General features: G+C 45.0%; 2 protein-coding genes and 1 long non-coding RNA gene across 6 annotated transcripts; 2 read left to right on the forward strand and 1 right to left on the reverse strand.

Moving 5' to 3' along the window:
- The first annotated feature begins 2,563 nt into the window (after nucleotides 1-2,563).
- On the forward strand, nucleotides 2,564-50,750 carry LOC129700394 (C-type lectin domain family 18 member A-like). The gene is made up of 12 exons (XM_055640843.1): nucleotides 2,564-2,872; nucleotides 3,299-3,390; nucleotides 32,283-32,522; nucleotides 33,816-33,913; nucleotides 35,267-35,388; nucleotides 37,352-37,459; nucleotides 39,860-39,952; nucleotides 43,147-43,253; nucleotides 43,395-43,524; nucleotides 44,777-44,873; nucleotides 47,186-47,277; nucleotides 50,089-50,750. The coding sequence occupies exons 1-12, from the start codon at nucleotides 2,779-2,781 to the stop codon at nucleotides 50,115-50,117; spliced, it is 1,302 nt and encodes a 433-aa protein (XP_055496818.1). The 5' UTR covers nucleotides 2,564-2,778; the 3' UTR covers nucleotides 50,118-50,750.
- A 3,310-nt stretch (nucleotides 50,751-54,060) lies between these two features.
- Nucleotides 54,061-100,762, reverse strand: ppp1r14d (protein phosphatase 1 regulatory inhibitor subunit 14D). The gene is made up of 4 exons (XM_055640845.1): nucleotides 100,388-100,762; nucleotides 58,561-58,641; nucleotides 57,349-57,381; nucleotides 54,061-54,406 (listed from the first exon to the last, which is right to left on the reverse strand). Exons 1-4 carry the CDS (start codon nucleotides 100,565-100,567, stop codon nucleotides 54,338-54,340), a joined length of 363 nt encoding a protein of 120 aa, XP_055496820.1. The 5' UTR covers nucleotides 100,568-100,762; the 3' UTR covers nucleotides 54,061-54,337.
- Nucleotides 100,763-126,560: 25,798 nt separating this feature from the next.
- Nucleotides 126,561-132,993, forward strand: LOC129700396 (uncharacterized). 4 transcript variants are annotated; one of them, XR_008724054.1, is made up of 8 exons: nucleotides 126,561-126,798; nucleotides 127,591-128,197; nucleotides 128,746-128,807; nucleotides 128,970-129,893; nucleotides 131,005-131,424; nucleotides 131,738-131,906; nucleotides 132,062-132,578; nucleotides 132,954-132,993. It is a non-coding gene; the product is annotated as an uncharacterized LOC129700396 (long non-coding RNA). The 4 variants fall into 4 exon arrangements; XR_008724055.1 differs by having other exon boundaries at nucleotides 132,062-132,563; nucleotides 132,954-132,991; XR_008724056.1 differs by lacking the exon at nucleotides 132,954-132,993 and having other exon boundaries at nucleotides 132,062-132,182; nucleotides 132,502-132,947.
- The last annotated feature ends 11,186 nt before the right edge of the window (nucleotides 132,994-144,179 follow it).

Consider the following 144,179-nt stretch of genomic DNA (forward strand, 5'->3'; position numbering starts at 1 on the left):
CTGCATTCCAAATGTGGTCTCACTGCCGTCCTAGATAACACAAGCATAATCTCCCTCCTTTTGTATTCTTCCTTTAATAAAACAATAACATTCCATTATCTTTCTTGATCATTTCTAGTATCTGCAATACTAACCTTTTGTAAATCATGTTAGGAAGAATATAATTTTGTTTATTGGCGCTACAATGTCTCACCGCAAAAATTGTATTGTATTGTATTGTATATTGTATATCTTTATTGTCATTTCCTGAGTATTCGCATACCCAGAGGAAACAAAAAAACGTTTCTCAACCAGTGTCCATTCAGTGTGCATGAAAAATAAATAGAAATAAAAAATACATGTATCTGATTATTTTTCCTGCCAAATTCGACACTTGAACATTTTTCCCCATTGTACTCCCTATTTGCCAGATCTTTGGCCACTCGCTTAACTTGTCCCCTTTGTAACTTCCTATTTCCTGATCATAACAAACTTATCTTTATGTCATGAGAATAGTTAGCAGCCATCTCTTTGATGCTGGCATCCAGTTCTAAAGAAATTGAGGTTTCTACACTGACCATTATTGGCCCACCACTCATTACATTCTGCCAGTGAAAAGAAGACCCATTTAGACCCACCATTGGATCCCTGTCAACCCCCTTGTTTTTCAACCACATTAATACATTATCTCCTGCTCCACGAGGTATTAACTTCCCCAATAACCTTTTATATGGCACTTTACCAGATGCTTTCTGGATATCCCAGGATAGTACATCTACTGGATCCCCTTTATCCACAGCAAATTATGTAACATTGAGGCTTCATGAGGCACTGGTCAGACCGCATTTGGAGTATTGCAGGTAGATTTGGCTCCATATCTGAAGAGGGGTGTGCTGGCGATGGAGAGGGTCCAGAGGAGGTTTACGAGAATGATCCTGGGTATGATTGTTAATGTATGAACCTTTGACGGCACTGGGCCTATACTCGCTGGAGTGTAGAAGGGGGACCTCAATGAAACTTACCGAATAGTGAAAGGCTTGGATAGAGTGGAAAGTAGACACAAAATGCTGGAGTAACTCAGTGGAACAGGCAGCATCTCTGGAGAGAAGGAATGGTTGACGTTTCGGGTCGAGACCCTTCGTCAGAGTGGATGTGGACAGAATGTTTTAACTAGTGGGAGAGTCTAAAACCAGAGGTCATCATATCTGAATTAAAGGACGTTCCTTTAGGAAGGAAATTAGGAATTTCTTTAGTCAGAAAGTAGTGAATCTGTTGAATTCGTTGCCACAGATACCTGTGGAGGCCATTGATGGATATTTTTACGGCAGAGATTAACATATTCTTGATTAATAAGGATGTCAGGGGTTATGGAGAGAAGGTATTAGAATGGGGTTGAGAGGGAAGGATAGATCAGCCATGATTTGTTGGCAGAGTAGACTTGATGGGCCAAATGACCTAATTCTCCTTCTATGACATGAATTAATTGTGACAGATGTTGGTGGAGGCCAAGTCATTGGAGATTGAAGCCGAGATTGTCAGGTTCTTGATCAGAAAGGGTGTCAAAGGTTATGGGGAGAAGGCAGGAGAATGGGGTTGAGAGGGAATGATAGATCTGCCATGATCAAAAGGTGGAGTAGACTCAATGAACCAAATGGTCTTATGACGTTTGAATTGAAATGACATATCTTAAGCAAACTCTTACAAATTATCTGTTGCAACTTATCTCAGATCAATTTTCTGCATTTTCTCCTACGACAGACGCTAAGCGTCTGACTTTTAGTTTACTGCTTACTGCGTTTTTGAATAAAAAAGTTATATTTGCAATCCAATGGAGCCTTCCCCAAATCCAGTGAACAGTAGAAAATTAAAACCAACAGTTACAACAGCGTGTAATGTGCACAGTAAAACCAGATGCCACATTACCTGGCGTGATGTGTGAATACTACCTGTTTACAAGAGTCAAGAGTGTTATATTATCATATGTCCTGAAACAGATCAATGATATTCACACGCACAGCAGCACAAGGCATGCATGATACAATATCTAAATTATCAACTGTTACAATGAATGCATGGCATCATCGTGTCGATATGCTCCACGGATACCGCTGTTCCATGGTGTAGATCGTTTACCATTATTACACGGTATAATGTTTAAACACGTAATTGTTAGTATAATCTGTATTTCCTACCCGCACTCATTATATGATGCACAGATATGGTCCCACCACACCTAGTTTGCAATTATTACACGGCGTGTCTTAACAACCCGCTTACAATTAATGCCGCGATATCTGCCTATACCCTAGATGCGATTATTACATGGTGCACTGTTTTAACAATTCCGGTTGCAATTATTGCACGATGCATTCTAATCACCGATTTGCAAATGCTTGATGGTTTAGTGCCTTAATTCTACCTGTCTGCAATTAATAACGTGCTGTAATTTATCCATGGATTACACAGTGTTATATTTTAACTAGTCCTTGTTTGCAGTTATTCTCCTTCGCAATGTTTGATGACTCCCTGTGCCTGGATAGTCACGTTGTGCCTGGTGCATCTTTCAGTGGAGAACACAGTGTGCGCCCCTGTCGTCGGGTCAATGCCTTGAGAGTAGTTGTGTGTGGTTGGCGGTGCGTGTAGTAACCAGGGGTTGGTTGTAGTGACTGGGTTCTGCTTGTCCCGTCCCCCCCCTCTCTCTCTCACTCTCTTTGGTTCACCGCTCCCTTGCTTTGCCTCACCAGTCGAGAGAGACAGCTGTGTCAAACGGTAGCGCTCTGCAAATTCCACCCGGACCAGATGAAACTTCTTGCGGTGTTGCCGGTGCTTCTCGCCGGCCTGGCGGTGACCACAGCGGCGGCGGGACGAGGGAGCTTCAGCTGGGATCAGAAAGGTAAGGTCAGCCGCTCTGTCCCGCAGTCCCATCCCGCGGATCATGCACAGGGGTTGAGTTGCAGTTCTGCGCCGCTTCGTAGTGACCTATTCTTATTTCTGGCGAGCAGTTCTGCTTTATTTTGCTCGTGCAAAACTTTGCAAGTTGCAAACGCTTCCATCTATTATGCTGCTGAATAGTATCTTATTGAAAAATATGCAAAACAAAAAGGGGGTTCGAAGCATAAATTGTCTGAATATCACCTTGATGCCCCCGTGGTTTATTTGAAGCGCTTAAAACAAGTGAACGGAGTGTTGCGGTTAATCAGTGTCTGGTACAAATCCCTGGCGCAGAATTAGACCCTTTGAGACACATTCCGTAACCATGGAGATGTCAGAGCACGGCTCACATTTGCATTTTTATACTTTTGTCACTTTCTCGTTTCAGAGTTGGCGCCCAAAGAGCGCTTTACCATCCTGGCCCATCACAACCGCCTGAGGAGCAAAGTGCAGCCTCCTGCAGCCAACATGCAGAAAATGGTCAGTAGCTTCCCCCTGCCCAGTATCGCCAAAGGTATCAATGTCATTCTGCACACTAAACTCCCAGGCAATTTGTAAAAGCCGTAGTCCAGAGTGGTAGAGCCATACACATTACTTGGCACTGAGGTACAATGGGACACAGGGTGGAATGGAGGGGTCGTGGATGGGTTGCACACCTGGTGCAGCAATGTTACAACATTTTGAGATTTTAAAAAATCAAGTCTGAAATTTATCCCATCAGATAAAGCATAAAAAGAAGTTTAATTTGACGCCTAATTCACTTTCATGTCTTCAGCATTTAAAAAGTTATGGCCATTTTCATAGTCGGAAATTAGCATCTTGTTCCCTATTGCTTTTCCATTAACACAAAAGCTGTGATCGAAGACAGTCAAATGCCCATAACTTTCTTAAAAATTAAAAGAACTGAAAGAAATGTTCAGTTATTATAGATTGAAGCATTCTGAAACAAATATGAAACAATCTTACTTGGATGACCTGAAATTAAAGCAGATAATTAGTTACCCAATTGTAGCTAATTACAAAATTCAATTACTAGATCTAAACGTCTGTCAATTTCTTAAGAAAAGATTTACATTTTGTCAAATTAAAAGTTTTATGCTTTATCTGATGGGATAAATTGCAGACTTGATTTTTAAAATCTTAAAATTTTGTAACATTGCTACCTGGTGTCATGGAAGGCAGTGTGGGTGAGATGTACGGAGGGAGTGTAATGGAGGGCAGTAGGTGGGACATAGAGGCCAGTGGGTAGGATGTACGGGTGTAACAGAAGGCATAAATGAGACGTAGAGGGCAGTGGGTAGGACGTAAGGGTATAATGGAGGGCAAGGGGGTCTGGGCACTGCAGGGTGTTGGATTGTTGGATCAATAGGAGGTTGTCTTAAGAGGGGAGGATGCTCCTTAAACTGCGGAGCATCTTGGCCAATACAGCTCACTCCCACCATGACACACTGGTCAACCTGAGGAGCACTTTCAGCAACCGACTGGTTCCACCAAGATGCCCCAGGAGCTCCTTTTTCCCTGTGACTATCAAACTGCACAACTCCCCTTCCTCCTTTTGTCATGGGGTAGACTGACTCCCCTTTTAGTTAGCAGTGAGTATGTATGAAGGAACTACAGATGCTGGTTTACACTGAAGATAGACACAAAATGCTGGAGTAACTCAGTGGGTCAGGCAGCATCTCTGGAGAAAAGAAGTGGGTGATGTTTCGGTACGGAACTCTTCTTCAGACTGAAAGCCCCACCTCTACTTTCTGTCTGACCTAAAATGTCACCCTACTCATCTTCTTCAGAGATGCTGCCTGACCCGCTGGGCTACTCCAGCATTTTGTGTCAATTTAACATGGCAGAGTATGGGATCTGCTGTATATCGAGTCATTAGATTCAAATTGTCTGTGAAATGGCTTTTCTAGGCAAAAATAAACGTGCAGGCTGATTTTGTAAATTGGATTAGTAAGTATGCAGATGATACTAAGATAGGTGGGGTTGTGGATAATGAAGTAGATTTTCAAAGTCTACAGAGAGATTTATGCCAATTGGAAGAGTGGGCTGAAAGATGGCAGATGGAGTTTAATGCTGATAAGTGTGAGGTGCTACATCTTGGCAGGACAAATCAAAATAAGACGTACATGGTAAATGGTAGGGAATTGAAGAATGCAGGTGAACAGAGGGATCTGGGAATAACTGTGCACAGTTCCCTGAAAGTAGAATCTCATGTAGATAGGGTGGTAAAGAAAGCTTTTGGTGTGCTTGCCTTTATAAGTCAGAGCATTGAGTATAGAAGTTGGGATGTAATGTTAAAATTGTACAAGGCATTGATGAGGCCAATTCTGGAGTATGGTGTACAATTTTGGTCGCCTAATTATAGGAAGGATGTCAACAAAATAGAGAGAGTACAGAGGAGATTTACTAGAATGTTGCCTGGGTTTCGGCAACTAAGTTACAGAGAAAGGTTGAACAAGGTAGGGCTTTATTCTTTGGAGCGCAGCAGGTTAAGGGGGGACGATAGAGGTCTTTAAAATGATGAGAGGGATAGACAGAGTTGACGTGGATAAGCTTTTCCCACTGAGAGTAGGGAAGATTCAAACAAGGGGACATGACTTGAGAATTAAGGGACTGACGTTTAGGGGTAACATGAGGGGGAACTTCTTTACTCGGAGAGTGGTGGCTGTGTGGAATGAGCTTCCAGTGAAGGTGGTGGAGGCAGGTTCGTTTTTATCATTTAAAAATAAATTGGATAGTTATATAGACGGGAAAGGAATGGAGGGTTATGGTCTGAGCGCAGGTATATGGGACCAGGGGAGAATACGTGTTCGGCATGGGCTAGAAGGGTCGAGATGGCCTGTTTCCGTGCTGTAATTGTTATATGGTTATTTCTGAGTGAATTTACATTATGAACTTACGTAAGTCTGGATTTCTTTGTGTGGGAAATTAGTGTGCACTTGCTCTACCTAGAGTCCAGCTTGTTCACCTCGATGAAACCAAGACCTGTGTCATGCCCGAAGTTAGTCTTGATTGGGATGTCCCGCCATGTTGGCCTGGATCGTGACTGACATACAAAAAAATAACAATTTGTAACTGGGGGTCATGATGGTGCAGCGGTAGAGTTGCTGCCTTATAGTGCTTGCAGCGCCGGAGTCTCTGGTTCGACCCCGACTACGGGCATTGTCTGTACGGAGTTTGTACGTTCTCCCCGTGATCGCGTGGGCTTTCTCAGATTTCTTCGGTTTCCTCCCACATTCCAAAGACGTACAGGTTTGTACTGTAATTGGCTTGATATACATGTAAAATGTCTCTGGTGTGTGTGGGTAAGATTGTGTTAATGTGCGAGGATCACTGGTCAGTGGGGACTCAGTGGGCCAAAGAGTCAGTTTCCATGCTTTAGCTAAACGACTAACAATGGTGAAGGTACAAACTAAATGTTATCTAAAAGGTCGGGTACATCTCTCCTTCAGGCAAAGGCAGAGTTCTGCCCTTCGCTGCCAAACCACAAATGGGTTGGGAAATACCACACCTCAAAGTGCTTTTGGCAGCTACCAAGCAAAGCATCACTTGTGGCAAATCCTAGCTGAGAAACTGAGAGAGTCCTGATGCTGTCATAGAAACATAGAAACATAGAAATTAGGTGCAGGAGTAGGCCATTCGGCCCTTCGAGCCTGCACCGCCATTCAATATGATCATGGCTGATCATCCAACTTAGTATCCCGTACCTGTCTTGGTGAGGCTGCTCCTGATCCCTGCTGTGATAGTATTGCAGGCATTTCTGCTTGGTTGTTGACTGGAGCTTTCTCTAGCTGCCTCTGGCCCTCTATTTATCGAAGGTCTAAAGTGGGGGCCCATCTAAAACTCATCAGTTTTGGTAAATCTGACAGGCACTCCCACCATCCTATCAACAACTAGAGCATGGTCCTGAGCTATCATTTACCTCATTGAAGATCTTCAGACTATCTTTATTTGGACTTCACTGGAATTTATCTTGCACTAAACGTTAGTCCCATTATCCTGTATCTGTACACTGTGGATGACTCGATTGTAATCGTGTATAGTCTTTCCGTTGACTGGTTAGCAGGCGACAAAAGCTTTTCACTGTACCTCTGTACACGTGACAAAAAACTAAACTAAACTGAAGCAAGGCTGCAAAAACATTGGCATTCAGCGAGGGAGGGCACTCCCCCCCCCCCCCCCCCCGCCCCACTCGGCTCCCTCTGGTGCTCTCTCTGGCGCGCCCAAGAAGGCACTGACCCCGTTGGAAGAGTTGCCTCTCTTTGCCTCTTGCCCATCCTTGTAGAATGTGCCCCATCCTTGCCCATGGTCCGAGGTCATGTGATAGGAGTAGAATTAGGCCATTTGGCCCATTGTCTACTCTGCCTTTCAATCATAGCTGATCTATCTCTATCTCTTAATCCCATTCTCCTGCCTTCTCCCCATAACCCCTGACACCCATACTAATCAAGAATCTATCTATACCTTAAAAATATCCATTGACTTTGCCTCCGCAGCCTTCTGTGGCAAAGAATTCCACCGATTCACCGCCCTCTGACTATAGAAATTTCTCCTCATCTCCTTTCTAAAATCTTTAAATCTGAGCTATGACCACTGGTCCTAGATTCTCCCACTGGTGGAAACATCATCTCCACATGCACTCTACCCAAGCCTTCCTGTGGTGTGATCCTTTATTTCCCCATTCTAGAGCTGTGAGGAAAGGTGCTACAGAGGCAGGAGGCCTGATCCTTGATGCTTGCTGTAATAAGGCAACGTCTCTCGAGGGAGCCACAGGCACGATATTAGATTACGCAACTGAAAAGCTAAACATAGATGCTGGAAACCTGAAATTAAAACGGCAACATGCTAGAAACGCTCACCAGGTCGGGCAGCTTCTGTGGAAAGATGAGCAGAGTTAATGTTGCACGTCACGGACCCTTCATCGGAACAGGGGAAAGAGGAAATGCAACCTTGCAGAGAGGGTGGGTGGGCAGGCAAAGGGAATGCCCCTGACAGGATGATGTCAGGGTTGCTCTGGATATAAGATGTAGACAAGGACCTTTAGAAATGACCATGACAGATTTTACAAATTTTATTTGAAAGTAGTGTCAGAATGGTGATTTAAAGCTGTGAAGGCCTCTGCTGTGAAACATAATTGCAGGGGCGAGAGAGGGTCAGGATTGAAGATGTGGCAAATGTGACTGCAACATTGCAAAGGTTTACTTGTGTCTGTGAGCTGACAGTTTAGTTTTGAGATACAGCACGGAAACAGGCCCTTCAGCCCACCGCATCCGCACCGACCAGTGATCCCTGCTCATTGACACTACCCTACAAACACTGGGGACGAATTACACTTACACCAAGCCAATTAACCTACAAACCTGTACGTCTTTGGAGTGTGGGAGGAAAACCCACGCGGTCACGGGGAGGCCGCGCAGCCAGCACCCGTAGTCGGAATCTACTAACCCGTGATCTCCGGAGCTGTGAGGAAGCAACTCTACCGCTGCACCACCGTGCTGCTCTGTGATCAGCTGAGAGGTCCAGTTGTGGGAATTTGGGCTCGGGTCATGGCTGGAATGATTTCCTACCATTGCTAATATATCACCATTCTGAATCAATGTACCTGGTGCGTGAGAGAGAAAGCACTGGCCGTTCATACAGGTGACTGACTGTAGGTGGGTGGTGGAGGAGCAGATGTTGGCAAAGTCCAGAGAACACCAATTTACATTATATCCTGGAACAATGGGTTTCTGTGTAATGTATCTCTGAAGCTTATTGTTGGACTGAAATGTGATATCATGTGGCATTATTGGCCAGCACTCTGCTGTGTTTGGTCTACAGTGGATTGCTTGCGTGAGACTGGGGTTCCTACATTGCCATTATCACTGCACCTGCCTGAAAGGATGCAATGCCAGAATGTGCTGCCAAAGTAATTTACTCCAAGGGCGACCGGGTTTGTGGGTTAATTGGCTTAGTATAAATGTAACTTGTCCCTCATGCGCATGGAGGATAGTGTGTGGGATCGTTTGTCGGTACAGACTAGGTGGGCCGATAGGCCTGTTTCCGTGCTGTATTTCGAAAACTTAACTAACGGCAAGGCACCGCAGTTTTCATTGCTGTATGGAGATTGCATTCTACACGGCAAGAGTTTTTTTCACAGTATGTAGAAACAAAGAACTGCAGATGCTGGTTTATACCAAAGATAAAAGAAGGGACCCATCCTCTCTCTCCAGAGATGCTGCCTGACCTGCTGAGTTACTCCAGCATTTTGTGTCTATCTTTGTTTTTCACAGTAAGCGTTAGAGATATAGGGTTGCGCCGTTAGGCTTATTACTAATACAGCACAACGATCCTGTGCCCTGTACAGTGGATGCATACAATACATCTCCCCCAACCCCCCCCCTCCCCCGCCATCCCAGACCTGCCTCGTAGGTCATACCACATCACCCAAAATGGCAGATAGATGTACATCCCCGTCCATAGCTCCCATTTCCTTTGCCCCAAATCTTAGTCTGAAGAAGGGTTTCAATCCGAAACGTCACCCATTCCTTCTCTCCAGAGATGCTGCCTGTCCCGTTGACTTACTCCAGCATTTTGTGTCTATCTTCGGTTTAAACCAGCATCTGCAGTTCCTTCCTCCCCTAAATGGCAGATTATTTTTGCAAGGGCTTACTTTGCTTTACAACAGAGGTGAACTGGGTGTGGTCATGTTGGACTGATGCCATTCCGTCACTGGTTATAATAAATTCTGGACCATTGCCTGTGATTTTTTTTTTTTTAATTTCTCTGTCTGCCGGAATTAAATGAAATGAGATACTGCTCCAACTTCAGCATATTATAAAGAGTGACAGATCCTGGCTGATGCTATCAGAGGTGCATGGGTGTATCAATATCCCGGGATTTCACCAGGTCAGAACTTGCTGTGATCATCCGATCTGTGGTGACCCTGGCTGGCAACGTCAGACCTGGATCAATTTAGCCAATTACATCCTTGAGAGTATCAGCAATATTTCATCTTATCGACCCTCTGTAATCCTAACCAGTTACACTCATCTAATCGCTGGAGAAAAAGAACTTGCTGGTGCATGATTTGCTGCGTGTATCACTGGGATTTGAGGCAAGTAGTGATTTGTTCAGAAATGGCGATGAAATCAGTCTGGGTGCTTTCTACTTTTGTTGATGAAATGGCAACAAGAAATGTATGTCTGAGTTGTTTTCTTTTGCTCGTATCATTAAAACAAAGGCAAATTCTTGAAGACATTGGAGTGTTCATCACCTTGGGTCTTTGTGGTTCCCCAATTACTCAGGCAGTTCGACACAATACTGGAGTAACTCAGTGGGTTAGGCAGTATCTCTGGAGAAAAAGAATAGGTGACGTTTCGGGTCGAGACCCTTCAGACGTTCTTCAGACGTCTCGAGCCGAAAAGTCACCTATTCTTTTTCTCCGAGGATGTTGCCTGACCCACTGAGTTATCCTGCATTTTGGGTCTATCTTCAGTGTTAACCAGTATCTGCAGTTCCTTTCTACACATACTCAGAACATTCTTTGTTCTGTTACAAGTCTATTTAAAATCCTGTGATTTCCTGTGACTAACCTGCTGCTGCACAAGGGTCCCACATTTAGTGAGATTGTGTATGGGGTAAAGCCCCTGTTCCACTGTATGAGGTAATTCAGTCGTTCTCTGGAGTTTTTGCCTGATTCGAACAAGGAGAATGTCCATAGGAGTTTGTGGATGTCTCGTAGCGGCTCATAATGCTAACGGTAGCCACTCGGGACATCCGGTAACTCGTGATGTTTTTTCATCCCTGTAAAAAATGTCCACGAGTAAAACAAAAAATACTCGTGATGAAAAAAATTGTTACTTTTTATACCTACCAATAGCATTACGAGCCGCTACGAGACATCCACAAACTCCTACGGACCTGCTACGGACATTCGCCGAGTTCGAATCGGGGGAAAACTGGGGAGAACTCTTGAATTACCTCATACAGTGGGACAGGGGCTTAAGGCTTCCCCTATCTGACCTAGCATCGGGGCTTCGAGCTGTGGGCAGACCATGCATTGCCATGTTTATTTCAACCTGGTATTCATTGCTCAGTCATCCCCATATGAACATCGAAAAGGGTCTCAGTTTAACCTCTCCTCTTTACAGATTTCATCACTCCAGATATAGCATTGATCAGGTTCATTTCAGCTACATGGCACTATTTGTCCTTTGCGTCCCAGAGTTGGCGTGCATAATATAGGGTGAGATGCTCAGCACTATATCTGGGAGTGATGATCTCTTAACGATGAGACGTTTCTCTATTGCCTCGGCTGGATGTAAAAAAAAAAATTCTGAATGAATGAATGAATACGTTTATTGTCATTGCACAATACTGTGCAACGAAATTCCATTACATCTCCTCCGGTTTAAAAAAATACAAACACGACAACCATTGACGCATATGGACGAAGGAAGGAAGAGCAGGAGAATTCTAATTGGTGTTCTGGCTAATATTGATCCTTCACTTGAAGAAAGTAATTGGTCATTTTCCCAATGCCAAATTTTTTTTTTTTCCCTTCTATTTTTTTTTAAATCTTCTAATTATTACAACAATGAATGAAGTGTCGAAAATCATGTAGGGCCCAATCAGAGTAAAGAAGGTGTCATAGGGTCATGCAACATGGAAACCGGTCATTTGGCCCACCACCATCAAGCTGACCATTGGGCATCTGTATTCATCCCATTTTCCTGCGTTTGGTTTCTAGCCGGTTATGGTTGGGTGATTTAGATGCTTGTCTAAGGATGTCTTAAATGCTGTCAAGGACTTTATTTCAATATTCTCTCTGGCAGTATATTCCAGGTTTCTTCCAGAAGGTCAAGGGTATTAAATTCTCATATGCACCAGGAACGGAACAAATGAAATTCATACTTGCTGCAGCTTAACAGGTCCATAAATGCAATAACACAACAAGCCAGAGGTCGTGGATGGATACCATTTTGGGAAAGAATGAATGAGAGTATTCTTCTTCCAGTGGATGGAAGGAGTCTGACCTCACTGTCTGGCACAAAGTCTTGTATTTAAACAGCACTTGCATGTGGACTTGAAGAGTCCTGACATGCAGGTTTGAAGGGGAAGGTGGGATTAGGTTTAGTTTAGTTTTGAGATGTAGCGCGGAAACAGACACTTCAGCTCACCGGGTTTGCACCGACCAGCAATCCCGGCGCATTAACACTACCCTACACACACTAGGGAAATTTACCTACCAGCCTACACGTCTTTGGAGTGCGCAAGGAAACCGAAGATCTCGGAGAAAACCCACGCGGTCACGGAGGAACATACAAACTCCTTACAGGCAGACCCATAGTCGGGATCGAATCCGGTCCTCTGGCGCTGTAAGGCAGCAACTCTACCATTACGCCACCGTGTCACCCTATTTTTCTAGCCTGTTTCTACTTTTTTTTATTAGCACAGACACAATGGGTAGAGAGGAGACTTGATAGAAGTACAGCTGAGTGGCATAAATAGAGTCGACAACCAGAACTTTTTTTTTCGGTGTGGAAATGTCCAACGTTAGAGGACATAGGAATAAGGTGAGAGGGGAAAAGTTTAATGGAGATATGCAGGGCAACGTTTTATACACAGAGTAGTTGGGGCCTGAAACGCATTGCAAGGGGTGGTGGTGGAGGCACATACAATAGTACCACTAAAAAAAAAGTTAGATAGGCACATGGAAGTGCAGAGATGGTGGCATATGGATCATGTACAAGCAGATGAGATGAGTGCAACTTAGCATAATGTTTGGCACAATCACTGGGTGAAGGGCCCATTCCTGTGCTGTCCTGTATCATGAATATTGAGAGGGGATCTTAGAGATCATATTACAAAATATTAGGCCAATTAATTAACCGGTACTCTGCTCTCATACAGAACCTGAATATTAGGAGATTGAGAGGGGATTTTATAGAAACTTACAAAATTCTTAAGGGGTTGGACAGGCTAGATGCAGGAAGATTGTTCCCGATGTTAGGGAAGTCCAGGACAAGGGGTCACAGCTTAAGGATAAGGGGTAAATCCTTTAAAACCGAGATGAGAAGAACTTTTTTCACACAGAGTGGTGAATCTCTGGAACTCTCTGCCACAGAGGTAGTTGAGGCCAGTTCATTGGCTATATTTAAGAGGGAGTTAGATGTGGCCCTTGTGGCTAAGGGGATCAGGGGGTATGGAGAGAAGGCAGGTACGGGATACTGAGTTGGATGATCAGCCATGATCATATTGAATGGCGGTGCAGACTCGAAGGGCCGAATGGCCTACTCCTGCACCTAATTTCTATGTTTCTATGAATGGTCTTCCTGTAAATATTATCTGTGACCTCTTTTGGAAAGTGCTTTATTGAGTGCAGAGCCCAACAGGGATAGTTCATTTTATTGTCACGTGGACCGAGATAGAGTGGAAAGCTTTTGTTGCGTGATAACCAGTCAGCAGATGTGGGGATATCCAAAGATCATAAATAGCTTCATCTAAATGCAGACCTTTATTCTCGGTGTTATTTTTACATTAATTCTTCCAGTTCAAAAACTGAGTACTCCCTTCGTTTAGTTTAGAGATACAACGCGGAAACAGGCCCTTCGGCCCACTAAAGTCCGCACCGACCAGCGATCCCTGCTCTATTCTACACACATTAGGGACAATTTACTTTTTTTTTACGAAGCCAATTAACCTCCAATATTGTACGAGTGTGGGAGTAACTGGAGATCTCGGAGTAAACCGACGCAGGTCACTGGGACGAACGTTCAAATTCCTAAGGGCAGCATCTATAGTCGGGATCGAACCCAGGTCTCTGGCGCTGTAAGGCAGCAACTCTACCACTGCGCCACCATCTCGCCTGTCCTCGTACTATAAAAAAAAACATAAGTATGTAAGAAAATAGTAGCAGAAGTAGACCTCTCATTTCTGCTATACTATTCGATACGATCACGGCTGATCTGCCCCAGGCCTCATCTCCTCTTCTGCGCCAGTTCCTCATCGCCCTCAGTTCGTCCATCATTCAAAGGGCTAATTTCAAGAGGAAACATTACTTTATGACTAGGCAATTTAAAACCTAAATAACAAGGAAATAGATTTGGCCAAGGACTGATTTATTGTGAGAGAGACTGGAAAGGAGGAGGGGGAATTCAGTTTCCATTCCTGTAAGGAGATTAGGATATTTTTTAAGTGTGATAGCCTTTCCGCAGCCCTGTTTTAGAGAGAGAACACAATTGCCATGGTTACCAGTGTCCTAACGCAACCTGACAACTGTGGAATAAACTCCCAGCTATGACCTAACTGTGTTTGAGGGAGGTTCTGTATGAGAGCAGAGTACCGGTTAATTAATTGGCCTAATATTTTGTAATATGATCTCTAAGAATACCTGTCAATAGCCCTCGAATAGCTAAGTACATTTACTTCAGATCCTTTGTTGCTCACTATTTCGAAGACACAGCCTTTCTCCTGCCCTTCCACAACTCCACAACCACCCCTCCCAAAAAAAAAGAAAGTTATTTACCTAAGAATGATCAAAGAGAGACTTTGTGTGGTGAAGGAAGCCTGCTGACTGTGGGCGAGGGGGTTCAGGAGTGTTGGAGCATTGATACCCAGTCAAAGAGAACTAATCCCTCAGATGTGTCACTCCCTGCCGACGTAAGGAGATTTCAACCTAGTTCCCACAAAGATATATTTTCAGTGGCTCGCTTGGTGAAACGGAGTCAACAATAAATCGTAATAAAGGCAAGGAAGTTGCAGGTTGGCACCAGGTCTTCGGTAATGTATCTTCAGTAAAGATCTAGGATGAAGGGTTGTTGCAGGGATAGCTTGACTGTACCTAGAATCTTAATGCAGCAAAATATTCCTGAAGGTAATTCATAGAACACGGAGCAGTAAAGCATAAGAACAGGCCCTTCGGCCCAAACTTGCCCGGATTCATAAGTTCCAGGAGCAGAATTGGACCATTCGGCCCTTCAAGTCAACTCTGCCATTCTATCATAGTTGATCTATCTTTCCCTCTCGACCCCATTCTCCTGCCTGCTCCCCATAACCCCTGACACCCTTGCTAATCAAGACTCTGCCAAACTCTGCCTTAAAAATATCCATTGACTTGGCCTCTACAGCCTTCAGTGGCAATGAATCTCACAGATTCACAGCCCTCTGATTGAAGATATTCGTCCTCGACTGATGGAAGGCTGGACTAGCCATCCACGGCAGTATTGAGGAGAGATGCTCTATCAGCAGTGCTGCCTTGAGCAGAGGTGGTAAACTGAGCTCTTCCGATGGGTGTGCGAGATTCCACACGTTGAACAAGGGAGCTCTCCCCAGTGGCATTGCCGATGTTTCACCCTCAACCAACAGCACTCAAACGGATTATCTGATTGTCTAACATATTGCTGCTCTTGGGAAATCAAATGAATGGAAAATCAAAGCACAGTATTCCCATGAACCTTCTTGATTCAGTCATTTAATTCCTGTGTTTACTCACAGCAATGTGAGCAAGTTGGAACTTTAATTCTGGAAGCAGTTGGGGCTTGTGTGACCTTGCCTGCAACTGAGAGCGTTGCAAGAGCTGGTTGTAGCCCGTAGCAGCCCTTTAGCTTGGGGCATTGTTCCAGTCCTGTAACGTTCCTGTTTGAAGAGCCTCGCCCTGTCTGAGTTTGCAAGGGCATCTGACCTTGAATCTTGTTTCATATTTACATTGTTTTACATTATCACTGCTAGGCTGAACACTGCCGTCTGGGCGATAGGGAGGGGAGGGCAGCACGGTGGCGGAGCGGTAAAGTTGCTGCCTTGCAGCACCAGAGACCCGGGTTCGATCTTGACTATGGGTGCTGTCTCCATGTAACTGCATGTGTTTTCTCCGGGTGATCCGGTTTCCTTCCACATTCTGAAGCCATACAAGTTTGTAGGTTAGTTGGCTTCTGTGAACTGTCCCTTAGTGAGTGGACTAGTGTATGGGGATCGCTGGTCGGCACGGATGCGGAAGGCATTGAGGCTCCGATCACATCTGTTTTTAAAAGCCATTTGGAGATGAACGCGGAGAGAAAAGGTTAAAGGGCCAAATGCAGTCAGGTAGACATTTTGATCAGCATGGATGCATTTGGCTGAAGGGCCTGTTTCCATGTTACGCCTCCATGTTTTGGACATCCCAGAGAATGTTTTGTTTTTATTTATTTAAGGGAAATGATGGAAACTGGTAAACCTGGCGATGGAGTATAGGGCAGACTTTCCACAGCCTCAAGATGTGCATTTTGTAAGAATGTTCATGCTGTTCAGGGTTTGGTATAACAAACAGTTAGGTTATTTGAGAGAGAGAGAGAGAGAGGAGCATAGCAATTAGAGAATTGTATGCGATCACTAGAAACATAGTCAGCGGGACCTCATGAAGGGAAGAGGGTTGAAGAACGATTAAGGGTGATGGCTCTCAGTTTTATGTTTTTCTTTTCCTTTGTTCTCTGTAAAGACAAGAAGGGATTTAAGGGCCTGTCCCACGCCGATTTTTTTTCGGCGACTAACGGCATCATTGACTGACATATCAGGTCACTGAAAAAGTTGCGGCATGATGACGTATTGATGTGCGGTGTTTCAAGTGTCGCAACATTTTTTTTTGTCGCCGCTGGTTTTTGAATTGTTCAAAATCTTTCAGCGACCCTGATATGTCAGTCAATGACGCCGGCATTCGCCAAAAAAATCGGCAAGTGGGACAGGCCCTTTATGTTTGCTCGAGTGGTTTAACAATGAGGAAATGTGGAAACAATGAACTTCAGATGCTGATTTACAAAGGAGAGACACAAAATGTTGGAGTAACTCAGCGGGTCTGGCAGCATCTCTGGAGAACAGGGATAGGGTGATGTTGTAAGGAAAGGTTGATAAAAACTGGGCTGTGATTTTACCTTTTGTTTCAGTTGGCAGTTTCAGTTTAGTTTATTGTCACGTGTACCGAGGTACAGTGAAAAGCTTTTCGTAGTGTGCTAACCAGGCAGCAGAAAGACAATACAAGATTAGAATCAATCAATTTATAGTGTGCAGATACATGATAAAGGAATAACATTTAGTGCAAGGTAAAGCCAGCAAAGTCCGGTCAAGGATAGAACGAGGGACATCAGAGGTAGATAGTTGTTCAGCACTGCTGTCTAGTTGAGGTAGGATGATTCTGTTGCCTGATAACAGCTGGGAAGGAACTGTGACTGAATCTGGTGGGGTGCGTTTTCACACTTCTACATCTTGGAGGAGACTTGTATACTTTTGGAGGAGAGGAGGCTGAGGTAAGATTAAACTGAAGTGCGAGTGACCTGGACAGAGTGCATAGAAGCCATGCATTTCCCAGAGCGATGGAATTGAGCACCACCTTCTCTATTGCCAGGGCAGGATTGCAGGTTAACGGAGCAGAACCCTGAGGTTTGATAGTCTGTTAATATCGCAGTCAGCTGGAGTTTCTCCACTCGGCTCATTTACTGCACCCCACTGCACACATCGTTCAGCCCATTCAGCATTAAACCAGGTGTGTCTTTTGTTTCAATGTGATCCAGTATTTGTGTCAGACAAAGGATGATAACCAGGAGGTACTGATTTACAGTAATTGGTGACAGTGACGGACTGGGTCTAAAGATATTGGTTGCCAGGAGACAAAGGGGGCCCACCCACAACTACAATGCTATCATTTAACAGGGGCCCACTTGCCATCACTTGCTATCACTTCACCAGGGGCCCACTTGCCATCACTTGCTATCACTTCATCAGGGGCCCACTTGCCATTGGGCAAGCTGACACCCTGGCCAGTCCGCCATTGATTGGTGACGAATCGGAGGGAAGCTGAGGAAAAATGTCCACAGGGGTTTAGAGCTCAGGGCCTGAAAGGCTGCTGAAGGCAGAAACTATCGGCAAATTTAACGTTATCAGTATGGTAAAGTACTGAATATCAGTACAGTAAACTCTTGTTATAATGGACCATGGCAGGGTGGAGGAGGGGAGTGGTGTCCACTAATACCGATTGTCCACTAAGGGATTATCATTGTATGTAGTAGAAACAGACAACTGCAGATGCTGGTTATTACACCAAAGGAGGCAAAGTGCTGGTGTAACTCAGCAGGTCAGGCAGCATCTCTGGAAAACACGGATGGGTGATGTTTTTGGCTTCTTCAGGCTCTCAGTCTGGAACTGGGCCTGGTATCCAGGTGAGTTGACAGCCCCGGCCTGCTGGTAGCTGGGGGAGAGGCGAGGATTGGCGGAGTCAATGGTTGCGGCCTGCGAGCGGCTGGAGTGCGGGTGAAGGCTGGCGGTGTCTGTGGTGGCCGCGGCAGGCGTGGATTGGAAGACGGGGTGTGGGCCAGGGTGGTGTCGGCAGCCCAGTCTGGTGGTGAAGGTTGGTGGGTCCATCTCCTATAACCAAAATGCATCATAAAGAAGTTCGTAAAAATGAGTGTTTACTGTATCGGCACTGTGTGCCGTAAATTTAGACTTTAGTTTAGAGATACAGCATGGAAACGGGTCGTTCGGCCCACCAAGTCCACTCCATCCAGTGATCACCCTGTACGCTAACACTAGCCTACACACAAGGGACAATTTTTATACAAACTTACCAAAGCCAAATAACCTACAAACCTGCACGTCTTTGGAGTTCGGGAGGATACCAGAGCACCCAGAGAAAACCCAAGCAGACTCAGGGCGAGCGTACAAACTCCGTACATACAGCACCCGTGGTCAGGATGGAACCCGGGTCTCTGGTGATGAAAGGCAGCAATGCCACCCCAGAGTTATAAGATTGAAGACTGGGAGCTGGAACTTGGGGCTAATCTCAACAGCCTGGCATGAGCAGTAAGGGCTGAATGGCCTCCCTCAGTGCCATGACCATCCTCGAGTGTGTGAGCACCAGGGATCAAATTGCATCCTGAGTTGCGAAGTGTTTGCGCGCTAATGTCAGCTGCTACAGTAACGTTGTGCTTATAATATCCCACCGTGCTATCGTGCCAGCGGTTCCGACAGTCAAAGTGAAAGACATTCCCTGGGAATACTGTTGAATCCTTCGGAGTCCGCAGTCCTTGCTCCGGATCCATTTCCCGCTGATTGATTGATGGGCATTTACGAGGAGGATTTGCGGAGGCTTTATTTCAGCGAATGGTTTAACCGGTGAGCAATGTGTGGAGTTTCCTTCCTGTTTGTCACTCAGCGGGCCTGATTGATCGGCTCAATGCGGCTATTGCTCTCATCCATGTATTTATAACTTGCAAGCATTGCCTCACCATCAGTCCTCCCTCCAGCTGTTGCCTCTCTTCATATCTTATAGAAACATATAACATTCTTAAGGCATTGGACAGGCTAGATGCAGGAAAAATGTTCCTGATGTTGGGGGAGTTCAGAACCAGTGGTCACAGTTTAAGAATAAGGGCTAGGTCATTTAGGACTGAGATGAGGAAAAACCTTTTCACCCAGAGAGTGGTAAATCTGTGGAATTGTCTGCCACAGAAGGCATTGGGGGTCAATTCACTGGATGTTTTCAAGAGAGTTAGATTTAGCTCTTGGGGCTAACTGAATCAAGGGATATGGGGGAAAAAGCAGGAACGGGGTGATGATCAGCTATGATCATATTTAGTGATGGTGCTGGCTTGATGGGTCGATTAGCCTACCCCTGCATCTATTTTCTATGTTTCTATGTCAAAAGGACATCCGCAGGGGATATTAAGAATTAAGGGTTGCCAAGATATTGAAGCTGGGGCTGCTTGTTGTTCTCAAAGCATTACGAGGCCAGAACCACGTTGTGTTACTCAGTACCTCCTTAAAGCAGGTGGTCCCTTGGCACAGATATGCAGCTTGTAAGTTCAGTGATACCATGGTAAACAACCAGCATCTGTCTTCAAGCAGCTGTCATCTCGTGCAACAGCCGTGGGAACCACTGCTCTTTTCACCGGCCAACTCTTTGGCAGACTCCTTCAGACAACCCACTCCACCGTGACTCTAAAGAATCGCCCTTGTTGTCAGGGTTGGCCTTCAGTTGGGACCCTGCCTGTGACTCAAGTGTGTGTTTCTACTCCCCTTCATAGAGTGTAGAACAGTACAACACAGGAACAGGCCCTTTGACCCGCAGTGTTTGCCAACGATTAAATAATTCAGGAGACACTTCAAATGCTGGAACCTGCTTCTAGTCTGAAGAAAGATCTCGACCCGAAATGTCACCCATTCCTTCTCTCCAGAGATGCTGCCTGTCCCACTGAGTTACTCCGGCATTTTGTATCTACAGTTTAAACCAGCATCTGCAGTTCCTTCCTACACAGGTGATAGGTGGATACTGGTGAGGGAGGTTTGGTTGGTGGAGTAAATGACAGTTTGGAGCTGAAAAAGAGACTAAAGGGATGTCAGATAAGGACAGACGAAGTGAAACCTAAATAAACTAATTCCATCTGCTTGCACATGGTCTATATCCCCCATTACCTGCTGTTAATGTGCCTGTCTAGATCATACCTGTTTCCGCCACCTCCCCAAGCAACTACCAATCCCTGCTTTAAAAATAATGACTTTCATCGTAATACCCTTTAAACATTTCCCCTCTCACTTGAAACCTGTGCCATGTGGTGTTTGACATTTTTACCCTGGAAAAAGACTGACTGTCTCTTATCTTTGCATCTATTCATTTAATATACTACGAGACCAAGTGGGACCCGTTGGGGCCCTGTCACACGGGAGACCTGAACCCCCCCAACGCAACCCATTCCCCCAACGCAATATTGTACCACTCACCCATAGCCCCCACGGGAGGCCTGGTCCCCCTCCAAAGCCTCCACATCCTACCTAGTATGTAGTGACCAGAAATGCACACCCTACTCCAGAGCAAGCAGTCTGAAGTGACACACTCGGTGCTGCTCTGAGGGAGTGCTGCGCTGCAGTGACTTGTGTTTTGAGTCCCTTCCTAAACTGAGGTTGAACTAGAAAATGTTGGAAGCACTTTGCAGGTCAGAGCATCTTAGTTGACATTTCAAATTTACCCAGGGAAAGAGAAACAGAATGAAGGTTTCCGATTTTGGAAGACCTGCTCGGTTAACTCCGTTTCTCTTCCGATAACTGCTGTGTGATCTGCTGTGTGTACTCGGCACTTTTACTTTTATTCCACATTTGCAGGATTTGCTGCTGGCTGAGGTTTGATTTCTTAAGCTGAGGCTGTGGTTGACCTTTCAGCTGGATGTTAATGATTCTGTGGCAGTACTTTAAAGACGAGCAGAGGAAGACCCACTTGGTGCCCTGGCCAATAATAATTGCTCCGCCAAGCTCAATTAACCTTAACATTTATTTGGGAATAGTGAGAGATTAATCAAGTTTTTAACTGCAGAGCAGGGATAGTGCAGGAGAGAGCAAAATAGAGGGTCTGTCATTAAAAAATAAAAATAGCCGGCAGGGCTGATTAAATAACAAAATAAGAAAATGCTGGATAAGCTCGACAGATTGAGCAGCATCTGCAGAAAGAGTCAACGTTTCGGGTCTTCAGAACTGAAAAAGTATCACAAACCTGAAACAATGACTGGCACTTTCCACAGATGCCAGCCGATTTGGAAAATTTGTCCAACATTTTTTGTTCTTGTTCCAGATTTCCAGCAGCTGCAAATCAAGCCAAGTTGACTTTTTCAGAGATTGAATAACGATAAGAGTGATTACACCAGATGAGAGAGGGTGATAAAAATAGTAGCATATTACAAAAGGTCCGTCTAAAGGAGAGGCAGAATAATTAGTCGAGAATTGCCAGAAGAGAAAAGATGGTGCTGGAACGTGTGGCTTCAATGTAGATGCTATTGAGTTGCGTCCGGCTACTTCCTCCAATTTAATCATTTATCTACTCTTTCAACATTGTCTTCTGCTACCCACCAGGTAATAAATTTCAACAAGCTCATAAGTTCATGTGATTGGAGCACAAGTCTATCTATCTCTGCCTTAAAAATATCCATTGACTTGGCCTCCACAGCCTGCTGTGGCAATGAATTCCACAGATTCACCACCCTCCAACTAAAGATATTCCTCCATCCCCTTCCAAAATGAGCATCCTTTAATTCTGAGGCTATGACCTCCAGAGGCCCAATGCCGTCACACGCTCATCATATGTTAACCCACTGGGGTTATTCTCGTAAACCTCCTCTGGCCCCTCTCCAGCGGCAGCACTTCCTTCCTCAGATGTGGGACCCAAAATTGCTCACAATACTCCAAATGCGGTCTGACCAGTGCCTTGCAGAGCCTCAGACGCCTGTCCCACTTGGACGTCATTTGCCCGTCATTTACGCGACATCATTTACGCGTCATGACGCACGACGCGCACGTGGTGGCGTTGGCAGTGATGCACGGTCGCGCGTGGCGCCTCAGGAATTTGGGATTCACAAAATCTTTGCGCGCCACCTGCCTGATGCGCAAATGACACCCAAGTGGGACAGACCCTTCAGTATTACATCAATGCTGACCTCTTATCAATCTCTTACCTAGAGCCTTTTGGAAGATGGCATAAACCTCATCCATTATATTCCACTGTTTAATACTTAATTGCTCAAAAGTTGAGTTAATTTACTGTTTTGCGTGTGAAGTGTGAAAGCTCGCTCATAAGAGAAAGTGAAAAGGTTGCTTCCTATTTACTACAAACTGTGACAATGTTGAAAACTACATGCTGAACTCCATCTCTCCTCGTTGCTTTATATATTATATTTGAGTTGACTTGTACTTATGTCACTGAGCTGATTGGATAGCATGCAAAACAAAGCTTAATGTACCTCACGTGACAATAATAAACTTACCTTAACTGGAAAACCTTTAAAGGAAAAGACTGTTGTGGAGGCCACGTCATTGGGTATTTAGTTCAGTCTGAAGAAGGGTCTCGACCTGAAACGTCACCGATTCCTTCTCTCCAGAGATGCTGCCTGTCCTGCTGAGTTACTCCAGCATTTTGTGTCTATCTTTGGGTATTTTAAAGGTGCAGATTGACAGATTCTTGATTGTACTTTCGCCCTGTGACCACGTGAATTTTTTACGTGTGCTCCAGTTTCCTCCCACACTCCAAGGACGTACAGGTTTGTAGGTTAATTGGGTTCGGTAAAATTGTAAAAGTGTCCCTAGTGTATGGGGAACGTGGTCGGTGCAGACTCGGTGAGCCGAAGGGCCTGTTTCCACACAGAATCTCTGAATTAAACTAAACTAAACTAAATAGGCGAAATGTTCTACAGTTTTCCTTGCAACCAGTGGAGCAATTTAGAGGTTGGAATTAGTGCATAAAATGACACATTTGGGTTTGGAGTTATTGGAGTTAGGACAACTTGCAATTACAAGTTGGCTGTCGCTTATTCCACACTTTCGGAACCCCCGGCACACACATGAAGCAAAACTGTCCTTGTAAATCCATTCACTACACTGTTTTGTTACTGGCAAGCAAATCGGCGGCCAAATGCGAACACAAGCTCCCAGTCACCGCATGTGGTGTTGATGCCAGATTCATTGTACCCATTAGATCTGAGGAATGTGAGTGAGCCCTTTGAGCCAAGTGCTTCCTTCCTTGACACTGAAAGATTTAATTGGAAGACAATCTTCAGAGCTGATGCTTGCAACACAACATGGCGGTAACCTAGTAACAGCCCCTTCCCCATTGATTTTCTGTTCGGGGATGAGGAGTGGGTTGGGGAGGGGAGCTGTCAGTCCGTAAGGTACGAAGAAAAGAAGATAAATATTTGAGGTGAAAAGGCCATTGGGATAGTTGGCTTCCTGGAATACAAGTGAACGAACTGTGGACAATTTCTGGAGTACAATTATATCCTTCCCAGAGAGAGATCTGTGAACTAAAGTTAATAATTCCTTGGGAAAGGGAGGGGAAGGGGGAGGATCTTTGACCAACTGGCTTGTGCAGTGCGCCAGAAGCCTTATTGCAACTGGAGGTTCAGCGACAGGGAGGGAAAGTCCCACACACAAGGTGTTTCACATTGATCAGTTATTAGGTTGGTGTCTCTTGCCACCTTACTGGGGTTGAGACCCACTCAGGACCACAAATGCAAAGTGTAATTGAAAGTCCAGGTCTTCACGGACATGAGCGACTTGCTCCGAGGGGTGTACCTATCCGCAGTGTAGTGGTGGATACATGCAGAGCCCTACAAAGGCTTAATACTGAACACAATAGCAATACAATTGTAGGGAGATACTGCAGATGCTGGTTTAAACCAAAGATAGACACAAAATGCTGGAGTAAATCAGCGGGACAGGCAGCATCTCTGGATAGAAGGAATGGGTAACGTTTCCGGTCAAGACCGTTCTTCAGACGATAAGCTGTCTGAAGAAGGGTCTATACCCGAAATGTCACCCATTCCTTCTCTCTGGAGATGCTGCCTGTCCCGCTGAGTTACTCCAGCATTTTGTGTCTAATAATAGTAACACACACTGGGATTAGACAACTGTAGGCTGTGTGATTGTGACCCAAAATTAGTAATTAACAACAAAACATAAAAAACAAACCACGTGGTGATCCTTTGGGATATATGAACATGTCTTTCTTTGCCTCGAGACCATCATAAAAGCAGGCCTTGATCATAATCGTAAGGAATTATTTCAGTGCTATTGCTAATTGAATAAAGATCAGTGCTCACCTGATCGATCTGTTACCATCACGTGATCATCTGATTATACTATAGGAATGAATGAATACTTTATTGTCACATGTGGCAAGTTACAGTGATATTCTTTGTTTTGCATACCCACGGTAAGCAAAGAATCGCCACATAAAGACAAAGTTATAAAGTATCCGCACTAGCGTGGAATCGGGGCCCCTTCAGCCCAACTTGCCCACACCGACCAACGTGTCCCCTCTACACTAGTCCCACCTGCCTGCGTTTGGCCCATATTCTTCTAAACCTGTCCTATCCATTTACTTGTGTAAATGTTGTGGTGGAGATTTTGAGTCGCTGCTTTCATTCTCCGTCAGTCCGAGTATAAAACCCCAGGTGTGTCACAGGGCAGTGGCAAGGTCACAATTGCACACTTGCCACGTAGCATATTTTGTATCCAAATGTGTTAATTCATTGGTTTTGCTGTCATGTATACCGAATCACAGTAAAAAATAAAAAAATAAAAATTGTTTTGCATACCCCCGGGTTAACAAAAACATGAGTACAATCGCAACCATACACATCTAATGCATTTAATGCAAAGAGAAAGGAAACAGAGTGCTGAATGCAGTGTTTCACTTACAGCGAAAATGCAGGTTTAAAAGATGCGCATCGGCCGCAACTAGGTAGATTGGAACATCGTGAATGCATCCTCGGTATACTAAATGCATGCATCCTCAGAATCTGAATCTGAATCTGAAGAGATCCATTCAAGGATTTGTTCACTGTGGGGAAGAAACTGTCCTTAAATCTGGTGGTACGGGCTTTCAATCCTTTGTGCCTTCAGCCCGACATGGTAGGGGAGAAGAGGGAATGACTGGGATTGAGTGGTCCTTGAAGGGTTACTCTGAGAGAAATCTATTGGGATCATGTTTGATTAATTAGTCACTTGTTCTTATATGCGTTTGACCATGCTCTGGTCCAGAACAGGTAGTGTTGTTAAGCCCCTTTTAGGATCCAACAAAGGGGCAGAGAAGGAGAGCAGAAAATGCACATGGCCATTGTGAAGGAGTTGGTGAATGCCGTCCAAGTACCAGTCAATGACAAAGAGGCCGTTCTTTGAAGGGGATAAAATAGGCAGTGTCAGATATGGAGCCGGGTATTGTATAATTTCATAAGTAAAACAATGGCACTGATTAAATATTATGATTAAAATCTATGAAAGAATCTGCTCGCATTCCAAAGTGGAAATTTGAATGTAGCCAAATTCCTTCATGTCCTTGTGGCAAAAGGTGAAACATGATGGGCAGAGGCAGCAGGGTCAGCGCGAGAGTACTGGGCGGCCACAGAATATGAAGGTCACACATTTCACGTCAGGATCGGAAGGTCAATGGTTTAAATCTCCCACGTGAGTGTAATGTCCAGCCTGCCAGAGTACAAAGCAGAGGGAGCCACCATTCAGACATGGACAGTGTTTAACAAGATGTCCTCTCCCCTCTCTGATAGCCGTTAGTGTTCGCTTGGAGCAGTTTCAAAGTGGCCATTTCTCTCTTGTGTATTGCCTGACATTAGAGTTTGAGAAACCTGCCGCACAGTAACTACATTTTTGTTACTTTATCCATTGGGGTGTGACGACCTTCCCACCCATTTTAAGTGTTGGTGCAAGGTTTCCATCAGACTTCAGGGCATTCCAACGTTGTAAAAGGTGCCTAGTAAACATTAAGCCTTTAGTTTAGAGATACAGCATGAAAATAGGCCCTTTGGCCCACCAAGTCCAGGCCGACCAGCAATCCCTGTGCACTAGCACAATCCTACACACTAGGGAGAATTTATCATCTTTACCAAAACCAATTAACCTACAATCCTGCATGTCTTTGGCGTGTGGGAGGAAACCGGAGCACCCAGGGAAAACCCACGCAGGTCACGGGGAGAACGTCCAAACTCTGTACAGACAGCACCCATAATCGGGATCGAACCCAGGTCTCTGGCACTGTAAGGCAGCAACTCTACCACTGCGCCACCGTGCCGTCCCTAACAGAAATAAAGGACTGGTTTTCCAATACTTATAAAACATAATACAAGGCCATTCAGCCCATCGGGTCCAGGCATTGCAGTGCCATTTCCCAGCTCTCCTCCTTATTTGCATGTCGGTTTAAGAGTTTAGTTTAAGTAGGCATCATATTCGGCAGAGACCCTCTGACCTTGATGTGATATGTGTGATCCTCATATTCAGCACAGGCTTTGTGGGCCGGAGGGTCTTTTCCTATGTTGTACTGTTCTATGTTCCCTGAACAACTGCGATTGATTTTCTCTCCCGTCCCATCAACTTTCCTCTGATACTTCTGTCACACATGTACACTAAGGGGCAATTTTCAACACCTATTTAACCTACCTGTATGTTTTGAACGATAGATCAGCCATGATTGAATGGCAGAGTAGACTTGATGGGCCGAATGGCCTACTGCTGCTCCATGAACTTATGACCATGAGTTGAAGTGTTTTTGCAGAGGTTCAAGTGAGTTATTCAAAATCATAGGATGGGATATGTAATGATGCGTAGACTGGAGTGAGGTGGATATGGGATGACAAAAGTGAAATTAATCAAATAATAAATGATTTCCGGACAAGAAATCCTGTATAGGTGACGCAGTCTGGAACATATAATGAAGACAATGATGCACAGACAGGCAATATATGCACTGAAAGGTTGTCTACAGATAACAACCATATGAACAGATACTGCACAAAACACAAATCAAAGTATAGCAATGTGAAGGAGCAATTGGCAGCTTTAAATGAAGTGACGAGAGTTCTGATACGATACGATAGAACTTTTATTTATCTCAGGAGGGAAATTGATCTGCCAACAGTCATAAAACACAACAAGGTACATGAAACATGAAATTAAAGTGACGAGTGGAAAGGTTTGGGGGTGTGCAATGATTTTGGGGGGGGGGGGGGGGGGGGGGGGGGTTGTGAGTCTATCCCATGACAGAAGGGGGAGGAGTTGTAAAGTTTGATAGCCACAGGGAAGAAGGATCACCCGTGGCATTCTGTACTGCATCTTGATGGAACCAGTCTGTTGCTGAAGGTACTCCTCAGGTTGACCAGTGTGTCGTGGAGGGAGTGAGTAACCCTTAGCTTCTTTAAATGGAGTCCGTGAATAAAATGAGTAACAGTTGCCATAAACTCTGTACCGTTGCATCAGGAGTGACTGCTGACTTCAAAAATTTACTGTGGAGTTGAACTGGGAGATCTTTGTCCCCAATAAACCGTGACTGTAGTAACACAGTAGGTAACTGTGCATTTCAATTATCAGCCATTGCAGTTACAAAGTGAGGAACTCTTGCCCTCGGTGACCAGTGACAGTAACTACATAGGTTAACCCTTGTCAAAGAAGGCAAAGAAAGCATAAGCTCTCCGCACATCTTCACCCTCGTTGTCATACTGGTTTGCATCCTTGTACCCCTTCGGTATCACCTCTTCCCCAGCCAACAATGGGCCATTATGGGCTCTACCCTTCCTTGGTCATCAGTTGCCGACCCTGCTTATGTCCAAATCCTTCCCGTTTACTTTCAGTCCGAAGACTGAAGAAAGGTCCCGACCCGAAACGTCACCCATCCTTTTTCTCCGGAGATGCTGCCTAACTTACTAAGTTACTCCAGCACTTTGTGTCTATCTTAAGCATATTGTATGCTTGCCTTCCTTGCTAGGGGCATTGAATATAAGAGTCAGGGTGTCATGATGCAGCTCTACAGAGCTTTGGTTCGGCCGTATCTGGTGTACTGCATGCAGTTCAGGTCATCCCATTGCAGGAAAGATGTGCAAGCTTGGGATAGGGTGCCGTGGAGGAGGTTTACCAGAATGTTGCCTGCATTAGAGGGTTTCAGCTACAAGGCAAAGGTTGGGTAGTTTTTGGATTGTTTTCGCTGGAGTGTTGGAGGTTGAGGGGAGACTTGATAGAAGTATATACAATTATGAGAGGTATAGATAAGATAGAGAGTCGGAACCTTTTTCCCAGCGTGGAAATGTCCAACTCGAGAGGGCATAGTTATAAGATGAGAGGGGGAAAGTTGAATGGAGATGAGTTTCTTACACAGAAGATGGTGCAGGGGTGAGAGTAGAATACATTACCAGGGGTGGTGGTGGTGGTGGAGGCAGATACGATAGTGACGTTTAAGAAGCACATGGAAGTGCAGGGAATAGAGGGTTATGCCCCTGTCCCACTTTGGAAACGTGAACGGAAACCTCTGGAGACTTTGCGCCCCACCCAAGGTTTCCGTGCGGTTCCCGGAGGTTTTTGTCAGTCTCCCTACCTGCTTCCACTACCTGCAACCTCCAGGAACCGCACGGAAACCTTGGGTGGGGCGCAAAGTCTCCAGAGGTTTCCGTTCAGATTTCCTAAGTGGGACAGGGGCATAATGGATCACGTGCAGGAAGATGAGATCAGTTCAACTAGGCACCACGTTTGGCACAAATATTGTGGGCCAAAGGGCCTGTTCTTGTGCTGTACTGTTCTATGTTCTATAAACAGTGATTGTACTGATATATGCACTTAATGAATGGCGACAGCATTACTTAACACTTAACACGATCAATAAACAGTGACTGTGGTTACACAAGTGAGTAACCTTTACCCTCAATAAACAGTGAAAGTAAAGTTACATAATGGGCCTTAACACTCAATAAACAATGACTGTAGTTTCACCACAAGTCAACGTAGCTGTCAGTAGATAGTGACTGTAGAGTTACACAGTAATGCTTACCCTTAATAAAACCATATAACCATATAACAATTACAGCACGGAAACAGGCCATCTCGGCCCTACAAGTCCGTTCCGAACAACTTTTTTTTCCCCTTAGTCCCACCTGCCTGCACTCATACCATAACCCTCCATTCCCTTCTCATCCATATGCCTATCCAATTTATTTTTAAATGATACCAATGAACCTGCCTCCACCACTTCCACTGGAAGCTCATTCCACACCGCTACCACTCTCTGAGTAAAGAAGTTCCCCTCATATTACCCCTAAACTTCTGTCCCTTAATTCTGAAGTCATGTCCTCGTGTTTGAATCTTCCCTATTCTCAAAGGGAAAAGCTTGTCCACATCATCTCTGTCTATCCCTTTCATCATTTTAAAGACCTCTATCAAGTCCCCCCTTAACCTTCTGCGCTCCAGAGAATAATGACCTAACTTATTCCACCTATCTCTGTAACTTAGTTGTTGAACAGTGAGCATAGTTATAAGGTAGCGCAAGCTGAGGAGGTTTCCTCTGTCACATGCTCTGGTTCCCTCCCAGATACATGTTAAGGTGTAGGAAGGAACTGCAGATGCTGGTTTGCATTGACGATAGACGCAAAATATTGGAGTAACTCAGCGGGACAGGCAGTATCTCTGGATAGAAGGAATGGGTGATGTTTCGGGTCGAGACCCTTCTTCTATTTGATGTCCCCCATGGTAGGGTGATCCAAAAGATTAAGATGCATGTTAAAAATTTGGTCGTATGGATTCAGAACTGGCTTACTAATAGAAAACGGGGTTGTGGTGGAAGGACAATATTCGGGCTGGATGCCTGTGAGCAGTGGAGTTCCCCAGGGATCTGTTCTGGGACCTCTGTTGTTTGTGACGTATAAATGAATTGAACGTCAATGTAGACAGATTGGTTCGTAAGTTTGCAGATGACACCATTTCTGGGGTTGCAGACTATGAGGAAGTCTTCAGAGATTTTAGAGATAAAGCACAGAAACAGCACAGAAACCAGCAATCACCCCGTACACAGCACTATCCCATACACTAGGGACAAGTTAATATTTTAGCGAAGCCAATTAACCCTAAAAATCTGCCGTCTTTGGAGTGCAGGAGGAAACTGGAGTCCCTGGAGTAAACCCACGCGGTCACGGGTTTGAAGTAATAATGTACAAGCTCCGTACAGACAGCACCCGTAGTCAGGATCAAACGCAGATCTCTGGCACTGTAAGGCAGCAACTCTACCGCTGTGCCACTGTGTCGCCCAAAGTCTGTCAAAGTATGCAGCGGGATATCGATCAGCTGTCGAAACGGGGGAGAAAAGCAGATGGAGTTTAATCCAAGCAAGTGTGAGGCGTTGCACTTTGAGGGTTGAATGTCAGGGGAAAATATACAGTTAGTGGCCAGACCCTTAACAGCATTGATGTACTGAGGGATCTTGGAGACCAAGTTCATAACTCACTATAGGTGGCAGCACAGGTAGAAAGGGTGTTAAAGAGGTGTATGGTATACTTGCCTTCATTGCTAGGGGTATTGAAGGGTCAAGACCCTTCTTCAGACTGAGAGTCAGGGGAAAGGGAAATGAGAGATGTAGATGGTATACAGAGATTATATGGAAGAAAGGAATGAAAGATATGCAAAAAAGCATGGTCGTACAGCAGGAGGAATTACAGAAGGGGTGCAGTGAGTGAGGGTGTTGGAGAGGGGAAGAGAACTTCTTCAAAGCAGGCTTACCTTGAGGAGATTTCACAGTTGAGTAGACAGAATGTATAGTGCCTAATCTTTACCTCAATCAACAGTGAAAGTAACTCTTAAGGGTCTGTCCCACTTGGGCGTCATTTGCACTTTGTTTAGGTGACAGGCCGGTAGAGACTGACGTGCTTCGGTCACACGAAAATCGTCTAGCAGTTGCGCGCCAAGTGTTCTTGAGGGGCTTGCTTCATTTGGGAGCCATTTGCGATGTATGTACTTTGTCCGATCTCCGTGGCAAGGATTTTCCCAGTGAAAAAATTTCAAAACTACGCGCGTTTTATACCCGGGTGGTCACGTGGTGCAGCACTCGAATGACGCGCAAATGGTGCGCCGACAGCATACGGACAGAGCATGGTAGCGGACGTTGATGCATAATAAATTAGCATAGGCAATGTTCATGCGTCACCACGCGCTACACGGAACGTCAGCGTGCGCAAGGGATATGTCACGCAGGTGGAGTGCGAGGATTTTGAGCATTCCAAAATCCTGGAGCGCTGCGCGTTACCCTGCGTCACTGCATACGCCACCACGCGCCATGCGCGTCTCACGATGCTCCAAGCAATTTTTAGGATGTTGCATGAATGACGCCCAAGTGGGACAAGCCCTTAACTCTTGATATCAGTGACTGTAGTTATGCTTGCCTTCAATAGTTACATAGATTAAACCTTGATCTCATTAAACTTACTGTGGAGTTATATAATCAGTAACCATTATCTGTAAACAAAGACTGGAATTCCACAAAGAGTAATCATCACCCTGTGTAAACTGTGACTGCGGAGCTACACTGTAGGTAATACTGATCTTCAATAACAGTGAGTGTTTTACGATGAATGGCCCTTGCAGTGACTGTGCTTACATGACGAGTAACCCTTGCATTCAAATAGCAATCTGACCGTAAGATAGATAGTTCGTTTCACTGATATCATTTGATTGGTAACTATAAACCTGGCTATCTCAGGTAATCGAAGATGGACACAAAAAGCTGGAGTAACTCAGCGGGTCAGACAGCATATCTGGAGAATAGGAATAGGTGACATTTTGGGTCAAGTCTGAAGAAGGGTCTCAACACAAAACATCACCTATTCCTTTTCTCCAGAGTTGCTGTCTGACCTGCTGAGTTACTCCACTTTTGTGTGTCAATCTTTGGTTGAAACCAGCATCTGCAGTTCCTACCTGCACATTCTATCTTATGGATCCATTGCTTATCAAAAGAGCAGCACGGGATCATCTGGAAGGGCAAACAGGTCGGAGTTTAACAGCTAATCCAAAAGACACCGGCCATTAACAATGGGGCATGAACCCACATTCCAACCTTTGCCTGGGTCTTCCTGCAGGATTGGAGTGAGAAGCTTGCCTGGCTGGCACAGATACGAGCGAACAGTTGCCAGAGAAGTCCCCAGGACCTGTGGCGTCCAGTGGCAGAGGAGGAGGAGATTGGCTGGAATTACCACACCGCTGTGGACGGGAGAGTGTCTGTCTCGGATGTCATCGACCTGTGGTTCAGGGAGGCTCAGAATTACCACTACCACACCGGCCAGTGCAAATACAACACCTCTTGCCAGCACTATACACAGGTGGGTGCCCAGGAACTGACTCTGTTTATAGAGGAGCACATAGGCCTACAGGCTGGAGGGCAGTGTTAAAATAAAATGACTTGTTTGTCCAAAAATATAATTTATTGATAATATATAGAGTACAGCACTCTCCAACTTGCATAATAAGCTGCTTGTGTAAACCCGCACTTAGGTAGGCAATACTTGAAGCCCACTGTCGCACCCGTGGTCTCCACGCCAGAGCTCCGCTGTGGTCCCCCGTTTCAGAGCTCCCCCGTGGTCTCCATACCAGATATTGCATTGTGGTTCCCCGTGGTCCCCGCCTCGCAGCTCCACCATAGTCCCCCCGTCGAATAGTAAATTTACGTGTACGCAGTAGCACCTCCTCCTCCGACTTGCGTAATATCTGTAATAGTCATAGAGTGTCAGGGGTTGTGGGGAGAAGGCAGGAGAATGGGGTTGAGAGGGAAAGATAGATCAGCCATGTTTGAATGGCGGAGTAGCTCCTCGAACCTATGAACTTATCTGGCTTACACAAGGCTCCACGGGAAGTAATCCTTGTGTAAATTGGGGAGCGTCTGTGTAGGCTATCAGTGCATGTCTTTCCCTATGATCATTGTATCTGTAATTCAACATATTCTCTTACAATTCGTCAACACCGCCCATATCCTCTCCTTTAACAATGCAATTGTGAATCATTTGAGAGGTTGTTACAAAGGGTGAACAATGGTGGCAGGACACTAGACTGTTCTCATTCCCCATTAAGTCTTTGCAGTGGCGACACTGAGCTCCAGCGCATACTTCAGCGCGTACCCTCTACCCTGACCCGAAACATTACCTAGCCATCTTCTGCAGGGATGCTGCCTTACCCGCTGAGTTACTCCAACACTTTGTGTCCCTGGGAATATGTCATTCTTTAATCTAAACTAGTCCCCCACCCAAGTCGCAGTATTCACCCTACAAACAACTAACAATGGATTGTTTCCTTTATCATCGTTACTTTTTCACGTATCTTTCATTCATTGTTCTTTATCTCTCCACATCAAGGTCTATATATCTCATTTTCATTATCCCTAACCAGTCTGAAGAAGGGTCTCGACCCGAAACGTCACCCTTTCCTTCTTTCCACAAATGCTGCCTGTCCCGCTGAATTACTCCAGCTTTTTGTGTCTAACAATAGTAACACACACTGGGATTAGACAACTGTATGCTCTGTGTCGTGACCCGGAATTAGTAATTAACTGAACAAAGGTTTAAACGAGCATCTGCAGTTCCTTCCTACATATGTCTAACTTTCTGGTGTTTATTTCACAGCTGGTCTGGGCCACCTCGAGCAAAGTGGGATGTGGGAAACACACTTGCCTTCACAATGACAAATGGATGATGGTTGTAGTCTGTGCCTATTCTCCAGGGTAAGAGCCTTTTTACAATAGACTTACTCATTCCAGAGGGACCCAGGAGTCTTTATCATAAGGTCATAAGTGATGGGAGCAGAATTAGGCCATTCGGCCTATCAAGTCTATTCTGCCATTCAATCATGGTTGATCTATCTCTCCCGCCCAACCCCATTCTCCTGCCTTCTCCCCATAACCACTGACATCTGTACTAATCAAGAATCGATCTCTACCTTAAAAATATCCTTTGACTTGGCCTCCACATCCTTCTGTGACAATGAATTCCACAGATTCACCACCCTCTGACTTATGTGACATTTTGCCTCTAATAGCCTTCAACATCCCACCATTAGTCACAATACTGCTATTCTCTTAAACCCAATGGAAACAGATACATTCTTCAGGAGCTAATTGATTGATTCTGGGTTGTGAATCAAACAGCTCAATAATCTGCTCCAATATATTGTTTAGATATTGCATGTTTATATTGCATGTTTTTATACCAAACAATTCATTTCTTATGCTATTACATGAATTAGTTTTCTCCTAGACCTTGTATGTACCTGTACCTGGCAAGTTTACCTTTAATTTCTGACCAGTGCCTGCAAATGTATTTTTAATTTCTATACCTATTGTGTTTGGAGGTCTTAATCAAGGATGAAGCTTACTGCTTTCTACTTTGCATTTCACATGCTATGTCTTCACTCACTCACTTAACCTGTCAAATACCATTTGTAACATTTCTGCTTCCGCTCATCTTTGAAAATGGGGATGGATTTTGAAACCCAGCCTAATGAAGTAAAGGTCTTCTTCTCTCGCTGTTCTCCACACGCTGTGCGTGGAGGCAACACAAACCTTGCTTTCTAGCGAGAGGGTTGTCTGACACAGAAACAGGTCCTTTGGCCCAAGATGTCCATGCTGACCATCAAGTACCTATTCACACTAATTCAATTTACCAGCATTTGGTCCATGGCCTTCTTTACCTTGGTGAATCAAGTGCATGTCCAAACATGGCACAGGAATTAGTCTGGTGCAGCTCATATTAACACTATGGACAAAGAAGCTACGCAGTCAATGTTCCCTTAAGTAACTATGGTAAATTTGCATGGATAATTTCATTTTTGAAGACTCGACAATGAAAGCACCTTTTAAGTAGGATTAGTGGTATACAAGTACAGACTATTTCCCCATTACAAAGTGTTACATTGTATCTCATTACATATGACAATAATGAACCAATACCAGTACCAATATATCACCTGCATCCCGGTTTACACAGTGTCCAGGTTGCTAGCTTACATTGTCAGATTAGAATGGCTAGGATTGAAGTAATGGTTTAGACTCCATCTTACCTCCTTCTTCTTGATTCAGAGGAAACTGGGAAATCAATGGGAGAACAATCATTCCCTACAAGGAAGGACCTTCATGCTCCTTCTGCACTTCCCGCATGTCAGGCTGTTTTAAATCCTGGGACCACCATGGAGGCCTGTGTGGTGAGTACGTGTTACCTGTTGTACCGTCGACTATCTAATTAACTACGGACTTCATTTTAACAACTCCTGTTGGTACATCCTGTAATTGGCAGTGTGCCCAAGGTATTAGATGCTGTGAACCCTTCTCAAACGGGTCTTATTCGTTAAAGGGGACTGGAAGGATAAATATACATTGTGGACACAAAACTGTTCATTTCAGGTCAATCCTGAACAGTGTTAACCAAACATTTGAGTTTTCGAAATACCTTTTGCAGGGTGACTAAAACTAATCATAATACTTCAAGTCATAGTGTCACCAAGTCATACAGCGTGGAAACAGGCCCTTCGGCCCAACTTGCACATGCCGACCAACATGCCACATCTACACTAGTCCCTACTGCCTGTGCTTGCCCCGTAACCCTCTAAACCTAAGATAGACATAAAGCTGGAGTAACTCAGCGGGACAGGCAGCATCTCTGAAGAGAAGGAATGGGTGACGTTTCGGGTCAAGACCCTTCTTCAGACTGGTTAGGGATAAGGAAAATGAGAGATATAGATGGTGATGTGGAGAGATAAAAATGAATGAATGAAAGATATGCAAAAAAGTAATGATGATAAAGGAAACAGGCCATTGTAAGCTGTTTGTAGGATGCAAATGAGAAACTAGTGTGACTTGAGTGAGTGAGGGAGGGATAGAGAGAGAGGGAATGCCGGGGCTACCTGAAGTGAGAGAAATCAATATTCATACCACTGAGCTGTGAGCTGCCCAAGCGAAATATGAGATACTATCTATCTTCGGTTTAAACCAGCATCTGCAGTTCCTTCTTACACACCAAACCTATCATATCCATGTACCTGTCCAAATGTCTCTTAAATGTTAGGTTAGTACCTGCCTCAGCTACCCCCTCCGACAGCTCGTTCCATACATCCACCACCCTTAGTGTAAAGAAAGTTACCCCTCAACTTAAGCCCATGTCCTCTGGTTATTGATTTTGTCTCATCCATTTCCTCTTGAAGTGTATTCCATATTCAGACCACCCTCTGTATGAAAACATTTTCCCTCGGGTTCCTATTAAATATTTCCCTTCTCTCCTCAAACCTATGCCCTCTAGTTCTAGATAACCCCAACCTTGGGGGGAAATGGCCATTAAATTCATCCAGATCTCTCTGAGACTCATGGTTTTGTGCATCTCCAGAAGATTACCCCTTAGTCTCTTACGATCAAGTCAATAAAGTCCTAACTTGCCAAACCTTTCTCTATAACTCACCCCCTCGAGACCTGGCAACATCGTCTTAAATCTTTCCTGCATTCTTCCCATCTTAATGTCATCTTTCCTATTACACGGTGACTAAAACTAAACATGGTACTCCAAGTGTGAGCTCACCAATGTGGTGTAAGACTGCAACATAACGTCCATGCTACTACACTCAATGCCTTCCTGCTGAAAGCCAGCACGCGAATAACAATAATTTGTTTCTTACACAAATCATTACACAACTCCCCTTGAATTTAAAAGTGTCCAGCACAGTTTCTTTATGAATGATATGAAGGAAAAGAAAGGCATTAAGTTACATGGACTCTTTGAAATCTGACAATAGTGACTCTCTGAATGACATAAAGGAAATCAAGCGTATTAGGGAATTTCTTTGTATCAACATGTGTGTAGAGGGTGAAGGGAGGATCCGGGGAGGATCAGTGTCATTGCTAGAAGTGAGGGACTATGGATGGATTGTGATACCTGAGCCCCATAGCCTGCACGTTGGTACATTATCAATCTCACTGTTAAATGAGCAGAGGAATTCAACAGAAATCACTAATTTTGGCTCATGGCAAATTTTTGCAATCTTACTAGGCAAAAGCTTTCTGCCGTGGTTCCTACATTTCAGGTGCGGCTTAAGTTAAGGACACAGTTGGTGATGAAATACCTTGTGGGATTTTGCATGGTTGTGATGGGTACTATGTAGATGCAATCTTCTCTTCCAGAGGTGCCGAGGAATCCATGTCGGATGAGCTGTGGGAACAGGGGCCAGCTGAACGTGACCTCGTGTCGATGCGAGTGTCTACCCGGATTCACTGGAAGATATTGCCAAGGTACGTACAGGAAATCAGACCTGCTCACCTCTTGGGTACTGGTTTGGGGGGCAATAGGCCAGAATGGTGGAGCAACTGTTGTTGCTGCTACCTTGCAGCTCGAGACACCCAGGTCCCATCCTCCAATATTCTCTGCGTGAAGTTTGCACATTGCTCCTGACTGATGCAGTTTCCTCCCACGTCTCAGGGATGAGCTGGTGGGTGAAGTGACTAAAATAAATCACCCCTGGTGTAAGTAGGTGGCAAAAGAATGAAAGTGGAATTGATGAGCATATAACAAAGGATAAATTGAGTTTAGTTTACAGATACAGAGCGGAAACAGGCCCTTCGGCCCACCCAGTCCGTGCCGACCAGTGATCCCTGCACATTAACACAATCCTACACACACTAGGGACAATTTACATTTTACCAAGCCAATTAACCTACAAACCTAAACATCTTTGGAGTCTGGGAGGGCAACAGAGCACCTTGGGGGAAAACCCATGTTCCCGATGTTGGAGGAGTCCAGAACCGGGGGCCACAGTTTAAGAATAAGGGGTAAGCCATTTAGAACGGAGATGAGGAAACACTTTTTCACACAAACAGTTGTGAGTCTGTGGAATTCTCTGCCTCGGAGGGCGGTGGAGGCCGGTTCTCTGGATGCTTTCAAGAGAGATCTAGATAGGGCTCTTGAAAATAGCAGAATCAGGGGGAGAAGGCAGGAACGGGGGACTGATTGTGGATGATCAGCCGTGATCACATTGAATGGCGGTGCTGGCTTGAAGGGCCGTATGGCCTACTCCTGCACCTATTGTCTATTGTCACGGGGAGTAGGTACAATCTCTATACAAACAGCACCCGTTGTCAGGATCAAACCCAGGTCTCTGGTGCGGTAAGGCAGCAACTCTACCGCTGTGCCACCATGCCGCCCTAATTGTCGGGAGAGAATGGGACTGAAGGGATTGCTTTCGTGGGAGCCACCCTGGACCTGGTTTGCCCAATAGTCACCCATGCTGTAATAACAAAATAGAGATGTCTTTATATTTGCTGTTCTGTTTTTACATGAATAAGTTATTTGCTGTTAAAGACCAGAAGGCACACAGTTAATTTGCACCTGGCAAAACCTCCAAATATCGTATCGATCCAATAATTGTCTTCATGGCGCTGACTGACATATAAATAAGGGCTGGACTCCAGGGATAAGGGCTGGTTTGCAGGTTTAATCCATGTGAAGTCTACTATCCAGCTCCAGAGATCTGAGAGGCCTCAGTTTGTATCGCCAGTGGGAGATGGAGCATCAGCAGTACATTAAACTTGGGATCATGTTTGGAGCAGTCATTGTGATCCAGAGGGCCTGTTCCTGTGATGTACTGTTCTAAAGATAGATGCAAAGTGCTGGAGTAACTAAGTGGGTCAGGCAGCATTAGCGAAAATGGATAGGTGATGTTTTGAGTTGGGATATTTCTTCTGACTGAAAGTGGGGTGGGGGGCGGGGAGAGCTCGAGGCGAGAAAATATCAGTGCTGGTCTTGTCTCGCCTCCAGCTCATTCCACGTCACCTCCCACTTCCAGTCTGAAGAGGAGACCCAACCAGAAACCAATCCTTCTCCAGAGATGCTGCCGGATCCGCTGGGTTACTCCAGCACTTTATCTTTTGTATAAACCAGCATCTGCAGTTCTTTATTTCTACATTGTGGTGCACTGTTCTATGTAAGGGTAGCCGGTGCATGGAGCACCTCTACCTGCTGGTTCCCCACCCTCCTTCACCCCTGTTCACATGCCATCCTGACCTGGAAATGCATTGTCATTCCTTCATTGCCACGAGGTACAAGCCCTGAGGCTCCCTCCCCAACAACACTGTGTAAGTGCTTTTGTCAGGTCAGGGGCTAGTGGGAATGACAATAACATTGGCCTTGCCAACATCCCAACATTTGAGAAAAAGCCATGCATGGTATTATAGACACAAGTGTTGGAGTAACTCAGGGGGTCAGGAGAAAAAGGTTGGGTGATGTTTTCTCTGGAGTAAAAGGACGGGTGATGTTTCGGGTCGGAATATTCCCTCTTCATACCTGAAACGCCCCCATCCGTTTTCTTCAGAGAAGTTGTCTGACCTGCTGAGTTACTCCAGCATTTTGTGTCTATCTTCAGTATAAACCAGCATCTGCAGTTCCTTCCTAAATAAGGAATTGGCTGTAGTTTTTCTGGATTTCAAATCTCTTTGGACTCCGAGTGCTGCCACCCACATGTATATCGAGCAGGGATGTTTAGTCTATTAATTGGAATTCTAAATACTAAGACTGGACAGGAAGGAATTTGTTTTATTGGACTTTAGCCAACATTTCGGGGCTGCTCCATATGTGAGTGGGAACGGATTGAAGTGTTATTGGTCTATCACACTCTGGTGTTTGTCCTTTTCTCCCAGTCAGGTGCAGCCTGCAATGTATTTACGGCAAGTACAGGGATGAGGAGTGCTCCTGTATCTGTGACGTGGGATACGGTGGCGCGCTGTGTGGAGGTGAGTGCCGACTTGTTCACATCAAGCTGCAGATTGAAACGAGAGCAGTGACCACAGAGTGATCTGTGGTGATGGACACCTCCCAGGCAACAAGTGTCCATCGACAGGTTATAGAATCATAGTGTGGAAATACAGTGTGGAAACAGGCCCTTTGGCCCAACTTGCCCACACCGGTCAACATCTCCCAGCTACACTAGTCCCACCTCGCTGCATTTGGTTCATATGCCTCCAAACCTACCCAATCCATGTACCTGTCTAACTGTTTCTTAAACGTTGGGATAGTCCCTGCCTCAACTACCTCCTCTGGCAGCTTGTTCCATACACCCACCACCCTTTGTGTGAAAACCTCAGATTCCTATTAAACACCTTAAACCTATGTCCTCTGGTCCTCGATTTCCCTACTCTGGGCAAGAGACTCGGTGCATCGACCTGATCTATTCCTCGCATGATTTTGTACACCTCTATAAGATCAATGTAACCTCTATAAGTTGTGGTTGGCACATCTCAGATGGGACTGGAGAGAAGGAAGTGACGAGCCTGTGATGGACAGGGCTATGTTTACCACTCACTGCAGATTCAGGTGATCAAGGGCAGAACTGTTGTCATACCATGACGCAATGCATCCTGACAGAGTATTTATATAGACACCCTATATAAAATGCACAGTTAATTTTTCTATAATCTGGATATGTGTATGTACAATATTTACTCAGTTGGGAAAATATTCCTGTCAACTGGTTTATTCCCGTCTCGGACTGGAGGAGTGAAGGTACAGGAGTCTTTATCGGCGCCAGAAACGTGGCAAGTCTTGTGTACTGCCTTGGTGAGGTCTGCTGTATGATTTTACTGGGTTGTATGCAAAACAAAGCATTTCACTGTACCCAAGTATCATTGACTCTGCTAGGAGAGCATCAACAATCCTCAGGCTCCATCCAGTGGCTGTCGAGGTTACAGCTCCTGATGTGAATACTTTGTAGGACTGCAGTTAAATCATTAAATGGTTTTCTGTCTGCCTTCTGTATTCTGCAGCATGGGCCGGGCACGCATATTGCAAAATGCTTCAGGTGGTTAAATCTGGGAGATATATCATTAAGCGATTGAATGAAAGTTTTGCACTAAGACACAATAATAACATCGTTAAATGGTCCGGCGATGACGCATCCAAAGGCTGTTCATGGAAGTGTTACCAATCAGAGTTTGACACAAGCCCTGTAAAGAGATTTTAGAACAATGGAGCAAAAGCAAAGCCAAAGTGTTTAGGGGGTAGTTTAGTTTGGTTTAGAGATACAGGCTCACTGACCAGCAATCCCTTCATTACAACACCACTCTACACACACCAGGGACAATTTACAATTTAACCAAGTCAATTAACCTACAAACCTGTATGTCTTTGTAGTACGGGAGGAACCGGAATCCCAGAGAAAGACCACTTGGGCCAATAGACAATAGGTGCAGGAGCAGGAGAGCCAGCACTGCCATTCAATGTACCCCGTTCCTGCCTTCTCCCCATATCCCCTGACTCCACTATTTTTAAGAGCCCTATCTAGCTCTCTCTTGAAAGCCCTATCTAGCTCTCTCTTGAAAGCATCCAGAGAACCTGCCTCCACTGCCCTCTGTTGCAGAGAATTCCACAGGGTCACGCGGGGAACGTACAAACTCCGCACAGACAGCACCCATAGTCAGGATTGAACCCGGGTCTCTGGCGCAGTAAGGCAGCAACTTTACTGCTGTGTCACCATGTCGATAATTGGACAAAGTGTGCGTTCTTAAATGAGAGGGAGTGAGGAGAGCTGAGAAGCAGTGGAGGCCAATTCACTGAATGTTTTCAAGAGAGAGTTAGATTTAGCTCTAGGGGCTAACAGAATCAATGGATATGGGGGGGGGGGGAGAAGCAGGCACGTGATGATCAGCCATGATCATATTGAATGGCGGTGTTGGCTTGAAGGGTCGCATGGTCTACTCCCAAACCTATTTTCCATGTTTCAATGAGAACCCAGAAGACAGAAGGTACAGCCATCATTGATAGAGTAATTGACAATGGGGATCCATTGGAGGCCTTTCAACATCTACAATGTTCAGAGAGCTTGTTCAAGGATGGTTCTTTGAGAGAACCGCAGATCAGAGTACGAGTGAAACTCAAAGATAGACACAAAATGCTGGAGTAACTCAGCGGGACAGGCAGCATCTCTGGAGAGAAAGAATGGGTGACGTTTCTGGTCAAGACCCTTCTTCAGACTTCACACCTGAGCTAAACTCTTTTGAGCATGAGAAGGAAAACGACAATGGAGTTGAGGGAAAGGTTACTTGAACCCAGGGAACTTGGTTTATCATTGAAGTATTTCAAAATGGAGTATCCAAGCACGAGCCATGAAAAGCACCGATGCCTCCATTTCCTCAGGAGACTGGGGAAATCCGGCCCGTCTCCAACAGCTCTTGCAAACGTCTACAGATGCATCGTAGAAAGTATACTGAAGATAGGCACAGAATGCTGGAGTAACTCAATGGGTCAGGCAGCATCTCTGGAGAAAAGTAATAGGTGGTGTTTCGGGACGAGACCCTTCGTCACACTGTTGGATAGCACAGCTTGGTTTGTGAACAGCTCTGCCCGAGATAGCAAGGATGTAGTCAGTCCATCACACAGACCAGACTCCCCTCCATGGACTCCATCTCCATTTCACGCTGCCTCGAGAAAGCAATCAACCTAATCGTGGACCTATCCCACCCAGTCATTCCTCCTTCTCCCCGTTACTGTTGGGCAGAAGATACAGAAGCTTGAAAGCATGTACCACCAGACTTCGGAGCAGTTTCTTACCCTCTGTTATCAGATTTCTAAATGGTCCTTCAATAACCTAAGTTACAAACTTAAGTCTCCAACCGTTCTCATACAGACGTTGGACTTTTTCTTTGGAGCTGTTGTGTTACAAGGTTGAAAAAATATATATTCTGCACTGTGATATCTTTCTCTGTGTTCTACCTAATGTACTCACTTGCATTTCCTGGGGTCTCTTTTCGTACACGTTTGATTTAATTGTATTCATGTACAGCAGATATTGGATTGCATGCAGACAAAAGCTTTTCACTACCTGGGTACATGTGACAATAATAAACCGAAATCTGTTACATTCCCATTCTCCTCCTATCCCCTCCATCCCACATTTCACCAAATTAATTTGTGTCTGGCATTCCTTTCCCAGAAAAACTGGAATTTCCATTCCACACCTGTGATATCCTGATCGATGGGGACTGCTTCATGGTCTCTCCCGAAGCAGATACATACTACGGAGCCAAGAGTAAATGTCAGGTAACAGCCCGATCAAAATTAAAACAATATCCTGCTATGCACCATGATTTTGTATTTAGTTGTGTGATATTTTTCGGATTTGTGCACTGGGCTGTTTGGAAATCTCTCCTGGTCGATTGTTATTCTTGTGTTTGTGCCCAGGAGCGTGGTGGGATTTTAGCACAAGTGAAAAACCAGAAGGTGCAGGATATCCTGGCCTTTTACCTCGGCCAGCTGGAGAACACCAACGAGGTTACCAACCCTGACTTTGAAACACGCAACTTCTGGATTGGTGAGCTGCTGCAACCCAGTCACCTCCACAACACTGTGTACTTTCATGGTGTTACTCGGACCGATTGTGATAGAGGGAAGAAAGCTAGAACAGAGGAGCAGTTGAGGGGGTGAACAGGTGGGTACAAGTGAGGGAGGGTGGTGATCGGCAGACGGGTGGAGTAAGTGGCCAAGGCTAGAGGTGACAAATGTTTTTTGCTCAGGTGAACCATCTATTGGGACAGTCCTGTTTGTGGGCCTTGGGTTGGTGGTAGAGCGGGCAGTGTGGGGCTGGGGACAGCCTCAGATTGGAGATATCCTGATGAAGTGAGATGTGTGGTGGGCTGTGGGACAAGGGCCCTGGTATTGGTTGGTAGGATGGAGGTCCAGGGGCCAATGTGGATTGAATCCAGGACACCAGAGGGTTCTGGCCCTCAGAAGTGCTGGTCGCCCAAAGAATTTACAAACCAGAAATATGGCTGTTGGGCAATATGGTAAAATATAAACACAGGCCGACCAAGGGCAAGATGTAGTTAAACCAAGACGTTTACATCCAGCAGCAGGTACCATCTCAACCCCCTCCCCCCCCCCCCCCCCCCCCCCCCCGTCACTCCATCCAACATTACAAATCATCAAAGTCATAGGTTTAAGATGCGGGGGGTGATAGGAACCTGAGGGGTAACCGTTTTCTACACAGAGGATGGTGGGTGTATGGAGTCAGCTACCAGGGGAGGTAATTGAGGCAGGTATATTGCAACATTTAAGAAACATTTAAATAGGTACTTGAATAGGGTAGGTTTAGAGGGATGTGGGCCAAACACAGGCAGGTGGGACTAGTGCAGATGGCACACGTGGGTTGGCATGGGCAAGTTGGGCCGAAGGGCCTGTTTCCGTTCTCTGTGACTCTGTAGTTGTTATCCATAGCGTGAAGATGCTGGGTTGACAGCAGCATTGATGCAGTCATTTAACACAGGGTGCTTGGGGGGTGGGGGGGGGGGTGATTGGAGATGCAGTCAGTGACACAGGGGGATGGGGGAGAGGGGTTTCTGAGGGACAGTGTAAGGGAGCTGGTGCAACACCAAGGGAGATGCAGTTAGTGACACGTGGTAGTTCAAGAGTGGGGTTACTAGGAGAGACATGGAGAGTGGGGTTACTAGGAGAGAGATGGAGAGTGGGGTTACTAGGAGAGAGATGGAGAGTGGGGTTAGTAGGAGAGAGATGGATAAAGATGGTGATCGATTTACTGCAATAATTTGATCATATGCTATTTTCAGGCTTGACGTATAAAACATTGAAAGACTCGTTCCGTTGGGACACGGGAGAGACTCCCTCCTTTTACAGCTTTGCATTTGGGCAGCCGGATAATCAAGGGTGAGTTTGGCAGCAATCCCCAGAAGATCACCTGTGTAGGAAGGAACCAAAGACAGACACAAAATGCTGGAGTAACCCAGTGGGACAGACAGCATCTCTTCATATGAAAGTCCTGCCATCCCAGGAATCAGCCTGGTGTACTCCCTCTATGGCAAGAATTTGCCCATTCACCCAGCCTATCCAAGTCATCTTGCAGCCTCCTGGCATCATCCTCACAGCTCCTACTCCTACTCTTTGCTTCCTGTCCGCCAGCCAGCCAGTTCTCTATCCACATCAATACCCTTAGCCACAGTAGTTGCAGTTTGAGACTGGGGAAGGAATGGGTGACGTTTTGGGTCGAGACCCTTCTTCAGATGATCGCTCCCTGTTCTGTTGAGTGAGCTGCTGTGAGAACTCATTGTGTCTGACTCATTGTCCTGCACATGTGTTAGTGAGAGTGAACGTTGCAATTTTACTGGAGATAATGGACCGCCTGCGGGATAGTTGCGAATTTGTTGCGTTCAGGGTGCAAGTAACTCAAGTTTTATTATTTTTTTTAGAAAGCAACATGTCCATTAGGATTTGAAACTATAATTAGCAGATGCAGTAACCATGCATCATGCAAACAATATCAAGATAGGTCTGGTTTACAGTGGAGTTACAGTAATGTGAGACACCCTGTTACAAAGTTTTTACTGCGCCTATAGACATACTTTGTACAAACGAACCAGAGACACTGTGCAAAATATTAACACTAAAGGAACAAGTAGATATTTATTGATTGGATAAAACAAGCATATGCGGTAATTACAGCAGTTGGGTTGTACAATGAATAGTACCAGTGAGTTAACTACTCAGCATTGGAAGAGTGTCCTGATACACAGTATGTACAGTAATTGAACAGTGTCACTGTGCATAGTATTTGCAATAATAGAACTGGATCCCTGTGGGCACGGTATTTACTGGCTTAGAAGTGGGTCCCTGTGAACTGTATTTACAATATTAGAACTAGCTGCAATGCACAGTATTTACAGTATTACAGAATCCTGTGCACAGTGTTTCTATGGTCAATTGTGCTTCTATTGTCCCCTGCTGTGAAGTGCAAATGCAAATACTCTATGCCCACTAGAGTATTGCCATAGCCAAACATATCCCCGATCTGCAAGTGTATAGAAATAGTCTACTGATCCCGTGTACAAGAGGCGCCATGTTTTGGTGCCATTTTCAAAATACAGTCCATGCTCTAGGTATTATGAGTGGTTCCCGTTCCAGGCGAGCCCCAATCTTCTGCGGGCCTCCAGCCATTGCCTTCCTTGGACGTGTGGATCGACCAGAGAACTGACGTCCGTCTCCTCGCCTATCCACCCTTGTTCCCCAGGAACGCACAGTATTAGAACCGAGCCCTGTGCGCAGTTTACAGTACTGCAGTTCATTAGTCATAGCAGCAGAAGTAGGCCATTCGGCCCATTGAGTCTATTCCGCCATTCAATCATGGCTGACCTATCTCTCCCTCTCAACCCTTCTTCCCACAACCGTTGACACCCACGAGCGGTCATACGAGGCTGAAGAAGGGTCCCGATCTAAAACGTCATCTCCAGGGATGCTGCCTGACCCGCTGAGCCACCCCACCATTTTGTGTCTTTCCTTGGTAAACCAGCATTTCCTTATTTCTACACGGTGAAACCTTTGCTCATCATCTGCCTTTGTATGTATGATAATTCACCATTCTACAAAAGATAAAAGCTGCTTAGCATTAACTAGCAGCGGATTCTTTATGCACGGTATTTGCAGTAATGGCACAGTGTCCCCTACATAACAATATTTACAATAATGTCTCAAGCATTGGGTAAATGCTCTTGATAGTAATGGAATCGCCTCTTAAGCACTATTGACAATGTAAGTGGTGCTGCTGAGTGGTGTTTATAGTAAGAACCATGACCAGGATTTACAATATATATATTCCTGCATTTTAATTACAATAATATCTCTTTAAAGTCTTAACATTCGTGCTTCCTTGCACAGTATTTACCGTAATATTCCTGTTTTTTTTTTAATTTTAGCATTCCTGAATATAGTATTTACAGCAGTGATGCTGCAATATTCTCAGTGATCGAATATTATTCCAGACAGACAATGTATTTGTCCACAACATAACGCTTACAGTGATGTGCTGGTACTCATTGTTTACAGTAATGGGGCCGTTCACCAAAGTGTTTAAATCGTGAGCACGTTGCAGGATTGCCTCGAAACTCGGTGTGTTCAGTGAGGCAACTGGGCGTGTAATCTAATGCATTCCATTAGTTAATCATCAAACCTCTTGTTTGTCTGGGCAGGTTTGGAAACTGCGTTGAGTTGCAAGTCTCCAGCGCCTTTAATTGGAATGACCAGCGCTGCAAGACTCGCAACCGATACATCTGCCAATTCCGTGAGTACTACCTCCTGACTGGTGCATGCGTTGTTGACCTGGGCTTTACACTTGAGAGATACGGCGTGGAATCAAGCCCGTTGGCCCACCGAGTCCATGCCGACCAGCGATCGACGCGACTCGTACACTAGCGTTCTCCTACTACTAGCAATTATTTTACCAAAGCCAATTAAACTGCATGGTGTTTAAGAAGGAACTGCAGATGCTGGAAAATCGAAGGTAGACAAAAATGCAGTAGAAACTCAGCGGGTGCAGCAGCATCTATGGAGTAAGGAGCACACTCTACGAGTGTGGATCCTTTATTTTCGGGGGAATCAGCCCTTCCAACTCCAAGCAGCCGTCCCCCCCCCCCCCTCCCCCTGCCCGCTACTTTCTAGCCTCGGGCTACACAAATTTGCAACTTTTCAACGCTGTCTCACACCTTCTTTTGTCTCTGGCCTTTGTTCCAATCATTCGTCTGTCAAACCCCCCCCCCCCCCCCCCTCACCAGTGTGCACCTATTACCCAGCATGCTTTGTCCTGATTCGCCCCTCGTCCAGCTTTCTTCTCTTCTCCCCCCCCCCACAATCAGTCTGAGGAACGGTCTCGACCCAAAACGTCACGTTTCCATCATGTTCTCCAGAGATGCTGCCTGACCCGCTGAGTTACTGGGGCCCTTGTCCATAAACCAATACCAGTCCCCACATATGGCTAATGAATGAGCATGTTCATAATTACATGAGTCACATAATGCTGGATGCCATACTGTAGCATTAGAGTGGCGCAGCTGGTGGAGTTGCTGCCTCACAGCAACAGTTCAAATCAAACTCCGGTGCTGTCTGTGTGGAGTTTGCGTATTCTCCCTGTCATCATGGGTCTCCTCCCAGTGCTCTGATTTGCCCCCACATCCCAAAGATGTGCGGGTTTGTAGGTTAAATGGCTTCTGTAAATTGCCCGAGTGTGTCGGGAGTGGGTGAGAACGTGGGATGACAAAGAACTAAGGTGCACTGGTGATCGATGGTCGGTATAGACTCAGTGGACTGAAAGCCCTGATTCCAAGCTGTTTCCCTAAACTAAACGTAAGGTTTAGGATTAAAGAGATGTGGGGAAATGCAGGGGTGGCATAGTGGCGCAATGGTACAGTTGCTGCCTTCCAGGGCCAGAGACCCTGGTTCAATCCTGACTGCAGGAGCTTGTACGTTATCCATGTGACTGTGTGGGCTTTATCTGGGTGCTCTGGGTTCCTCCCACATTCCAAAGACGTGCAGGTTTGTAGGTTAATTGGCTTTGCTAAAAATTGTAAATTGTCCCTGGTGTGTAGGATAGAGCAAGTGTACGGGGTGATTGCCGGTCGCCCTGGACTCGGGGGGCCGAAGGGCCTGTTTCGGGCTGTATCTCTCAAGTCTTAACGGTGGGACTCGTGTAGATGGTCAGCGCGGGCAAGTTGGGCCGAGATGTTTGATTCCATGCTCTGACTAAACTAAATTTATGAATCTAGTTGGAGACACCAGTTCAGTGTCAATTTTGGCTAATTCGGTATCACTCCTGCTAATGTCTGACAGACCAACTTGGGTGTTGATTGCACTACCTGAGGCTTGGGTTAAATACACCGACTGAGGCTCCCAGCGGCAATGGAGCTGCCTTTTTTTTAATTTTTCTTTAACAAAAATTAATTTATTCGATTATTGCAATAACATTTACGATACAAAACAATACCAAAACATAATACAAAGTCACCCAATGATCTAAACAAATATTCTTAAATGTTACATTCCTAAACAACGATATTACAATCCTTGTCAAGGATGCGTTCCACCCCCTCGCAGTGCCCAGCCATCCCGGAGATCCCCCAGGGTGCCCGTGGACAGTGCTTCTTCCCTCTCTAGTACCACCCGGGCGGGCACAGACGTAACCCCGGAAAAGGGGGACCTGCCTTCTCTTTTTTTTAACCAAAAAATAATTGTTATCAATTATTTACAAAAATTATATTTACTATACAAAAAATACCAAACAAAACCATCACCATGGTACAAAATCACCCAATTATCTAAACTATTATTCTTATATACTATTCTTATATAATGAAATATACTATTATGCAACTATATTACAATCCTTGTCAAGGATGCATTCCACCCACCATGGTGCCCAGCGGTCCTGGAAATCCTCCACAGCGCCCATGGACAGTGCGTGGTGAGGCTGCCCCTGTCTACTGAGCAGAGTGTAAGATATCTCACGGCATCCAGTGAGCTCCTGCTGAGTCCAGATGGGTTTCCCCTGCAACCTTTATCTCTTGCGGTTCACAGACTCACCAGCCGCCTGCCACTTTTGCAGGCTAGAAGAGTACATGGAGTGAGGCTGCAGCCCCTGTTCCAATATCTAAAGGGGCTGCTCCTTCTGGCTGCATTTCTCACCCACCATCCTCATCTTTGGACACCCTGTGCGTAGGGGAGAGGGTAGGGTCGAAGATATCCTGCTTGGATTGCTCCTGGGCCTGGCCAAGCTGGCCATCCATGATTCATGGCGCCAGGCAGAAGAGGGCTCTGCCCGAGCCGGCTGCCTGCCCCTTTTCCAGGATTACGTCTGTGGGGTTAGAGAGGGACTATGCGCTGTCCACGGGCACCTGGGGGGATTTCCGGGACAGCTGGGCACCGCACAGGGTTGAATGTATCCTCAATAAGGATTGTAATATAGTTGTGTAGTAGTATATTTAGTATATTTGTGTGTCTTGTATTATAGTGGTGGGTTCTGTTTTGTTTTATTGCATTGCAAATATTTTTAATAATTGAATACATTTTTTGACTATAACCAGTGAATCGTTTGTGCTTCCAGGAGAGGAGCACGTCGCACGCTGGGAATGAAGGAACAAGTCTGTTGTGTTTCCATGGGGGAGATGCGAGGCCTCCCACACTTTGTTCCCGAGCTCCGGTATTCACTGCAGTAGTTTAGCCACTGGGATCGTAGGTATGGACTCTCGCTGAAAGTCAGGTTCACTTTATGGTTGATTATTGTTCCAGCCCTCCCGAAATTGAGCAGGTAGCGTCCTCTGGATTGTAAACCCTGTTGTGAATGTACAAAGGGGTGTTGTTGCTGAGGAAAGGAAAATTATTTAGGCAGGTCCTGGAGTTTAGTGGGAGGATGCAAGGTTGTTGCAGTGTGGAGTGTAGTGATCCCCCTCGTATTGTTGAAGCCAATAACCATGAGAGTTGGCAATACCTCCCCCCTGAGCACTGGGCTATGGGTCAGTGTGTGCAGTTTACCTACTGGTTTCAGTCATGCTTGGTTGCTCAGACACTCCCACAGGGAGAGCAGGGCTGAATCTGCCGCGTTGGTTAGATGGATTGGGTCTCACCATCTGCCTTCACTTACCTTGTTGCTTTTTCTTGTTGAGAGTCCAAATTTTTGTGTTGGGTGAACAGAAGGGTGGCGGGGAGCATTAGGATCACATTCAAAGGTGCATTGCCTCTCCTTTCTCCACCCCCCCCCCCCCCCCCCCCCCCATCATCTCTCCCCCCTAACCCCCAGCTGTATAGAAATCGAAAACAAAAAAATGCAGATGCTGGAAATCTGAAAGAAAAAAAAAAATTTAATCGCTGGTATTGTCTGTCAGGTCAGGAAGTGTCCCTCACCACAGTTGCTGCCTGACCCGCTGAATATTCCTAGCTATATTTTAAGCTCCGCTGGTGTGGAGGCATTGTTGTTGCACCTTATAGTTAGAGCTGTGGGTTCCTCTGCTGTATGTGAGGTAGTTTAAAGGGCAGGCGTACTCACATTGAGAAGACTGTACCAAACCACTGCCCAATAAACAAATGAACATTGTGTCAAATAAAATTTTGTCGTTACAGCAGGCCTCTTTAATGGTCAAAAGATGTTAAAATTCTTACTAAAATAACTCATTTGATGTTGCAAACAGTGTTGTGCAGAGATTCACAGCATCGCAGCTGTTTCCGTCTCCACTGAAAGCTGAACTGACTTTGTCCAATGTGTGATGATCTGCTTTGCAAGGAACAGAAAACTGCCCGCCCGGATTAATAAGCCATCATATTTCCTGATCATCTTCGGTCCCTTCCCTACCTCCCCACGTGTTGTTTGTTTCCAGAATTGCACTGGATTGTCTCTCAAGCCCATCAGCCCATGGTCTCAGCATAATGATTCATTGAAAACCTCAGCCTTGTGCGACTTGCTGCGTTATTTCTCCGATAGAATTATGGAATGTTTGCAACACATAATGAGATCATTTAGCCCTAGTGTCTGTTCTGGTATTCAGACCACCCAACCTAATCTCATCTTCCAGCATCCGATTACATCCGGAAAAAACTATGCTCTGTTGAAATGCATTGACGGCTTCTGGCGTCTGCTGTCCTTAAGGCAGTGAGTTTCAGTCACATATTGACTCATTTCTCCTCTAATTACTTTTTTTTCTCCCAAGGGTAAGAAAAATAGGTCCTTCAGATTTACTCCGTTTAGATCCCTGACGTCCGGTATTTTCCCATTGCTAACATTTCCCAGTCCTGGTAACACCTTTGGAAATCTTCTCTCCGCCCTCAGTTCTTCCGCCCTCCGCCTTCTCTCCACCACCATTCTTTCATGTAATGTGGTGACTGAAACTACATGTCGTATTTGAGCTATGACTTGACAAGTGTTTGTACAGTTCTAGAATAACCACCTTTCTCTTATATTCTGTGTTGCCTAATAAAGGAAAGTTTCCCTTATACCTTCTTAACCATCTAGTTGATTTAAAGAATCCATGGATGCACACTACAAGGTCTCTCCATTGCCCAAACAAAGCAATAATCTACAATTTATCATAAATTGCCATTACACTCCCCACAAGCAAGCTTCACACTTCATAAGGTCATAAGTGATAGGAGAAAATTACGCCATTCAGCCCATCACCATTCAATTATGGCTGGTCTATCTCTCCCTCCTAACCCCATTCTCCCTCCTCCCCATAACCTCTGACACCTGTACTGATCGAGTATCTATGTCTGCCTTAAAAATATCCACTGACTTGGCCTCCACAGCCTTCTGTGACAAAGAATTCCACAGATTCACCACCCTCTGACTAAAGAAATGCCTCCTCATCTCCTTCTTAAACAAACATCCTTTAATTCTGATGCTATGACCTCTAGTCCGAGGCTCTCCCACTAGTGGAAACATCCTCTCCACATCCTCTCTATCCAAGCCTTTTGGTCCTATCACTAGATTTAAATCCACCTACCAGTCTTCCATTTAAGTGAGCAGACCATCTATATTTGGAAGTAGAAAGCTTTCCTTCTCCCACACAACACAGGCCTATTTTTTTAAAGTCTACAGTATTGCACCTGACAGTGTTAACTAGGGAAATTCTTGTGGCTTGCTGGCCTGTGCAGGCTCCCGTGGATGTAATGGAGTGAGTTTATTGCCTGTTTTGTTTAGAATTGCTACATTACAATTTTACTTATGAAACCGCTGTTTCACCAAAAATGCAGCTGGTGGAGCTGCTGCCTCACAACGCCAAAGACCCAGGTTCGATCCTAAAATTGGGTGCTATTTGTGTGGAGTTTGCATGTTCCCCCTGTGACTGCGTGACATTCCTCCGGGTGCTCTGTGTTTTTTCCCACATGCCAAAAATGCATGGGTTTATAGGTTAATTGGTTTTTGTAAGTTACCCTGAGTGTGTAGGGAGTGGATGCTAAAGTGGGATAGATTTATAGAGCATCGGCTTTTAAACCTGTTTTGTCTATACATACCAAAATGTCCCATTGACACTCATCCTACCTGCCTACATTTGGCCCATATCCCTCAATATCTTTCTTACCTGTCCAAATATCTTTTAAACACTGTCATAGTACTTGCTTCAAAACATATAACTAGTGTAAACGTGTGTTCACAAGTTATAGTAGTATTAGGTCATTCGGCCCATCGATTCTACTCCACCATTCAATCATGACTGATCTCTGCCTCCTAATCCCATATTTTAGCCTTCTCCCCATAACCCTTGACACCCGTTCTAATCAAGAAATGGTCGATGTTCAGTGTGGACCCGGTGTGCCGAAGGGCCTGTTTCCATGCTGTATATTTCAATCAAAACAGCATGCTGACAACAGGCTGTTGGACTCAATATTGAAAAGATAGCATCATATTTTCTTACAACATAAAAGAAGGTGTTCGGATCATCAAGTCACTGCCTGCTCTTAGAACAATGCCATTGCCACACTAAATTTCCTTATCTTCCCTTCTCGCCACAATCCTATCATCTCAGGGATTATGGGGAGAAGGCATGGGAATGGAGTTTGGCGGGAGAGATAGATCGGCCATGATTGAATGGCGGAGTAGATTCAATGGGCTGAATGGCATAATTCTCCAATCACTTATCTCCCCCAGATTCTGCCACCCATTTACAGCCGAGGCACTCAATCCAATTGCACCATGTCTCGGTTTGTACTCTGTTCGACTATCCTTCCAATGGCTCCACTGTACCATTTTGGCCTTGTACCATTCTTGTAAGCCTTCCTTGTCACTTTCCAAGTGTTTGTTGTTCTCCCAATATGGCAAACAAATCTGCATGTGGTTCCACTTGTAGTGTGAGTGCAGTGAGACCCTACATAAACCTAACAGAAATTGTTTGCTGTTCAGCACCCAGTCAGGATCGAACGCGGGTCTCTGGTGCTGTAAGGCGGCAACTCTACCGCTGTACCACCCTGCCGCCGCTCTGTGGGTTGAAGTCCCTGGAGCAGCTGAGGTTGTGTGTGCAACTTTTCGAAAGACATTGAATACCAAATGGTTCAAAGTACACATTTTGTGAACGGTAGCCAACAATAGTTACACTTAAACATCATCATTTATTAACACTTTTAACAAAAAAAGTCATAAATAACCACAAACATATTTTGCTCGTTTTCAGTTTTTTTTTACAAATATGTGGACTTCAATCCCCCAGCACATGATGCTTCAGAGATTTTGGTCTTGCAATTGGTCCTCTTCCTTTTCATTTGACCAAAAAAGGGTGTCATTTGTGTGACAGATTGGAGCAGGGATGTCTGACCACACGCTCGCCTCCGCTACTACAATTCTGTTTCTTCCGTGCTTGACCTCACTGTCACTTCTTCTGCGAGACGGACATTTTCCGAAGGCCCTTTATTCTAATCAGCAGCTCATTGATAAAATCCTAAATCATAGAATGGAGAAAGAAAGAAACGGAAGAGGAATTAGCCTTTGTTTTCCTGAAGCATGGGGTGTGCAGGAGCCCGTGGAAGCTGGGAATACAAGGGGGATGGAGATTTCACCAATGTTCACAAGCATTTTAAAGAGAAAAAAAAGACACAAAGTGCTGGAGTAACCTAGCAGGTCAGCCAACATCTCTAGGGCACATGGATACAGCAGGGCCCCTGACGCAGTCTGAGGAAGGGTCTCGACCCAAAAAAGCCACATTCCTTTTCTCCAGAGATGCTGCCTGACCAGCTGAGTTACATCAGCATTTTGTGTCTATACCCGGAGGAAACCCGTATGGTCACAGGGAGAACATACAAACTCCGTACAGACAGCACTTTAGTCAGGATGGAACCCTGGATCTCTGGAGCTGTAAGACAGTAACTACACTGATGTTAGGGTTGCCAACTTTCTCACTCCCAAATAAGGGACAAACGGTCAAAATAAGGGAGAAATTCCCGACAGCAATGTGTTGACCGACTCGGCCATGGCTGGGTGAATGATGAGTTGGCCCAGGTGCTGGACTGCACACAAAGCCCAGCCGGCGGGCCAGCTGAGGCGTTTTGGTCTGGGCGCCAGACTTTGCGCGCGACGTCACTAGCAAAGTCCGGCATCCCATCCAACTCATGAACCGATTATTGGCCATGAGAAGGAGGGGTGGTGGTGGTGTTGGCGGTAAGAGAAGGTCCGAAGGTCGGACAGCTGGTCGAGCTGCCGGACGACGGGGCCACGGGCGAGGAGCTGCTGCTGCACTCCGTGGGCTGCACTGCGTCAGGACGAGTGAGGCAGTGACGGACGCGGCGCTTCGACCCGACAGTCCCCTCGAACCGGGTAGTAGCAGTCAAATAATGGACAAGGGCAGTCCAATTTAGTCAAGTCAAGTCAAGTTTATTTGTCACGTACACATACGAGATGTGCAGTGAAATGAAAGTGGCAATGAGATTTAGCTCAATATACGGGATGTCCCGGCTAATACGGAACAGTTGGCAACCCTAACTGCTGTGCCACTGCACTGCCCTTCTTCAGACTCTAAATCAGAACATGGTTGAAGAACAGGAGAACAGCAGGAATAACAGTGAGAGGGGATCTCACTGAACTCCCATCACAGAGAGGAGAACTTCTTCAGGGTAGGTATACCTTGCTGAGATATTCCAGTGCAGCAGTAAAATATAGAAACAGGCATCCTGACCCAAAACATTGCCTATCCATGTTCTTTAGAGATGCGACTCGACCCGCTGAGGTACTCCAGCAGTATTTATTTTATTAAACCAGCATCTGCAGTTATGTTAGCATCTTAAAGGGATTTGATGAAGGGGCCTTAATGTTCTTTTCATAAATTGAATTTTGTAAGAAGATCCTGTTGAAAGGTAATTATTTGTTTAACACAACCACCACACTTACATTGTGAGTATTCTGGTCTAAGCCCAGGAACAACTGAAAGGATAATCCCTAATGAATTTAAATGCACTGTTAACCTTTGACATAATTATCCAGGATAAAAAGAAGAATTGTAGAATGTTTACGGGATCATCTGCACGAGGAGAGCTTCAAGGAAATCAGATGGGTTTGTGTTTGCTTTATCTTAAACTTCTACACTAGGATACCTACGCACATTCGATCTTTGTTGAGGCACTGAATTTTGTGCAATTATTGCATTTTAACGTGGTGGCAGGTTGCCTCCAGGGGGCAGTCTTGTGCCATTTTGGATTCACACTGGATGGGCTGTGAATGCTGACTGAACCTTACATTATCCTCCCACATCCCAAAGTTGGTTGATAAATTTGAAACTAAATTGCTCCTGGTGTACAAATAAGTTATTAAATCTTGGGGAGGAAGGGAGGGGGGGGGGGGGGGGGGGGGGGGGGGGGGGGGGGGGGATTGATGGAAATGTGGGGAGAGAGAGAGATGAGATGGAAATGTGGGGAGGGTCCTTGATAAAGTAAGGAGGGCCCTTGATGGTGGGCATGTATTGGTGGTGGGGTGGAAGGGCTGAATGAGTATGACTGGCCAGGGTCACATTTCACTTGATCTCCTTGATTTTTTTTATTCTATTTCTCTCGGATTTGCTCATCCAAGTTCTGATCTCAGCTGTAAAGTACTGAGGGACCACGACTGTAATCCCCACTGTTCTACCCAGATGGTATTTTTAGTTTGCTGGACTTTAGTGACTGGATAGCATGCAACAAAACGCTTTTCACTGTACCTTGCTTGGTACACGTGACAATAAACTAGTTTAGGTTTGGAGATACAGCATGGATCTTCGGCCCACCAAGTCCACGCCAACCATCGATCACCTGTACACCTATTACTGTACAGATAGATAAGAAACTCATCCTACTAGACCCAAATGAGAAGTGATTTGGCTCATAGTGACAAGTCAGAAGACTGAGGGGCGATCTCATTGAAACGATCAAAATCCCTGTAGGGCTTGCTTGACTGGTAAAAATATTTTCAGTAACATTTTTCGAATTAGCTACTTGACGGCTATGAGAGATTCAGTCATTGAGGATATTAAGGTTAGAAATCAACATTAAGGGAATCCTGGGATATGATGTTAGTTCAGGAAAGCTTTTGCAACATTTAAGAAACATTTAGACATGTACATGGATAGGACAAGTTTAGAGGAATAAGGGCAAAATGCAGGCAGGTGGGACTAGTGTGGATGGGACATGTTGGTCAGTATGGGTAAGTTGGGCTGAAGGGCCTGTTTCCACATTGTGGGACTCAACTCCAATTGAAAGATCAGTTGTGATCTTATTAAACAGTGAAGCAGGACTGAGGGGCTGAATGGCCTCACTGTGGACCCAGCGAAAGTCCCAGACTAACCCACCACACACTGCCCCTGCAAATGGAGATCACAGCGTTTGAGAGGCACATTACCGAGTGGACGGTCTCACTTACATCTGTGGGTTTACAGCATTCGTGTAGCATCTCCTGTAATAAAAAGGGAAGACTGAATTCAGGCCAGAGACACCAGCAAAACTACGTAAAAATACCTGCCTAGTTTTGTGTCATGGTTCTGATATTCCCTATGGTCCATTTCTCCTTCACCGATATCAAATTGAACATACCAACCTGCCAGTCACCATTAAAGTATCAATTGGAAGGCCAGTACCCCATGTGCAGGACAGCATGAGAATTGAATAATAAATGTGATCAAATATGGTGTCTTTATTTTGCACAATTACACAGAGACCTGGTTTCGAGCACATCCGATCAGGTCGGGGGGGGGGAGTTTCCCCCCCCCCCCCGCCACGGGTACCATGTAATCCCATGCTACCTGCTCCATGGTTGGATAGTCGGTGACTAAACTGTCTCCCCCACCTGGTTTGCCAGGTGAGGAGGGATCTGTGGACGCCCAGCAGGACCAAAAACAAGACCTGTCAAAGTGCGGATGAGCTCCTAGCGAGTCAACGGCCATCCATTCTTCAGTAGAACTTGCGATCACTGTCGTACATAGCATTGTAAGGAATGATGATAAAGCACACACACCAAAATCCTATACTTCCAGCGAGGGAAGTCCGCAGGAACTGGAGGACAGAGATGTGTGATGCATCCGTCACCGTTCCCGTCGGAAACCAGCACACGGCGTCGCTAATGTTTTCAACGATGATGAATTACAGGACACTACTCAACCCATCAGGTCTATGCTGGCATCCAGCAGAGCAATTCCATCAGTTCCAATCGGGTGACCATCCAATATTGTTTGCACAACTGACAACCCAGCTCACTGCTCACCCGATAAAGGTCTCAATTTTCCCACCACTACTTTCATCAACATCGGCACAGTGACACAGTGGTAGAGTTGCTGCCGTACAGCGTCAGTGAACCAGGTTCAATCCTGACTACGGGTGCTGTCTGTACGCCGTTTGTACCTTCTCCCCATGACCTGCATGGGTTTTCTCTGGGTGCTCCGGTTTCCTCCCACACTCCTAAGACGTACAGATTTGTAGGTTAATTGGCTCGGTAAAATTGTAAATTGTCCCTAATGTGTAGGAGAGAGTTAATGTGCGGGGATCGCTCGCCGGTCCGGGCTCGGTGGACACAAGGGCTTGTTTACGCTCTGGATCTCTCAACTAAACTTAAAAGTGTCATCGACCAGTGAGCATTTACCTGGAGTTTGGAGCGTTGGTCTTTATCTGAGATTTCTAGCAGTTCATCAATGTCAATCTCCAGTTCTGGGATTTCTTCCTCCTTCAGAAAGAAAAGAAATGGTTATTGAAAGTGACAGAACGGACCCAGGAGCGGGGATTACATCAAGACCAACACTGACGTTCAACAAGCTTATAATTCTCAAATTTGGTGTATATTAAGGATGTGATTGCACTAGAAAGGGTGCAGAGGGCCCTGAGGGCGGCACAGAGGTGCAGCCATAATGGGTAGGAAAGAACTGCAGATGCTGGTTTAAATCGAAGACAAAATGTTGGAGTAACAGCGGGACAGGCAGCATCTCTGGAGAGAAAAAAGGAATCTCATCCCAAAGCATCACCCGTTCTTTCTCTCCAGAGACGCTGCCTGTCCCGCTGAGTAACTCCAGCACTTTGTGTCTATCTGTGTCCCACATAGGAGATTAGTGGGCACAATTAGGGCACATGGTATTGGGGGTAGTGCTGGGATGGATAGAAAATTGGTTGGCAGACACAAGGAGTAGGGATGAATGGGTCCCTTTCAGAATGGCAGGCAGTGACTAGTGGGGTACCACAAGGCTCGGTGCTGGAACCGCAGCTATTTACAATGTACATCAATGATTTAGATGGGATTCAAAGTAACATTAGCAAATTTGCAGATGACACAAAGCTGGCTGGCAGTGTGAACTGTGAGGGGCATGCAATGAGAATGCAGGGTGACTTGGACAGATTGGGTGAGTGGGCAGATGCAGTTTTATGTGGATAAATGTGAGGTTATCCACTTTGGTAGCAAAAACAGGAAGGTAGATTATTATCTAAATGGTTTCAAGTAGGAAAAGGGGAAGTACAATGGGATCTGGGGGTCCTTGTTCATCAGTCAATGAAATTAAGTATGCAGGTACAGCAGGCAGTGAAGAAAGCAAATGGCATGTTGGCCTTCATAACAAGAAGAGTTGAGTAAAGGAGCAAAGAGGTCCTTCTGCAGTTGTACAGGGCCCTAGTGAGACCGCACCTGGAGTATTGTGTGCAATTTTGGTCCCCTACTTTGAGGAAGGACCGCGTAGGTTTACAAGGTTAATTCCCGGCATGGCGGGATTGTCATATGCTGAGAGAATGGAGCAGCTATATTGGAGTTTAGAAGGATGAGAGGGATCTTATTCAAATATATAAAATTATTAAGGGTTTGGACACGCTAGAGGCAGGAAACATGTTCCCGATGTTGGGGAGTCCAGAACCAGGGGCCACAGTTTAAGAATAAGGGGTAAGCCATTTAGAATGTAGACGAGGAAACACTTTTTCACACAGCAAGTTGTGAGTCTGTGGAATTCTCTGCCTCAAAGGGCGGTGGAGGCCGGTTCTCTGGATACTTTCAAGAGAGAGCAAGATAGGGCTCTTAAAGATAGCGGAGTCAGGGGATATGGGGAGAAAGCAGGAACGGGGTACTGGGGATGATCAGCCATGATCACATTGAATAGCGGTGCTGGCTCGAAGGGTCCTACTCCTGTACCTATTGTCTATCTACAGAGGTGCAGCGGTAGAGTTTCTGAATAACCGCACCAGAAACGGAAGGCAGTTGTGTCCTATTGTGTTATGTTAGCCTGAGGTGGAAGATGTTTTCTCCTCTGTGTTAATTTATAATACATTAAGTGGTGCAATAAGGAGAATTTACGTGGGGACTATCCAAATGTGTTTTATCTACATCTTTGTACACACTGCAATAGATAAGAACAATCACATACCGATTCCTGTCGATTGGCTCCATTCAGGGCTGTGATGAATCTCTAGGCCAACCTCTCCAACATAAACACCTTTTACAGTTGCGAATTGTTAGTTATGTAAACAGCTCAAACACCCTAACCCTTCACCACAAGTACTTTGTGCTGCTTTGTGTGTTGTCTAACCAGTTTACAGTACACGGAAAGAATGAATAACAAGCGTGCCTTCTCCAAGAACAATGTTTTGTACAGATGGAACTAAATATTAACCCATACTATCTTCATTAACCCATACCATTTCATTATTCACTTGGATCAGGAATTTCTGAAGGGCACAACGTGCTGCAGTAACAGCAGATCAGGCAGCATCTCTGGAGAACATGGATAGGAGAAGTTTTAGGCTGGAAGCTGAACTGTGTGACACACTGACGCAGCTGGTAGAGCCACTGTCTCACAGCACCAGAGACCTCAGTTCGATCCTGACCAGTCTGTGTGGAGTTTGCACGTTCTCCCCGAGGCCACGTAGGTTTCCCTCAGATGCTCCAGTTTCCTTCCACATCCCCAAGAGATACGGGTTTGTAGGTTAATTCGCCCCTGGTGTATAGTATGCGAAAGTGGGATAACATACAACTAGTGTGGTCGGTATGGAATCGGTGGGCCGAAGGGCCTGTTTCCATGCTGTATCTCTAAGTGAAACTAAGAGCTAAAATGTCCATTTCATGATTAGATGGGGGAGAGGGATCTTCACAAAGCAACCATTTGGGAAGATTATGAAATGTAGCATGCTGTGAGTGACGTAATGAAGTGGGAGGGGGAGGGAGAGCATGACAAAACAAAGATTGAATATCATTTACAGCATTATTTCTGCCCTTCTAGTATATTAAATATTGATTAGAGACACCATAATGGGCATATCCATGAAGACCACCTAGCACAAAAGACATAATCCATATGCAGGAGGTAATTAGTTAATGTCAAGCCACACAAAATAGTTCGACCAGGAAATGACCACACATTAAGCACACTCATGAACAGTAAAAATCCATCTCCAAGATAATATTAGTTTCACTTTTAAAAAGTCAACTCATTCTCATCCCTTTCAGTCCTTAAAGGAACAGCATGATAGATACTGGGGAGTGAGTATCATGTTAATTACACAATGCAGGTTTAAATATGATAAATCAGTTATTGACTGAAATTTGGTCATCAATGTTGATGCCAAACCAAGCTTGGTATCCTTACTTGACGTTAGCAAAAATATTAATTAAATTGTAAAGGTACATCACTGGGAAAGTAATATTCCAAAGCACAACAACATCTTTCCATGATTAAACAAGATATAATGTAACAACTTTGGACATGAACAATGTTTTCAGCATTATAGTATACTAGTTAGGTTTCTGGAGTGAAAATTTATAGCCTTGAACTAATAATAAAGAACCGGAGATGCTGGTTTATGCCAAAGATAGACACAAAATGCTGGAATTACTCAGAAGGTCAGGCAGCATATCTGGAGAAAAGGAAAAGGGAATGTTTCGGGTCGAGACTCTTCTTCATACTTCATTAGTCTGAAGAAGGGTCTCAACCTGAAACGTTACCTATTCCTTTTCTCCAGAGATGCTGAGTAACCTGCTGAGGTACTCCAGCAATTTGTGTCTCTATCTGGAGAAAATGGAGAGGTGATGTTTTCGGGTCGGGACCCTCCTTTTCTCCCAGTTTTATTTCTCTGCTCCCTGCTGCAATCACTCTGAAGAAGGGTCCCCACCCAAATCGTCACCAATCCATTTTCTTCAGAGATGCTGCCTGACCCACGGAGCTACTTTGTGTCTCGCCTTGAACTAATAACCCAGGGAAGGAGTTCAGATCCCACCAAGGGAATTAAACAATCCTGTAATAGAAAAGTTAGCGTCACTAATAGTGACCATGAAAACACCTGGGTGTTGTAAAAAAAATGAACGTGTTCAATAATAATCTTTAGGAAAGGTAAATGATTGACCTTCAATACCTGACTACAAGATGGAGGTACTAAAAACAGAAATAAAACACAATGAATCCAATGTCAGTCTAGGTACCAGATTAGTCAAAGGTGAGGACACAGCCAATTCAGACACACCTACACAGTGCTTATCACTCACTGGCGGCTCTTGGATATCGGCTACTGAGGGACACATAACCACACACAGCGTTGATTTCCTCCATCTCAAAAACGTCATTAAGAGCGTCATAACCGATCTCGTGCCTGTTGGACAGATTCATATCGTTTCAGCACCATTCCCACTTAATCCCGGCTAGTTGGTCGCACTGAGCTCTCGGCTATCGTTCAGATTAGATGTGCCACTTGAGGCGGCGCGGCTCTCAGATCGACCTCTAGAGCACTCCATAGAGGTGGTAGCACAGGATGTGAAGCCAGGAGAGTGTCCACCGGAGCTTCAATATGGCGTCTAATCCCGTGGTTTCATCACTTCAGGTAAACATGGCCAGAGCTATACCTCCCAGCTGATCACCATTGCGAAACCAACTTCAGCGCTGACCCTTCATCCCTGACTCGCATCTTGCGAACGCAAAGAGACACCAAAGATTAATATAGAGGAGCGTTATCCTTCAGTTATCTTTGGTATTCCGAGATTTTATCCCTTTTCTCTGCCAGATGTAGTTTTGTAGCGGCGTTCCCTGCTACCGAGCCCCAGTATCTGAGAGTCCGGTTCGTCTTGCCCTTTCAGCTTGACTCTTCGCTCCGGCCACAGTCAGCTGTAACTGCACGGATTGTTGGTAGCAATCACTATCGATCAGAATTGCTGAGAATCTACCCTGACTACGACTTTGCCATATATGCATCGATATAAAAAACATACAATGACCCCCCCCCCCCCCTATCCCCCCCCTCTTAAGCTCTTTTTTATCCTCTTGACGTCTTTTTTTGTTTCACGCCGGCACGTAATGACGCTCAACGATTCTCCTGAGTCACTGCACGGTTGGTAATTCTCCTCAACATGAGTAGAACAATGATTGCGATCCACGAGTAGAAGGTATGATTAGAGAAGGGAGGTTGTTTTTTATTTTTTTTTTTTATGTAGAGAGAGGTGCTACGTTGGTTAATTTCACCCAGAGCATGGATCACCTGCCGGAACTAAAAACCCGGATCGCAGCATAAGTTGTTATGAAGTCATAGGAGCAGACATTCCCCCCATCATCCTTATAACACTAAAACGCGTACAGACTCAGAGCCATCGAAAGCTTCAATATACACTTAAACACTGCCTCACAAAGCCGATCATTTTCTCATAAACTCATAACCCCCCCTAGGGACCCTCACCAATCCAGCAAATATCTCGTGAAGGGTCTTGACCCGAAACGTCACGACACTCACCCTGCGTCTCCCAGTGACGCTGTACTGTTCACGTTTGTGGTTACTCCAGCTTTGTTGGTTGTCTACCAGCACAATCCCTCCTGTTGCCGATATGGGGGCCCCACAGCTCCCCTTGCTACAACACTACAAAAAAAAATGTGGTCTAGGGAGGCTTATAAAAGCTCAGCTTATTTTCTGCTTCTTACATGTCATAGTGCCTCCTCGAAATGAATGCGAAACTTTGCATTTGCTTCCTTACCACTGATTCACTTTGGGAATCCACTAAAACCATGGGTATTTGGAAGAGCGAATTCCACCAATCACACCACTCTACCGAACTATAAATAAATGCACGCTCATCTCTTTCTAAAGCGTAGACCTGTCATTGGTAAGGAGTCATAGGACACTTTCCACAGGCACGTGAAAGCAGGCCCTTCAGCCTAAACTTGCCCCTCACCTCCCACCGACCAACATTCTGGTTCCGGTCTTATTGTTTCTACCCATGTTTACAGTGCCAAGCTCATTGCGGTGCATTTTTTCCCCAATCCTCTAGCATGGTGTCCATATCCATGTAACCTGTCTAAATGTTTCAGTTAAACATTGTGATGATAGCCACCTGCGCTCAACTCATCTTCTATGGGGAGGTTCATTCCAAGGCACTCCCACTCTGACGGACAGTGATTGTGGTAAATCGAGTGGCACATTACTCATTCAGGTTCTTATTAATCTTCCCTCCTCGTCTCCCACCACACGCTCCCCTGTCCTCCCACCCGTACCAAACCACCCCTCGACCCCGCGACTTGCACCTTTGACGCCCTCCCCCCTCCCAACCCCCACTACCTTTCCCCCCCCCCTTCCTCCAACTCTCCGTGCACCCCCGCGCAACTTCTTGTGCCACTGACTCCATTTTTATTTTTCCAATCCCCTGTTCACCTGACCCCCCCTATAGTTCCCCCCCCGCTCCCCCCCCCCCCGCTCCCCCCCCCCCCACCACTCTCCCTATCTCACCCCGATATCCCCTCCTCCTCCTCCACCATACACTACCCCTCCCCCCCCCCTCCCCATCTTAAGAGTTTTTTTTAATGTTTCCTTGGCGTATTGATTCCGCTACTGGGCAACAAGGACTGGCTCATCTATAAAAGTCTGTTCTACACTCATGAGTTGTAACTCAAATCTATGATTCATTCCAATCCCCTACACCAGGAAATATAGTTCAAGTTCTGCCCTTCACCCTTTCTTGGTCAGGCTCCCCCCAATCTGGAACATCGTACATTCTCCGCGGCACTTCATAGTTCTGACACATCCGCATACCCTAATGACTAAAAATGACTATGCAATACTCTAAAACATGGCTCCACCAAATCTTATGTAACTGCAACGATTGACCTTCCATATTCTATACGCACTACTCTGACTGATGAAGTCCAATGTGTCCAAAAGCCTTTTTGACCACCCTTGAGATATGAGATAAGTCAGTTGTAAACACCCCGGATTTAATTACCCTGTTGATCTGGGAGATTCTTTCTAGACCCCAGTTCTTTTTGCTGATTCGTCTGCCCCCTAGAACCCTAGAACCTCTCTAGGTTACGGGGCCCGAGTTTGTTTCACACTAACGAGACATCCTTCAGCATTAATGGACTGTTGAATCATTGTGGCCTAATGTACTCCGGTTTCATATGCCACTGGGCAGGGGAAACTTCAGTGAATTGCAGTGTCTATGGACGGAAGGAATATCATATCTTCCACCACTAATGGCCCCCTGGCCGTTCAGTTTAAAACAGCACAACGGTCTTCAGGCTGTGGTTTTATTTCCTTTGGGGGTGCATGACAATGCTGAACATTTTTCTTAGCACGGCATGCGATCGCACGCACCGTGAAAACTGCAAAAAAGCTTCTGTTTGGCGAACTGTCCCAGTTCATCAAGGGTTCTTGACCTCCATTACAATTTTTTTTTCATAAGTCGCCGCCCATTTCCCGGAGCAGGCTCTGCAGTGTTGCCATACTTACAACTGGATAGCAGCATCATCATGAGGTCGCACCCTGGCCACGAACACTCATTCACTCTGCCCGTTGGGGAACCAAGGTACATGGAACGGAAAACCGAACTTGTCTGGGTTCAGGGGAAGCTTCTTCGCGACAGCAACCCAGTGCTTTTAAACCACTACCTAACCTCAAATACTGGAAGCCTTAGACTAAAAATAAGGATATTGGATTGCACGGTTTGGCCTCTTGCTTGCCACTTATTGTCTGTTTGTTTGCATTGTACCACACACACGTAGAAAAGTGTAGGTGTACTATATATATTTTGTATAACTCAATTGATATACCCAATAAAATATTGAGCAATATATTATACTCAAAAATATCTAATAAATCTAATTATATTTCAATATTATCTATATTAAAACACAAAAATATGCTGAATTGTTTTTTCATTAGTATAGTCTCTTCCAGTAGACTATGTTTACCATATCCCAGTGCTTGCTGCCTGCAAGTTAAGCAATTGCATTGCTTCTGTTCTGGGACAGGTGGGCAATAGAAAAAACTTGACTTTGGTAGGTTGAGTCCTCAAGATCATGCAACTTTGAGTGTGACAGCCGGGAAACTAATAATCCAAAAATCTGCCCGATCTCTTTATGTTTATGAATTACTGGAGACCTTATTGACGGTTTGCCACCAGTGGAACTGCCAAAGTCTAAATTGTTAAGCCCCAAGGAGAGTAGGATCTGGCTGCTCTATTACACTACAGCGCGGAGACCCGGCTATAGTATAATGTTATCTCGAAGTCCGACTTCCAGTAAGCTATTAGCGCTATCACAAGTGTACTTGTCACACATCCATATCGGTTCAAGTAAAAGAAACCAACACCAAAGTATCTCAGGGCGAAGAAGGAGGTGGGCCTAATAATCGGTTGCCTTCTCAAAGAGGGAGCTACCGCAGCTGATTTATGAAGCCTATGCACTTTGCCTCTTTTTCAGATGCTGTAACGTCTTTAACACGCGTTTACAGGTTGTGTTCAGCCGCTGGTGGCATCATTGCTTGTCATCTGATGGGACGAGAGAGATCGCTGAATGTCCCTGTGTGTTTGTCCGACGAAGAAAATGCTCATTAACATCTATTGTTCATTTCGAATCCCGACTTCTTTCAATCAGAGGAAATAACACCTGTGTGATCGGGAAAAGCTTAGTAGAAAGAAGCCCTTGATTTCAACACAAAATTAACCCGCTGAGCTTTTGAAGCAGGATTGGGCCCTGAAGGTCAGGAGCCAAGTCGAAGTATAGAGATCACAAGAGTCAGGGGTTACCACACCGGGCTTCCAGTCAAGGTGCTCACAAGGGTGAAGAGGTACAAAAGGTCATGTGCCTACACACTAACATTGTTGCAAGTCTTGTCAGAAATCATTGCTTGGGGGAGTGAGATACTAAATGAGGATAATGCTAGATGTAAAAAGATCACCTGGCACTCCTTTAGAAGGTGGATCATAGTATATCGGATGATATTTAATGATCAATGACCACCACCAAAACAGATAATCTATTAATTGTGGCGTTTTTGGTCAGGACCTTTCTTCAAACTGATTGGAGAAAAAACTGGAAAAGAGGGTCAGGACAAAGCCTGGGCCAGAAGATAGATTGATAGAGGTGAGGAGGGGTTTTTGATAGGTTGATGAAAAGACAGAAATGTGAGACAAAAGGATTGAAGAGTTGCAAATTGTGAAGCTAGAAGAGAGAATGTAGGTGGAAGGGAGAAAATAGATGAGAGTCCAGGTGGGTCATAGGACGGGGGTGGGGTGGGGGGGGGGGGGGGGGCGGAGGGGTGATAGGGGATATGGGAGAGAAACCTAGAGGCCAGTAAATATTGGCTAGTCCTACCGCTAGTGTTAATGTGCAGAAGACTCGCACTGGTCGGATTAAATGTTTATCCTTAAATATCCATGAATAACAGAATTAGTGTGAATGGGTATTCGACAGTCGGCAAGGGTTCGGTGGGGAATTTATTTCTGAAATAGTTTAGTTTAGAGTTACAGTGTGGAAACATGCCCTTCAGGCCACCGAGTCCATGTCGACCAGTGATCACTCGTACACTAGTTCTATCCTTGCACTTGAGGGGCAATTTACAGGCCAATTAACCTGCACGTTTTGTAATGTGGGAGGAAACCAGAGCACCCAGAGAAAGCCCATGCAGTCACAGGGAGAACATACAAACTCCGTACAGACAGCACCCATAGTCAGGATCGAACCCGGGTCTCAGGTGCTGCAAGACAGCAATTCTACTACTGCGCCACTGTTCCGGACAGCTTTCACCAGGATTTCAGTTAGTGTAAAGAAAAATGTTGTGTCCTGTCTGCTTCTTTTGCAAACAGCAGTATCAAATGTTCACCCTTTCCTTGGATAAATCAATCCATGTGCTCTCGTTACTAACCCGACAGAATATCGAAAGAGTTGCTAATTATTTATTCTATCACAATCCCTCCTAATTTTAGAAAATCTGTAAATAATCGAGGTTGAGTCACCCAGGAAGCTGAAGTGAATTTTGAATTAGGTTCTATTTTGAGCCTCTGCTTTGTACAACAGGAGATCAAATTCACCTGGCACCATCCCAAGATGAACTGAACTGGTTCAGTGAGTTTAGGAGTTCACTTTTAATGCAGCAAAAGTGACTACACCTATTTACCAGCCAAGATGCTCCACTTTCCTCCCACGCTCCAAAGACATACAGGTTTGTAGGTTGGCACAAAATGCTTGAGTAACTCAGCAGGTCAAGCGGCATCTCTGCAGAAGAGGAGTAGGTGACGTTTGAGGCCGATACCCTACTTCGGAAAAACGTCACCTATTCCTTTTCTCCAGAGATGCTACATGACCCGCTGAGTTACACCAGCACTATCTCAAGACTATCTTTGGTGTAAATCAGCATCTGCAGTTCCTTCCTACAGGTTTGTAGGTTAATTGGCTGTGGTAAAAATTGTAAATTGTCCCTAGTGTGGAGGATAGTGTTAGTGTATGATGATCGCTGGTCAGCGCAGACTCGGTGGGATGAAGGGCCTGTTTCCACACTGTTTATCCAAACTAAGCTAAACCAGCCCAATGTATTGACTGGGTCATATAATCACTATCGCGATTGCTTCCATACTGTATTTTCCTTTTGCCTGAAAGCTCGCCATCCTCCGCAGAGAAACCTTCTCTGCTCCTTATTGAAGCGGAACTGGGATATCCACTAACCACTCAGTCCCTAGGCGCAGTGCTTTTCCTGGAGAACATCAATTGAATGCCAAAACTACAAATTACAGCATTAGGCTTAAAGAAGATGTGGGATCTGTTTGGAGAAGATTAGACATATCAATGTGTTTCTTTGTTCCTTTCAGCGATGGGATTACAGGGTTAGAGTCATAGAGAGATACAGCAGAGAAACGGGGCCTTTTGCCCATCAAATCCACTTTTACTATCAAGCACCAATTTTCACTTTAATTCTATATTTGTCTATTTTATTCTCCCGTCATTCTCATCAACTTTGCCCAGATTCTACCCCTCACCGATACTGTAGGGGCAATTTACGGGGGGCAGATACCCTACCAGCAGGTTCTTTGGATGTGGGAGGCAACTTGAGCACCTGGAAACCCATGGGGTCAGAGGAAGAGGAAGGGCGGCATGATGGCGCAGCGGTAGAGTTGCTGCCTTGCAGCTCTGGGGACCCGGGTCCAATCCCGACTACGGGTGCTGTCTGTACAGTTTGCACATTCTCCCCGTGACCTCGTGGAGATCTTCGGTTTCCTCCCACACTCCAAAGATGCACAGGTTTGTAGGTTAATTGGCTTAGAATAAGTGTAAATTGTCCATAGTTTGTGTAGGATAGTGTTAATGTGCGGGAATCACTGATCGGTGCGGACTCGTTGGGCCCAATGGCCTCTTTCGCGCTGTATCTTTAAACTAAACTAAACATGCACACTGAGGGCACTCCAGAATTCAAGGTCAATCCTGGGTCACTGTAGCTGCAAGGCACCACTATGTCATCCCAACTGTGCCACCTCTGTGCCGCAACCTAAGAGAAAATGAAGGGCGAGTCACGCACCAGGAATTCCACAGCAATGTATCATAAAGGGCAGGTGATAAAGCAACAATAACAAACATGTCTTACATAGCTGGAAAACTGAAATCAATGGGCATAAAGGGTAAGGCGCTCCAATGCTTGGAGCCATAGCTCATACAAAAGAAAGATGGTTGGGATGGATGGATGGTTGTTCAAGGTCAATTATCCACGCCTCATCCAGGACATGACAACAAGGTTTCCTTAGGGCAATATTCTATGCTCAACCATTTTCAACTGCTTCATCAATGATGTTTAAGAAAGAAATGCAGATGCTGGAAAAGTCGAAGGTAGACAGAAAATGCTGGAGAAACTCAGCGGGTGAGGCAGCATCAATGCAGAAAAGGAATAGGTGACGTTTCGGGTCGAGACCCTTCTTCAGACTGATGTCGGGGAGAGGGCACGGGAAAAATATTTTCCCACCCCCCCCAACATCAGTCTGAAGAAGGATCTCGACCCGAAATGTCATCTATTCCTTCTGCTTCATCAATGACCTTCCTTCCATCAACAGTAAGATGTGGGGATATATGCTGACGATTGCACAATGCTGGACAAGTTTTTTTTTACAGAGAGAGTGGTGGATGCTTGAAACAAACTGTCAGGTATGGTGGTGGAAGCAGATAAGATAGCGCCATTGATGGAGATGCACGTGGATATGAAGGGAATGGAGAGATATGGATCATGTGCAGGCAGTTTCAACTTGGCATCATGGTCGGCATGGCCATTGTGGGCCAAAGAGCCTGCTCTTGTGTAGGAAGGAACTGCAGATGCTGGTTTAAACCCAAGATAGACACAAAAAGCTGGAGTAAGTCAGCAGGACACGCAGCATCAATGGAGAGAAGGAATGGGTGATGTTTCAGGCAACAGATGACCAAGAATGTTATGGCCAGATCTGGACTCCTTATCCATGGAGGGATATATCCGTAACAGAGAGGGCGTAGAAAGATTCACTGATAGATTCCTGAAAAGGGAGGGTTGTCCTATGACAACAATTGAAACAGATCTAAATTTTAAAAGAATGAAAGGTAATGTCATTGAGGCAAATCACTTATGGGCTTGACAGGATAATTGCAGTGATGATGGTTCCCTTGGCTGATGTAACCAAAACAAGGGTTATGGTTTCAAAACAAGTATCAGCCATTAGATTTTGAGATTTCCCCCCACATTCCAAAGATGCAGGTTTGTGGGTTCATTGGTTTCTGGAAATTGTCCTAGTGTGTACGATAGAACTAGTGTGCGGGAGATCGCTGGTCGTCTTGGACTCGGTGGGCCAAAGGGTCTGTTTCCACGTATCTGTAAACTAAACAAACCAAGCTCAACACCATCCAGGGTGAAGCAGCCTCAGAGGTACGCACACTGACGATAAACATTAATATTGTCCAACCCTGGTGAACAATGGTTGCGGTGCGTAGCATATACAAAATCAATAGTAATTAACACCGGGCTACCACCACTGCACCTCCTTAATGCACAAGCACTACACCCTACAAGGTGCATAGGGTCACAATCAGCTGCAGGGTTCCTCTATAGGTCACACACCATTGCTAACTTGGATATATAAAATTGTTTCATGTAGAGGACGGTGAATTTTTAGAATTCTTGATTTAAGAAGGCTTTGGATGCTCCGTCCTTGAGTATATTCAAGAGGGAGGTTGAGTTCTCAATGTTAAAAGAAATATAGGGATAGTGTAAGCAAAAGATCAACCATGATATTGAATAACACAGCAAGCAGGCAAGAAGCACAGAATGCTTGTGCATTATACTGAATCTAAATCCAATAGCAGTGTGAGTAGCAGTATCTAAAGTGCTTTAGTGCTTCAAGGCAGGGACTCATCACCTCCATAGCTTAGTTTAGTTTAGCTACAGCGCAGCAACAGGCCTTTCGGACCACCGAGTCCACGCCAACCAGTAATTCCCGTACACTAACACTATCCTACACATAAGGGACAATTAAAATGTTTTACCAAAGCCAATTAACCCTCAAACCTAGAGGGTGGAGGGAACTGGAGCATCTGAAGAAAACCCACGCAGGTCACGGGGAGAACACACAAACTCTGTCCCCGACAACATCCGAGGTCAGAATCGAACCAGGTCTCTGGCACTGTAAGGCAGCAACTCTGCCGCTGTGCCATCATGCCGCCCCTTCTCAAGGGTAGATAATAGACAATAGGTGCAGGAGTAGGCCATTCGGCCCTTCGAGCCACCACCACCATTCAATGTGATCATGGCTGATCATACCTAATCAGTACCCCGTTCCTGCCCTCTCCCCATATCCCCTGACTCCGATATCTTTAAGAGCCCTATCCAGCTCTCTCTTGATAGTATCCAGAGAACCGGCCTCCACTGCCCTCTGAGGCAGAGAATTCCACAGACTCACAACTCTCTGTGTGAAGAAGTGTTTCCTCGTCTCCGTTCTAAATGGCTTACCCCTTATTCTTAAACTGTGGCCCCTGGTTCTGGACTCCCCCAACATCGGGAACATGTTTCTTGCCTCTAGCGTGTCCAAACCCTTAATAATCTTATATGTTTCAATAAGATGCCCTCTCATCCTTCTAAACTCCTTGGTATACAAGCCCAGCTGCTCCATTCTCTCAGCATATGACAGTCCTGCCATCCCGGGAATTAACCTTGTAAATCTACGCTGCACTCTCTCAATAGCAAGAATATCCTTCCTCAAAGTAGGGGACCAAAACTGCACACAATACTCCAGGTGCGGTCTCACTAGGGCCCTGTACAACTGCAGGAGGACCTCTTTGCTCCTATACTCAACTCCTCTTGTTATGAAGGCCAACATGCCATTCGCTTTCTTCACTGCCTGCTGTACCTGCATGCTTAATTTAATTGACTGATGAACAAGGACCCCCAGATCCCGTTGCACTTCCCCTTTTCCCAACTGGGCATCATTTAGATAATAATCTGCCTTCCTGTTTTTGCTACTAAAGTGGATAACCTCACATTTATCCACATTAAACTGCATCTGCCATGCATCTGCCCACTCACCCAACCTGTCCAAGTCACCCTGCATTCTCACAGCATCCTCCGCAAATTTGCTAATGTTACTTTGAATCCCTTCATCTAAATCATTGATGTATATTGTAAAAACTGCAGTCCCAGCACTGAGCCTTGCGGTACCCCACTAGTCACTGCCTGCTATTATGAAAGGGACTGTCTGCCAACCAGTTTTCTATCTATCTAGTTAGAGATGGGCAGTGAATGTTGTATATATGTTTAAACCCCATGAATTAAAGAACGACTTTTGTGTCTCAGTGATTTTTCACACAAAGGGTGGTGCTTACCTGGAAAAAGCTGCCAGAGCAGGTAGTACAGGAAAATCCAATGACAATGTTTGAAGGCATTTGAACAGGTACTTAGTTGGAAAAGAGGGACACTGGCATCATGCAGGCAAACGGGATTAGTGTTTGTGGGCGTCAGGGTTCGCATGGACGAAGCAGGCCGAACGGACCTGTTTCTCTGCTGTATGATTGTATAACTATGATTTTATGAGGTGAAGCTATATTGAGGCAGCATCAGGGCAGGAATAGAATATGAAGTGTTGATGGAGTCTGACGGAGTCCCAGCAAGGGGTGTAACACAGGAAGGTGGTGAGGGGTGTGACGGCAAGATGCTTATTATGTGAGCTAATGGTTTTAAATAGTATCGGATAGCTATCCAGTTAAGTCATGACTGCTGTGCAATTGAGAACAGCAGCCAAGCATTGCATAATGAAGGATTAAAAGAGGGAATTTCAGAAGATAGCAAAGAATGAACGGGGGTAACTCAGCGGGTCAGGCAGCATCTCTGGAGAAAAGGAATAGGTAACATTTCAGGTCGCGACCCTTCTTCAGGCTGAGAGTCAGGGGAGAGGGAAACTAGAGGTACGAAAAGACAAAGAACAAATCAGAGCCGGCACGGATGACCAGGAAAAGGTGGAGCCCACAATGGTATATTGTTAGTTGTGGAAGAGGTGATGACGGAAGGATATATGGATGCGAACAGTGAAGCCAGCAGGATGGCTATGGTGGGGGAGGGGCAGAGAGAGGGAATGCAGGAGCTACCTGAAATTAGAGAATGTCCCACTGAGTTACTCCAGCATTTTGTGTCTACCATTAGAGAAGTCAACTTTGATACCGCTGGGTTATAATCTGTGAAAGCTAAAATATGGTTATCTGAAAAGGTAAATCTTACATGGAATTGGCCTCAGACCTTCCTAAACTAACAATATCCCGAGAGAAAAACATTATCAGCACCAGAAGAAACAAACCAAACAAGTGAAGCAGCAGGGAGACTTTGTAACCTGGAGTGTGGTGGCAGGATTCAATAACACAGGTCAGAGTCTGCAGTAATGTTCCTGGGATCTAAGGGTTTATATGGTCAGACTAATTACACTATATTCTGAGAAGGAAGTGGATTTTCTGTATGAACCTTGTGTTTTCAGTGGACTTTGATTCTTCCTGGACGTATATAAATGCTTACTGTTCTGGCCCCTCTCAAATCAGTGCTGGTAATCTCTCTGCCTTTGGCAGGCTTGCTCTTAGCACCCAAGGCTCTGCTGCTATCTGTTGATGATGTAGTAGATGCAAAGTCAGCAACATCTTGAATGAAATCCGGCAATGCTGGATACGCTCAGCAAAGTCGGTTCTAAGGGGTCTCCAACGTTAACTTATTATCTCTTTCCCCACAGAAGCTGCCCAGCCCGCTGAGTGGTTGCGGCCTCTCCTGCAGTTACACTGCCCTCCATAATGTTTGAGACAAAGACCCATCATTTATTTATTTGCCTCTGTACTCCACAGTTTGAGATTTGTAATAGAAAATATCATTTGTGGTTAAAGTGCACATTGTCAGAATTTATTAAAGGATATTTTCATACATTTTGGTTTCACCATGTAGAATTTACAGATGTGTTTATACATAGTCCCCCCATTTCAGTGCACTATAATGTTTGGGATACATGGCTTCACAGGCATTTGTAATTGCTGGGTTTGTTTAATTGCCTCCTTAATGCAGGTATAAGAGAGTTCTCAGCACCTAGTCTTTCCTCCAGTCTTTCCATCACCTTTGGAAACTTTTATTGCTGTTTTTCAACACAAGGACCAAAGTTGTGTCAATGAAAGTCAAACAAGTCATTATGAGACTGAGAAACAAGATTAAAACTGTTAGAGACATCAGACAAACCATAGGCTTATCAAAATCAACTGTTTAGAACATCATTAACAAGAAAGAGAGCACTGGTGAGCTTACTAATTGCAAAGGAACTGGCAGGCCAAGGAAAACCTCCACTGCTGATGACAGAAGAATTCTCTCTATAATAAAGAAAAATCCCCGAACACCTGTCCGACAGATCAGTAACACTCTTCAGTAATCAGGTGTGGATTTGTCAATGACCACTATCCGCAGACGACTTCATGAAAAGAAATACAGAGGCTACAAAGCAAGATGTAAACCACTGGTTAGCCACAAAAATAGGATGGGCAGGTTACAGTTTGCCAAGAAGTACTTAAAAGAGCAACTACAGTTCTGGAAAAAAAAAAGGTCTTGTGGACAGATGAGACAAAGATTAACTTATATCAGAGTGATGGCAAGAGCAAAGTATGGCATCTAGGTCAGGGTCCCAAAGCGGGATATTCTGCTCCCCTTGCCTGGAGAAATAGTGGAGTGGATCCTAGCTCAGGTCATCGGTTTTTCCAAGAAGAGGAACAACTGATGGTTAGGATTAAACCGAAGAGGAGGAAAAACTGCAATACAGGCCTGGCCGAGCATCACCAGAGAAAAGCAACTGGTGGGGCCAGTCTGCATGCAAAAGATATGCAACACACTTTCATTTACAGAGGTCCCAAACATGGTAAAATGGGGTTGTATGGAACAAGCTGTTCATGGTGTGCAACATGTTGCCTTTCACCTGAGTGGTGACCACGGTTATTTTTGGGGGAATTGTTGTCTCAGCTGCTATCCACCTCTGGGGTGGGGGTGGGGGCATCTAGGTCAGGGTCCCAAAGCGGGATCTTCTGCTCCCCTTGCCTGGAGAAATAGTGGAGTGGAAGCAGGTCAGTTGATAGGATCCATCGGTTTTCCAAGAAGTGGAACAAGAGTTAGGATTGAGGTAAGAGGAGAAAAACTTAAAAGGGGCCATTCTTCACACAGAGGATGGTAATTGTATGGAACAAGCTGTTAAAAGTGCTTACATTTACAACATTTAATATATCTTATAGAAACATATAGAATTCTTAAGGCATTGGACAGGCTAGATGCAGGAAAAATGTTCCCGATGTTGGGGCACAGTTTAAATGTTCCAGAACCATGGGTCACAGTTGAAGAATAAGGGGTAAGCCATTTAGGACTGAGAGTAGGAAAAACTTTTTCACCCAGAGAGTTGTGAATCTGTGGAATTGTCTGCCACAGAGGGCAGTGGAGGCCAATTCATTGGATGTTTCCTAGAGAGAGTTGGATAAAGCTCTTAGGGCTAATGGAATCAAGGGATATGGGGAGAAAGCAGAAACGGAGTACTGATATTGGATGATCAGCCATGATCAAATTGAATGGCAATGCTGGCTCATAGAGCTGAATGGTCTACTGCACCTATTTTCTATGTTTCTGTGTTAAAAGACATTTGGAGAGGTTCTTGGTTGGCAAAGACGAACTGGGCTGAAGGGTCTGTTACTGTGCTGCATTATCCCTATGAACCTGTGACTCTCGGGAGGGGAGGTTTGGAGATCGCTTTTATTTAGACTCAAATTAAATTGTCCAATGTAACTGAGAGGATGAGCTTAGGACAGCTTCCTGGAGCCACATGTCACGGACTTAAAAACAGAACATTTATTAGACTTTGTGTAATGAGCCAATGTTAATTAATAATCTCAGACGGATATCCTCCCGTGAAGACAGATGATAAATGTTACTGTATTTGAGAATGACATGCTTGAATGTGAAACTACAGTCTTAAATACAGCTATTGGAGATGGAAGCCAGTTTTACAGAAGTAATTAGGGCAAGTGGATCAAATTGAGATAAATGAGCAATGGCAAACCAAAGATATTTTGCAATATTTAATGTATATAATGCAGCACTCTTTTAGAAAAATGCTTAATCTGTAGCTAACCAAGGACAGAATTTGATTAAAATTTAGAGATTCGATGTTGCGAAATGAATTAGGAAGTTATCGGAAGCAGTTACGACTGTCCAGAAAATCATGAGGGAGATGAGTGAATATGGGAATAGAATGGAGGAAATGTGAAAAATTGAGCTTCCGTAGGCATGGAAACAGTGAGAGAGCAGCAAAAGCTAACCCCATTCCATTGAGAAAGATTGATATGCAGAATAAGTAAATGAGTGAGACTTTAGAGTTTAGAGATACAGCATGGAAACAGGCCCTTCGGCCCACCGAGTCCATGTCGACCAGCGATACACCAGCACTATCCTACACACCAGGAACAATTTACAATTTACAGAAGCCAATTAACCTACAAACCTGCACGTCTTTGGAGTGTGGGAGGAAACCGCAGGGAAAACAGGGTCACAGGGAAAACGGACAAACTCCATACACTGTAGTCAGAATTGAACCCGGTCTCTGGCGCTGCAAGGCGGAAACTCTACCGCTGCACCCCTTTGCCGCCCTAAGTCATTTGGGTTTTCTGTCCAAAGGTGAAGATACAATAAATTACCAAAAGTCCCAGGTATAATGAAAGTGAAGATCGGAAATTTAATTTAAGAGATATACAGAAAAAAATATTCTCAGAATGTGATGATCTACAAATGTGGTGGATGATGAATGAAGTGGAATCTTCCAAAGCTCCCTAAATTCTAGATTGACCCGTGGGTTGGAAAGAAACAAACGTAACACCACCATTCATGACAGCAGATCCAAAGAAGAACCTCAAGACTTTTTAACCTGGTATAAGTTGTGGCAAGACTGTAGGAATCCATCAGCAAGAAGATGCAAAGAGGCCAATTAGATAACCACAACTCTGATAAGGCACTCTTTACATGGTTTTATGAATGGGAAATTGGTTATGTCATATCACAGGAAATGGGGAAGCCTTCATAGTGAATGGTAGGACCCTGGGGAGTATTGCAGAGCAGAGAGATTTAAGAGTACAAGTACATCATTCTTTGAAAGTGATAATCTTGGTAGATAGGGTGATGAAGACAATTTTTAGCATGCTGGCCTTTATCTGCCAGGGATTTGAGTATAGTCATTAAGACATTATGTTACAGCTATACAAGATTTTCAGGAAAGTTTGGGCAGGCTAGGATTCTGTTGACTGGAATACAGGTGGCTGTGCAGTGATAAAATCAGGAGTTGAACAGCTGGGATGAATGTGCATTGTCTTTTTCCCTGGGTAGGGGAATCAAGAACTAGAGGGCAGAGGTTTAAGGTGAAAGTGGAAATATTGTAAAGGAACCTGAGGGTGTTTTTACACAGAAGGTGGCAGTTAATGGAACGAGCTGCCAGAGGAAGTAGGTGAGGAAGTAGGTGAGGCAGGTACAATATCACCATTGGGCCAGATGCAGTTAAATGGATAAACTTAGATGGGCATCTTGCTCAGCATGAACGTGTTGGGCTGAAGGACCTGTTTTCGTGCTGTATTTCCCATTGTACAGGACTTGAGTGACCACACCTGGTAGCCTATTTGCAGCTTTCAATAAACTGGATATGCTTGGCATAGAGCCACTGCATACAAAGTACAAAAATACAAAAGTTGAAGGTTTACTAGATTTTAACGTGGCAAGTGGTCATCCAGTGAGGAGAAATTGGGTAGAACACCCATTGTAGTTCAAAAGAATAATCTCACTTTTGTTTCTTTTCACCTATGGACTGTGGGTGTCTATGGCATTGGTGCCATTTATTGCCCTGGTTGTGGTGAGTGCCTTCCTGACCTGTTATAACACAGAGGTACAAGGAAGGGTGTCTAACTGGGCTACTTCAGAGGGCTAATCAGGAATGCACTGCGTCCCATGTCCAGAGGCCACACCAGGTAAGGGTGGCGAATTACCTTCCCCAAAATATATTAATGAAACAGGCAAGTTTCTATGACCATCATCATTTTAGCTCTTACTTCAGATTTATTTAATGGTGTTAATTAACATCACAGTCTGCAGAGGGAAGTATGAATTCCACATCATAGGCTTCTGGAATACTAGTTCAATAAAATAATCACTATGGTTCCATTCCCCAGACAGAACAAATGGTAAGAGCCGAGTTCCTTTGTCTTAAGAGTATGGCAGTAGGCAGAGGAGTAACGTATTGTCCATCTGGGACTGAAATGAGTGAATGTTTCTTTACCGAGATCTGTAAATCAGGGTTGTGGGTCTCCAGTCACTAAATTTATTTTACGTTTAATCAATCGGAGGATGTGCATGCCATTGACAAGACCAGCATTTATGGGCCGTCATTAATAGCCCTTCGACTTAATGTCTCCTAGAGACAACTTAATAGTCAGACACAATCTGCAGTAACAAATGGGCTCAATAAGATTTAGTTTAGAGATACAACATGGAAACAAGTGTTTTGGCCCACCGAGTTCGTGCTGACCAACATTATACACTAGTTCTATGTTATCCCAGTTTTGCATTCTGCACACTAGGGACAATTTCCAGAAGCCAATTAACCTACAAGCCTGTACATCTTTGGCATGTGGGAGGAAACCGGAGCATCCAGAGAAAACCCACGTAGTCACAGGGAGAACATACAAACTCTGTATAGACAGCACCCCTAGTCAGGATCAAACCTGGGCCTCTGACACTGTAAGACAGCAACTCGACACTGAGAGACCCCAGCAAATCTCCTTCTCCGAAAAATATTTTATTTTATGGTCATATATTTATTAATGCTCACCATTACAGGAACAATGTTGTTTTCCAAAAGTGTCTAATTTTCTGAAGTTAGTCCACAGGTTTCGTGGCAGGATTCAATTTCATGCCAGACACTGGCCCAGTTAAAACAAAACATGTTGCGACCATAACTTGTTTAGTCAATATATTTTTTGAGACGTAAATGGAAATGAAGGAATATGGAGATCAGGTGGGAAAGTGGATGATGGAGACATAGCCCCTGATATTATTACAGTGTGGCCCCGTCTTCATGGGCACCGCTCGCTTCTATATCCTAGGGTTAGCACAAACTAAGAGCTTCCTAGCTCAATAACATCCCTGTTGATTCATTTTATCATTCGTTCAGGAAGGAAATAAATTGCTTCTTCTTAAGATCCAACCTGCAGGAGTTCTGCCACATGAGAAGGAATGAAAGGAACTAAAGTGGGAGAAGGGGACAAAGATCAGAGGGACGCACGACTCCTTTCTTTGCTTTATCTTTCCCTTGATACTTAAGTGGCAATGCTTAGTGTTAACCTTTCCCAGTGGTGCCTGTGACTGTCTCACAGCACTAGATACTCGATACCCAGGTTCAATCCTCACTTCTGGTGCAGACTGAGTGGAGTTTGCAAGTTCTCCCTGTGACCGCACGAGTTCCACTCAGGTATTCCTGTTTCTTCTCACCTCAAAGACATGCGATTTGGTCGGCAATTGACTCCTGACGAGAAGGACATGTGACGGGCCGAGGCCTGGATCGCCCGCCGCAGAACCGGGAACCTGCCTGGAGTGGGAGTCCAGTCCAAGGCTAGTCCCCTGCTCACCCCTGAAGACCAGGATCCGGAGAGGAGGTGGAGTGAGGCGACAGCTTCAGACGCTGGGCAAAGGGCGATAAGGTGAACTGGGGATCTTACATTCCGCGCACTCAAGGTCGGCAGCGGGACACAAGACGAGGTGACCGGACGAGGAGAGGGACATCGATACGCGGATGGAGGTGACGGCTGCAATGGGCCTTCATGGCCAGCAGCGGCTGGGACTGCGAAAATGGCATCAACATTTTCCAACTCTTGCATACAGACTCAGTGGGCTGTTTCTATGCATCCTGTACTTAATCAGTGATTGTACTAATGCATGGCAATGATCTTACTGATCTGTATGCAAAAAAAGAACTCTACCTTGATACACAAGATAATCTTCATAAACCTCTTTAAAGTTATCCCCAGCTTCTTTCACTCCTGAAAAAACAGCCCCATCCTGTCCAATCTCTGTTAATAACAAGTCATGCAGTCCAGGCCATATTCCTGCAGCCTTTCCAGCTTGATGATGTTCTTCCTATAGTATGTCCACCAAAACCACACACAATTCAACAAATCCAGCTAACTCCTATACACAATGACTAAGCTGATGAAGGCAAACATACCATAAGCCTTTTTCACCACCTGTGTATCTGTATTGCCACTCTCAGGGAACTCGGTACCAGGGTTCCAGTTACAAATTATCTGACTTGCGTAAAATTGTCGTTATGCAAATTCTCCCATATATTTTAACCAAGTAATAATAATAATGTGTCATGGTATTATCAATGTTTGGGTGAAGTATAGATTCCATTACAATTATAAATTCTGAAGAAGGGTTTCGGCCCGAAACGTTGCCTATTTCCTTCGCTCCATAGATGCTGCTGCACCCGCTGAGTTTCTCCAGCTTTTCTGTGTAACCATTACAATTATAGTTGGGGTTAGGCTGATTTTTCAATGCAATGAGAGAATTACAGCAAGAGCAGTGATATGCAGTGAGATGCTTTGGCGAGCTGTAGAAAATGGACGTTTCCTCTTAAGGAGAAATCTGCTTACACACAGTTCTCAAGAACGGAACACTTAAATAACCCGTGGACTGTATCAGCTTGTGTTGTTGGGTAAAGGTTCTGTTTTATCCAGTGCATGGGAAGATCACATTTGTTATTATGTCTGTAATATTTGGGGTCTTTAATACAGACCCCAATGGGCGCAGATCCCCTTAATATAGTGGCTTGCCCCGTGACAGAGCAGCAGCAGCAGAGGGCTGGCACTCAGCAAAGTGGCAACATGGGGACAGTTCCTCAATCAGTTTGCATGAAGAGAGATCAAGCCCAGAGATAAACCATCCGATAATTTTCACTCTGGGAAATTACAGCAGCAGCAACTTTCATGAGCAACTTTGTTGGCTTTAAATAACCTCCTTCTCCAATAATAGACACAAAATGCTGGAGTAACTCAGCAGGACAAGCAACATCTTTGGATAGAAGGAATGGGTGACTTTTTTGGGTCGAGACCCTTCTTCATACTCCTTCAAAGCATAGGTTTAAACATCACAGCAGCACCAATTTAACTACATTTGCCAACTCTTTGAAAAAGGCAATCTGATTTATCCTACTTCTGTATCTTTTGGTATGTTTTTTTCCTTTAAAAATGTGTTTAAGTTCCTTTCAAAAGTTACTCTTAAATCTGCTTTCATCATCAATTTCAATCCAGACCATAAAGACATTCCTTAAAAAATAAATTATCTCCTAATTGTCGCTTGTTGTGTTTTGCCAATTATGGTTGAAGTTTTGCAGCCCACTTGCACTCACATTGAAGCCAGCTCTACCTTGCTCAGCTGGCTGAGATACAAATGTGTTCTTCCCGGATTTCCGGACCAATTAGCGTGAGCAGGTGCCGTTACTTAATTTTAGTTGCACTATTTAAAGACATAGGATATCGCTGACATTTTATGGATGGGCTGCACAGTACATGGGAGGCAGAACACAGGCTGTTTGCTGGTAGCTTCTGACTCCTTACTCCATTCTGTGGCAGTGAGAGGGCGACAGTGACATCTGATGGGAGGGAAAAGTCAACATGCGACTGCAGGCAGCCCTCAGTGTGGTCCTGGACCCTACCCTGTGCAATAAGGAGTTTATACCTCATTCGGTTATTCCTTTATTGCACCTTAACATCTTCTTTGCTACTTCAGAACTTCAGATTGCCCTGCAATCTTTGCATCATTTTGCTGTTTACATAGAAACATAGAAACATAGAAATTAGGTGCAGGAGTAGGCCATTCGGCCCTTCGAACCTGCACCGCCATTTAATATGATCATGGCTGATCATCCAACTCAGTATCCCGTACCTGCCTTCTCTCCAGACCCTCTGATCTCCTTGGCCACAAGGGCCCACATCTAACTCCCTCTTAAATATAGCCAATGAACTGGCCTCAACTACCCTCTGTGGCAGAGAGTTCCAGAGATTCACCACTCTCTGTGTGAAAAAAGTTCTCCTCATCTCGGTTTTAAAGGATTTCCCCCTTACCCTTAAGCTGTGACCCCTTGTCCTGGACTTCCCCAACATCGGGAGCAATCTTCCTGCATCTAGCCTGTCCAACCCCTTAAGAATTTTGTAAGTTTCTATAAGATCCCCTCTCAATCTCCTAAACTCTAGAGAGTATAAACCAAGTCTATCCAGTCTTTCTTCATAAGACAGTCCTGACATCCCAGGAATCAGTCTGGTGAACCGTCTCTGCACTCCCTCTATGGCAATAATGTCCTTCCTCAGATTTGGAGACTTAACGATTACTTAGTACTTAACGATTTATTTATTCTTGAGATACCGTATGTAAACTGTTTATTCTGTGATCTTCACGTGAACAAGGAATTTCATCGCACCCCAGTGTATATGACAATAAACTAAAAGCGGCACGGTGGCGCAGCGGTAGAGTTGCTGCCTTACAGCACAATAAACCCGGGTTCGAACCTGACTACAGGTGCTGTCCTTACGGAGTTTGTACATTCTCCCTGTGACCGTGTGGGTTTTCTCCAGGTGCTCTGGTTATGTGCAGGTTGTAGGTAAATTGGCCTCTGAAACTGGGGTAACATAGAACTAGTGATAGTTGGTAGACGTGGACTTGGTGGACCGAAGGGTCTGGTCCACACTGTATGTCTAAAGTACACTAATCTGGATCAGAATGGCTTCCCCCGGTCAGGAAAGGCGAGGAGTGCTAAGCTAAAGAGGGAGGGGAAAGAGGGGAATGGGTGTGTAATGTCATCAGGCCCAATGTGTGGAGACCAACTGCAGAAGATGTGAATGGAGGGACTCAGTATCCGACCACATTCTGTCTGCCCAGGGTGTGGTTCCTAGTGCCCCTCTGTTCTGCAGGCAGTCATTCTCCTCACATGGCCCCGGAACTTGATATCGTCTTCCTGTTGGATGCCAAGCCACGGGATCCACACATTACTGGGCCCCAGGGCCTGGGCTCGGACCATGGTTGGCACAAACCTAAAACCAGAGATCCAGAGATTTGGAGCCTCTGTATAATACCAGGTACAGGATGGTGGGTCGGGTCTGTCACTGAATAACATTGGAGTCTTCACTGCCTGCTGTACCTGCATGCTTACTTTCATAGACTGATGAACAAGGTCAAGACTATCATTGTAGAACACTGGTACAAATGTCGCTTTGTTTGTTTTCTCTCCCTCTCTCTCTAACTGCCTTCATCAATCTATTAACCAGATATTTCCATACACACTGGAATCACCTGAGCAAGTCTGTTCTCACCCAATTGAGATATTCCCTTTGCCCAATTCCATGACTCATCACTCCCCCATCCTCCCTTCATTTTCATACTCTGATACCTCACTCTCCCAGGGTCTGGAATCCAAAATGTTGACTCTGTGTCTCATTTATTGCCGCTTACCTGCCCTTATAGAGTTTAAAGATACAGTGCGGGAACAGGCCCTTTGGCCCACCGTGTCCTTGCCGATTAGCACTATCCTTCACACTAGGGACAATTTGCAGTCTTTACCAAAGTCAATGAACCTACAAACCCGTACACCTTAGAGTGTTGGAGGAAAGGGAGAGAGAGCAGGAAACAGTCACTTTGGCCCACCAAACCCACTGCGACCATTGATCACACGTTCACACTCACTCTATGTTATCTCACTTTCACATTGACTCCCGACACAACTGGGGCAATTTTACAATGGTCAATTAGCCTGTAAACCTGCATGACTTTAGGATGTGGGAGAAAACCAGAGCACCCGGGAAAACCCCACGGGGTGCAGGGAGAACATACAAACTCCACACAGACAGCACCCGAGTTCAGGATCGGGTCAGGGTCTCTGGTGATGCGAGGCAGCAACCCTACCCCACTGTGTCACTGTGTCGCCCTATGCTGGCATCATGACCACAGTTGGTAACTTTGTATTCATCTGGCGTGACGGATTCCACCCACTCTATCAATCCAGCCGCACAAGGTGCAGTGGAAATGCTCTGGTTGACCAACACTTCTGGGCACTGCCTGCCACATGCCCGCTCAATGGCGCCTGGTATCATTAGGCAGCCTGCCTGACCCACAGAACTGAAGGGCCACTGATTATGATGGGGCTTATTGCAAGCAAGGTTGGTCATCTGCCTTGTGCACTCCTGCGCTGAAATTACTCTAGGATCTCACAAATATCTTCAGCACAACCTGGCCTTGATCACAAGATGAAAGGTGCTGGTGAACCTGACAGCCCCTGCAATGCATGGTCACCAGGTCCCTCAGATGGCAGGTCACAGTTCAGTTGGCTACAAGTGCATACCAGCAGCTGGCATGCTTACAAAGCCTTCAGAGATACTGGTATCCAGACATAGTCATACATCCTGGAAACAGGCCCACCGACCCAACTAGCCCACCCCAACCTACATGCCCCATCCACACTAGACCCAGCATTTGGCCCATGTCCTTCTAAGCCTATCCTATCCATGTGCCTGGCCAAATATCTTATAAATGTTGTGACCTCGTCCGTCAACTCATTCCATATACCCAACCCCATTGTGTAAAAAAGGTGTCCCTCAGGTTCCTATTAAATCTTTCCCCCCTCACCTTAAACATATGTCCTCTGGTGTTTAAGAGGGAACTGCAGATGCTGGAGAATCGAAGGTTACACAAAAAAGCTGGAGAAACTCAGCGGGTGCAGCAGCATCTATGGAGCGAAGGAAATAGGCAACGTTTCGGGCCGAAACCCTTCTTCAGACTGATCGGGGGCGGGGGTGGGTGGGGACAAGAAAGGGAAAAGGAGGAGGAGCCCGAAGGCTGGGGGATGGGAGGAGACAGCAGGGGGGCTGAGGAAGGGGAGGAGACAGCAAGGACTAACAAAATTGGGAGAATTCGATGTTCATGCCCCCGGGGTGCAGACTCCCCAAACGGAATATGAGGTGCTGTTCCTCCAATTCCGGTGCTGCTCGCTGTGACCATGGAGGAGACCCAGGACAGAGAGGTCGGAGACGGAGTGGGAGGGGGAGTTGAAGTGCTGAGCCACCGGGAGGTCAGCTTGGTTATTGCGGACCGAGCGGAGGTGTTCGGCGAAACGATCGCCCAACCTCCGCTTGGTCTCACCGATATAGATCTGCTGACATCTAGAGCAGCGGACGCAATAGATGAGGTTGGAAGAGATGCAGGTAAACCTCTGTCGCACCTGGAACGATTGCTTGGGTCCTTGAACGGAGTCGAGGGGGGAGGTAAAGGGACAAGTGTTGCATCTCTTGCGGTTGCAAGGGAAAGTGCCCGGGGAGGGGGTGGACCGAGAGGGAAGGGAAGAATTGACAAGGGAGTTATGGAGGGAGCGGTCTTTGCGGAAGGCAGATATGGGGGGAGATGGGAAGATGTGGCGAGTGGTGGGGTCACGTTGGAGGTGGCGAAACTGACGGAGGATTACTTTTTGTATGTGACGGCTGGTGGGGTGAAAGGTGAGGACTAGGGGGACTCGGCCCTTGTTGCGAGTGCGGGGATGGGGAGAGAGAGCAGTGTTGCGGGGTATGGAAGAGACCCTGGTGCGAGCCTCATTTATGGTGGAGGAGGGGAACCCCCGTTCCCTGAATAATGAGGACATTTCAGATGTCCTGGTGCGGAACGCCTCATCCGTGGAGCAGATGCGGCGTAGACGGAGGAATTGGGAGTAGGGGATGGAGTCCTTACAGGAAGCAGGGTGGGAAGAAGTGTAGTCCAGATAGCCATGGGAGTCAGTGGGTTTATAGTGTATGTCGGTCAGAAGTCTATCACCTGCAATGGAGATAGTGAGGTCAAGGAATGGTAGGGAAGTGTCGGAAATGGTCCAGGTGTATTTGAGTGCCGGATGGAAGTTAGTGGTGAAGTGGATGAAGTCAGTCAGTTGTGTGCGGGTGCAGGAGGTGGCACCAAAGCAGTCGTCGATGTAGCGGAGGTAGAGGTCGGGGATGGGGCCCTGGTATGTATTGAACAAGGATTGCTCGACGTAACCTACAAATAGGCAAGCATAGCTGGGGCCCATGCGTGTGCCCATAGCTACGCCTTGTATTTGGAGGAAATGGGAGGAGTCGAACGTGAAGTTATTGAGGGTAAGGACCAGCTCCGCTAAGCGGAGGAGAGTGTCAGTGGCTGGGTATAGGTTGCTTCTCTGGTCGAGGAAGAACCGGAGGGCTATGAGACCATCGTGGTGGGGGATGGAGGTGTAGAGTGATTGGACGTCCATGGTGAAGATGAGGGGGTGAGGGCCTAGAGAATTGAATGCGCGGAGACGACGGAGAGTGTCTGAGGTGTCTTGAACATAGGTAGGGAGGGATTTAACCAAGGGTGATAGGATGGAGTCAAGGTATTTGGAAATGAGTTCGGTGGGGCACGAACAGGCGGAGACAATGGGTCTTCCGGGACAGTCAGGTTTGTGGATTTTAGGGAGAAGGTAAAATCGGGCTGTGCGGGGCTGGGGAACGATGAGGTTGGAGGCTCGGTCGGGTAGGGCATTGGAGTGGATGAAGTTGGTGATGGTGCTGGAGATGGTGGCCTGGTGTTCGTCAGTGGGGTTCTTGATTCGCCTATTCTGGGTAAAGGACTGTGTGCATTTACCCTATCTATTCCTCTCATCATCTTATACACTTCTATAAGATCACCACTCATCCTCCTGCTGATTTGGAAACTGGTTCTCCTCTGGGTGCTGCAACTTCAGCAGTGCCCATGGTGGTGCAGCCATGGAGAGCTGTGATTTGCAATGAGTGAGGTGGAGCTGCCAAGGGTTGGACTGCAGGGATTACAAACCTCAAGCAAATCCAATCAACACTTTCTTATGCTCACATTGCATGTGTCTGCGAGGAGCACTTCCCACAACATCACTGCAGAAAGCAGTGAGGAGGCTCTAATTTAGTTTAGTTTAGTTTAGAGATACAGCATGGAAACCAGGCCCTTCCGCCCACCAAATCCGCACCGACCAGTGATCCCCGCACACTAACATCATCCTACACATGCTAGGGATGATTTACATTCAAACCAAGCCAATCAATCTGCAAACCTGTACGTCTTTGTAGTGTGGGAGAAAACCGAAGATCTCAGGGAAAACCCATGCAGTCACGGGGTGAACGTGCAAACTCCGTACAGACAGCATCCGTAGTCAGAATTGAACTGTAGTCTCTAGCTCTGGCTCTGTAAGGCAGCAACTCTACCGCCATGCCCTTTGGTGTTTGGGGCTAGACTGCAAATCAACTCTTCATTCCCCCTCCAATACCGCTGCACTCTCTCGACTTCACTGCCAAGCTCATCATGGATGATTGCTCCACTGAAATGACCACATCCCCTCCAGTGCGGTGAACACATGCACAGACTGATGGCCCTACTAAATGCAGAAGTGGGCTAACATTTTCATGGAAAACCACTTGCATTTTTAACCAGGGCCCCCAACTCACTCACCCGCAATCCCACTCCCAAACACACTCTAACAGTGAAGCAGAACGAAAGAATGGTTGTAACAGGGAATGAGAACATATGGCTCTTCCAGTCCATCCCAGTGTGGAATAGAGATCCAGTTAATCCCACCCCACTGCCCTCTTCCATTATCCCAGTAAATACTTTGCTTTCATATACTTTTCCTGTTCCATCTTTGAACGATTTAATTGAATTTAGTTGACTTTAATTTGAAGGCACAGCATGGAAACAAGCCCACCACGTCCACGATCATCGGAGATAGACACAAAATCCTGGAGTAAAGGGCCTGCCCCACATGGCTGTCATTTGCGCTTAATTTACGCAACATCATTTACGCGCCACGACGCATGACGCGCTCGTTGTGACACGCACTTGATGCGCGCATGGTGCACATTACGCGCACATGGTGCGTGATGACATAGGCAGTTACGCGAGGCGTCTCAGGATTTTGTGATGTACAAAATCTTCGCGCGTGACGCGCAAATGATGGCCAAGTGGGACAGGCCCTTAATTCAGCAGGACAGGCAGCATCTCTGGAGAAAAGGAATGGGTGGCGCCAATCATCGATCACCCATTCATGCTAGTTCTATGTTTTCCCACTTTCTTATCCGCTTCTAACACATTTGGTGTGATTTACAGGGGCCAATTAGCCTGCAAACCCTCACGTCTTTGGAATTTGGAAAGAAACAGGAGACCCTGATGGAAACCCAAGCGATCTCAAGGAGAATGTGCAAATTCCACACAGACAGCGCCCGAGGTCAGGAACAAACCTGGATCTGGTTCTTTGAGGCAGCAGCTCTACCGGCTGTACCACTGTGCTGCCCTCAGATATACAGGGTCAAACAGGATCATACAGCATGCCAACTATCAACCATTCATTTCACCAATCCTACATGAATGTTGTACAGAAAAGATTCACAAGGATGGTGTCAGGGCTAAAGGGTCTGAGCTATAGGGAGAGGTTGAGTAGGTGGGGATTTTATTCCTTGGAGTGCAGGAGGTGAGGCGTGATCTTATAGAAGTGTATGAAATAGAGACGAATAGATCAGGTAGATGCACAGTCTCTTGCCCAGAGTATGTGAATCGAGGATCAGAGGACATAGGTTTAAGGTGAAGGGGAAAAGATTTAATAGGAATCGGAGGTATAACTTTTTCACACAGGGTGGTGGGTGTATGGAACAAACTGCCAGAGGAGGTGGCTGGAACTATCGTAACATTTAAGAAACAGTTAGACAGGTACATGGATACCACATTCCCAAAAACCCCTCCCAGATTCTGCCACTCACCAGCCTAATAGTTGCAGTGGAAAATTAACCCACCGTACAGGATCCACAGTTGTTAATTGTTTATATGAACAACTTGGATGTGAATATGCGTAGCACAGTTAGCAGATGGCACACAATATGATGATGTAAAGAACAGTGAAGTCGTGTATAATTATAATGGGATCTTGATCAACTGGGTCAATGGGCTGAGAAATGGCAGATGGAGTTTAATTCAGATAAATGTAAGGTGTTGAATTTGGGTAGGACAAACCGTAGAGTATTTGAGTCATACAGCGTAGAAACAGGCCCTTCGGCCCAACTTGCCCAAACCAGTGCAAGACTTGTACAGTAAGTGGGAATGTTGTGGAAAGGAGAGACCTTGTGGAGCAGGTACATTGCTCCATGAAGGTGGTGACCCAGGTAGACAGGATGGTGAAGGCGGGGCTTGGCACAGTTGCCTTCATTGGTTATGGCGTTAAGTACAGGAGTTGGGATGCCATGTTTCAGCAGTTTGAAGAAGGGTTTCGGCCCGAAACGTTGCCTATTTCCTTCGCTCCATAGATGCTGCTGCACCCGCTGAGTTTCTCCAGCACTTTTGTCTACCTTTGGTACGGTCACATTTGGAATATTGAGTACAGTTTTGGTTGGCTGGTTAAAGGAAAGATGACGTTAAGCTGAAAAGAGTGCAAAAAAATTGACGAGGATTTTATAAACAATAAACACTAGGTGCAGGAGTACGCCATTCAACCCTTCAAGCCAGCACCGCCATTCACTGTGATCATGGCTGATCATCCACAAATAGTACCCCATTCCTGCCTTCTCCCCATATCTCTTGACTCCGCTATCTTTAAGAGCTCTATCCAACTATCTATATAGAGCTCTATATAAGATGGGTCTTTTATCCTTGGAGTGTAGGTGCCTGGCGGGTGACCTTATAGAGGTACATCAAATAATCAGGGGTATAGATACGTCACAGTCTTTTCCCCCCCCAAGAGAGTCGAAAACGAGAGGGATTAGGTCTAGGGTGAAAGGGAAAAGATTTAAAAGGGAATTTAGGAGCTTGTGTAGAACAAGTTGCCTGGGGAAGGATTAGAAGTGGGTACAGTTATGACATTTAAAAGACACTTGGACAGGTACATGAATAGGAAATGTTTGGAGGGATCTGGGCCAGGCACAGGCTAGTAGGATTAACTCAGTTAGGCAACATGGTCTACATGGATGAGTTGGGCTGAATGTCCTCCTTCCATACTTTATAGCTCTATGACTATGACTTCTGGGCCGGGCCCGGTACGTCGTATCCGGGCCTGGGGTTCAAAAGGGGGCCCGGGAGCCAAAGGGGGGGGCCGGGAATTTCCTGAAATCTCAGAAAATCTTTGCATATATTTTGTGAAGACTAGCATTCACATTCTGTGTGAGCCTACATAGTTTTATATATCGTAATTCATAGAAATTGTGATCTATAATAAAGCGGGGAATTTTAACTAGCGGGTGTGAGGTCGGGGTAATCTGATTAAAAGAGGGGGAAGGGGAAGACCCATCACTACTGATGTGTCTTCCCTGAAGGGGGGGGGGGGGGAGCACTAGGACCCAGCAGAGTCAGACCACGTGCTGTCTGCATGGTGGAGGTTGTGGGCCTGGTGCTGCGCCTGGAACTCTGGTGAGGTGACGGCTCTGGCCCGCTGGTGGCTGGCGGAGAGGCGAGGGTCGGCGGAGTCGCTGGTGGAAGCCCGTGGGCAGCTGGAGTAGAGATACGGGCAGCAGCGTCGTGGCTTTCTGAAGACAGTGAAGGTCGACGACAGTGGCTGCGGTGGCCCCACCCGGGGAGGTGGTGAGAGTCGGCAGCCATGGGCGCCAGTTTCAGTGGTCCGGGCCTGGCTTTGGCCAGGTAGGCAGTGAGGGTCGGAGAGGAGGTGGATGCTGTTGCTACTCCTGGTGGTGGCCATCTCGATGTGGGCGGGTGTGTGAGGGTTTGTATGTGTGAGTGGGTGTGTGTGAGTGGGTTTGGGTGTGGGTGGGTGTGTGTAAGTGAGTGTGTGTGTGTGTGTGTGGGTGTGTGTGGGTCAGTGTGTGTGAGTGGGTGTGTGAGTGCGTGTGTGAGTGGGTGTGTGTGAGTGCGTGTATGAGTGGGTGTGTGAGTGTGTGTGTGGTGTGATTGTGTGTGTGGTGTGTGTGTGTGTGTGAGTGGGTGTGTGAGTGTGTGTGTGTGTGTGTGTGTGTGTGTGGTGTGTGTGTGTGAGTGGGTGTGTGATTCAGTGTGGTGTATGCATGAGTGGGCGTGTGAGTGTGTGTGGCGTGTGAGTGTGTGCGGGTGTGTGTGTGTGTGTGTGGGTGTGTGTGTGTGTGTGAGTGGGTGGATGTGGGTGGATGAGTGAGTGTGTGTCTGAGTGTGTGTGTTAGTGGGAGGGTGAATTTTGTAAATGCACAGAAAGCCATTAGATCTGTTGAACTTGTTAACAGAGTACAGATTTGGTGACCTGTTTCCAAATGTTTGTGTTCGCTTAAGAATACTATTAACAATTCCAGCAACAGTAGCTTCTGCAGAGAGGTAATTTAGCAAACTTAAGCTGATTAAGAATTATTTAAGGTCTACAATGTCTCAGGAACGTCTTGTGGATTTGGCCAGGCTAAGTATTGAAGCATTGGCAGAACAATAAATTTTCATGCTGTGATTCAAAATATTTCACAAAAAAAGGGCAATAAAGCTCTTTATTTAGAGTAAATACTAATCTCTGATCTGCATTGAAATATAAAAGGATGTTTCAGCGTGAATTCTTTCTCCTTCTCTGTTTTGTAGCACAAACAAAATGTTCAAAACAAATGTGCTTTCTTCTTTCTGATCCTTTTATTTTATTTATATTTATTTATATTTATCATGGAGGGAGTATAGGAGCATAAGGCCTCAAATGCAGAAAATCAACAGAGCGGTCCATTCCACCCTTCTCGCATCTTCCATGCCCCCTTTTGCCTTACAGGCTACAGCTCATGGCATAAAACCAAAATGAATAAAAACAGGATGACTAATGGCGAAGGGAAGGGGGCCCGATAGAAACTTTGAACCCACTGATAAAATTCCTCTCAGAGGTCCTGCCCCATGGATCTCTGAATGACCTCTCTCACATGGCAGAACAGGCTGTGGACAGTGACTAGGCCTAGATCCCAAGACACGGCCGCTGGAAGCCCTGATGGGTTTAGCATCAAATCCGTAATTGTTATTTAAAGATTCAATTAAATGAAATTTCCTCATCTAATTATTTTAAGTACCTGATTGCGACATAATTTATGTTCAACTTGCGCATTTATGAACTGTTCCTGGTACAGTCACCACCCAACAGCAGCTTTCCCATCATTTATTTACCAAGAGACACATCTTTCATGAAAATGGTAATCACTTACATTTACACATCCCAAGGCATAACACCATTATCAGACATTTGAGATTTTTACACAGACACATTCTGACACTTGCTTGGTTCCTACAGTTGGAAACGTCAGTGAGTGAACTAAAGCATTGCTTGACCATAAGTTGTTACTACAGATTCAGTTTTTCTCTAAAGGTTTCATGCAAAATCCCTGGCTAACAACCTCACTAACTCAGGCGCACAACTGCAATATTAGCATGGCCCTCAACTCAGATTAACATATCCAGTGCTGATGCAGCAAGAATTAGTCCTGAGCTCCCGAATAACTTCCCAAAGCCATTGAAGGCAGAGCCACTGTTTGGACTGATCTGTTTTAACAGCATTCATAGACTGTGCCATATCTTATGAGTGATTGACAGCACTAGGCCTGTACTCGCTGGAGTTTAGAAGGATGAGAGGATATCTCATTGAAATTTACCAAATAGTGAAAGGCCTGGATAGAGTGGATGTGAAGAGCATGTTTCCACTAGTGGGAGAGTCTTGAACCAGAGGCCATACATAGCTTCAGAATTAAAGGACTTCCTTTAGGGAGGAGATGAGGAATTTCTTTAGTCAGAGGGTGGTGAATCTGTGGAATTTGTTGCCACAGTAGGACGTGGAGGCCAAGTCAATTGATTCTTTTAAGGCAGAGATAGATAGATTCTTATTATCAAAGTATCAAAGGTCAAAGGTATTTTATTGGTCACATTCACATACACCGAGGTGTAATGAAGTGAAAAGCTTTTTGCCATTTTGCAGCACACAGAGAAAGAATACAGACATAACACCAATGAGAATCTTAAACACAAAGAACATCCCCCCACAATGTTTCCCACCATGAGGGAAGGCACAAAGTCCAGTCCCCAACCCCAGTTCACCCATAGTCGGGCCTATTGAGGCCTCCACAGTTGCCTCTACGGAGGCCCGATGTTCCTGGCCGTTCTCGCCGGGTGGTGGTGCTCCGGCGTCGGGAGAGTCCTCACAGCGGCCTGGGAACCCTGGAACGGCCGCCTCCGTACTGGAGGCCGCGGCTTCCGAAGCCGACAAGGCCGCGCCGGATGGAGCTCCACAACTGCCGATCTCGTTGCGAGATCCCAGGCTCCCGGTGTAAAGTTCGGCGCCGCCGCCCGCAGCTGGCCGCTCCACAGTCCCGCAGCTCCGCGATGTTTTACCCGGCGGTCTCAGCTCACCGGAGCTCCAGCGCTGCGACCCAGGCAAGGCATCGCCCGCTCCACGATAGCGCTCCAGCGCTGTGCCGCCGCCGAAGCCGAGGTTCTGGGCGGTCCGCGACAGGAAACGCCGCTCCAGGCCCGCTGGTAGGCCACGAGGACGGGTCGAAGCTGCAGCCCGGAGAAAAGCTGCCTCTCCAACGAGGTAGGGACCCTGAAAGGCAGTTTCCCCCTCCACCCCCCACACAAAAAAGTCTAGACCTCCAAACAAAACATTTTAACTAACTAAAAATAAAAATAAAACGGTGAAAAGACAGACAACTGCTGGCAGGGCAGCCGTGCACAGGACAGTGCCCCCGTTACTACAGGTGTCAGGGGTTATGGGGAGAAAGCAGGAAAATGGGGTTAGTAGAGAGAGATAGATCAGCCATGATTGAATGGCAGAGTAGACTTAATGGGTTGAATGGCCTAATTCTGTTCCTATCACTTATGAACTTATCTTCATAATGTTTTCACTTCCATCGTGTATTTTTCAGATTGGACGAATTGAGCTTGGATGGCCATTTTTGTCATGTGAAAGACGATCAAAAATGGTCATACCACCTCAAAACCAATTTTGCTATTCATTCTTCACCCTCATTCCACCATTACCTTGTTCTTGTCGTCCCTTTGACGTCCCCTCTCCTTGACATTCAAAGTCCTCAGCATCCTTCTCCAATTTCACCAAACTGCTAAGACTCACTTTCAGCCCCATTTGTCCTTTGCTCCATTAATTTTGCCCTCATTTGGATAGTTTCTGAATTTGCTGGGCCAGGCTACTTGCCTGTACCTGCCCCACATCCCTGCTACTACACTGAGCTTCGTGCGTCAGCAAGTTTACACTGGGGCGTATGCTCCAGAGAAGCCTCTCATTCCACTAGCACATCTTTCTGTGTAGGAAGGAACTGCAGATGCTGGTTTAAACCGAGATAGACACAAAAGCTGGAGTAACTCAGTGGGTCAGACAGAAATCCCTGGAGACACTGAAGAAGGGTCTCGAGCCGAAATGTCACCTATTCCTTTTATCCAGAGATGCTGTCTGACCCGCTGAGTTACTTCAGCTTTTTGTGTCTATCTCTAGTACATCTTTCTGCTCCTTTCTCTCTCCTGTACATACTGATCTTTAAAACTTGCAAAAACACTACATATATGCAAATATTTTTTTCCTTTCCTTCCTGCCTACGCTGAATCTTTTATTCAAATCTCTTTGTCACCTCTTCCACCTTAAGAGGTTTTTTCTAAAAGCCTCTCTCTTTGATCCCACACACTCACTTTTCTCCTAGCCATCATTTCCCATAATCCCTTGATGCTTATCAGATTCAGATTCAATTTTAATTGTCATTGTCAGTGTACAGTACAGAGACAACGAAATGCATTTAGCATCTCCCTTGAAGAGCGACATAGCAAACGTCATAGCGACATAGCATCACGTATCAAGGATGCTACAGAAATACAAATAAATACTGCTAAAAGTATTTCATTCCAGCTCGCAATCTGCATTTATTCATATCCTTTCTATTCGCTATCTCCATACAATTTATTTTAGACCGTCAACTAATTTAATTTACTCCTGCGGGAAAGGTTAGATCAATTCCCAGTCAGCAGCTGTACATCAACGAGCCAAACGTTGTCTCGGGGACTGTTTTTGCTGAACACTTAATGCTTGGTTTGCCAAGGCCTACGGAATCTCCCGGTTTCCGACCATTTCAACTCTACTTCCCATTCCCACACTGACCTTTCAGTTCTGGGTCTCCTCCATTGCCTGGGTGAGACCACCCACAAATTGGGGACACAGCACCTCATATTTCGCTTGGGCAGCTTACAACCCAGCAGTACAAATGTTGAATTCACTCATTTTAAATAACTTCATCTTACACTCCCCTTTCTCCCTACCTCCACCCTAGTCGTTTAACCAGTTCTACAATTCACCACATTGTGCCCCTTTAGAGATCACACCTTCCTGAGCCAACAATTGGCATATCAGGACACCATCCTGCACGAGATCATTTGTTACCGGCCCTGATTTATCCAGGTTTTCCCTCACCTCCTGTTCTTCCCATCCCCACCTCCTCCAGTCAGTCTGAAGAAGGGTCCCGACCCAATACGTTACCCATCCTTTATTTCCAGAAATGCTGCTTGACCCGCTGAGTTACTCCAGCACTTTGTGTCTATCTTCAGCAGCTGATTGGACATGTTCCATGCTAGATATTGATTAGACACTCTAATAGGAGCTATTTATAATTCAAACCTGACTGGACCCATTTCACACCCATGGTCTTGAATAATGTTTGATTCAATCAATTTCCAATCATTGTCTGAACTGGATCCAACTACTAAGCACACCTGCCAGAAAGCATTACCAAACATTGAATGATTCGATCCATTCCCAGCTTACATCTTTTTGCACCCAATCCAAGATCTACCTATAGGGTGATTTCACGAAAGGTCACTGGAGCATAGATCCTCACCCACGTGACCGCAAAATTTAACTGGGGTACAAACGTCGCTTCCAGTACATTTTATTGATGCTGAAAACACGTACTTTCAAACCCGTTAAAAACATGGAAAACGGACGATTTTTGAGCTGATATTTTCTGTGCTAGTCGGGGTGACCATGAAGCACAGCGAGCTAAATTTTCAGGCAAAAAAAAACGGCCCGTTTTTGAGCTGTAAATTACTGTGCCAATCGGGGTGACCCAGAGACACAGCTATCTTACTTTAGAGTCCAGAAGATAAAGAAAAACAAAGGTAAAAACAAGAGAGCGCTGAAGGGAAAATAACAGCGGAAGTTGTTGGCCGTGCAGATATAAAGATCGAAAATATCGGGATTTTATCGCGTTTGCTCGCTGCATTTCATCAATAATGCCTGGGAACGTGGCCGGAGGTATCGAGGCGTCGCAGTCTTGATTACTTCACGATCTCCGCTTACAAGCCCGGGGTCGGGGCCTCGCGGGTAGAAGCCTGGGTCGAGCGAAGCGACCAGCGGAGCCCGCTGCTGGGGCCCAGATCGGCACCACGGAGGCGTGGTGGACGTCGACAGTGGTGAGCCCTCAACGGTGGTGAAGCCTCGTGACAATGGGGCCTTGGCAGTGATGAAGCCTCGCGGTGGCGATGGTCGATGGTCGATGAGAGCGTGGAAGACCACCATGAGGGAGGGGGAAGAACAATAGAGGACCCGGCGTGGGGGGACCGCCGTGAGGGAGAACAATGAACATTAGGGGGGAGGGGGGGAAGGATGACAAAGGATAATGGGGACCTGGCATGGGGGATCTGTTGGGGTGGGGGACAAAAGGGGGAGCCAACGTGCTTTGTAACTTTATCAGTGTCGTAGGTGGCTGCTATTTGTATACATTGTGCATACAAGCAAATAATCTCAGTGCCTAGTCACATGTGACAATAAAGTATACCTATTCCTATAATCCGATGCCGTTACCAACCAGTGTCCATTTACTGTCCATTTAAAGGTGGCACAGTGGTGCAAAGGGCGGTAGTGTGAGTGGCGCAGCGGTAGAGTTACTGCCTTACAGTGCCAGAGACCCAGGTCGACCCTGACTACGGGTGCTGCCTGTACGGAGTTTGCATGTTCTCCCTGTGACTACGTAGGTATTCTCCGGGTGCTCCAGTTTCCTCCCACATTCCAAAGATGTGTAAGTTTGTAGGTTATTTGGCTTTGGTCAATTGTCCCTTGTGTGTAGTATAGAACTGGTGTATGGGGTGATTATATGGGGTGAAAGGCCTGTATCTCTGAAGTGCAAACTAAACATATCTGTTTTCAATCACAAATGCAACAAAATTATTTCAAATTCCATTTTCGATTGGTGACTAACTGATTTGAAATGGCTTGTTACTGTCTGACTGTTGTCAATGAACCTATTCACATCTATTTCTGTCTTGTGTGTTATAACATTAACTAAACGTGATTTGACATCTCTCTTCCTTTCCCCAAACTACAAATCTCTCTGTTTTTGGTGGTATTGTTCTGTGAGCACTGAAACCAAATTTCTAACCATACTCAAGCTAGTTAATAATGAAAAACAGAGATCAGAGAATGTCGCAGGCAGAATGCCATGCTAGAATCAGTGCACTCAACCTCACACACTCCCACAGATCCATTCTCCAGAATCCACCGAGATGATAATGAAACCTGAGTAAACATTCTCTCCCAGGCCAACCTTCGCTGTACTGAAATACTAATACTCCTCAGAGAGGCACTTCATTCTGAGTTCCGTTGTGGAAAGAGGTTAACATATAGACAGAGGAAAAAATTTACGATTATCTTCAAAGGCAAAACACAGCAACCCTCAAACACACACATGTGAATGAGTGAACTACAAGATAGACGCAAAATGCTGGAGTAACACAACGGGTCAGCCAGCATCTCCGGAGAAAAAGAATAGGTGACGTTTCGGATTGAGACCCTTCTTCAGACTGAGAGTCGGGGGGGGGGGGGGGGAGGGAAACTAGAGTTATGAGAAGGTTCAAAACAAATCAGAGCCGGTACGGATGACCAAAGGAAAAGTGGAGCCCGCAATGGTCCATTGTCGGCTGTGGAGGAGATGATAATGATTTTGTGTCTATCTTCAGTGCTACCCAACATCTGCAGTTTATTCCTGCACAATCAGTAAACCACAACTGATCAAAGTGAATCTGCAGCGTTCTGAATGAAAATGGCGATGTTGAGTCCACAAACCTGGAGCACACCAAGGACCAGAGTAGATGGTAGAAGGAACTTCTACCTCCTAAAGCACCCATCCATTACTCTAAGCACTGTTTAGTTTACTTTATTATTGTCACATGTATCGAGGTACAGTGAAAAGCTTTTTGTTGCATGCTATCCAGTCACCGAAAAGACTATACCTGATTACAATCAAGTCATCCACAGTGTACAGATATAGGATAAAGGGAATGATGTTTAGTGCAAGATAAAGCCTAGTAAAGTCCGATTAAAGATAGTTCAAAGGTCTCCAATGAGGTAGATGGTAGGTCAGGACCTCTGGTTGGTGAGAGGATGGTTCAGTTGCCTGATAACAGCTGGGAAGAAACTGTCTGTGAATCTGGAGACGTGCATTTTCACACATCTGTACCTCTTGCCTGTTGGGAGAGGGGAGAAGAGAGAACTTGCCCAACCCAAGGCTAAGCCTATGGGTCCCACACCAGGACCAATGAAACCTGTGCAAAAGCAAGTCATCTTCAGTCTGGAGAGATAGTTTTCGAAAAAGAATCAAAATTAATATTCTGTTTTCTGATTCAGGGATTTACAGTGGGTTAGGCTCTTACACGTCCTGTTGCCTCAAAGAAAAAACAAACTCCAACAGGCTCATTCATCCCTAAAGACCAAATCTCACAGACCACTCGCTCCTGCAGAAATGCACGCTCCCATGGACCCCCCCCCCCCCCCCCCCCCCCCTCTGCAGCTTCCCCTATTCTGTCACATAGTTCATTTCTCCTCCTCTACTCGCTCATTACTCCAGGTCCTTCATTTTTATTTCCCAGGCCACCTACTCCACCCTAGTTTACTTCTACTGACCATTCCTCCCCCTGGCTCCACATTTCATTCCACAACATCCTTTCTAATCAAATCCCACCATTTTCATCCCTTTGTCCTCTTCACTCATCACCTCCATCCTTGGTTACCACCTCCACCCCTTCTCCTTCCCGCCCACCTCACCCATCTGCTGAGCGACCCCTCCTCGCCAGGATCCACCTAGCTATTTGCAGCTCTTTCCGCCCGTCTTCTCCTCTCCTCATTGATTCCACCAGCTATCTGCCCTCCACTCCATCACTCTGAAGAAGGGTCCCGACCCGAAACGTTTTAAGGCCATATCCCCTCCACAGTTGCTGCCTGACCCTCTGAGTTACTCCAGCAATGCTTTGTGCTTAAGGTCACCCCCTGCGCCTGCATTCTCTTGTATCCCCACTGTCTGTAAGGTCACAGTTCCACGGTGACCCGTGTCGTCTGAATGAAACATTCAGTATCCTCAATAAAATCCAACCCATTCCAAATTAGCAGCCTTGTTTTGCAGGTTGTATGTTTTACTCATTCATCCCATTTCATGCATCAATCGTTCACTCTTTCGTTAGAACGCCACAAGTCTAAGGTGAGCGTCTCACGTTTTAGACCGCGTCCCCAGCTAATGCAAACGAGAATCAATGTGGAGTTGCGTTCTCCACCGTCTTGGACGGACAGGATTAACCGAAGCAGCAGTTAATGATGAACAGCCTTTTGGTATTGACAGGCCGGCCGGGCCTGAGCCAAGGCGAGAGACTGGTGAACACTCACTCACCTCGCATCCATATAGCTGGTGGAGCTGGAAATCCAGCCACTCCTCAATGTCCAGTCTCCTCTGTAGATCTTTCCTGTCGTATCGCACCGTGAACTTGCCCAGCTTCCTCTGAGTCTGTGGCTCCCCTTCCTTGCCCGGCGACTGGAAGTAGACCCGGGGCTGCGTGCTGGGCTCTGCCATCGTCAGAGTGACCTGTCGTGGCTGTGTTGTGGCAATAAAACACTTGGCACTCCGAGCAGCAGTGAGCAGCAATCAAGCAAGCAAGCAAGCCCTGGGAACCTGCCTGTGTGAAATGGAGAGGAGGGAGAGAGAGAGCCGTCACTCCTTATCCCCTCCCCCTTCTCTTCTCGCCGGCAGAAGAGAGACACCAGCACACAAGCAGGGTCTGTGTGTGACAGTCTGGACACACAATACCCCATGGAAAACAGAGGCAGGCCGCTGCTTGGTTTAATGATTATCGTGATAATAAAAATATGGAGATTATAATAATCCAGCGGATGATTGCTACGTGATGAAACTCATTCGCCCAGGGCTAATAAAGCAGTTCGCAGATCAGCAGCTTGACATTCCTTCTCTCCAGAGATGCTGCCTGTCCCGTTGAGTTACTCCAGCATTTTGTGGCTTATCTTTAGTAGCTTGAATGACAGTCTTTATTTCTCAAGGTTTTGAGGAATTACATCTACAAGTGTTTCCCTCTCTGTACCTCGTTTTTAATGTCCCTGAGAGCCTAGTTTGTACATTTTGATTGCCTGTCCCAATATGGGATAGAATTGAACATTGTTATCTTATTCCACCCCTGAAGCAATTTGCAGTATCAAAAGAAAAAAATATATAAATGTGCGTTATTGTTACTGCTACCATAAGGTTGTATTTGGTTCCACAACTGTCAACATTTAACTCCATCAAGTTCTCATTTTTCTTCATTTACGATAAATACCTGGGGAGGCGCAGTGGCGCTTGGGGTAGAGTTGCTGCCTTACAGCTCCAGAGACCCCGGTTCGATCCTGACTATGGGTGCTGTCTGTATGGAGCCTTTACGTTCTCCCTGTGATCATGTGGGTTTTCTCCAGGTGTTCCGGTTTTCTCCCACATCCCAAAGACGCACAGGTTTGTATATCAATTGGCTTCTGTAAATTGTCCCCAGTGTGTAGGGTGCAACTAGTGTATAGGTGATTGTTGGTCGGCGCAGACTCGGAGGGTCGAAGGGCCTGTTTCCACGCTGTATCTCTAAACTAAACTAAACCCTTAAAGATAGAAATACATCAGAATAATAATAATTGAAATGACTGATCCTGAACCCAAATTAGTCGGCTGCTTGGAGCAAAGAATGAGATCAAACACCATTGACAAGACGTTCCTCCTGTTATTGAGTGGAACCCATCCTGTTGATAACGCTGCCCCTAATTGTGAAGAGAATTCCAATTAAGGTCATCGACCTTAAACATCAATTTTATTTGTTTTGAGCTGAGTCATCTGAAGTTTGTACCATTTTCAAGTTCACATTTATTGTCACATGCACCAATTGGTTCATTGAAATTTGAGTTACCATACAGCAATACAAATAAAAATAACATAATATACGATAGTTTAACTTAAACATCTATCACAGCGGAATCAACGTTTCCCACTGTGATGGAAGTCAATAAAGTTCAGTCATCTTCCTCTTTGTTCACCCGTGGTCGGGGCCTTTGAACCCTCCGCAGTCGCTGCTACGGACTGCCCGATGTACAGGCCCTCTTGCCGGGATGATCGGAACTCTGGCAACGGAACGGAGGAACACACTTGCGGCTTGGAGTTTCCGAATCGGCCGCTTCTTACCGCTTCTGAAGTCCACAAGCCGAGCTGGGCAGAGCTCCAACACTGGCGATCCACGGCAAAAGATCAAAAGGCAGGAACGGGGTACTGATTGGGGATGATCAGCCATGATCACATTGAATGGCGGTGCTGGCTCGAAGGGCCGAATGGCTTACTCCTGCACCTATTGTCAATTGTCTATTGTCTACGCAGGTGGTGTATGAGGTGATGTTCTTCTGGTTTGCATTTGGCATCACCCTGGCTGTGGAGTAGGGTGAGAACTGGCTGGTTGGTGTGGTCATGGTAAGGGGAGTTGAAATGGTTGTTGGGGAGATGCTTCCTGGTGGTGTGGAGAATTAATGCCCTTCGAGTCATAGAGTGATAGTAGAAACAGGCTCTTTGGCCCAACTTGCCCACACAGGCCAACAATGTCCCAGCTACTCTCGTCCCACCTGCCCGCGTTTGGTCCATATCCCTCCAAACCTACACTATCCATTTACCTGTCTAACTGTTTCTTAAACATTGGGATAATCCCAGCCTCAACTACCTCCTCTGGCAGCTTGTTCCAGACACCCACCACCCTGTGTGTGAATGTGTTACCCCTATTAAATCTTTTCCCCTTCACTTTAAACCTATGTCCTCTGGTCCTCGATTCCCCTAACTGTGCAAGAGACTGTGCATCTACCTGATCTATTCCTCTCATGATTTTATACGCCTCTGTAAGATTTGGTACACCTCTATAGGCCACATGAGTGGCAAGGATGCCAGGTATAATGATAATTCTGTGAACATACAGCACTAATGAATGTATGAGAGATAGACACAAAATGCTGGAGGAACTCAGTGGGCCAAGCAGCATCTCTGGAGAGAAGGAATGGGTGATGTTTTTGGTCGAGACCATTCTTCGCACTAAGTAATGTATGTATAGCCAAATTTTTGCACAGTTCTTGTATTGTAGAAAATTTTTATTTATGAATAAAATTTATTTTGATTTTTTTTAAAAGGGAGCATTGTTTAATTGTTGGATGCGGCTCCTACTGGTGGAAAGAGCACCATCTATTGGTGAACATAACGCTTACTACTGGGTAGCACTTGGCATATTGTTACATTCAGGAATTAAGAGCAGGTGTAGGCCATTTGACTACTCAAGCCTGCCCCAGCCGTCATTTAATACTATCGCGGTTGATCTAATTGTAAACTCAACTCCCATTCCCATCTACTCACTGTAACCGAAGATAAACACAAAATGCTGGAGTAACTCAGTGGGACAGGCTGCATCTCTGGAGAGAAGGAATGGGTGACGTTTTGGGTCGAGACCCGCACTATAACCTTTCTCCCACTTTTATCACATATCTATTTACCTTTGGCTTAAAAAATATTCTGAGACTCTCTGCGTCTTTCAACTTTTGAGAAAGGAAGTTCTAAAGGTTCGCAACTCTCTGAGAGAAAGATTTTCACCTCAATGTTTTGGGTTAAGCCCTTCCATCAGGCCTACACTCATTTATATTTCCTGTATAAAATGTGTACGCGATTAAATATTATTTTTGTCATAAATAAACCTCTTTTTGTTGGCAGGATGAGCAGCTAACCCTGGTGAGAAGAGCCCCTTCAATTGTTGAAGAAAATAATAATGATTATGAGGGTATCATCATTTGCTTGAGTGGTTTCGGCTAGAAAATAAATGTATCTTCACACTGGGGAGTGCCCTCAAAGCAATGCCGTAGGAGCTTTACACGTGGCGAGAGTTACTTTGAGATTTTATCCATGTTATGTGGGATTGTCTACGTATGTTAATATTACCTTTTACTGAAGTTCACGACTTTGTTGATAAGGTGGTGGTGGATTAGTGATGCTCCCTCTCTACTCTAGCGATCCATCTACCAAAGGCATGGTGGCAGGCTGCTCTAATTACCTGTTGTAAATCACCCATTTGGTGTGGATGAGTAGCTAAAGCATTAAAGGGAGGGGCATGTGAGAGGGAGAAGGTCACAGGGTGATTGGAAATAAGGAAAGGGGGAACGGGACTGATGGGATTATTCTGTAGGAAGCCGAAGGGCATCCTCCTATTTTGTAAGAAGCAGGACAATTGAATCATTGGATCAAATAACAATTGATTTATATGGTATCAATGCCTGGGGAGTTGATGTGGATTTGAGAACAAGTTTATTACAGTGTCACTTTCACCTTGGCTAGCAGCAGGGATGAATAAATATGACCACACGGCAGTGTTTGACTCTTAGTAATCCTTTTTGCCTTAAAGCTTTAATCTTTCATGAGCTAATAATTTCAAACTGGCACCGTTACATTGAGTATCTCAATTTTTCCACTGTACATTACTCTAATCTAACCCTTTATATCTACAGCACAGAGCTGCTGTCAGACTAGGGGGTGTTCCTGGCATCGGGTGCTGTCTATGTGGAGTTTGCATGTTCTCTCTGTGACCGTGTGGGTTTATGTCAGCATTCTTTGGTTTCCTCCCCTATCCCAAGGATGTGTGGCTTGGTAGGATAATTGGGAACTGCAAACTGCCACTAGTGTGCATGTGGGAGGTGTAGTGTGATGGGAATTGAGAGGAACATGGGAGGGAGGATTAATGTAGGATTAGTGTTCACAAATAGGTGGGTGATAATTGTCATGGACTCAGTGGGCCAAAGTATGCTGCAACTCTCTGTAACTTGACGACCTCTGATCTTACCAGGACAGGGGGTGTGCCCTGCCCTTCATCTTTGCACAACTAGACCCCTTCGTCTTGCTTAAGTCACCCTCCCAACGACCAATTTCTACTTTAATTCCAGTCACTTGCTTCAAATCACAGTGAATCACGCTATGGGAGTCCTCATGTATCAAAACACTGCCCATCTCTCTCTTCATGGCCAACGTAAAACAATCCTCACTTCTCCCTGACTTTAGGACAGCACAATGGTGCAGCGGTAGAGTTGCTGACTTACAGCCCTAGAGACCCAGGTCCGATCCTGACCATGGGTGCTGTCTATTTGGATTTTGAAAGTTCTCCATGTGACCACGTGGGTTTTCTCCGGGTGCTCCAGTTTCCACCCACACTCCAAAGACATATAGGTTTTTAAGTTAATTGTCTTTGGTAAGTTGTAATAATTATCCATAGCATATGAGATAGTGCTCGTGCACGGGGTGATTGTTGGTGCCGACTCGGTGGGGCAAAAGGCCTGTTTCCGTGCTGTATCTCTAAAGTCTAAAGACTCATGCCCCCTCAATCATCTCTTTAATGGTACGTCAATAACCATGCTGTTGCTTGTCCTGTCTGAGTATAATTCCTCCACTCCTCTCCTCCAGACATTCCCTCAATAACATCGGCACTTGCATCATTCCATCTCTCCGGGCCATCCTATCACCGATCTTCCCTTTCATTGTTCTGGTTCCCACCACCTCCCCAATGAACCCACACTTCACTCCACCCCCTCAGTGCTCAACTTTGTAACTTGAAAACATGTTTTATCTTGGACACTTCGGATGAAAGGTCTTCAACCTGTTTCTCCCTTCAGGTGCAGCCTGGTCCAATAAGAGTTTTAATGGGTTCCTGTTTTTACCTTTCCTCTTATGGCAGGCATTGCTTTCACCATCTACTCCTCTCTGCCTCAATGCCACATGCTCTGCAAAAAATGCAACTGATTCAGATATTTGATTACACTAAATTTGCGATGGAAATGTAGTTTTTTTCTGCTGGCGATGTAGTACTCCCTCTGACCTCATCAACTTCCTCTCACAGTTGACATTTAATATTTATGCAGGTTACATGCTGGAATTTAAAAATAGAAGCTGCGTTCCAGCCTGCCGGTCCTGTTATGACATTGTCCTTGGACCGAGCAATTCTAAAGCAATTTCCACTGCTATTTGCACCTTATAATATTAATGAGACTATCATTTTACCACGGCAATGACTAATTGGAATTACATAGCTTTGAATAAACTAGCAAAATTGATTTCTATTGCAGCTGCACACTTCTATATTCATAGCTGCTTAGTTTACATTGCAATACCAGTTCGGTCTCAACTGAATAATGCATTCAGTTGTGGACAAGACATTTTAGAAGGCTTTGAAGAGGAGATATAGACCAGAACATGGAATATAGAACTGTACAGGGCAGCACAGTGGCACAGCGGCAGAGCTGCTGCCTTGCAGCGCCAGAGACCCAGGTTTGAACATGTCTATGGGTGCTGTCTGTTTTGTATGTTCTCCCCGTGACCACGTGGGTTTTTCATTGGTGCTTTGGTTTCCTCCCACACTCGAAAGACGTATGGGTTTGTAGGTTAATTGGTTCAAGAATGAACTGTAGATGCTGGAAAATCGAAGGTAGACGAAATTGCTGGAGAAACTCAGTGGGTGCGGTAGCATCTATGGAGCGAAGGAAATAGCAAAGTTTCGGCCCGAAACGTTGCTATTTCCTTCGCTCCATAGATGCTGCTGCACCCGCTGAGTTTCTCCAGCAATTTTGTCTACCGTAGGTTAATTGGCTTTGGTAAAGATTGTAAATTGTCTCTAATGTTAGATTGTGCTAGCGGAATGGATCATTGGTCGGTGTGGACTCAGTGGGCCTAAGAGCCTGTTTCCACGCTGTATCTCTAAATTAAACAAAACTAAAGTACAGCACCTTCAGTCCATATTGGCTGTGTCGAACATGATGCCATGATAAACTAATCTCATCTGCCGGCACATGTTCCATATTCCTCAATTTTCTCCCTTTCTCAAGGCCTCTAAAATGCCACTATCGTATCTACTTCCACAACCACCATGGCAAGGCATTCCAGGCACCTATCACCCTCCATGTAACAATACTCCAACACATCTCCTTTAAACTTAGGCTCTCTCACCATAAAGCCTCTCTCCCCTTTAGTCTATGACATTTCCATCCTGCGAAAAGGTTCTGACAGTCTAACCTATCTGTGCTTCACATAACTTTATTTACTTCTATAGGGTCCCCCCCCCCTCAACCTCCAAGTCAGTCCTACCCCACCTTGAAGAAGAAGAAGGGTCTCAACCCAAAACGTCACCCATTCCTCCTCTCCAGAGATGCTGCCTGTCCCGCTGAGTTGTGTCTAGCATTCTGGTAAATCTCTTCTGCACCCTATCCAAACGCTCGACATACATCCTGCAATGCTGTGACCAGAACATATGTAATATTGCAAATGCAGCTTAACCAAAGTTTTAAAGAGCTGCATCATGACCTCCTGATTTTTATACACAATGCACCGAGAGATGCCACATACGGGTTTAAGGTGAAGAGAAAAAGGTCTAATAGGAATCTGAGGGGTAACTTTTTCATACAACGGCTGGTGGATGTGTAGAACAAGCTGCCAGAGGAGTAGTCGAGGCAGTGACTACCCCAACATTTAAGAAACAGTTAGACAGGTACATGGATAGTGTTCAAGAAGGGACTGCAGATGCTGGAAAATCGAAAGTACACAAAAATGCTGGAAAAACTCAGCGGGTGCAGCAGCATCTATGGAGCGAAGGAAATAGGTAACGTTTTGGGCCGAAACCCTTCTTCAGACTGATCTTCAGACATGGATAGGACAGGTTTGGGGGGATGTAGATCAAACGCGGGCAGATGGGACTAGTGTAGCTGGGACATGTTGGCTGGCGTGGGCAAGTTGGGACGAAGGGCCTGTTTCCACACTGAATCACTACATGACTCTGATTCCATATACCTTCTTTACCACTCTTTGCGCTTGTGTTGCCACTCTCAGAGAACTATAGACTTGAACCCCAAGATTCCTCTGTTCCTCTGAGGGGTGTCGATTGGTACCATAATGGTCCACCTAGGCCACCAAGGGGGCGAGATACTGGCCCTCAAAGTTGGCCTTGGAAATCTGCTATGAGAATGGATTCACCGGCACCGGCTGGGCTGGAGTTCCAGAGCCCGAGTCGTATGGGGGAAATCTGACCCGCTGCTCGGCTGTGGAAGTCCCAATGAGGTCAAGATCGGCCACCTCGTCCGAGGCGCCACATTTTCTTGGGGACCTCTAGGGGCGATTTTAAGTGCGCTCTCGTAATTTTGTCAGAATTATACTTGAATTAGACCAGGAATGAGGAACTTATGCGGGGAGACTAGAGACACTGCCATTTTCTTTCTCTTTAGGACAGGAAGATACTGTATAATGGAGATTCAAAATGATGAGGCTGTTAATTAGAGTGGAGGGGGTGAAATGCCCACCACTACTATCCTGGTATAATAACAGGACAGATTTAATGTAATATCCGCTGTGATGATCTGGACTGTCCTGCCTGAAAATCTTGTGAACAAATTCGAATGGAATTTCCAAATAGGAAATTAGATAAATAGTTGAAAAATAAATACTTGCAGGATTTGGAAACAATATGAATCTAACAGGATGAAATTTCTAAAGGCTGGCACAGGCAATGTAAGCTGAATAGTCTTTCTTATATAGGGAGAATAGAGAAACTGATACAGGTCGACCACTGATTTTCCAGCACTCTTGGTTCCAGAGCCTTGCCGTGTTATCCATTTTGTCGGATCAACAGATGTCACACAATAATGATACAACAATACACCTCTGACCCATTAATTATACCCCTCCCATGCCTCGAAAGCGCCATTGAATGCTGGAAACTTAAATAAAGCAAATATTAAATGTAAATTAATTTTACAGCAACATTTAAATTTCTTGTGCAGGTAGCTCGGGCAACAGTAAACATGTTGCCCTCGGACGTCCCAATGAGGGTTCTGATCGGCAGCCATCTGTGGAGCCGAGGCACCACTTTCCCAGCAGAACTACCTGCCGTCCACCGCCGACCTGAGATTTGCCGAATCTGCCAAAAATGCGGTAGTGTGGGCGCACCCACCGCCCTGCAGTCTCCGACACGGACCGCCGAGGGGTGTCGAATGGTACCATAATGGTCCACCTAGGCCACCAAGGGGGCGAGATACTGGCCCTCAGAGTTGGCCTTGGAAGTCTGCTATGGGAATGGATCCACCGGCACCGGCTGGGCTGGAGTTCCAGAGCCCGAGTCGTAGGGGGGAAATCTGACCCGCTGCTCGGCTGTGGAAGTCCCAATGAGGTCAAGATCGGCCACCTCGTCCGAGGCGCCACATTTTCTTGGGGACCTCTAGGGGCGATTTTAAGTGAGCTCTCGTAATTTTGTCAGGATTAATGGAGGCGCCAGACCATCAGTTGTTGGAAAATCAGTGGTGGACCTGTACTTTTCTCCTTAGAACCGGGATGTTTATGGAAGATATATTGAAAATGTTCAAAATTATGAGGGTCTTTATTGGAGTAGAGGGGGTGACACAGCTTCCACAGGCAATAGTCCAAGGTGTGAAACTGGGGTGTCTTCGGATCATGAAAGGTACATGTCTTTGCTCAAGTTTGTAGATTTCCATCCCCGACATTAATGTAGCATTAGTTTTCTGACTCATGCATCTTGAGAGTATGATTCAAGTGGCTTGAAATCAGTTACCGTAATTGATTCTCATATGGTTAGTTGGTGAAGCATTTGAGAAGCTGCAGCAAGTTAGAGAGGGCAACTAAAAAAGGACATATAAAGTAAATCTAATCTTTTAAAGCATATCGTGTTCACAACAGGTAGACGACATTCGATTAAACAGAGTGGCACAGTGACACAGCTGGTGGAGCTATTGCCTCATAGTGACCTTGGTTCGATCCTGACTTTGGGTGGTGTCTGCGTGGAGTTTGCATGTTCTTCCCGTGACTACGTGGATTTCCTCCATGTGTTTCCTCCCACAACCCAAAGACGTGCGGGTATGTGGGTTAATTGGCCTCTGTGAACTTGTCCCTCGTGTGTATGGAGTAGATGCGAAAGATAGAACCAGTGTGCACGAGTCATTGACTCGGTGAGCCAAATGGCCTGTTTCCTTGCGGTATCTTTTTTTTTATTTTATTTTTTTTATTAGAAGTACAATAAGTTGCAGTAATACACACCACATATATCTCATTACATTTGTTGTACCCCTTCATTTTTTGAACTTTAAAAAAGATAGAAATAAAAGAAGTAAGGAAAGTGAGAAAGAGTCGTGAAGGTGCAGGAAAGTGTTGGGAAAAGAAAGCCCATTAGAAAAAGAGTTAGAGAAGAAGGTTAAGAAATAGACCCTAGAAAAGAAAGAAAGAAAGAGTAACAATCGCTCTATTCTTTTTTTTTAAACTACGCAAAAAGGGATATACCAACCGTATTTTTCACCCCCCGTTACCAGATCCTGGCACCATTTACTTTTTAAATTACTATTGCAACTTATGCTTGTAATAAGTCCATAAATGCAGGCCACGTCGTTTGGAAGTGGTCTGCTTTGCCTGCTAGGAGGAGTCTCATCTCTTCCAGATGTAATGTTTCGAACATGTTTGAAATCCACATTTTTATTGTTGGCATTTTTCCAGAATTTGAGTATAAGCTTTTTTCCCATTATTAGCCCGTAATTAAGTAAATTCTTTTGAAACACGTTTAGTTCAGGGCTACCTTCCGTTATTCCAAAAATAATCCATTCTGCTTTTGGTATGAGTTTTATTTTAAATAGTTTTGTGAAGATTTCAAATATTTTGTTCCAGAATTTTTGGATTTTTATACAAAAAACAAAAGAGTGCGCTATGGTAGCTTCATGAGACTGACATTTATCACAAATGGGTGAGACGTTAGGGAAAAGTTTATTTATTTTTGTTTTTGAATAGTATAGTCTATGTAATGTTTTGAATTGATTTAGAGTATGTCGTACGTTGATCAAGCATTTATGCACATATAGTAAGTGTTTATCCCAGCTCTCTGTTGAAATTTTTATAGCTAGTTCTTGTTCTCCGTCTTCTAATACCATCAGTTGTAGGTATTTCTATATTTAAAATAGTGTTGTATAAGTATGATATTAGGTTTGCTGATTCGGCCTTTGTCTTCATTGCTTCGTCCAGTAAGTCTGGAGGCATGTCATGATAGTCTTTTGTGTATTTTTTCAGATAGTCACACAATTGAAGATATTTAAATTATTGATTATTTCTCAAATTATATTTCAGTTGTAATTGTTGAAATGATAATAATTTTCCGAATTCATACAAGTCTCCGAGCGTTTTGATTCCTATTCTTTCCCATTGTGTAAATGGCTAATGTAGACAATGGAGAGATTTCATGTGTATAAGAGGGTAGGAGCGCAATGCAGGCGTGGGTGCAAAGGAGGGAATAACGCGCCGTAGTGTACCAGCCGGAAGCAAGAGTCCTCTCTCAGACAAGGGAGGCACCAGCCACAACTCCGAGGGGCAGAATTTCGCCCGCCGACAGATCGGTCCATAATTGGAAGAGTGACTTTACTGCCCAAGGGTTTATGAGGTACGAAATTAGGGCTGCCGCTAGATCACCCTACTACAGCTGGTTGTACTACGAGGAGGTGGACCGGGAGGGAAAGCGCTGTGGGATATTTCTGTGTCGCCGACAAAAGGTTTGTAAACTGGCCAGCGTGTCTTGGTTGTTGAAAAAAACTTTCTGTGTGGAATCATAGAGAGGATGGACTATGAAGAATAGAGACAGCTGATGGATGTGGGAATAGAAAGATCTGGTTGATCATAGACTGCGAGGGACTCTACATGGTGGGAAAGGCAACTCGGGAGCACGGCTAATGGCTAGCAAAGGTGATATATGCGATCTTAGTTTCCTCCCACAACCCATCGGGGGACTAAAACGTGGTCGGTAGTGAGGGATAATGGACTCTGTGAACATTGATCCATCGTGTGTATCGGAGGGATGCGAAAGTGAAGAAGGGAAACAAGTGATGCCGAGTAATTGATTGCAGGAGTCCTGGACTCGGTGAGAGACAGATGTGCCTGTTCCCTTGCCTTGCCAGTCGCACGAAACATCACTAACACCGGACGTCTCACATTGACCAGAGTCTGGTCTGTAGCCCTCCATGCTTGCGCTGGATATTAATTTAGAAACCTGAACTGGAATATAGGCCAAATCTGGCAAGACCCACCTTATGCCCCCGAACAGCACGTGGTAAGTTGTTGAAGCTCACAGACCAAAGTCTTGGCTTAATACACTCACAATAGGGGAAAAGGGCGGGTGTCTAACTATGGGTGCCGAGGGAGACCTAGCGATGCAAAGTGAGTGCAAGGGGTCTGTCCCCGCAGTGGAGGGGGCTTTGCGACAGCGTTGACGCAGAGGGCTGTGCGGCATGGTAGGGGGTCCGATGGGGCGACCTAGGGACAGGTGTAAAAGGCCAAAAAACAAAAAAGAATGGATACAAAAGCCAAACATTCAAAAAAAAAAACTTAAATAACAAAAAAAAAAAATAAACAAAACAAAATAAATACAGTAATGAGCCTGAAGCCAAGAGTACAGAACACCCAAATGGACAAGACATACGTAGAAGCAGAACAATAGGAGCAACCATAATTGAAATATTCAAAAAAGATCAGAAAAGAAGAAATTAAACTGAACATCTACAAACAAACAATGAAAACAAAAAAGGACACACGAACGAGGAAAAAAAATAGTACAGTAAGCCAGATTCAAAAGATAAACACAAGAAAGACGCATAGCACCACCAAGAGAAATGGCGATATGCGCTGCAGGGCACAGAATATTGAAAAGAGCCACACATCTCAGCTACACCGTCTGGAATGTAGCCACACGATAAGACACTAGTACAACGACACAAAGGAAGATTTCAAGCCAACACAAGAAGACACAAAAAAATCAAGAGAGGGCCGCCAGTAAACTCCTACTCGGGACACAGGAGGGACAAGGGAAAGGACGTGCACCGCATAAGCTGTTCGAATAAACTCCCAAGGTCAGACGCGCGCACTCACGTGTAATTCGACCGCTAATGTCGTCGTATCAACTTCCCAAGCACTGCAAATGACACTCTTGAAGAAGAGGATAATTCTGCTATTTACCAAATGGAGCACGATTAAGTATCGCTACCACCAACCTAGCAGCATGTGTGCAAATAAATTCAACGACGAACAAACTTAGTGGCACCACAGGAGTACTTTAACTTGGCATATCATCCTCTTTTCCTACTCCCAGCCTTGTGCAAACATCCCCGCTGTCTCAATGTCTCATAGTTATTTCTGTTGGGAAATGAGTAAGGGGGCAGGCGATTTTAACTACTCCAGTTGTCCTCCAGAATGATCTCACATCATTGGGAATAAGATGACACTGTTGTCTATTTGTCCATTTTCTAATTTTGGGCGATTCTGGCCAAGTGCAGGTACATTCTACATTATATCAGGGATAGATGGAATAGAGTCATGACAGCAAAGCCTAATGGGGGGAATCCACGATATTAAGGTATAATATACATTGACAGCGATCCGATTCCTTTACCGCCGTGCTCTTGGCGGATTGGAGGGGATACTGACGCTTAGTAGTAGCACATCGTAGGCACCTGCAGACAGTCGACTTGGTACTGCATAAGGATCAATAGGAAGCAGAATGTTCTAGGATCGATCACATAGTTGCTGGTGAGCGACTCTGTCGAGGTAATCATCAAGCTCGGGCATAGCAGCAACTTTCAGTACCCATAGGGCACAATTGTTAAATAACACGATCAAAGAAAAATTAATCATATCATTACGACAAATTTCAAAGACGGATTTGGATTGTACTAAAACGTAATGATGCACACGTTTCAGATAATCCATGAGTTGTAGGTTCACATGTAAGCCTTATTACATGGAGACAGGGATCATGTGGAAATATAATTTTTTGTCTTTCGATGAAAATTGTTTTTAGAGAGGCGGTGCATGGACGAGCAATGGGGTGGAGTAGTGCTACAATCGACAGAACTATATGCTGCTTCTTGCGTTAGTAACGGGGCATAGTGGCTATATATGGGAGAATGGCTGGGTAGATGGATTTAGAGGAAAATAGATCACCCATGATTAGAATGGCGGTACACTATGAATGGGCCGATGGCCTAATTCTGCATCTGAGCACGTTATGTCGTTATGACGGCGCCTCAGAAAGACTACAGAGGTTCATCTGCGTGAGCGACATATGGGTAAGCTTAAAATGAAGAATGGCGCAAGCACTTCAGTCAAGACAATCCAAAGGTTTATGTCTGGTGTCCCAGATAGGCATGACTCGCGTGGTCTGTGCTGCAACACAACAAGTATTGACAATCAAAAAATACAGAACATGCAGATTCTTTCATAATGTGCTCAGGTGCTGTACCGGGGAGGGGAAGAGCGGACAAGACAGGGAGCTGAGGGAAGGGCAGGCCCAAGAAAATTGCGGACTGGGGAAGGGACACCTTTCACCAAGGGGATCCCAGGGGATTAGGGAAGGGAAAGGGAAGGAAGGGGATACCTTACCCCTTCCAGGGAAGGAAGGGAGGGAGGAAGGAGTTAAGGGGAAGGGAAGGGAAGGGGAAGGAAGGGCAGGGTATTGTGCGGCACGAGAAGGGTCAAGGAAAAGGGAAGGGAAGAGGGAGGGAGGGAAGGGAGAAGGGAAGGAAGGGAAGGAAGGGAAAGGGGAAGGGCAGGGAAGGGAAGCGGGACGGGGATGCGGGAGTTGGAATTTACAGGGGATTGGGAAGGGAAGCCGAAGAAGGAGAAGGGAAGTGACAATTTATTGGACGCGGAGGAAGGGGAAGTACAATTCAACAAATATAGAGACGGTACGCAGGGAGAACATTTACAAGATGCTGCGGTGGTTTTTCAGCAACTAAGTCTTCTCGAGCAAGGGTGCAAGTATGAGGGAGAGCTTTATTCGTTGTGGAGCGCAGAAGGGTTAAGGGGACTTGCTGAGGAGTGCTATTTAAATGACATAGAGGGATGACCTTCAGTTAAGCAGTGGAAGAAGCTTTTCCCACTGCAGAGTAGGTTACCCAGACTCAAACAGAGAGGGACACTGAGGCCGAGCCAAGTAAATGCGCCATGAAGTGTAGTGGGTAAGTAGGAGGGGAACTTCTTTACTCAGGAGAGTGGGCAGAATGGTGGAAGACTGTCCTGAGGTAGGGGAAGTCACAGGTTCTTTTTGATTCCTTTACAACTAAATTGGCACATAGAGAAATAGGGATGCGACAGGAAAGCAAAACAAACGCGTTGAGAAAGTTTAGGACAGCAGAGCCTTTAAGAAATTAGGTACGCGGTAGATTCTTCGGGAACGTTACGGAGACGGCAGAAGCTGGTCGAGTGGCCCTATGTGAATCCGTCAACCAATGGTGATATGTGATAGTTATGGTATATAGTAAAATAGGCAGATAGCCTACGCCGACACACTGATAAAGACGTCACAAGAGGAGATAAGATGGTGGGAAAGATAATGGGAGCAAGGAGGTCAAGGCCGAAGGGAGGGAGCGGGGGAGTATGAAGAGGTATCTGAAGACGGGGAAAGACGAGGGGGAAGTGTACCGGGGAAAGGGAGAGAATGTGGAGGAAGGATGACTATGACAGGAGTTTAGGGAATAGCGTAGCTAGAGGGATGGAGGAGAGTAGAATATTGAGACATAAGGAGAGAGTACAGACGGAGTCGCGGGGAGGGGGAGAGGGAAGAGGAGGGGGGAGAGGAAGTGACGGGAAGGGAGAGGAAGAGAGGGAAGGGGAGGCGAAGGAAGGGATTGCTGAAGGGACGGGAAGGGAAGGGAAGAGGAAGGGAAGGGAAGGGCAAGTGGTAGGGATCAAGCATTGCTCTCCCTGTCCTCGCTAAGCTGTCTCTGGTGTAAGTGCTCAATGGGCCAGGGCCCAGTTCTGGTCGCAGGCTAGAGGTTTGATCAGACACCATATTGCAACGCATCAAGCACTTCCTCACCAACAAGCGAAGGTTAATGCCGCTGGCTCGCTAATGCAATTCGGATGCCTTCGTGTGTGCAAAGCCGGTGAGAAACCTCACTACGAATCCAATGATGCATCTTACATCGGCCACTGCAATGGCCAGGTCACGAGTTGTTTTGCTGTGACATTTGATCATGAAAGGGAAGCATGGACATTTTTCCTTGCCGACGGCAGATCATAACAGGGCTGTGTGTAAAACCATGCACAATAGATAAGGTAGAAATACAAACAAAGAGTGTTACTCACAAGGGGGAAAAGCAAAATTAGACGTGCCTTTAACAAAGTTCGAAGATCCTGAGAGCAAATCCAGCGTTCATAGGTGTTAGAAAGGTTTAGTGTTCGTCTAGTGTGTGCTGGTTCTAATAGCTGAGGGGTGTTTGACAGCAGGATCAGAAACAGTTTGTTTGTCCAGCATGATGGAAATTCAAGAACTTTAGATACAACTATAGTCATCGTAACGAATTCAACAGTGTCAAGTAGCATGTTGCAAGTGGCAGTTTTTATTAAACGGATGGTAGCGTACCTGGAACAGCACATGCATCAAGAGGTTCTGGGGACTGCAAATATAGTGCTTAAGGAGGCTTTGACATATGCAATAAAATTCGAGGTAATGGCAAAAAAATGAAGATGATGTCACTTTCAGTGTCATTGCTCAGATTACTTAGCTGAGACAACGATTGCGCTTTTGTACGCAAGAATCTCCCTGAAAGGAGGACCAGCGTCGCGGGTGCCCTCGAGCCTGCCAGCGACATATCCTATTTACAGGCAAAGGTGGGGATTTGGGTTCATTATATACATTATGAAAGAGGGATATCGAAAAATAAAATTTGTTTTTGATGACTTTTTTTTAGAGAGGGAGTGTTAGAGATGGAGGCAAAAGGGGTGGAGGAGCTGCGCTACTAATCAGATAGACTATCACTACGATTCTTGATTAGTACGGGTGTCAGGGGTTATGGGGAGAAGGCTGGAGAAGTGGATTAGGAGGGAAGGGATGGATCAGCCATGATCTAATGGCGGAGTAGACTTGATGGGCCGAATGGCCTAATTCTGCTCTGATCACATGACCTTATGACGGCACTCAGAAAGGACATACAGGAGGGTTCATCCGCTGAGGCAATATGGGTAGAGCTTAAAAATACCAAAGGTGCAAGCACTCTAATGGCATTGTACTATAGGCCATGCATAGCAAGTCAAGAGTGTTTTACTGTCATATGTCCTGAAAAGGAGCAATGACATTTTTACTTGCATCAGCAGAAGCGTTCCAGGTTTGTAAACATAGTACACAATAAATAATATAACAAACAAACAAAAAAAGGAATTCCATATAAAAAAGCAATACCGTGCAATAAAAAAAACACAGCTCGAAGTCCTGCGTGCAACCCAAGCAGTTCATAGTTTGGAGTTTAGTTGTAGTCAATAAACAATAGACAATAGGTGCAGGAGTAGCCCATTCGGCCCTTCGAGCCAGCACCGCCATTTAATGTGATCATGGCTGAGCATCCGCAATCAGTACCCTGTTCCTGCCTTCTCCCCATATCCCCTGACTCTGCTACCTTTAAGAGCCCTATCCAGATCTCTCTTGAAAGTATCTAGAGAACTGGCCTCCACCTCCCCCTGAGGCAAAGAATTCCACAGACTCACAACTGTGTGAAAAAGTGTTTCCTCATCTCCGTTCTAAATGGCTTACCCCTTATTCTTATATGGCAATGAAGACACACCTGCGTCGAAGAAGCTTCCCCATTTTGATAAAAGGTGTGCGGGACAGGATCAAGGGTTTGGTTTAGTCAGTAGAAAGGAATATGTGAAACTCCTACAAGGAGGCAATCTGGACTGGGGAGCCTCCACCTTTGCCTGTCCCACAATGGGGTTCAGGTCTGAGGGATAGGGACTTCCTGGCTCAGGGAGATCATATAACGGGGAGAGAGAGCCCAGGTCTGGCTGTAGGGCCCAGGTCGGCTCGCTTGCCCCAGGTCCGGTTGCAGTTCCCAGGTCGGCTGCATGCCCCAGGACTGGCTGCAGTTCCCAGGAGGCGAAAACTACATGAAAAAAAATACGTCCGAGGGGCGGTTCAGTTCGGATTACGGGCCGGACCCGGGCAGTAGGTTGCCGACCCCTGTGTTAGGCCTCATTGTGTGTCCCCCCCCCATGTTTAAAAAAGCGATTTGACCAAAGTCTATCTATCTTTCTTGGCTAATAATCTAGCCTTCGGCCTCCAAGACGCAGGTAAATTTTCAGGCCTTATTTTAGGGTAAAAAATAGCTTCTTCATTCCCAGGAAATATGGTAATAAACAAACAAAAAAAGTTCAATAAAAAAAACACAATACAGTGCAATAAAAAAACAAGGCTCGAAGTCCTGAGAACAACCCAAGCAGTTCATAGTTTGGTGTTTGCTTGGAGTCGTTGTGTTCAATAGCCTGATGGTTGTTGGGATGACGATCAAAACCTCCCAGGAGGGAAATATCAAATAGTAGAAAACATAGATATAAGGGTCAGAGGGGCAAAGTTTAAAGGAGATGTGCAGTGCAAGCTTTTAAAAACAGAGATCGGAGGGTTCCTGGAACACACTGTCAGAGTTAGTGGAGGATGCAAATATAATAGTGGAATTTAAGAGACATTTTTAGATAGGCAAATTATTGTACAGGGAATAGAGGGATATGGATTATGTGCAGACAAGAATTGGTCTTGGCATTATGTTCAGCTTAGTTATTTTAGTTACCAAAATCCTATGAAGGAACCATTAATTTAAGTTTAATATCGGAATGGGAGATTGCAACCTTCACATGGTCCACCCTGTTTCGACTAATGCAATCAACCCGATGTGCACAAACAAATAGATCAAATAGAACAAGTTTACCTACAACTTTAGGCTGTGCAGGCCATACGCAAGAAGAAGAAGAAGAAGTTTAATATCAATTTCTCTCTTTACTTCTGTATCTCTAGATGTGAACATTAGTGTATCAATTTTTATCCATGGACAGTAATTGGTAAACAAGGACAATAAACAGTTCAGATTTTATCCATCGTTGGTTGCTTGTTTTGCTCTTGGTAAACACATGTGCATAGCAACAAATTTCATCACAATGGTGGATTAGTCAATAACCATCAAAGATAAGTTTCAATAGTCAATTGGTCAATAACATCATAGAAACATTTCAAGAGGATTTGTTTGAATAAATAAAAAAAAAATTGTGTTGTAATTCTATATGTTTGGGTTCATTATATATATTATGAAAGAGGGATATAGAAAAATTAAATTAATTTTTGATTAATTTTTTTTTAGAGAGGGACGCAAAAGGGGTGGAAGGGTTGCGCTACTAATCCGATAGACTATCACGATGATTAGTACGGGTGTCAGGGGTTATGGGGAGAAGGCTGGAGAATGGGATTAGGAGGACGGGATGGATCAGCCATGATCTAATGGCAGAGTAGACTTGATGGGCCGAATGGCCTGATTCTGCTCTGATCACATGACCTTATGATGGCATTCAAAAAGGACATACAGGAGGGTTCATCTGCTGAGGCAATATGGGTAGAGCTTAAAAATAAGAAAGGTGCAAGCACTCTAATGGCATTGTACTATAGACCATGCATAGCAAGTCAAGAGTGTTTTACTGTCATATGTCCTGAAAAGGGGCAATTACATTTTTACTTGCAGCAGCAGAAGTGTAACAGGTTTGTAAACACAGTACACAATAAAAAATATACCGTATTTCCCAGCAATGAAGACACATCACAATTTTGAGTTGCTAAATTTTGAAAAACAAAGTATGGCGGGACAGGATCATGGGTTTGGTTTACTCAGTAAAAATGATGTGAAACTCCTTCAAGGAAGCAATCTGGACCGGGGAGCCTCCATCTTCACCTGTCCCACAATGCGCTGTGCGGTTCTGGTTTGAGGGACGTGGACTTCCTGCTCAGGGAGATCACATAACGGAGACAGAGAGAGAGAGCCCAGGTCTGGCTGTTGCGCCCAGGTCGGCTCGCTTGCCCCAAGTCTGGCTGCAGTTCCCAGGTCGGCTGCATGCCCTGCGACTGGCTGCAGTTCTCAGGTCGCCTTCGTGCCACGGGACTGGCTGTAGCGCCCAGATCGACTCGCTTACCCGAGGTCTGGCTGTGACACCCAGGTCGGCTGCGGGCCCCAGGAATGGCTGCAGTTCCCATGTCAGCTCGCTTGCCCCAGGACTAGCTGTAGCGTGCAGGTCGGCTGGCAGGTCTGGCTGTAGCGGCCTGGTTGCCTGGGTGCCCTGGGACTGGCTGCAGTTCACAAGTCACGAAAACTAATTGAGAAAAAAAAACACCCGCGGGCAGGTCGAGTTCGGGTTACGGGCCAGATCTGGGCAGTAGGTTGCCGACCCCTGTGATAGGCCTCATTGTCCCCCTCCCCCCCCATGTTTTAAAGTAATTTGGCCCAAGTTGGCATTTCTTGGCTAATAATCTAGCCTTCGGCCTCCAAGACGCAGGTAAATTTTCAGGCCTTATTTTAGGGTAAAACATAGCGTCTTCATTGCCAGGAAATATGGTAATAAACAAACAAAAAAAGAAGTTCAATAAAAAAAACAGTGCAATGAAAAAATAAGGCTCGAAGTCCTGAGAGCAACCCAAGCAGTTCATACTGTGGTGTTTAGTTGGAGTCGTTGTGTTCAATAACCTGATGGTTGTTGGGAATGTGAGATTCAAAAATCACAAATGCTCTTGAGACAAATTCAGACAAAGAAGTGTTTTTATTAATTTCATATTCTGCAGAATAGGTGCCTCTAGGGGACATCAGAGGAGAGGCACCTATTCTGCAGAATATGAAATTAATAAAAACACTTCTTTGTCTGAATTTGTCTCAAGAGCATTTGTGATTTTTGAATGTCACAGGAAGAACGTCAAAGCTTCCCAGGATGGAAATATCAAATAGTAGAAAACATAGATATAAGGGTCAGAGGGGCAAAGTTTAAAGGAGATGTGCAGTGCAAGCTTTTAAAAACAGAGATCAGAGAGTGCCTGGAACACACTGTCAGAGTTAGTGGAGGATGCAAATATAATAGTGCCATTTAAGAGACATGTTTAGATAGGCAAATTAATATACAGGGAATGGAGGGATATGGATTATGTGCAGACAGAAGAATTGGTCTTGGCATTATGTTCAACTTAGTTATTTTGGTTACAAAAATCCTATGAAGGAACCATTAATTTAAGTTTAATATCGGGGTGGGTGATTTCAACCTTCATGTGGTCCACCGTTTCGACTAATGCAATCAACCGGACGTGCACAAATAGATCAAATAGAATAATTTGACCTACAACTTTAGGCTGTGCACGCCATACACAAGAAGAAGAAGAAGTTTAATATCAATTTCTCTCTTTATTTCTGTATCTCTAGATGTGAACCTTAGTGTTTAAATTTTTATCCAAGGACAGTAATTGGTAAATAAGGACAATGAACAGTTCGGATTTTATCCATCACTGGTTGCTTGTTGACTCTTGGTAACCACATGTGCATAGCAACAAGTTTCATCACAATGGCGAATTAGTCAATAACCATCAAAGATAAGTTTCAATAGTCAATTAGTCAATAATCATCATAGAAAAATTTCAGGAGGATTTGTTTTGAATAAATAAAATAATTTTTTGCGTTGCAATTCTATACATTTGGGATCATTATATACATTATGAAAGAGGGATATAGAAAAATAAAATTTGTTTTTGATGACATTTTTTTAGAGAGGGAGTGTTAGAGATGGAGGCAAAAGGGGTGGAGGAGCTGCGCTACTAATCAGATAGACTATCACAACGATTCTTGATTAGTACGGGTGTCAGGGGTTATGGGGAGAAGGCTGGAGAAGTGGATTAGGAGGGAAGGGATAGATCAGCCATGATCTAATGGCAGAGTAGACTTGATCGGCCGAATGGCCTAATTCTGCTCTGATCACATGACCTTATGACGGCACTCAGAAAGGACACACAGGAGGGTTCATCCGCTGAGGCAATATGGGTAGAGCTTAAAAATACCAAAGGTGCAAGCACTCTAATGGCATTGTACTATAGACCATGCATAGCAAGTCAAGAGTGTTTTACTGTCATATGTCCTGAAAAGGAGCAATGACATTTTTACTTGCATCAGCAGAAGCGTTCCAGGTTTGTAAACATAGTACACAATAAATAATATAACAAACAAACAAAAAAAGGAATTGCATATAATAAGACAATACCATGCAATAAAAAAAACACAGCTCAAAGTCCTGCATGCAACCCAAGCAGTTCATAGTTTGGAGTTTAGTTGGAGTCAATAGACAATAGACAATAGGTGCAGGAGTAGCCCATTTGGCCCTTCGAGCTAGCACCGCCATTTAATGTGATCATGGCTGATCATCCACAATCAGTACCCTGTTCCTGCCTTCTCCCCATATCCCCTGACTCCGCTACCTTTAAGAGCCCTATCCAGCTCTCTCTTGAAAGTATCTAGAGAACCGGCCTCCACCGCCCCCTGAGGCAGAGAATTCCACAGACTCACAACTCTGTGTGAAAAAGTGCTTCCTCATCTCCATTCTAAATGGCTTACCCCTTATTCTTATATGGCAATGAAGGTGCACCTGCGTCGAAGAAGCTCCCCAATTTTGAGTTGCTACATTTTGAAAAAAAGGCGGGCGGGACAGGATCAAGGGTTTGGTTTAGTCAGTAGGAAGGAAGATATGAAACTCCTTCAAGGAGGCAATCTGGACTGGGGATCCTCCACCTTTGCCTGTCCCACAATGCGCTGTTCGGTTCAGGTCTGAGGGATAGGGACTTCCTGGCTCAGGGAGATCATATAACGGGAAGAGAGAGAGAGAGAGCCCATGTCCAGTTGCAGTTCCCAGGTCAGCTGCGTGGCCCGGGACTGGCTGCAGTTCCCAGGATGCGAAAACGAATTGGAAAAAAATACGTCCTAGGGCCGGTTCAGTCGGATAACAGGCCGGACCCGGGCAGTAGGTTGCCGACCCCTGTGTTAGGCCTCATTGTGTCCCCCCCACCATGTTTAAAAAAGCAATTTGACCCAAGTCTATCTTGCATGGCTAACAATCTAGCCTCCGGCCTCCAAGACAGAGGTAAATTTTCAGGCCTTAATTTAGGGTAAAAAATAGCGTCTTCATTCCCAGGAAATATGGTAATAAACAAATTGAAAAAATAAGTTCAATAAAAAAAACCAATACAGTGCAATAAAAAAACAAGGCTCAAAGTCCTGAGAGCAACCCAAGCAGTTCATAGTTTGGTGTTTAGTTGGAGTCGGTGTGTTCAATAGCCTGTTGGTTGTTGGGAAGAACATCAAAGATTCCCACGATGGAAATATCAAATAGTAGAAAACATAGATAAAATGGTCAGAGGGGCAAAGTTTAAAGGAGATGTGCAGTGCAAGCTTTAAAAAACAGAGATCAGAGAGTACCTGGAACACACTGCCAGAGTTAGTGGAGGATGCAAATATAATAGTGCCATTTAAGAGACATTTTTAGATAGGCAAATTAATATACAGGGAATGGAGGGATATGGATTATGTGCAGACAGAAGAATTGGTCTTGGCATTATGTTCAACTTAGTTATTTTGGTTACAAAAATCCTATGAAGGAACCATTAATTTAAGTTTAATATCGGGGTGGGTGATTTCAACCTTCATGTGGTCCACCGTTTTGACTAATGCAATCAACCGGACGTGCACAAACAAATAGATCAAATAGAACAAGTTGACCTACAACTTTAGGCTGTGCAGGCCATACGCAAGAAGAAGAAGAAGTTTAATATCAATTTCTCTCTTTATTTCTGTATGTAATGGCCTAATTCTTCTCTGATCACATGACCTTATTACCTGATGACAATACCCAGAAAGGACATACAGGGTTCATCCACTGAGGCAATATGGGTAGAGCTTAAAAATAACAAAGGTGCAAGCACTTTAATGGCATTGTACTATAGGCCATGCATAGCAAATCAAGAGTGTTTTACTGTCATATGTCCTGAAAAGGAGCAATGACATTTTAACTTGCATCAGCAGAAGCGTTCCAGGTTTGTAAACACAGTACACAATAAATAATATAATAAACAAACAAAAAAAGGAATTGCATATAAAAAAACAATACCGTGCAATAAAAAAAACACAGCTCAAAGTCCTGCGTGCAACCCAAGCAGTTGATAGTTTGGAGTTTAGTTGGAGTCAATAGACAATAGACAATAGGTGCAGGAGTAGCCCATTTGGCCCTTCGAGCTAGCACCGCCATTTAAGGTGATCATGGCTGATCATCCACAATCAGTACCCTGTTCCTGCCTTCTCCCCATATCCCGCTACCTTTAAGAGCCCTATCCAGCTCTCTCTTGAAAGTATCTAGAGAACCGGCCTCCACCGCCCCCTCAGGCAGAGAATACCACAGACTCACAACTGTGTGAAAAAGTGTTTCCTCATCTCCGTTCTAAATGGCTTACCCCTTATTCTTATATGGCAATGAAGACGCACCTGTGTCTAAAAAGCTCCCCCTTTTTGAGTTGCTAAATTTTGAAAAAAAAGGCGGCCGGGACAGGATCAAGTGTTTGGTTTAGTCAGTAGAAAGGAAGATGTGAAACTCCTTCAAGGAGGCAATCTGGACTGGGGAGCCCCCACCTATGCCTGTCCCACAATGCGCTGTTCGGTTCAGGTCTGAGGGATAGAGACTTCCTGGCTCAGGGAGATCATATAACGGGGAGAGAGAGATAGAGAGAGAGAGAGAGAGAGAGAGAGAGAGAGCCCTGGTCTGGCTGTAGCGCCCAGGTCGGCTCGCTTGCCCCAGGTCCGGTTGCAGTTCCCAGGTCGGCTGCATGCTCCGGGACTGGCTGTAGTTCCCAGGAGGCAAAAACTGATTGAAAAAAAATACGTTCGATGGCCGGTTCAGTTTGGTTTACGGGCCGGACCCGGGCAGTAGGTTGCCAACCCCTGTGTTAGGCCTCATTATGTCCCCCCCACCCCATGGTAAAAATGCGATTTGACCCAAGTCTATCTATCTTTCTTGGCTAACAATCTAGCCTTCGGCCTCCAAGACGCAGGTCAATTTTCAGGCCTTATTTTAGGGTAAATAATAGTGTCTTCATTCCCAGGAAATATGGTAATAAACAAACAAAAAAATGTCAATAAAAAAACACAATACAGTGCAATAAAAAAACAAGGCTCGAAGTCCTGAGAGCAACCCAAGCAGTTCATAGTTTGGTGTTTAGTTGGAGTCATTGTGTTCAATCATGATGGTTGTTGGGAAGAACATCAAAGCTCACCAGGATGGAAATATCAAATGGTAGAAAACATTGTTATAAGGGTCAGAGGGGCAAAGTTTAAAGGAGATGTGCAGTGCAGGTTTTTAAAAACAGAGATTGGAGAGTGCCTGGAACACACTGTCAGAGTTAGTGGAGGATGCAAATATAATAGTGCCATTTAAGAGACATTTTTAGATAGGCAAATGAATATACAGGGAATGGAGGGATATGGACTATGTGCAGCCAGCTAAGAGTTGGGCTTGGCATTATGTTCAGCTTAGTTATTTTAGTTTCAAAAACCCTATGAAGGAATCATTAATTTAAGTTTAATATCAGGGTGGGAGATTGCAACCTTCACGTGGTTCACCCTGTTTCGACTAATGCGACAGATAATAGTTTGTCTTGGCATTTTGTTTAGCTTAGTTGTTTTGGGTTTGTGTTATGTTCAATGTTCTATTGGTCACTAGAAAATATATTTAATTACTTGAACCCAATAATTGGGAAATTGTGCTATGATTCTTATCAGTTGCTATTTGTTGTTGTGGCTACGTGGGGCCCTGGACCTGTAACCAAAATGTAATAGTTCCATCGCCTCCAGGGACCAAACCAGAGTTGTCAGATAATAAGGCGTGTAACTGCTAAATATTGAAATGGGTGGGACGATCAGGGTGATTATTATGGAAACAAATCCAATGGTATTGGAGTACCAGCTCCCTCCTACATTACTTTGTATATTTAGCTTGTTATGGACCTACTACTCAAGATTTTCCACTCCAAAATTATTGAGGGATTTCAAATGATTTATCCAATGGTTTAATTTCTTAATGGCTATTTCATCTCACAACGCTGTTGTATTACTCTGTTATGAGGGTTTAATGTAACCATTGGATGAAAAACATTGACAACATTTCAGTTTATATTTCTATATAAGTTAATATTTGTGATTGTGAAAAGGCCTTTATTTTTCTTTGCTTGCTGATCCCGAAAGATGACCGATTAGGGAATTAAACACAATGAAAATAAGCTATTTGGCCCGTCAGACCCATACAAGCACATTGAATGAAGATTTCAATTAAGGGATGCCCTGTATTGGATATATTAATTATTTTTCATATTTTGAAAAATTTGTTGCCTCACGATGTTATGGCGATGATGTGTTGCTATGGTTACCATCCCCGTGTCAACAATCACAACAACAAAGGTTTATCACGAATGCAAACATTGGCTAAAACCAGGGATCAAAATATCCTTATTTGGCAATGACTGAGCCCAACCCTGACAGCCATTGTTACACACTTGCCATTGTGGATTGTGATGTATTCCTACAGTATAAAAGCGACTGGTGCCACTGGGCGAGTAGTAGTTGGTGCTGGTGCTGCTGGTGTTCGATGCTGGAGATGCTACTGCTGCTGGAGATGCTGCTGCTGCTGGAGATGCTGCTGCTGCTGGAGATGCTGCTGCTGCTGCTGGAGATTGCTGCTGCTGCTGCTGGACGCGCGATCTCTACACAAGACAACGCTGGACATCAGGACCATGTACAACACAACGTGCTGGAGGAAATCAGCGAGTCAGTCAACATCTGCGGAGGAAACTTGACAAGACGTTTCGGGTTCGGTCAAGTCAGGTAAGGGCCCTTCTTCGGACACTGCTGGGGGATAAGGAAGGGAGGGTTTGTAAAAATTTGGGATAGTTTGGACTACCTGCTGCAAGATACAGCTCTGACCATACCTAGGTGTACATTGTTTCAAAATGTCATGCACAGTCTCATTGCCACCCAGTACTGTATATTATCACATAGTTTTATGTATAATTGCATAGGTCATTGTCACAATGTTACTTGAACATTGTCATGCGGCCCACTGGTCTCTGTGTATGAAATTCAAAGTGGATGTGTTCATTGTCGCACTGTCTTTAGGATACGTCTGTATATTTTTGCCAAGCAGTGTTAAATGTCATTGTTATTGAATAGAATATTTGTAACATAGCTTGATATTCATTGTAATTGATCTTGGCATCATTTTAGTATAACTAGATTTGCTTTATAGACAAGTTTATAGCAAAGCTAGATGATCTTTATGATTGTAATACTGTTTGTTCATTGTTATGGAGTTTTGTGTAATTGTAATACTGCTCCATTCACATTGTTATTGCTTGGCATAACTAATATAACCACAGAACTGGGCATATTAGTAATAATAATCTATTGACTTTACTTGACTTGACTATTGCCATAAAACCTGGCCTATAATTTTAATATAGTTCCATTCACTATGCAGCTGTAATATATAGCTCCATATATTTCAACCATGTGTTGTTTCATAATATAGTTCCATTCACTTTGATATTTGGCAGCTGTTACACAGCTCCATATATTTCAAACCATGTTTGTTGTTTCATTGATCTTATTTGTGTTTAGAACTCAAAAGCTGTCTCCCTGGAGGATGAAGCGTCCCAAGCTAAGTTATCACATTAATGCTCCACATAGCACTAATCTACTCTAGTATCGTTTTAACTCTAATTCTCTAGTACACATGCATTTTATACATAGTCATCCACACATTGCATGGAAGTGCTGAAGCGTCCCAAGCTAAGTTATCACATTAATGCTCCACATAGCACTAATCTACTCTAGTATCGTTTTAACTCTAATTCTCTAGTACACATGCATTTTATACATAGTCATCCACACATTGCATGGAAGTGCGGTGGTAAGTATTTTGTCAGTTACATTGTGGTCATAGCATGTATACATATATATATATATAAAGGAGGCAACTTGGTTTCTCACTCTCGCATGTTTCCCTACTATTCACCCGCTTTCCACATCATCCAGTGACACCAAGCATAGTTTACAGTGGACAATTAACCTATCAAATGCAAGCAGGTTTTTAGGAAGCCGGAAGACAACAGTGACAACGTGCAAATTGAAGCTAGACAACAATGGAGGCCACGGCGCTGTGCAGAGGAAATGGACACGACATTCCAGTTTGGGTCGTTCGGTCAGGAACCTTCAGATTCCAGAGGTCAGAATTGAGCTGGGGAGGGGTTTTTGTAACTGTGTGGCTATTGAATGTGTGCGTATTGCAACTTGTGTGCCTTTTACAACTGTGTGCCTTTTGCAACTGCTTTTTGCAACTGTATGCCTTTTGCAACTGTGTGCCTTTTGCAACTGTATGCCTTTTGCAACTGTATGCCTTTTGCAACTGTATGTCTTTTGCAACTGTGCCTTTTGCAACTTGTATGCCTTTTGCAACTGTATGCCTTTTGCAACTGTATGCCTTTTGCAACTGTATGCCTTTTGCAACTGTATGTCTTTTGCAACTGTGCCTTTTGCAACTGCCTGCCTTTTGCAACTGTGCCTTTTGCAAAACTACCTTTTGCAACTGTGCCTTTTGCAACTGCCTTTTGCAAAACTACCTTTTGCAACTGTGTGCCTTTTGTGCAACTGTGTGTGCCTTTTGCGCAACTGTGTGAGCCTTTTGCGCAACTGTGTGCCTTTTGCACAACTGAAAAAGATGAGTGTCTGATTGTCCACCCTCTCCCCTTTCTCTCTGTCACCTGTTTTCGGCAGAATTGCTGGCACTTCATGAATCTGTGGTTCCGAAGGACATCACTCAGCCCTCAGCAACTCAGGTAAGCCCAGCCTGCACACTCGGCATTGATCCCTCCTCCTTCTATCCCCAGCCGCCATCTTGAGGCATATTCCATTGACCACAGTTATTGAAGAACCTAATTGTAATCTAATAATTGTAAACTGCCAGATATTTGTTGTTTCATTGACTGTTTTTGTTTTAGGTATCAGAAGAACTCACATGATGCTCTACATGGATGATGAAGTGAAGCTACGGAAACATATCTAAGTGGATCAGGAAGGATCTCTGGGTAACATGGATAGGTGACACCTCTTCAGACAAATTTAAGTATTCCTTTAATTGTTACACATGCACAAATATGCACATGACATGCGTCAACCAAAACATTGCACTATTTTACATCGTGACAACACTATAAAGCAACCACACAACATTGTCCAAAGTATTAAGTATGTTAAACTATGTTTATAACCTAATGAGCAATCATAGAATTAACAATGTATGTGTTAGCAGAATGTAATTTTAGCATATATTTAGTATAGTTTAAACACCCCCTGGTCTATCCAATAAGCATGTTAGGATATTCGGAGGAAACCGGTAGCAACCCAGAACAGAGTTCACAGCATGACACCAACTTGCATACTTCACAAAGACAACAATGGAGGTCGTCGAGATCTCAACTGTGGAGGAAATGGTCAGACAATGCTTTGGGTTTGGTCGGCTTGGACCGTAGGAATTGAGCTGGAGGTGGGAAGGGTTTACTAACGTTTTGGGGACATTGTCAATGAAAAAACATTACGTTTGCTCTGGGGTCTATGTATATAATACAATGCAACTCTGTAAGTATGTTACTGGATAGGTCTGTTTGTTCGTTATGAATGGTGCAATTGTAATATTGCTCAATGGTTTATAATGGTACTTTATTGTCACTACTTGTCCTTTGTCAGGTGATGCCCTCAAACCACGCTCCTGATCTGATACCGATACCTCCTCGACACAGTCTGTGGCGGAGAGCCGAAGATAAGAAGGTCCTGTGGCGGATGAGCCGAAGTTAGAAGGTCTGTGGCGGATGAGCCGAAGTTAGGTCTGTGGCGGATGAGCCAAAGTTCATCCAACGTTTTAGAAGGTCAGTGGCATGTTATAAAAAACACTAGAACTATCAAACTACTTACATTGCTACATGCCCTGTAAAGCAATTACACATTGTCAAACTGTTATACCGAGGAGTACCCCATCTTGCACTCATACAACTATGTTATATACAATCACATAGCTCTGTGCATTGTCATAAAACATTGTGTACATATACATTCACATGGGTCTGTATATTTTGTATATTTGGCAGTTGTAACAGATTCATATATTTCAAACCGTTTGTTGTTTCATTGTCAAAATTCTCTGTAAATATTCTCACTTTAGTTTTACGCTAACAAAACTTTAACTATAAGTAGTTTACATTATTATACCATGTACGTTATTGGTTAGGTCTACATTATTGAATAGCATTATTGGGCAGGATATGACCGTCAGGTAATAGGTTAATACAGGGTTAGGAGGGTTTTAGTTATAAAAAACACTAGAATTCTCTGTAAATATTCTCACTTTAGTTTACGCTAACAAAACTTTAACTATAAGTAATTTACATTATTATACCATGTACGTTATTGGTTAGGTCTACATTATTGAATAGCATTATTGGGCAGGATATGACCGTCAGGTAATAGGTTAATACAGGGTTAGGAGGGTTTTAGTTATAAAAAACACTAGAATTCTCTGTAAATATTCTCTCTTTAGTTTACGCTAACAAAACTTTAACTATAAGTAATTTACATTATTATACCATGTACGTTATTGGTTAGGTCTACATTATTGAATAGCATTATTGGGCAGGATATGACCATCAGTTAATAGGTTAATACAGGGTTAGGAGGGTTTTTTTGATAGGCATGTGGTTGGACAAAGGCCAGAGATGAAAAGATTGATGTGGGAATAAAATTAATGGTTATAGAATTTGACAACTGTTTTCTTAACTACATAGAGCAAAGTCTTTTTACCTAGGACACTGTAGGGTGTCTGAAACGGATATTTGTCAGTTGTAACAGAATCTAGTGGAGTCAGACATGATGTAGATCATGTGCAAGCAGATGAGTTTAGTTTAACACTTTGATATTTGGCAGTTGTAACAGATTCATATATTTCAAACCGTTTGTTGTTTCATTGATCTTATTTGTGTTTAGAAATGAAATGCTGTTTCCTTGCAAGGATGAGGTGAAGCGACAGGTCCAAAGCTAAGTTATCACTTAATGCCAGTATTAAGCTTAAGCTTTATCTCTAACTGTTAGTACACTTACTCAAATATACGATGTATAAAAAACTTTTTTATACATTGTCCTTGGAAACGTGGTGGTAAGTATTTTGTCAGTCACAATGCTGTCATACCCATATGTAACATACCCATACATTGTATACATTGCAGTGGGCAATTAACTTGTTAAACAAGCACGTTTTTAGGATGAGCCGGCGGTGGAAGCCAGAAGACAACAGTGACCGTGCAAACTCCATGCTAGACAACAATGGAGGCCAGGGTGCGGTGCAAAACGACAGACGACGTTCCGGTTTGGGTCAAGTTCGTTGGGAAACTTCTTCAAATTCCAGAGGTCAGAATTGAGCTGGGGAAGGGGTTGCTAAAATGTTGGCACAGCAGGACTACCTGCTGAGTCCATTATTGTATATTATGGTATATTATTACCAAGCAGTGTTAATCATCAATATTGAACAGAATAATCGTAAACAATAGCTTAATATAGTTTTTAAGCTTGGCATACATAATTGTAATAACTAGATTCACGTTGGTATTGATTGACAAGCTTTTATTATAAAATGGAACATTTTGCTCAAACTCGTTTTAATTATGTAATTGGTGTAATTGTAATTGCTCGATGGCTTAATGGTACTTTGTTATATACCTAGGTATTCAGTGAAACTGGTGATGTGTTGATGTCCTCCACCGCTGCTCCGCTGCTCTTGGCCACTTGGTGCAACGCCTGATCCACTCGCGCTCCGAAGACCATCACAGCCCTCGAACTCCAGGACGCCCACCTTGCAACCCACCCAGAGCCGCCTCCAAGCTACATGGAAGGTATGTCCCAGCCTGCACACCCGGCATTGCTCTCTCCACCATCTGACTATAGTTATTAAACAACCTAATTGTAATCTAATGACCTGATTGTAAACTGCCAGATGAATATTGTTACAATTGATATTTGTTGTTTCATTGACATTTGTTTTTTGTAGTTATCAGAGGAAACTCGCATGCTCTTTACATGGCGATGAGGTGAAGCTCCGATCAGGAAGGATCTCTGGGGAACATGGATAGGTGACACTGGGTCAGAACCCCCTTTTCAGGCAAATCTAGGTATTCCTTTAATTGTTATCTTGTTACACATACACATATTCCACATAACACACGACCATGTAAAATAGTGCTATGTGATGGTTGTGACAAATTGTAACAAATACTACAAAGTAATCACACAACATTGTCCAAAATATTTGTTAAACTATTTGTAAAAACTCTGTTCCTCTCAAACCCTATGTAACAATTACACGCCCAAGGAGCAATCATAGAATTAACAAAGTATGTTAGAAGAATGTAAATTTTAGCATATGTAATCTAGTTTATACACCCTGGTATATTTTATGCATGTGGACCAGTGCTCTTGTATTCTTACCAGTGCCATTCCCCAGAGCCACAGTGTGACAACAACTTGCAAACTCCAGAAAGACAACAATGGAGGTCGAGATTGTAATTGTAACGTAATTTGATATTCATTGTTATTGAGCTTCGCTTAATTGTAATATAACTAGTTTAAATGTAACAAAACTAATTGGATTTATTCATTGTTTAGTTAACTGAATTAATGTATGTTATTGGATAGGTCTGTATTATTGCCAAGCAGTGTTCATTGTTAATATTATTGAATAGCAGAATTGTAATTATTGAATAGCAGAATTGTAACGTAACTTGATATTCATTTGTTAGTGAGCTTGGCTTGTAATATAACTAAGTGAGCTTGGCTTGTAATATAACTAGTTTTATTGTAACAAAACTAATTGGATTTAATTGTAAATGTCTTTTCGTTATGAACTTTGAGCAATATTATGGTACTTCATTTTCACCTGTCAGGTACTCGATGCCCTCCAAACCTGAGGTTAGAAGGTCTGTGGCAGATGAGCCGAAGTTAAGAAGGTCTGTGGCGGATGAGCCGAAGTTAAGAAGGTCTGTGGCGGATGAGCCGAAGTTAAGAAGGTCTGTGGCGGATGAGCCGAAGTTAAGAAGGTCTGTGGCGGATGAGCCGAAGTCCAGGTGCAAAGCTAAGTGAACCTTTAAAGGGCTTGGCTTGGTCTGGTAGACAAAAATGCTGGAGAAACTCAGCGGATGAGGAAACTCACCCGCTGAGTTTCTCCAGCATTATTGTCTAACTTTGACTTTCCAGCATCTGCAATTCCTTTTTAAACTTTAAAGGGCCTGTGCCACTTGCCGATTTTTTTGGAGACTGCCACAACATGGACGTAACAGGTTACCGAAATATACGCGGCATGATGATGTTATGATGCGCGGTGTTTTTTCAAGTGTCACAATATTTTTTTGTCTCCGCTGGATTGTGAAATGTTCAAAATCTTTAGGCGCCGAAGTTAAGAAGGTCTGTGGCGGATGAGCCGAAGTTAAGAAGGTCTGTGGCGGATGAGCCGAAGTTAAGAAGGTCTGTGGCGGATGAGCCGAAGTTAAGAAGGTCCGTGGCGGATGAGCCGAAGTTAAGAAGGTCTGTGGCGGATGAGCCGAAGTTAAGAAGGTCCGTGGCGGATGAGCCGAAGTTAAGAAGGTCTGTGGCGGATGAGCCGAAGTTAAGAAGGTCTGTGGCGGATGAGCCGAAGTTAAGAAGGTCTGTGGCGGATGAGCCGAAGTTAAGAAGGTCTGTGGCGGATGAGCCGAAGTCCAGATGCAAAGCTAAGTGAACCTTTAAAGAGCTTTGCTTGGCTTGGTAGACATAAATGCTGGAGAAACTTAGTGGGGCGAGGAAACTCACCCACTGAGTTTCTCCCAACATTTTTATCTACCCGATTTTCCAGCATCTGCAGTTCATTTTTAAATTTTAAAGGACCTGTGGCACTTGCCAATTTTTTAGGAGACTGCCACTTCATTGACTGATGTAACAGGTCACCGAAATATATGCGGCGTGATGATGCATGACGTGGCGGTGACGCAGCCTGATGATGTTATGACGCGCGGTGTTTTTTCAAGTGTCACAATATTTTTTTTTCGCAGCTGGATTTTGAAATGTTCAAAATTTTTAGGCGACACTGATACGAAGTCAAGAAGGTCTGTGGCGGATGAGCCGAAGTCAAGAAGGTCTGTGGCGGATGAGCCGAAGTCAAGAAGGTCTGTGGCGGATGAGCCGAAGTTAAGAAGGTCTGTGGCGGATGAGCCGAAGTTAAGAAGGTCTGTGACGGATGAGCCAAAGTCAAGAAGGTCTGTGGCGGATGAGCCGAAGTCAAGAAGGTCTGTGGCGGATGAGCCGAAGTCCAGATGCAAAGGGAAGTGAACCTTTAATGCTTTACACATGCTCTGCAATGCAATTACACTGTTGTCAAACATTGTCAAACTGTTAAACCGAGGAGTACCCCACCCCATTTCTCCCTGGTCATACAACTCTGGCATTATTGTCATGTTAACCAAAATGACACAAAGTGCCAGAAGTAACTGAGCTGAGTCAGTCTTTTTGTGGGCGTCTGAAACGTAGTGGACGCAGACACAATGCAGCTCGTGCAAGCAGATTAGTTTAACAGCATCATATTTGACATATTTTGGGCCAGACGTTGTTCCTGTACTGTGACTTTTTTATGTTTCAATTGTCAATTCAATCAGCTTCATAGAGTTCAGTTTAAATGTAATATAGATTAATTTACTTTAGTTTTGTGGCATGATGTTACTGTAATATACATCATCTAACATTTTTAATACAGATCCTGATTAACTGTCCAAAGGTTCCATGTAAATTGCTACAAAGGCCAACGTAGTTATGTAGTTGCTTGTACATTGTATAATTGGCACATAGTCCCCATACACATTGCTATAAAGCTCAATGTGCTCAATGTGCATTGCTTGGACTAATCTGGCTGTCATGTGGAATTGAACCTGGATCACACACATCATTCAGTGGTAAGCACTCTGGTATCTTTGGTGGTAAGTTACAGGTCATAACATCGACATTCAGATTGGAGTTATTTGTAGTTGTTATTTCTATGCTTGTTGCTCTGGCCATTATAAAGGTAGGAACTTATTGGTGTTTTCATTACTAATATGTGAATGTCTTTTTTTCCGCAGACTAAGCTTGGAAATCTGTCAGGAGTTACAGGTCACAACAGGGGACATCCAGATCGGGGTTATTTGTAGTTATTTCATTACTAATACATTTGTCTTTTTTTCCGCAGACTAAGCTTGCAAATCTGTCAATTTGAATCAGAAATTCCAAACATTGCAACTGTACAAAAACAGGTTTGCTGGTAATGCGCATCACAGATTTCAGTGATATCCTGGAGCTCTGCTTGATTGCCCTGAGAGAGGGAGTCGGGGAGGAATTTCCCAAAGATTTTCCTGAAATTGGCAACAGGTTTTTTCTTTGGTTTTTTGCCTCCCCCAGGATTCAGCATTACCAGCATGTTAGGGTGAGGGTAATTAAAATAATGCAAAATAAAATATAATTGAATTAAAGCAAATGAAGTCTTGTCTTTTTTTTGTATTTGTGTATTTGTTTGCCTTTTATCAGCAACTTGTCAACTATAATGGTGCATGGAAGGGGGGGTTTAAACGAAAATGGAGTAAAGTGGTTGTGACCTAAAGTAAACTTAAAGTAAACTAAACTTTAGTGGTAAAAGGTTCTTCAGCCTAACATGCCAACCAGACGCCTCTTCTAAAAACTAGTCCAATATTCCCCATTTGGCACATAATATATCTCCAGGGCTGAATGTAGTCCACTACCGAGAATATAGAAACCCAAGGTGGAATTTTCATTCCAAAGGAGAAAGTCCCAAGGAGCCATGAGGGAAGGGAGCTGGCCCAAGTTGATTGGAAAAATACACTGAGGATTGGGTAACGTTTAAAGAGCAACAAAAAATAACTAAAAAGGCAATACGGGGAGAAAAGATGAGGTACGAAGGTAAGCTAGCCAAGAATATAAAGGAGGATAGTAAAAGCTTCTTTAGGATAAGAAAAAAGTAGTTAAGACCAAAGTTGATCCTTAAAGACTGAATAGGGTGAATTTATTATGGGGAACAATGAAATGGCAGATGAGTTAAACAGGTACTTTGGATTCTGATGTACTAAGCCAGAGGATGTGTGGTGACAGAGGAACTGAAGGAAATTCACATTAGGCAGGAAATAACGGTGTTGGGTAGACTGATTCGATTGATGGCGTGGAGGCATAAGTGATCATTTTCCAATGTTCTATAGATTCAGGATCAGTTCCTGTGGATGGGCATGTTATCCCACTTTTTAAGAAAGGTGGGAGAGAGAAATCGGAATTATAGAGCAGTTAGCCTGACATTGGTGGTGGTGAAGATCCTGGAGTCAATCATAAAAGATGAAATAGAGGCACATTTGTATAGCAGTAACAGGATATGTCCGAGTCCGCATGGATTTACGAAGGAGAAATCATGCGTGACTAGTCTTCTGGAATTCTTTGAGGATGTAACTTGGAAAATGGACAAGGGGGAGCCAGTGGATGTGGTGTACCTGGACTTTCAGAAAGCATCTGATAAAGCAGTAACAGGATCGGTCAGAGTCAGCATGGATTTACAAAGGGGAAATCATGCTTGACTAATCATCTGGAATTTTTGAGGATGTAACTAGGAAGATGGACAAGGGGAGAGCCAGTGGATGTAGTAGTGTATCTGGACTTTCAGAAAGCACTTGATAAGGTCCTACATAGGCGATTAGTGGGCAAAATTAGGGCACATGGTATTGGGGGTAGAGTGCTGACATGGATAGAAAATTGGTTGGCAGACAGGGATTAACGGGTCCCTTTCAGAATGGCAGGCAGTGACTAGTGGGGTACCGCAAGGCTCGATGCTGGGACCGCAGCTATTTACAATATACATCAATGATTTAGACAAAGGGATTCAAAGTAACAGCAAATTTGCAGATGACACAAATCTGGGTGGTAGTGTGAACTGTGAGGAGGATGCTATGAGAATGCAGGGTGACTTGGACAGGTTAGGTGAGTGGGCAGATGCATGGCAGATGCAGTTTAACGTGGATAATGTGAGGTTATCCACTTTGGTAGCAAAAACAGGAAGGTAGATTATTATCTAAATGGTGTCAAGTTGGAAAAAGGGGAAGTACAACGGGATCTGGAGGTCCTTGTTTATCAGTCAATGAAAGTAAGCGTGCAGGTGTACAGCAGGCAGTGAAGAAAGCAAATGGCATGTTGGCCTTCATAACAAGAGGAGTTGAGTATAGGAGCAAAGATGTCCTTTTGCAGTTGTACAAAGCCGTAGTGAGTAATGTGTGCAGTTTTGGTTTACAAATTTGAGGAAGGACATTCTTGCTATTGAGGCAGTGCAGCGTAGGTTCACTAGGTTAATTCCCAGAATGGCGGGACTGTCATTTGCTGAGAGAATGGAGCGGCCGGGCTTGTATACTCTGGAATTTAGAAGGATGAGAGGAGATCTTATTGAAACATATAAGATTATTAAGGGTTTGGACATGCTAGCGGCAGGAAACATATTCCCGATGGTACACAAAAAAGCTGGAGAAACTCAGCGAGTGCAGCAGCATCTATGGAGCGAAGGAAAAAGGCAACATTTCGGGCCAAAACCCTTCTTCAGACATATTCCCGATGTTGGGCGAGTCCAGAACCAGGGGCCACAGTTTAAGAAGATGGTGTAAGCCATTTAGAACGGAGATGAGGAAACTTTTTCACACAGTCTGTGGAATTATCTGCCTAGGTAGGGCTCTTGAAGATAGCAGTTAGGGGATGTTGGGGGGGAGAAGGCAGGAACAGTGTACTGATTGTGGATGACCAGCCATAATCACATTAACTGGCGGTGCTGGCTTAAAGGGCCGAATGACCTACTTTTTTAAATTTCAAAATAGACTTTATTCGAGAAATAAATATATACAGTACATGATCCTTACAAAACTCCATCCGACATTCTCGGAGGCTATTCATACATACAATAATTTCCCCAAAACCCAAATTTATCCCCTCACCCTTGCCATTCACGCCCCTATTTTGAGGGGCGTCTCCACCACACCCTGCCCCCCATGTCCAGCAGCGGAAGGACCCTAGACTGTGGTCCTCCCTGACCAAGCCTTTGCGTTGGCTGCACCGAGCTTCAGTGCGTCCCTCAGCATGTACTCCTGCAGTCTGCAGCGGGCCAATCGGCAACATTCCCGAACGGACATCTCCCTCCGCTGGGTGGTCAATAACGCTCGGGCAGACCAAAGAGTATCTTTCACCGAGTTGATGACCCTCCAGCAGCACTAAATCAAAGCACGAGGTAGAAGAAGCACAAGCACCACTGAGGCATGCAGACATTGTTGGTGGGGTGCAGCAAGGGAAACCAGTGTGGAGTAAGGCAGGTCCAACTGAGAGAAGGAAATTGGTTGTAGAGCAGGTATGTCGTCAGGAGGAAGCAGTGAGATGTGTGAGGGCAGTAGCTCAAGTTAAGCAGGGACAGTGGATGAACTGAGAAAGTGTAGACAAGAGGAAGTTTAGCTGGAGGGACCTGTGTTGTATGGAGGCGGGTCATGTAATTCTCTTTATAATGGCTATTTCAGGGCTCTCACTTAACTTTTTTTCGCTGTTGCCAGCCGGGCAACCTAGGCAGCTTTTTAGGTGGTCATTTAAGACGGCTTGCATGACTAAACTAAACATATTCACCGATCAAGACATGTTATATACCACAATGACATGGAGCAAAATTATATCAGTATCTCAACTCTTTTTAAACGTTGCAATGAATGCAATATCAACTTTAAATGGACAGAAACATTATATTTGTGAGAACTTGTGTAACTTTTCTGCTTGATATTTAAACCATCTCCTGAAAAGCAATGTAAAGACAGAGCTATTCAAATACATCTAAAAGTCACTAATTGTCATCTGAGTCGCTCTCGAGCAGAGCATCCTCCTCATCAGACTTGTCGCTGCAGGGTGAGGTCCCGAGGCAGATGCAGCAGCTGGGCCTTCTCCCGTGTTAGGCCTCCTTGCCTTCATCCCTCCTGCATGCCTCAAGCTGATGGCTGTCCAGGGATCAGAGTCCTTGACGTCACCTGGTCGTCCTGGAGGGAACTTCTAATGGTGGTCTTCAGCTGCTTCAGTCGACTGATGCCTCGCTCAGCCTCAGCTGAACTTGCCGGTATGGAATGGACGAGGTCAAGGAGAGTGCAGACGTTGGGTAGCTCTTCTGGTGTGGGACTTCAGGAACACCATGCTGTATCACAACAGCCCTTTCAGCAACATGGCTGGTACTTGGCACCACACTGGAGCATTAGGGGGAGCTTCAATGCCCAAATTTCAGGGTGGGTTTCTGATGAAAAAGTGGGGGAGGACTGGTAAATGAGAGACAGAGACACAGAATCAGAGACATAAGGGGCAGAGGCAGAGACAAAGATAGACAGAGATGGAGACAGACAGAGAGAGACGGAGACAGATAGAAAGACAGGGACAGAGACAGGTACATGGATAGGACAGGTTTGGAGGGATATGGACCAAACGCGGGAAGGTGGCTTTGCAGTTTCTCTCCGGGTGAGGGATTTAAGGGCCTGTCCCACTTGGGCGTCATTTTTGGCGACAGCCTGAAAAGAGGTTGGAGCATCGTGGTCGGGTCGGGTCGTGACGCATGTAGTGATGCGCGGGTGATCCGCAATTTCTCCGTCGCCCCAGGATTTTGGAATGTTCAAACTCCAGGGGCGGCATTTGGGTGTCATCATGTTGTGCGCCCTGTCACACACTGACGTATACTGTCCTGCGGGTGACGCCCGGTTAGTGTTAGGGTTAGGGATGGTGTTAGGGACCACAGATGGGCTGTAAAATATTCTTCCTTCAATGCATGGATTTTAACTTTAATATATTAAAATTAATACAATAAAATCAATTATGCAAATGAAAATATGTCTGAATCGTTCAGTTTCATTTTCTATTGGTCCGCTTCCAGATCCAAATTCCCATCTCTAACTTTTCACAGGGATGGATTCAGCAAGTTAGACTGAACTCCCCTCTCCCCCCCCCCCCCCCCCCCCCCCCCCCCGCTGCCTCTGGGGGTTTTGAGAGACCATTGGAAGAGAGATCTGCCTCTGGGACAACTCGTGACCAACAGTTTACTTCCCATGAGGAGCAGGCAGAACATTGAGGGTTCGAGTCCACCCCTGGGGCCCCTGTGTCACATTTAGTTCAGAAATACAGTGCCCTTCGGCCCACTGAGTCCGTGCCGACCAACAATCCCCTGCACACTATCCCACACATGCTAGGGACAATTTATACTTAAATACCAAGCTTATCAACCTAGAGTTAGGGTTAGGGTTACCCCCCGCACTCCATAGGCGCACAGGTTTGTATAAATTGTCCCTAGCCTGTGTGGGATAGTGTGCGATAGTTGCTGTTGTTCCCTTAAAGGGCCTGTCCCACATTACGATTTTTTCGACGACTGCGGAGCGTCAGTGACTGACGCCCTTTAAAACCGTCACTGTCGCTCCGCCGTCGCCGATAAAATCGCAAAGTGGGACAAGGCCTTTAAGGGAACAACAGCAACAGAACAATTTGCAGCGGTGTCAAGCGCCAATCCGCTGCCTGAGCCGCTGGTTCACAAACAAGCAGCAACTCCACAGGGCAAGGCAGGGAACAAGGATAAGGCAGGAGCTCTCTGAGAAACGCTGGCACAGTTTGCATCAGGCCATCCACTGTCCACATCAGCCAAAGCTTTCCTTCGCTTGCCAATCCGGGCAAAATGACATGACTTTTATGTTGCCTGACGGGACTTTAGGTTGCCATTAATTTCGAGCCCTGTATTTATGACGTGCTGCCATCACCGCAGAACCTCAAACAATGGGTGGGTGGGGACCCACTGTGTCCCTTGTGCTCAGAGGTGGCAATGTTGAGGCATATTTTGTCACGGTATAGGACTAGTCTTTCTCAGGGTCGGTATACTTGCCGGATTAACCAGGTATTGAAGTGCATTGCCACAGTAATTGAGAGGAGGAGTACAGATGAATTTAGTAGGCATCAGGACTGGGAGTGCGGTGATTCATTTTGTCTGTGAGGAAGAGAAAGATAGAGGAAGGATGTTTGCAGCTAGATTCATATCAGGCCAGTTACGGAGAGCCAATGATTGGGAGATACAAGTAGATTTAGGAGGAAAGTTTGTTCCGCAGGAAATAATTACTACTAGATTGAGGCTTGATATAGTATTATGGTCAGTTAGTCAGCGGATAGTGTCTTTTATAGAAATGACGGTGCCTTTGAAGAACTTAGTGGATGAGGCTTATAAAAGAAAAATATTTAAATATGTAGAGTTGGAAGCAGATGTTGAACAGCGAGGATGAAGAGCAACAGTATGTCCAGTGGAGGTGGGTTGTAGAGGTTTGATAGCAAGTTCAACCATGTCGCTATTTGGAGAACTGGGAATTCACAGACAGAGTTTGCGTCAGGTTGTAAAGCAAATGTCAGAGGCAGAAGAGCAAGGGTGTAGGTGGATTTGGTGGAGAAGAAATAGTGTCAGTTGGAGGCAGAAAGGAAAAGTATGACTTGCAGTATGTGCCAGAACCAACTGTCAAACCTTACTGAGGTGTCGTGGGCCTAACTCAATGAAACATCAATGAAGGGAGGTGCCCACTCGATAACCCTAATGATATACTTGCATCTACAGGATTCGATTTTTTTTTAAGAGAATTAATATGTAGATAGCTGGGTTTTTTTCGCATATGAAGTCATTTATTGTAAGTTGGTGTATTTAGTTAGATAATACTTTGGTTTTGGGATTGGTTTTCTTAGTTGAGCGCTATCCTGGAATTACAGCACAAGTACTTTGTGTTTTAATTGTAATTTAACATCTGCTCAAGGATCAGATATGTGGGCATATTACAGAAGGATGCAAGAACCACAGGGTTATTGTAGTGGGTGACTTTTAACGTCCCCAATAGTGACTGATGCAGGGCAAGAGGATTAGATGGCAACATTTGTAAGGTGTATCCAATGGATAGGACAGGTTTGGTGGGATATGGACCGAGTGCAGGCAAGTTGGACTAGTGTAGCTTGGACTCGTGTAGTTGACCGGTGTGGGCAAGTTGGGCCGAAGGGCCTGTTTCCACACTGTATCACTCTATAATTCTAAGACGTTTTCGTTAAACAGTAGGTTGATAGCCTGATTCAAGGAGGGACAATATGGACCTTGCATTGGGAACTATGGACCTTATATTGGGGAAACTGGCCTGGCCAAGTGACTAGCGTTGCAGTGGAAGAAGAATTGGGAGATAATCACATTTTTGAATAGGGGCAGGTCTAGATGTTGGGGGAAGGTTCTTAATTGGGGCAAGGCAGATTACAATGCTAACACAGGGGAACAGGTTCAAGGATCTGACTAGTAGAACAGAAAAAGACTCACTCATCTGTTTAGTTACAAATCAGTTTTATTGGCAAGAGAGAACAAGAACAATACTTGGCTTGGTATGGCGTGGACTTACAACACACCTCTCTCTCTCTGCCCGTGGTGCTGATCACGACTCAGCCCATCAGTGAACCCCTCTCGTACATGAACACATCAGATGTATTGGCAAGAGAGACAACAAAGAGAATACTGGTCTTGGTATGAATGGGGTCCATTTTACAGCAGCACACCTCTCTCTCTCTCTCTCTCTCTCTCCCTCTTCCTTCGTCCGCGGCGCTGATCATGACTCAGCCCGTCGGTCAATCCCTCTCATACAAAAAACAACAGATAAGAAATCAGCTGTTAAAATAACCGCCTGCAAGTACTGGCCAATAGTGCTACTCCCAAATTCAAACTATGACCAATGGCAGGGGACTGCATCTGAGCGAGCCCCTCCCCCCCGGAAATAAAGCGCTATCAGCCGCAGACTGGCGCGTAAAGCAATACACAGCACTACAGACTTGGCGCGTAAGGGCAATAAACAGCGCTTCCGGTTTGGTGTGCAAAGGTTTAAACAGATCGCTGTCAGCTTAGTGTGTGGGAATTTAAACAAAGAGCTGTTGGCTGCAGCGCTATAGGTTCTAAATATAGAGCTACCGGCCGCAGTGTTTTGGACTTTAAATATAGCGCTATGGCCACAGCGCTATTGGTCACAGACTGTTCGGGCAAAATTCTCGTATAACAAATGCCATTAGGCAACAGCTAATGAAGGTAGTTTGGTAACAGTAATGGGGTAAGTCCAAAGATGACATGTGGGAATCATTTAGAGGGCAGCTGACTAAAGTGCAAGATCAGCAGTAAGCAAGAAAAAAGATCACGGTAAGGGAACCATGAATGACCAAGGAGGTTGTAAACTTGGTCAAGAAGAAGAGGTGTATGTCAGGTTTATGAAGGTGACATCAAACGGGGCTTATGGGGAATATAAAGTGAGGAGGAAATAACTTCAGCAGACAATTAGGACCAAAAGGGGCCATTAAATATCATTGGTGGGTTGGATTAAGGAAAATCCCAATGCTTTTTACGTGTTAAAAAGGAGATGGTGACAAGGGAAGAAAGTTGGACCGCTCAAATTTATAGGAGGGAATCAATGCTTGAAGTAGGAGGATATCAGTGAGGTACTAAACACCACTGTGCCATCTTTGAGCTGTTGCCTTACAGCGCCAGAGACTGGGTTTAATCCTTACTACGGATATCTGTACGGAGTTTGTACATTCTCCCTGTGACCACGTGGGTTTTCTCTGAATGCTCCAGTTTCCTCCCACATTCCATAGATGTGCAGGTTTGTAGATAAATTGGCTTCTGCAAATTGTCCCTAGTGTGTAAGATAAAACTGGTATGGGTGATTGTTGGGCGGTGTGGACCTGATGGGCCCAAAAGGGCCTGTTTCCACGTATCACAAAATCCAAAAACAAACTACGGAGAAATGCAAGAACCACAGGGGTGTTCCAGTTGGTGACTTTAATTTTCCCAATATCGGCATGGACTAACACACGAGGCAAGAGGGTTAGACAGGGCAGAATTTGTGAGGATACAAGTGGAATTTTGTAGGAAGGAACTGCAGATGCTGGTTTAAACCGAAGATTGACACAAAATGCTGGAGTAACTCAGTGGGACAGGCAGCATCTCTGGATAGAAGGAATGGGTGACGTTTCGGGTCAGATCCCTTCTTCAGACTTCTGACGTTTCAGACACGAAACATCTCCCATTC

The sequence above is a fragment of the Leucoraja erinacea genome, chromosome 9 (assembly GCF_028641065.1).
Source record: "Leucoraja erinacea ecotype New England chromosome 9, Leri_hhj_1, whole genome shotgun sequence".
NCBI lineage: Eukaryota > Metazoa > Chordata > Chondrichthyes > Rajiformes > Rajidae > Leucoraja > Leucoraja erinaceus.

Coding starts and splice junctions, on each gene's coding strand:
- LOC129700394 (XM_055640843.1), top strand. CDS start 2,779: ATGAAACTTCTTGCGGTGTTGCCGGTGCTTCTCGCCGGCCTGGCGGTG. Junction 37,460..39,859: donor CACTGGAAGATATTGCCAAG/GTACGTACAGGA, acceptor CTTTTCTCCCAG/TCAGGTGCAGCCTGCAATGT. Junction 43,525..44,776: donor AACACGCAACTTCTGGATTG/GTGAGCTGCTGC, acceptor TGCTATTTTCAG/GCTTGACGTATAAAACATTG.
- ppp1r14d (XM_055640845.1), bottom strand. CDS start 100,567: ATGGCAGAGCCCAGCACGCAGCCCCGGGTCTACTTCCAGTCGCCGGGC. Junction 57,382..58,560: donor ACCAACGCTCCAAACTCCAG/GTAAATGCTCAC, acceptor TTTTTATTACAG/GAGATGCTACACGAATGCTG. Junction 54,407..57,348: donor AATGCTGTAAACCCACAGAT/GTAAGTGAGACC, acceptor TCTATGATTTAG/GATTTTATCAATGAGCTGCT.